At 44.1% G+C, this 142,088-nt stretch overlaps 5 protein-coding genes and 1 long non-coding RNA gene across 12 annotated transcripts; 5 read left to right on the forward strand and 1 right to left on the reverse strand.

Moving 5' to 3' along the window:
* Positions 1-2,511: 2,511 nt before the first annotated feature.
* Positions 2,512-24,974, forward strand: LOC132017967 (uncharacterized). 2 transcript variants are annotated; one of them, XM_059400238.1, is made up of 3 exons: positions 2,744-2,832; positions 7,661-7,743; positions 24,832-24,974. In XM_059400238.1, the coding sequence occupies exon 3, from the start codon at positions 24,855-24,857 to the stop codon at positions 24,972-24,974; it is 120 nt and encodes a 39-aa protein (XP_059256221.1). In that variant the 5' UTR covers positions 2,744-2,832; positions 7,661-7,743; positions 24,832-24,854. The 2 variants fall into 2 exon arrangements, with proteins under 2 accessions (XP_059256222.1, XP_059256221.1); XM_059400239.1 differs by lacking the exon at positions 7,661-7,743 and having other exon boundaries at positions 2,512-2,832.
* A 29-nt stretch (positions 24,975-25,003) lies between these two features.
* Positions 25,004-62,002, forward strand: CILK1 (ciliogenesis associated kinase 1). The gene is made up of 13 exons (XM_059400237.1): positions 25,004-25,104; positions 28,806-28,860; positions 33,619-33,740; positions 34,755-34,834; positions 44,791-44,923; positions 45,575-45,746; positions 47,809-47,976; positions 50,916-51,236; positions 52,756-52,946; positions 53,064-53,212; positions 54,730-54,858; positions 57,126-57,248; positions 58,323-62,002. Exons 1-13 carry the CDS (start codon positions 25,004-25,006, stop codon positions 58,475-58,477), a joined length of 1,899 nt encoding a protein of 632 aa, XP_059256220.1. The 3' UTR covers positions 58,478-62,002.
* Positions 62,003-68,051: 6,049 nt separating this feature from the next.
* LOC132017968 (glutathione S-transferase A4) lies at positions 68,052-83,982 on the forward strand. Of its 5 annotated transcripts, XM_059400240.1 has the most exons (7): positions 68,052-68,159; positions 69,204-69,308; positions 76,627-76,678; positions 78,263-78,395; positions 79,217-79,358; positions 80,854-80,985; positions 83,393-83,982. In XM_059400240.1, exons 2-7 carry the CDS (start codon positions 69,222-69,224, stop codon positions 83,513-83,515), a joined length of 669 nt encoding a protein of 222 aa, XP_059256223.1. In that variant the 5' UTR covers positions 68,052-68,159; positions 69,204-69,221; the 3' UTR covers positions 83,516-83,982. The 5 variants fall into 5 exon arrangements, with proteins under 5 accessions (XP_059256223.1, XP_059256225.1, XP_059256227.1 ...); XM_059400242.1 differs by lacking the exon at positions 76,627-76,678; XM_059400244.1 differs by lacking the exon at positions 69,204-69,308 and having other exon boundaries at positions 68,126-68,159.
* Positions 83,983-86,924: 2,942 nt separating this feature from the next.
* Positions 86,925-105,195, forward strand: LOC132017970 (glutathione S-transferase A4-like). Of its 2 annotated transcripts, none has more exons than XM_059400246.1 (7): positions 86,925-87,020; positions 94,892-94,998; positions 96,115-96,166; positions 99,159-99,291; positions 101,179-101,320; positions 102,691-102,822; positions 104,907-105,195. In XM_059400246.1, exons 2-7 carry the CDS (start codon positions 94,912-94,914, stop codon positions 105,027-105,029), a joined length of 669 nt encoding a protein of 222 aa, XP_059256229.1. In that variant the 5' UTR covers positions 86,925-87,020; positions 94,892-94,911; the 3' UTR covers positions 105,030-105,195. The 2 variants fall into 2 exon arrangements, with proteins under 2 accessions (XP_059256229.1, XP_059256228.1); XM_059400245.1 differs by lacking the exon at positions 86,925-87,020 and adding an exon at positions 94,456-94,624.
* Positions 104,966-111,905, reverse strand: LOC132017971 (uncharacterized). The gene is made up of 3 exons (XR_009404431.1): positions 111,815-111,905; positions 108,199-108,288; positions 104,966-105,131 (listed from the first exon to the last, which is right to left on the reverse strand). It is a non-coding gene; the product is annotated as an uncharacterized LOC132017971 (long non-coding RNA).
* A 22,433-nt stretch (positions 111,906-134,338) lies between these two features.
* On the forward strand, positions 134,339-137,727 carry LOC132018624 (glutathione S-transferase A2-like). Its single transcript, XM_059401547.1, has 3 exons — positions 134,339-134,593; positions 136,358-136,489; positions 137,352-137,727. Exons 1-3 carry the CDS (start codon positions 134,339-134,341, stop codon positions 137,475-137,477), a joined length of 513 nt encoding a protein of 170 aa, XP_059257530.1. The 3' UTR covers positions 137,478-137,727.
* The last annotated feature ends 4,361 nt before the right edge of the window (positions 137,728-142,088 follow it).

Below are 142,088 nucleotides of genomic sequence, written 5' to 3' on the forward strand. Positions count from 1 at the left end.
AGGTACTAGCAGTGATTAGGTTTCCAAGACTGAGTTCATCGATCCCAGAGTTTACATCTATTATCCATTATTTTATTCTGGAGATACTAGAAATGCAATACATCTTCGGCAAAAAAAAAAAAAAGAGTAAAAAAGTGGGGGTGGGGGTAAAATAAGCTACCATAAGAAAACCCACCTGCTTTCTTTTAATATTAGGATCCACCCTTCAGATAGGTGTTTTTACTGCTCCCTAAATCAGCTACCTAGAAAAAGGAACTTCATGTTTGACGAAGGCCAACAAACTTAACAGTTTTAATTTTTAAAGGAAACTTTAGTCTTTTAAGGATGATTTCCTCCCAATGACCTTTTTAAAATTAGATTTTGCAATTTAAATGGGTGGGAAGGTCAGATGTAAGGATTTATAATAGAAGAAAGTGATATATGCCTCATGAACACAAAAAAATTAGTTTTGCAAATAAACAATGAGGTAATGAAATGTTTTCAGAACTACTCCATTTCATTAAACATGTTGAATGCTAATTTAAGATATCTTGGTTAATTAATACAGATTTCTATTCTAATTAATAATAAATCTTAAAATAATAAGTAGTATTCATAATGATAAATTAAACACCTATTTTATTAAAATGTTATATGGGGCACCTGGTTGGCTTAGTCAGTTAAGCGGCTACCTTCAGCTCACGTCATGGTGTCAGGGTCCTAGGATCCATCCCTAATCATGCTCTCTACTCAGCGGACAGCCTACTTCTCCCTCTTCCTCTGCTGCTCCGCCTGCTTGTGCTCTCTCTCTCTGTCAAATAAATAAATTAAAATTTAAATAAATAAAATGCTTTTCTATTTCAGTTACTAATATTCTATTTTAAACCAATATCCCCTGTATCCACTATACTTCAAGTCTGTATTATCCTATCATATTATGTTTACAGGATTATATGTTTACAGGATTATAATTTTCCTGACCTAAATCACATACTAGTTCAGTGGACCCTTGTTAAAGGTAGAACAAGAGAGTCCCTATATTTGCTGGGTAGACTTGCTTGGACAACTGGTAATTTTAGATACTTTAAAAATCACCTTTCGGGGCGCCTGGGTGGCTCAGTTGGTTAAGCAGCTGCCTTCGGCTCAGGTCATGATCCCAGCGTCCTGGCATCAAGTCCCACATTGGGCTCCTTGCTCAGCAGGAAGCCTGCTTCTTCCTCTGCCTCTGCCTGCCATTCTGTCTGCCTGTGCTCGCTCTCTCTCCCTCTCTCTCTCTGATAAATAAATAAAATCTTTTTTAAAAAATCACCTTTCATGGGAGCAGAATATAATTTATTAGCTCACCCCTCTTGTCTCCCTATCTTTTCATTGACAAAGACTTTCAGTTTTCATTTACCATATGGTTTGGGTGTTATATAGGTAAACACAAAGATAGATAAATGTTATACATTTCCCAAGTGGCCAGATGATCCTTTCCCTTCTGGGACAGGAAATCTTGTGTCTTGTGGGTTTCTTCAATAGGAGCAAGAAGAAAGAGGGATTCAGGTCTTTGTTATAGATTCTATCTGTTTGTTATAGATTCTATCTGAGTTCTTAGAATCAAAAATAAAAGCAGAGAAAATCGATATGGTGATGAGCTGGAGAATCTAAACTCAGACAAAGATCCGCAGTGTGTAAATGGGCTATTGCTTTATTGATTAAAATTGTGTTGCTTATGGCAGTACGGTTCCCTGGACCAGAAGCATGAACACCAGAATTCTGGGAATAAGGCCCATCAGTCTGCTTCCACAAGTCCTCAGATGATTGTAATGCCTCCAACTAAAGTTGCCCCCTCCGCTATGGGCATTAAACTAGTTCTGAAAAATATAAAGACGTGGGGCAATTACATGAATTTAAATCAGGAGTCTTGAAGCAGTTTCTTGTCTCAAGGCACTTCCAGAACCAGTCCTTGTATGGTTGATTTAAGGTAATGTCTACAGTATAATTTAGGACACAAGTGTGTTTAGCACACAAGCGTTCGGTTATATATAACTAGTTACACACAGAGGACAATTGTTGCGTACGTCATATCTAATGAGTTTCCCACCTGGATTAACAATCCAGTTTTTCAAACTCAAGTTGCTAACTCTTCCAGCTCACATGAACGCGAACGGGGCAATCGGTTGCATGTTTATTTTAAAATATTTTGCTTGAGGGAAAACTAACCCAATCTGCCATCTTAACCGTGTTGGAGTGTACGTTTCAGGGGCACTGATTGCATTCCCAATGTCGTGCGTCCCCGGTTACGTTTTCCCGAAAGCCGGGAAAGGGTTTTCACCATGATTACCTATAATGAAATGTACTCAGAACCTGCGCCCACAGCCTCCATTTCTAAATCTGGGTACCTGAGGCAGCCGACCTGCAAAAAGGCGTGCGTGTGGAGCTGGGGGGCGCACGGGCGGTCAGCGGGCCGCAGGGATCCCTGGGCTCGGTCGGCCCCGGCAGGGAGCGCAGCGCCGCGGCTCGGCGCCCCCGGGCGGCCTGGACGCGGTGCAGGGACGCGCAGGGCCAGCGAGGGGAGCTGCAGGGTAACTTTTCCCAGGGAAAGCGGCCGGTCGTCCCCGCTAGAAGCCTCCCTGCCTTTTGTTTGTTTTTCTGCCGGAGGCTGGAGAGCGGCCGGGTTCCTGCTGCTCCACCATGCGCTGCGCGGCCCGTGCGACTCGCCGGACCTCCCGGGCATCCCTGCACGGACCGCTCGGCCCGTCCTAGCAGGGATCGCCCCCATCCCCAGTCCCCCTGCGGGCCGCTGCGCCCCAGTCGCCGAGGAGCTGCGCTCACCGCAGGGGCGGGCCCCCGCCTGGGTTCGTGGCGCCAGTAAGTGGGGCTAGGGGTTTAGGGGCTTCCGCCGGGAGATCTGTCACTGGGGGTGAACGACTGGAGCTGCCCAGGGACCCCTACCCGGGGCCCCCACGAGGGGCTGGAAGGAGAGGGAGAGGCTCCTGGGCTGTAGTTTGTCTCGCGGTCATGTGGCTCTCTCCCTCTTGGCTTGGAAACTCCGGGTTGCTCGGAGTCTGGAAGATTTTGATGGGTGTTTACCTTTCGGTGTTAGGGAGAGGAAAGACCCGTGCCGGGTTTGAAGCCCCCTTAGTAGAATGTGGAGGACTTGTTCTTGGAATTTTCCTGACTAGGCCTGTGGCTGTCCCACATGGGGTTTTAGCAGGAATCCTCTCACATTTATGTGCAACCATTTTTCACTGGGTTTCTTTCTGCTCTGATTTCTTCTTACTAACCTGAGTAGATGTTAGGAGAGGGGTGTTGAAGGATTTTTTTCCAGAGCAGCCGTTTCTTTTGTAATGTGTCTTTTCAAGTCTGACTTGGACACTGACATTGAGGGCTTTTACTTTTAAATACAAAAGTAGTTTAAGGCATCATTCTGCGGAAGAAAGTATTCATTTCTGCTTAGAATTAAGTAAAGATCTGCTTTTATTAAAGCTGGGCTATGCTGAGTGGATACTGCCTTGAATTTTACATGCAAGTCTAGATTTCTCCAAGGTATTGAGACTTGTGTTTTTATTTTGGCCCGGAGCACTCTTCGTAGCAATAGAAGTTTGATAGCTACACTTCTCATTTCTTGCATTTTCCAGTGAGTAGGCTTTGAGGATGTGCCCCAATAGTGAATTGTACTGTTGCTGAATGTAAAATTAAAATGAGCTTGAAATTTGTGTAATCAACATATAAATTATTAAAAAGAATTTGTGTCTCAGACATATGCTAGCTGTACTAGGAGTTAATGTATGCATAGATATGCACATTTGAAATCGTTTCTGGACAAAGAGCTGCAATTTGGTAAAGACTCTTTAAGGCCTTCCTATCTATCTGAGGACCAGTAATTGTAAAACACTAGGAAGTGGGTGTAGAAATGAGAGCAGTGCTGGGATCCTCTGTTTAAAATGATGTCCTGTACTATTGCCCCATTTCCTAAGGTCCAGCCCCCTAGGGACCCTGCCTACTTTCTGTTTACCCCCTGTCCACTTTGCCTTGCCCCTTCTCCAAAGCCAGAGCTGTTGGCTGGGCACGAGTGGGCAGCCCTGTCTCTTAGTGAGATCGGTTTTGTTTTAGATGATAGGGGGATGTCTTGGAGGATTGATGGAACCTGTCTGAGTAGGCAGAGGTCTGTGCTCCTTGCCAAGGGAACTCAGCATTTACTCACACAGAAGTGGTTTTTCTCACTGAAGTTTCTTACCTACAGACTACCTGTAAACGGGCTCCCAGGGTAAAGAATGGGTCTTTGGGGGTTTTGTTGACCATGCAGCACCAACGAAGCACTTTTTATACTTTAATTGTTTTATTCTCAGTGCCTTTTGAGGTTCCCAATAAAGGTGGAAAATCATGTCAATCTTGAACCTTTGGAATTATCTTTAACCATCTTTTCCTTCATTTCCTTCATCCTTTGTATCCGTGAGTCATCAAGACCTTTGAAATGTGATTTATGCCAATCCCTCCCTCCATATTCTAATCCAGAACCTCACCCTTCCTCTCTGGAGGACTGGAACAGCCTCTTAGCTGGCCACCCAAGCCTGGCTCTTAATAAGTCCTCAGAACCTGTTTGCTGAATGAATGAGTGAATGAATGAATGAGTCGTTCCCCTTTCTCTTCTCTTCGGCATTTGTCCATCTAATTTTTCTAAACTATCACTTCCTCGACTCTCTCCTTGCCTTTCAACCTGGTTCCTCTCCATGTGCTATCTCAGGTCTAAAATAATTTGCCTGATTTTTCAAAGCTTTCATAATCAGGCCTCACCCCTTCTATCCAAATCCTATTTTCAGCTCAGCATACATCCCTGTCCCCGTGCTCTATGCGGCTTGGTCTGGCTGTCCTGCTAAGGGGGCCAGGCTCCTTCCCACTGCGGTGTCACTGCCCAGATTGCACCCCTAGAAACCCCCCTTCCTCCCCATTCTCCTGGGCGAATCTTACCCATCCTTTGAGAAGGATCCCACAACCTCCTTCCCTAACGTGTTCTCTAACTATTCATTTATCTTCTCTTTCTTTATTTTTTTAAGCTTTTTTAAAGTTATCTCTACACCCAACGTGGGGCTCAAACTCATGACCCTGAGATCAAGACTCCCACACTCTCCAGACTGACCCTGCCAGGGACCCCCCTCTTCTCTTTCTTTAAAGTCTTTTTTTTTTTTTTTTTTTTTTTTTTTTTTAGATTTTGTTCATTTATTTGACAGAGAGAGAGAGCAAGAGAGGGAACACAAGCAGGGCAGCAGGAGAGGGAGAAGCAGGCTTCCCACTGAGCAGGGAGCCCGATGTGGGGTTCCTGAGATCATGCCCTAAGCCAAAAGCAGACACTTAAAAACTGAGCCACCCAGACACCGTCTTTCTTTAAAGTCTTTTTTTTTTTTTCTAAGATTTTAATTTGATGGAGAGAAAGACTGAGAGAGGGAATATAAGCAGGGGGAGTAGGAGAGGGAGAATGCTTGTTTGTTAATCCTTTATTATATTGGCTGCATTGATCTCCAATTGGTTTAGGTTATTTTAAGCCTCTTCAGGGCAGAAGCCATAGTTTATACCCGGTAGTGTGATGTCTTGGGCTTTGGAGTCAGGCAGAATTGAGGTCAGGGCCCGAGGGCACTGATTATTCCTGCGTCCTGGTGGGATTTCCTAGATTTGAAAAGAGGGGCCATGCCTCCCCTAGCCGGGGGTGGTATGAAGATGGTCTGTATTATCTCTACAGGGTTGGTCCTGCCCTACATCCCCCAGTGATTCAGTGACTCGAAGGGGCCTGAACATTTAGGACCTATTTGGTAGGTATTAGTTGACTGACTTGTAGTAAACTACAAGTCACGGCTCAGCCCTGAGACCCAGAGGACAGACAGGCATGCAATGAATCCTCCCTGAGCACTATCCTGACCTTACTTAACATGGCTTGAGCTGAGGTTCTTCCTGGCTGCAGTTCTGCTTCTGGGATCTGTTGCTGTTTTTCCATCTGAACCTTGCCAGGAACACTACTGCCTTCTAAGTTGTGTGTGTGTGTGTGTGTGTTTTCCTCTCACTGCTTCTCTTGCAGAAAGCGCCTCCGTTTCATTTTTCGGGATCTTGCTGAGTTGGAGTTGTACCTAGGCCTTCTATTTTTCTGCTTCTGGGGTGTGTGTGAGCATCTTTATTAATGGCAGAACTCCTTGCCTGGTGCTTTCTTGGCAGAATTCTGGGTACTGTGACCTTTCTGTGTATGTTGATCTGTCATCCTGTGAGGAGAGTCTCATTTAACCGTAAATTCTCTCCTTGGCTGTCTTTGCCAGCCACAGCGTCCTGAGAGTGGAGGACTAGAAATCTCCTCTCTGCGGACCTCAGCACGTGTGGCCAGGAGAACGTGCAGAGGAGTACACGAGCTGATTCACATACACACACACACACACAAGCTGTTTGCAGGTTACGATGCCACCCTATCCTAGGTTGTGACTTTGCTTACCCCGAAACAGCTCTGATGTTGTTATCCATACACATGTGTTCTGGAAAATTACCTCATAAAAGCAATTTGGTAAAGCGAGTCATTCTATGGGCAAGTTGCATTACAGTGCTGAGTGTTAACGGCAGGAAGAAATTGGAGATGTGTCTACTTGCAGCCAGAGAACAAAGAGAGTAAGCACAGGTCTTCTCAAGATGGTAAGGAAAGTTGATGTGGGCATCCAAACTCACCCTCTCTGCTCCTAGTGAGGTGCAGTGTGATGTTAGGAAAATACTACTATGCAGCTGATCCTAAGGAACTACTCAAGCCCAGTGGAAAACTTCCATTCCTGATTGCCTTGCAAGGAAACTGAAGTGTCCTGGCACAATGAGTCAGTGCCTGACTCACTGTGCTTTGAAAGTCGAAACCTTCATAGAAAGAGTGCTTGTGGTCTGGCTCACCTGTGCAGGTGAAATGAAGCCCCGTATGTGTGGACTTGTGAAGTCGTCTCCGAGTTTGAAGAAAGCACATCATCTGCCCCCTTTTTTTAGTATGTGGTTCAGGATTAACAATACAGTTATACACTTTAAAAAGACTATTAGAACACTTCTTACATTCACACATTAAAAGATGTGCTACTCTGAGGATAACAAAGATTCTACTGATTTTTTTAAAGATTTTATTTATTTATTAGAGAGAGAATGAGAGTGTAGAGGGGGGAGGGTCAGAGGGAGAAGCAGACTCCTTGCTGAGCAGAGAGCCCAATGTGCGGACTCCATCCCGGGACTCCAGGATCATGACCTGAGCCGAAGGCAGTTGCTTAACCAACAGAGGCATCCCAAGATTCCATTCACATTAATTGGGTCTCTAGGTCTCATCCGTAAAATGAAGGAATTGGATCATCATTAAAGTCCCTTACAGGAAAAAAAAAATCTAATTTTGTAGTCTAAAGTTTCCTCCGCTGTATGCTATATCTGTGTTGAATTTAGGTCCTGTTGAACTTAGTTAGCATTTAGTCTATACTGATTGACATTGGGTTATATATTCACTTACCTTAAATTTTTCTAGAATTTTAAGTTTGTTGTCTTAACTCAATTTTTTAAAATGGGTGGGCCACAGTAGTGCCTTGCATTTCCTTTGGTACTTTTACCACGTCACCCAGAGCTCTTAGTAGCCATTTGATAAATGTACAGCGATGGCCAAGGGCTTGTGAGGAGAGATCAAGGTGAGTCATATTTTACCTTTCTGTAGGTGTAATATGACCTGTGCTAAAGTGCTGATAACGAGTGGCTGCCCTCGTCGTTACTGTGGAAGATAATGTCCCAGAGCCCAAGGTAAAGTATTATGGTGTAATGTCCAACTGCATACTTGACAATGTCATGAAAGTTACTATCTGCATGAACTTGTACTTCCCAGAAGATAATAATTAATGGTTTTGGCCTTTTGGACACTGCCTTTGCTCTGACAGTAAATTTATTTAAGAGTGATTTAACTCAGACAAAACTGAGAAAAAAGGTACATATTCCTGCGTGTTATCTTAGCAATTGAAAAACAGATGTTTTCATGCATTTGTGTACGAATTCGTAGAAGGATTCGTAATTTGTGTGTTCTGGCCCCATATAGTCGTCCAGTCTTGCAGAGAAGGGAGGCACGAGAGGATGGAGTATGCAGTGGGATTGGGGTCAGTGGTACAGGAAAGTCACCAATAGTGAAAAATTACCCTCTAAAGGGGCACCTGGGTGGCTCAGTGTGTTAAGCCACTGCCTTCGGCTCAGGTCATGATCTCAGGGTCCTGGGATCGAGCCCCACATCGGGCTCTCTGCTCAGCAGGGAGCCTGCTTCCCTTCCTCTCTCTCTGCCTGCCTCTCTGCCTACTTGTGATCTCTCTCTGTCAAATAAATAAATAAAAATCTTAAAAAAAAAATTACCCTCTAAAGACCCATAATGTGCTCATTCATTCATTCATTCATTCAACAAATGCTTATTGTGAGCAGCTCTTTGTGCCAACTACATGCCAGGCCCCGTCCTGATGCTGGGACTGGAGTGAGGAACGGAAGAAAAATTCTGCCCTCAAGATATTCATATTCTCAGGAGAAACCCAGTTTGTGTAACGCCATAACCCCTAGAACCCCATGGTACACAAGGCTTATGTGGAGAGGGCTAAAATGTTTATGTGCAGATTTCCTCCGTTTTGGGGTAGACAAATTGTGTTTTGTAGGCATATTCTGCCTGCTGCCTGTTTTTTTTACACCGACTGTATGGAACACAACCCATTCATTTACATACCGTGTGTGAGTGAGTGCTTTGGGGCTACACTGGCAGGGGTTGAGTAGTTGTGACAGAGACATAGCCCTCAAAGCCAAAAATATTTAGTAGCCTTTCATGGAAGATGCTCGCTGACCCCTGCCCTGTTTTATTTTTATATTAAGTCTTTACCTCTTTGATATGTTTTATTGACTTGTTCGTTGTGTGTGATAGTGAAGCACCTTCTGTTGAGTGAGATCAGCCCCTGAGTTACAAGATTTGCACAGCCCTTGAGCTACACCGTATGTTCTCGTTCACTTCCTCCATCTTCACCTCAGCCTGCCCTGCCCCCCTTCAATCATGAGGTGGTTCTCAGGCAGGCCACCATGCTGGACTATTGTCACCTACGACAGCCTTCATTGTTAAGTCTGGGGGGGGCTGTCCCCGAGCTCATCCATAGTTTCACGTAAGTCGGAGTATTATTCTTCCTTTTGCTCTTCAGCCTCTCACGCTAACTTCAGCTCCTCACAGCCCCCACGAGCCACCTATAGTGATGTGCCCTCGTTTAGAAATAATCTCCAAGTGACCAAAGACTTTTTTTGGTTCAAGGCCGGAGCACCCTTTGGGCCTGTAGGAGAAGCAGTGGGAAGTCGTGCTTCCGAGGGCTCTGGTGCACGAGGAGTTCTTTGCTCAGAAGTGGGGTTGAAGGAGGAGAGGGAGGGAGAGGCGGGAGCAGCTCCTGGGGAATAGCAGAGGCATACCAGCTAGCTAATTTTCTTCGCTCCTCACTCCAGTTGATGCGATAGCCAAAATCGTCTTTCGTAAAAGCAAAGCAAATTCCGCATAAAGAAGGTTCCCTTGGCTTTCCTAGCTTCGAGCGGCTGTCCCCAAGGCAAAAAAAAGCGCTAACCTAAGAGGCAGAGTACTTAGAAGATGTTTTTGCTGAAATGAATATGGGCAGAAAGATTAGGCCCCAGAGAGGAAAATATAAACACAGATGTACTATTTTTAGTACCCTTTTTAAAGTAAATTAACAGTCTTAACTTAACTCTTGCAAAGTTATGACACTATTGGACCCAGAGTACGATGCACTGTTACCTGCAGGATTAAGGAAAAGGGAGCGCTGAAGTGCCGTGAGAAGAGCCATTGAATGATTTTGCACATAATTCAGCTTTCCTAGGAGGACAGATAAGTTTCAGTGTAACATGATTAAGGCGGAGGGAGAAAAGCTGCTCAGAAGAGTCTGGATTTAGCAGGGCCGGTGAACCGCAATTCCCAGATAAGACCAAGTTTGTGTACAGTTTTCTGTGTTCTCTCTTGAAGAATTCATAATTGTGACATTTATTCAACGAAGGTCCGAGATTCAGACTGAAGAATGGACTCCCATTGTCCTCGCCCTCAGCCTGTTCTGCAGGCTGGGAACGAGCAGGGGAGCAGGTATGCACTGCTGGCCACGAGCAGATGTTCTTTGCCTCCGCTGAGGATTGAAGCTGAAGGGAGGGAATTGGGGCGGATGGCAGGAAGGTTTTCCCCAATGTCACCTAGACAGAGAAACCATGACATTGGTTTCAGAGGTTTGTCGGAACTCTACAAGCGAAAAAGAGCTGTATGTCTGTGTTCATTGAGTACAGCTTTGCCCAAAGGCCAAAGGCCTGAGCTGATGACATTGAGGAGGCCTTTCTGTGATTCCTTGAGACACAGTAATTCCAGCATTGGGGTGGGAGGACCCTGGCGGCCTGCCGGCGCAGCCTTTCTATGGTATTTACTGCTCTTCCATTTTAGAATTCCAGAGCATTTCCGGTCAGGTCGAACAACTTGATGATCATCACGTTGCACGTGAGGAAATAGCGCTGTGTTGGGAGATACTTACCAGGGCTGGTAGGAAATAATTAGCAAAGACTAAAATTCAAATTTTGATCATACAAACAATGAGTACCTACTGTGTGCAAGTGGAATGTGAGGTGTGAGGGCACAGAGATGAAGGGAGCGCAGTGAGTGTCCCTGCCAATCCTGAGGGCAGACCTGTGTGTCACTGACCCCAGGGACGGGCTGGCAGTGAGGTGGGGACAGGGTGCTATGGTGGCTCGGATAGAAAGCTATCGTGGGACAGGAGGCTCTTGAGGTGATGTTTGAGCTGGACGAAGGGAACGGAAGGAGTAGATTCTGATCTGGGGGCCTGGCTGAGCCAGTGGGGCACTGTCCCCCTCTAACAGAGAGAAGTCATACAATGGACAGGGTCACTCTGGGCTACTTTCCCTTTGCTAGCTCTTATGTGTGTGACAGGAAAAGTGGGGACACCGGGTCCATTATTTTTAATCTTTATTTTTTAAAAATTATTATTATTTTTTAAAGATTTTAATTTTTTATTTGGCAGAGACACAGTGAGAGAGGGAACACAAGCAGGGGGCGTGGGAGAGGGAGAAGCAGGCTTCCCGCCGAGCAGGGTGCCCAATGCGGGGCTCAATCCCAGGACCCTGAAATCGTGACCTGAGCTGAACGCTGATGCTTAATGACTGAGCCACTGAGCAAACCTCCCCCCTTTTGCTTTCTTAGACAAAACTAACTTGAATCCTGACACAGAGTAACAGAATCAGAGATCATTAGAGCAGACAGCTGCCTCACTTCATCAAGTCCAATGTCCCGACTGCATAGAAAGTAAACCTAAGGACCAAGAGGTCCTCCAAGTACAGGGGTTGGTGCCTTTGGCTCTACCTGTGGGATCTGGACTAGACTCAGCAAATTCTGAGAGAACCAGTTTAACTGATCAAACTGCTGTCTTACAAATGATACGTATTTTGTATCCCATTCTCTCTGTATACTCTGTTATCTATACCATAAAGGAAAATGAAGAAATTGGACCCAGAACATATTGGGCCCACAGCAAGTAACATTATGGGGAAAAGTCCCCTGTTCGGTGTTCATCAAAAGACTGGATGGGCTGCAAAAAATGGGTGTGTCAAGAGCATCTCAGTTTTTGTCAGAATAATGCCAATCTACAATATGTGACAGTCCCAGAAAATTATTCTGTTTGAGTTAAAAAGAACATCTTTAAAAAGACCACTAAATGACCCCAACAACAGTCCTTGTCCAAGTGCTGTGAGCTTGGGTGGTCAGGGTTTCCATCCCAGGTGGGTCCCTTGATAAGGGCAAAGGCCGACTCCCCACACCCAGTATTAAAAACCCAAGGAGGGGGCACCTGGCTGGCTCAGTCAGTGGAGCATCTGACTCTTGATCTTGGGGTCTTGCGTTCAAGTCCCACATTTGGTATACAAATTACTTAAAAAAATAAATTCAAAAAATAATAATATAAAAATAAAAACCTTTCCTTTAAAAAAAAACCCACAAAAATCAAAGAGATGGTGATAATTCTGCAGGACAGGTAAAGGCATTCAGTCATCACTACATCATTTGCTATTTAAAAACAATCAACAAGCCTGTGAGCTCAGTCTCTGTGATGATGCATTTGAGTTGAAACTGGAACCCAAGCCCTCTTTGTCTGCATTCACTTTGCCCCCATTGAAGACAGTCCGTGCTGGGGAGGTCCCTGCTGGGTTCCCTGATGTTTGATTGCAGAATGAGGCCAACTAGAGCATGGCCACATCACTGGTTTCCATATTTGGACTTTGAGCTATAAAGTACTTCCAATGCCTCTCATTCTCAAATCCTCAAAAGATTTCATTATCTTTGGATCTTTTGTGACCTTTCTTTTGAGTCAGCCTGGGTTCCTGTCTCAGTTCTGTCACCTATGAGTTATGTAACCTTGGGCAAGTCACTTGTGTCTCTGTTTCCCTATCTAGAAAATTGGCAGGGGAGGCAGGTTGATGATCACAGCACTATGGACAAGTTGCTTGTGCCTCAGTTTCCTTATCTGTAAAATAGTAATAATAATAGTAGTTCCCACTGGTGGCGTGTTGAGAATTAAATGGATTAATGTATTGCAAAGCACCTATAACAGTACTGTACACAGACCAAGTATTTAAATTATCATTACTATCCTTTTGGCTTATTTGATGTATTAGGAGGCTAAGTGTGGATTAATTCTAGTGAGTGCTTTATCCAAGTTAATTCTTGGAAGCAGAGCTGTATTTAGAGTACTGCCCATCAGCTGGTTAGCTAATTCCTAAGAAAGGATGGGCTGCTGCATTGCGTTCCCTTCTCAGGCAGTCTGTACCACGAGCTACGAATTCAAATGCTGCCAGAGGCAGAGGAAGAAATATAGAAGATTCAGAGAAGCTGGGTATGTGCTTGTGAAACAGTAAAGGAATTGCTTTTCTCTTTAAAAACAAAAACAAAAACAAAAACAAACAAACAAAAAACTACATTTTTTCTTTCTAATTTTTCTCCAAACAAGAGGGGCTTTTTAGGCTGTCTTTTACTTTGTCACTTTTTTTTTTTTAAGATTTTATTTATTTATTTGACAGAGAGAGATCACAAGTAGGCAGAGAGGCAGGCAGAGAGAGAGAGAGGAGGAAGCAGACTCCCCGCTGAGCAGAGAACCCGATGCGGGACTCGATCCCAGGACCCTGAGATCATGACCTGAGCCAAAGGCAGCGGCTTAACCCACTGAGCCACCCAGGCGCCCATACTTTGTCACTTTTGATGGAGGTCCAGGAACACATAAATATTTTTCTTTTTCTTTCTTTTTTTTTAGATTTTATTTATTTATTTGATAGAGAGAGAGAGAGTATAAGCAGTGGGGAGCAGCAGGCAGAAAGAGAGGGAAAAGCAGGCTTACTGAGCAGGGAGCCCAATATGGGACTCCATCCCAGGACTCTGGGATCATGACCTGAGCCAAAGGCAGATGTCTAACAACTAAGCCATCCAGACACCCCGAGAAATACTTTTCTTCTAGTAAAGCAAGTTGTGTGAAGGTACAAAAATAAATGACATCTAAAAGTATTGGCAATCGATGTGGTATATCCATTTTAGGGACAACAGGCAGTATGGGGACTAGACGAGCCAGGAGACCTTTGCTCAATCTAAAAGGATGGTGACATTTCTCTGGTTTTTTATTACCATCAAACGCTAATGAGCTGGTGTTATTAGCTCTTCAGTTTTTCCAGGGAAGCCCCAAATCTCATTTTTATAGAAGAGTTCCTATTTTTAAATATAGACTCAAAGCATACCTCTGAATTCAGTTCTCAGGCTGCTGATTTGCAACCCCTGGTCCACAAGGTGTGGAATCTCCATATGCTAATGTCATATATTCAGGGATTTCAGCCAGAATTGTGAAGTCTTGTCCACTGAGCAAAATTAGAGAGAGATCCTCTCTGTATTTCAGAGAGGACTGCCCTTGTTCATTGGGTAAGTAAGCACAGACTTCTGATTCCATTCCAAAAACGCTCAACTTTGAGTGAATGAAGAGCATTGCTCCGTGATTCGGATGCCCGCCTGAAAGGCTTTGGGGCTTATGTTGGAGAGTAGCAGGCTAAATAATATCCCCCAGAGATAACAGGTCTCTGGAACCTGTGAGTGTTGCCTTGTATGGCAAAATAGACTGCAGATATGATTTCATTAAGGGATTGGAGGTAAAGAGGGTATCCTCGATTATCCGGGTGGGCCCTAAATGCAACGACAAGTTCTCATAAGAGAGAAGCAGAGGGAGGTTTGACATCACCCAGAGGAGAAGGCCATGGAACCACAGAGACAGAGACTGGAGCCATGAGGCCAGGGCCAAGGAAGGCCAGCAGTCACCAGAAGCTGGAAGGGACAAGGAAGAGATTCCCTCTGGAGCCTCTGAAGGAAGTGCCTCCACCTTGATCTCAGCCCACTGAGAAGCTCAGTACTGGTTTCAGACTCTGCCCTCCAGAACTGTGAGAGAATAAATGTCTCTTGCTTTCAGCCACCAGGTTTATGGTAGTTTGTTACGCCAGCCATGGGAAACAAACATAGCTGGTATGGAAAACTTTTTATATTTTTTTGAAGAGTTTATTTTTTTGTCAGCATATGGGCAAATGGCATGCCCTCAGAAATTAGCCATGATTTCGAGATCAGTGACCCAACACCTGGAGAGTCCTAGCCAGTGGTTCAAAATGACTTCTCTTTACTTGGGCATCTCTAGCATCCTGGTGTTCTCCACCCCTCCCACCCCTGCTGTGTCTCCTACTCACTGTGTGTGTTCTACCTCCCCAGCTAGACGGGAAGGTCCTGGAGGCCAGATCTACTTCCTTTAGCTCTTTGGATCTTGTCTCAGAACTGAGCATAGTGCCTTGTGCATAATTTTTCACCCATGTGATATATTGTAGATACTTTAATTTTTTGAGCATATTTTAGATATTCCTGTAGATCTGGAATAAATATTTGTATACTTTTAAAAAAAAGATTTATTGATTTATTTATTTATTTGAGAGAGAGAGAGAGAGAGAAAAAGAGGAGGTGGTGGGGGGTACAGAGGAAGAGGGAGAGACAATCTTAAGCAGACTCTGTGTTGAGCGCAGAGCCTGACACAGAGCTTAATCCCAGCACCCTGAGATCATGACCCAAGCACCCACCCATGGCACCACCCCGGTGCCCTTAAATATTTGTATACTTCTATAAAAATATATATTTCACATATTTTCATATTGTGCAGCAAAAATGTGGGTAAACCTCACAACAAATTGTAAAATTTTTTACCAACTGTGAAGAACCCCAAAGTAGAAACTGTCTTCTATTTATGTAGTGAGATCTCAATAGAATGACTTAGAGACACAGTGTTGTGGAGGGAAGCCAACATGATGGGCTTGAGAGCAACCAGAATGATATGACTATGATTTTTATACTAAGTTGAGACTCAAGTTAGCTACAGTTAAAAACATAGTTTAGCTTCATGGCTTTTGTTCTAAACAAGCATTCCAAAACACCGAGTTAATAAAATACATTGCAGTACCCAACTTTTTATTTCACATATGCATTTTACACATTTGATGTGGTCTGCTTTTTTTTTTTTTTTTAAGATTTTTTTATTTATTTGACAGAGAGAGATCACAATTAGGCAAAGAGGCAGGCAAGGACAGAGAGGAGGAAGCAGGCTCCCTGCCGAGCAGAGAGCCCAAGTGGGACTCAGGACCCTGAGATCATAAACTGAGCTGAAGGCAGAGGCTTAACCCACTGAGCCACCCAGCACCCCCGGTCAGCTTTTTTTTTTTTTTTTTTTTTTAAAGAACTGACTCGGATGTCTCTCAAGCATCAAAGAGTATCAATTAGTATGCTGAAACTGCTTTCCTCTTAAAACTCACACTGAGAGTTCTGTGATTTCCTTGGTTGCCTTTAACTTAAGCTCCCTTGTTCCATGTGGTAAGTTTCACTATCAGTAAGGTACAGACCGGGTCCCACGTGGGCGTCAGGACAGTCTTGTCTGTTGGGCCATTATGAGTGGATTTGCAGAATCTGGGTTTCTGTGCCAGCTGTAGACAGTACTTGTCTGGGAAAACCATCCGCTTAACATGGAGGGACCCTCAAGGCCCAAGAGAAGTTGGGTTTGGATAAATCCTGGGGAGAAGAAGGAAGCCCAGTCCCAGCTGGCTAGTTGTCCAGCAACCCTGAGTGGCACCCAGGGGCCATTTTTGGACACTCATCCTCGTTTCACCCGGAGATTTGTAGTCACTTGTTATTCCAAAATAGAAGCCGATCATGGTGGATGGAAAATGAACCTTAGGCTAACAGAATTACTTCTTCTAATTTGTTTCCACCTATATTCCTCTTGCAGTCTTCAAAACCATGCTAGCAACAGAAGTTTAATTAATCGATTGATTGAACTATCACCTCCTGTGTAGATAGAACTCTGTGTTTTGTCTCTTAAGTCGGAGTAGTGTTAGTCTACTGTATCCAGAATACTTTCTAATACAATCTAACATTGGCCTCGGCAGCAAAGACCTTTAATTAGATCATATAATGAAAATTCTAAGGCTGATAATTTCAGAGATCATGCTATCATCACAGACTCAGCCTCTTTCTTTCTTTCTTCTTATCCTTTCTGAGCAGACAGGATTTTCATGTTGAGAGTTGATTTCTCATATTCACTGGAAAGCTGTCTCAGCCCAAAATATTATAGTTTTATGCAACCATGTTTAAGGCAGAAACATAGGGCAACCTCTTTGTCAGCTGTCTATCAGGTAGGACATTCCTTCTCGGAAGACTTTGTCTTTCCCTTACCAGCTCACTTTCCCTTCCAGCTTATGAGCGAGAGCCATAGTCCCATTCCTAAACAAATTCCAGTGGCAAGTGGGATTGCTTTGCTTGGCTTAGCTGGACCAGAGTTCATGCCCTGGGGCTGTGGTAGGTGGCTGCCATCCCCGATTATGTGGGATCCTGAATAAAATCAGGGTTTTGAAAATTAAGCAAGAAGGACAGAGTTGCTACAGGGTAGATCAGCAAAGGCATCCGCTGCCTCTCCCTTCTTTTTTCTAGTGCATTGTCCATTGCCTTGTTGTTTTCCCAGAGCAGCAGTGAGATTTTGTTCAGTTTCAGATGATGACATGAGTCATCATATTCGGGCCACCACAGAAATGGTGAACAACTGAAAATACTGATCTCCAATGTATTTAACCACTTCCTGCTGGGATGTGCTCAGAATTGACTGTGGGTGGACTGAAGCTTCTTGTGTAATGCTCATTTGAATAATACCACTGCATTTTTTTTAGTATGGGAAATAATTCACCAGAGTACAGACCAGCAAGCTCAGACAGTTGTCGTGGTCCTGTTCTGGATCCAGACATAGTGCCACCAATCCCTCTCTCTTATGCCCCTTTGTACACTTGAAACAATGATCTTGGCTCCCCAGGTCTCTTTTACTTCAGGTATTCTTTCTTCACTTACTCCGGTTGTGCTTTTATGTAGGCCCTTTTTATGTTCTTTAATGTCTGTCTGGAAGTTTGTCACCCAAAGTTGAAATGACCAGAGTCGTGCAATGTATCAACCTTGTCTGAATGCTGTGTTCCTAATACAATCACGTATTACCTTTGGAATAAATAAAATAAACAACCTTAGATCTACTTACAGCTGTCTGCTGAGCATCTGAGCATTTCCAGTGGGAGGTTTTGTACATATCTCAAATCCTACACCTTAGAAAATAGAACCATTGTCTCCACACCTTGTCCAAGTAGCACATGCACACACATTCCATATTCCAAAGCTGTCTCTCTTATACCTAAGAGTCAGCCAGTCCAGAGCCTTTGTTCAGGCCTTCAACATGTATCACATGGACTACTGCAAACTCTCCAGACCAGTTTCTCTGCCTCTAGTCTCTCTGTCCTAACATCTCTGTGGTCTCCAGAGAGACCTTTGTTGTGCCATTTCCCTGCTTAAAAGCCCTGGAGAGCTCCTCTCTGCACTGCAAGACCAAACTCCTCCATAACAAGTATAACCCCTTCGCAACTGGGCCCCAACTTCACTTTCTAGGCTTGTCCTGCCATTTCCTTACTGCCCTCCATGGTCTTTATGCCTTAGTCTCCTACTTCACCACCTGGTTGTACATTAGGGTCACCTAGAGAGCTTTCTTAACTACTGAAACTCGTTCCCCACCCCTGACCTGACCTTTAGAGGTGGGGCCTGGGCATCAGTATTTGTTAAAAGATGATTCTAATGTTCCGCCGGGGACAGAACCACTGGACACTTGCCAAAGGCCTGTACCACTAACCTTTGCACATAGGTTGCATTTTGCACACTGCTCCATTTCTAATTTCTTTCTCTCCCTTTTCTGTATAGTAAAACTTGGCTCATTCTTTGAAACCTCAGTACTGCCTCTTCTCTGAGGGGTCGACAAATCCCTCCCTCCACACGAGAGCTGGTTGCTCTCTCTACCGTGTTCTCATATTACTTTCTACATTTTTCATGATCGTGTGAGTTGTGAGTTACTTAAGGAAGTACCCTTACCTTATGCATAGTATGCCCCAAAAGCCTCGCATAATACTTAGCAGTAAAGCTTCAAGAAAATTCTACACTGTCAACCTGACATCAATGCCCGAAGAGACACTAGCCAGATCCATTGTACAGTTACCATGTAATCACCTGAAATAGTGTGAGGTTAAAGAGCAGCCAGCATAGCATGGTGAGAGTCAAATGTTGCTAGAGTAATTGAATTTTGTTCTATGATGATAGGACAAACTGTAACAAGAAGTTGTGAGGGCGGCTGTGTGTTAAATGAATGACTCACTCTATCCTGACTTCACTAAAGTTCTTAGTTCTTTCACAAATGGCTTTCTCAATGATAATCTAGAAGCGTTGTCCCAGTTATACAATTTAATTGGATGAAGAAGTAGTGGAACATTAACTACCAACGAAAGGCTTCTACAATTAATAATTTATAGATATGAATCAGTAATATAATGCCATTGCAAAAAAAAAAAAAAGTGGGGGAGAGCCCACATGCTACTGGAATGTACATCATTTTGAAGTTTGGCCACCACAGCTCATCAAGGATATGGAGAAATGTGCGAGGACTCAGAGATGAATGCCAAAAGATAATTAAAGGAGTGGAAAAAGGTCCTATGAGGAAAGGTTGCATAATTAAAGCATAAGGCTGAGACACACATTTGATTACAATTTCACGTACACATACATATTTGTGGGATACTTTCTTTTATATCAGCAACAAAACGAAGCATGAAGAAATTAGCTTAAATTAGAACAGGCAAGTTTTAGTTGGATATAAAGAAAAATATTCTAATTAACCGGGTTACAAAATACAAATCTGGTCATGTTATTCTTAAGTTAAAAAGAAAAAAAATACAAAAAGCTTAGGGCACCTGGATGGCTTAGTTGGCTAAGCATCTGCCTTTGACTCAGGTCGTGGTCCTGGGGTCCTGGGATCAAACCCCACTTCAGGCTCCCTGATCAGTAGGAAGTCTGTTTTTCCCTCTCCCTTGGTCCCTCCCCCTGCTTGTGCTCTCACTCTCTCGGTCAAATAAATGAATAAAATCTTTTAAAATTAAAAAAAAAAAAAAAAACAGATGTAGGTAAATACGAAAAAGGAGAAAACAAAGAGTCGAAAATTGCCTATGTTGTGGTTCAAGTACTCTTTCTGTGTTGTTTTGAAATACAGCCATGTTGTATGATAGTGTTCTAATATTAGTTTTTATGGAATAATTCTACACTTGTATGTCTTAAGCTGAAGTTTGCAATAGGTATCTTTTTAAAGATTCTCTTCCTCTACCATTTTGAGAACTTTTTAAACTTCAAAGTAGAATAATTTCAAACATACAGAAAACTCGCAAGAATAGTGCAAAGAATACCCATATACCTTTACCCAAATTTACCTTTTGTTAACATTTTACCCCATTTGTTCCCTCTGTCTCTACACACACACCATTCCCTGCACACCGCCCCCCCCCCCACCAATATGTTTGTTCTACCCAGTTGAGAATAAATCGCGTACATCATGGTCCTTTACTTATAAATCCTTCAGGGTATGTTTTCTAAAAATAAGACCATGCTCTTACAGAACCACAGGACAGGTATCAACTTTAGAGACTTCAACAGATGAAATAATTTGACCTCATCTACCATCTATATTCCAATTTTCTCCATTGGCCCAATATGTCCTTTGTAGCATTTCATCTCCTTTGGTACAGGATCCAGTCAAAGCCTGTGTTTTTCAAAATGGCATCTAAGGCCCTCCACAAACAAAACTCTGGGGTTCTCTCTCTCCAGTTCCAAGCTCCCCACCTTTTCCTTCCTCCCAGGTTGATGCCTTTGTTTCTGCTCCTTGGACTGCTAGAATGTTTGACCTTACCAAACACCTACTTTTCTTGTTCTCTCAAGCTCTGTCTTCTGTGAAGACTTTGCGTATGCCCCTTCTCAGCTCAGATGGAATTGACCCAACTGGAAGCCGGCAGTGCAGCGGGGGGTGGGGTGTCCCTTTAACCTTGCCAATGTCCTGAACCCGAAATGTAAGCATACTTGAAATATCTTAGTGCATATTCATGAGTACCTATCCGGCCCACGCACTGTGTACCCTTATCCCCCTGCTGTGAGACTCTAAGAGCTTTGAAAAAAGGAACAATACTTGATGTTCCTTGTATCCCCAGGCTGGAATATAGGGTCTCTCACACAGGAGGGGCTTTATAAGTATTTATTAATCAGCAGTAGAAGACATCACTGTAAAGAGCTGCTGTAGGAAGTCGCAGGGAGTTTGAGCTTGTCAGGCTTCAAGGGGAAGGAACATGCCCCTTTGATCAGGGGCTTCAAAATGGCTCTGAGGGAGGGGAATAAGTTTGGGGTGGGAGAGTTTGTTCTCTGAAAGGTCTCCAGTTATAGAGTGTGATGAAATCAGATATAAGCTTTACATTTAAAGCTTCCCAAAGACCCACACAACCTTTGCAAGAACAGACTGGATTTTTTTTTCACCCACCCCCCACCCATCTCCCCTCTGACAATCACAGTTCTTTATATTTAAGAGTCTGTTTTTTGGTCTCTTTTTGTTTTGGTTTGTTTCTTAAATTCCACGTATGAGTAAAATTATATGGTATTTGTCTTTCTCACACTCACTTCTTTCACTTAGAATTATACTCTCTGGGTCCATCCTTGTCAGAAATGACAAGATTTCATTCTTTCTGATGGCTGAGTAATATTTCATTGTGTGTATATAGCACATCTTTATCCATCTGTCAGTGGACACCTGGACTACTTCCATATATTGGCTATTCTAAATAGTGCTGCAGTAAATATAGAGGTGCATATATGTTTTTGAAATCAAGTTTTTGTTTTCTTTGGGTAAATACCCAGTAGTGCAGTTACTGGATCAGAGCAATTCTATTTTTAATTTTTTGAGGCACCTCCATGGTGTTTTCCACTGTGGCTGTGCCAGTTTGCTTTCCCACCCAACAGTGCATGAGTGTTCCTTTTTCTCCACATCTTCGCCAACCTTTGTTGTTTCATGTGTTTATAATGTTAGCCATTCTGAAAGGTGTGAGGTGTTATCTTGGTGGTGGTTTTGCTTGGTTTGTCCCTGATGATGAGTGATGTTGAGCATCTTTTCATGTGTCTGTTGGTCATCTGGATGTCTTCTTTGGAAACATGTTTGTTCAGGTCCTCTGCCCATTTTTAGTTTGTTTGGTACTGAGTTGTTTAAGTTTTTTATATATTTTGGATATTAAACCCTTATCAGATACATCATTTGCAAATAGCTTCTTCCATTTAGTGGAATATGACTGGATTTATGTTTTTAAGATTTTATTTTAAAAACTTTTAATGTACTCTCTATCCCCAATGTAGGGCTCAAACTTAAACAACTCTGAGATCAAGAGTCACATGCAGCTAGGTCTCATAATAAATAAATCTCCTGGATTTGTTGATTTATTTATTTTTAGTTTATGGGTTTTTTTTTTTTTTAAGATTTTATTTATTTATTTGACAAGACACAGCAAGAGAAGGAACACGAACAGGGGGAGTGGGAGAGGGAGAAGCAGGCTTCCCACTGAGCAGGGAGCCTGATGTGTGGCTCGATCGATCAGGATCTGAGCTGAAAGCAGAAGCTTAACGACTGAGCCACCCAGGCGCCCCTCCCAAATTTATTTTTAAATTCCAAACTAATTTTGGACTTCCAGAAGAGTTACAAAAAACCATACAGAAAATTCGTAGAAATCTTTCACCTAGCTTCCCCTAATATCAACAAGTTCTATAACAAAAGAACAATGATCAGGGGCGCCTGGGTGGCTCAGTGGGTTAAAGCCTCTGCCTTCGGCTCACGTCATGATCCCAGGGTCCTGGGATCGAGCCCCACATCGGGCTCTCTTCTTAGCAGGGAGTCTGCTTCCCCTTCTCTCTGTCCTCTGCCTGCTTCTCTGCCTACCTGTGATCTCTGTCTGTCAAGAAAAAAAAAAAAAAGAACAATGATCAAAACCAAAAAATTAGTATTAGCACATTGCTATTAACTAAGCTACAGACCAGATTTAGATTTCACCAACTTTTCCACTAATGTCTTTTTTCTGTTCCAGGGTCCTATTCAGGATCCCACATTAGCTGTGACCACTTAGCTGGTCACATCTCTTTAATTACCTCCAATCTGTCACAGTTCCTCAGCCTGTCCTTGCCTTTTATGATCTTGACACTATTGAAGACTATAGGTCATTTGTAGAATGTCCCTCATTTGGGGTTAGTCTGAAGTTTTCTTTTTCTTTCTTTTTTTTTTTTTTTAAAGATTTTATTTATTTATTTGACAGAGAGAGATCACAAGTAGGCAGAGAGGCAGGCAGAGAGAGAGGAGGAAGCAGGCTCCCCGCCGAGCAGAGAGCCCGATGCGGGACTCGATCCCAGGACCTGAGATCATGACCTGAGCCGAAGGCAGCGGCTTAACCCACTGAGCCACCCAGGCGCCCCTAGTCTGAAGTTTTCTTATGAATAGAATGAGGTTCTGCATTTTTTATAAGAATACCATGGAAGGGAGGTGCCCTTTTCATAACATCATATCCAAGGTTCATAAGGTTGTAAATTTTATTAATGGTGATACTGAATTTGATCGCTTTGGGTAAGAAAGTTTCTGCTGGATTTTTCCCCATGGAGTTACCATCTTTCCCTTTGAAGTTAATAAGTATCTTAGAGATACTTCAAAACTATGTAAATATCCTGTTTCTCCTCAACCTTTCATCCATTCATATTTGCATCCATCAGGACTGTTGTCTGCAACAAATCTTACTGTGGTATTTGCCTAACAGTGAATTTTTTTTTTAAGATTTTATTTATTTATTTGAGAGAGAGACAGTGAGAGAGAGCATGAGCAAGGAGAAGGTCAGAGGGAGAAGCAGACTCTGCATGGAGCTGGGAGCCCGATGCGGGGACCCGATCCCAGGACTTGGGGATCATGACCTGAGCTGAAGTCGTCCAACCAACTGAGCCACCCAGGCGTCCCCTAACAGTGAATTTTTTATTTCCCTCTTTCCTTCTGCATTTATTGATTGGAATTCTTCTGGAAGGAGAAGCTGCGTGGACTGGATTTAGATGCAGAAGTTCACATACTTCCAATGAGTATTTTCTGATCTTTTGATTTTTCAGATAATTAGTTTGACAGCCTTATTTTCCTCAGGGTGCCTGGCTGGCTCAGTTGGTAGAGCATGTGACAACTCTTGATGTCAGGGTCATGAGTTCAAGCTTCATGTTGCGCATAGAGCTTACATTAAAAAACAAAACAAAGCCATAAAAAACCTTTATTTTTGCATTTATAATTTTTTAATGTTTACGTAAAAGCATTGCAATTGCTTAACTTATTACTACATTTTCTTTATTATAGGCAGATTGAATGATTCAATTTAATAAATTGCAAAACCATAATTTGTTATTGAAGAAAACATAACTGAATGACTTTTTTTTTTTTTAAGATTTTATTTATTTATTTGTCAGAGAGAGAGAGAGCGAACACATGCAGACAGAGTGGCAGGAAGAGACAGAGAGAGAAGCAGGGTCCCTGCTGAGCAAGGAGCCCGATGTGGGACTCGATCCCAGGACGCTGGGATCATGACCTGAGATGAAGGCAGCCGCTTAACCAACTGAGCCACCCAGGTGTCCCACTGAATGACTTTTAAAAGGGCACACCCTACATACAGGCCTTAATAAATTCATTGTTCCTGTTTAGCTTCTGTATGTCTTGTAGTAAAAATAATACTGTTGATGCCTAGCCACAAATAGTCCGTGGAGCACATGTAAATTCTGTATCGGGAGAACTTTAATTTTAACATTTCTTGGCTTTGTTACATTGTAAATCGTAGCAGAATTACGCAGAACACGGTATATTTAGTACAGATTTTGTAGCTCGGCAATTTTTCTCGACCGTAGTTTTCATGCCGTGTTTGCCCACAGTGGCTGGTCAGCAGAAAAGCATTGAATTGCAACTGATTCATTTCTGAGTCAGTGATAAATTCACTTTCCAAGAGTGGTATCTCTCATCTTATAAAAATTAAAAAGAGCCTTATTTAGGCCAGAGGTTGGCAAACTTTTTCCATAGATGTCCAGATCATAAATATTTTAGGTTTTGTAAGCCATATAGTCCTTGTCACAACTGCTGAATCCTGCTCTTGTGTGAGAAAGCATCTATAGACAATGTGCAAATGAGTGGCCATAGCCATGTTCCAATAAAACTTTATTTACAACAATGGGTGATGGGTGGGAGGGAGGGGTTGTCATTTGCTGAGCCCCTATTTAAAGAATAAAAATACACAAACTTAAAATGCACATTAGCATTTACCGTTGTCTCACATTTGTCTCTACAGGCAGAAGACTGATCTTTGAAAATATGTATTTGGGAGACAGTCACGTTCTATTGAATACCTTGTGCTGGTGCTGCCACCGAAAAATCTGGTTACACTCCGGGGAGGCCTGCCGCCTCTGCAGGACTGCACCGCCTCGGCCCTGAGATGAGTGTCCGGCCTGAGCGGGCACACCATGAATAGATACACAACGATCAAGCAACTTGGGGATGGAACCTACGGTTCCGTCCTACTGGGACGAAGCATTGAGTCTGGGGAACTGATTGCCATTAAAAAGTAAGTTTTATTCTCCACTCGCATCAGTTCATCTTCAACTCCACATTGTCAACATCATTTTAACTCTATCCTCTGCATTTCTCACTCCTGAAAAATTTCTAAAGGGGGTGGGAGGGTAGGGCTCACGGAGGAAAGTTTTTTGGTTTTTTTTTTTAAGATTTTATTTATCCATTTGAGAGAGAGTGAGAGAAGGCAGGAGAGCGGAGAAGGTCAGAGGGAGAAGCAGACTCCCTGTGGAGCGGGGAGCCTGATGAGGGACTCAGTCCCAGGACTCCAGCCAGGATCATGACCTGAGCCCAAGGCAGCTGCCTAACCAACTGAGCCACCCGGGCGCCCCTGGAGGAAAGTCTTAGACATTGATTTCTGTAGGCTAGGTAACTTTCGGCTCTGGAATGTTCATGGCAGAGGTCTTAAACACATCCCTACTTTAGATTTGCATACAGCACTAGTACTTTTTCAAAGGGTCTTATCCTAAAGAAAAGAAAGAAAACAAAGTGTTAGCCTAGTGTGACATAATAACGAGCAGGTTTAGAAACATTTCATTGGAGAGGAGATTGAAACTCGGAGAAGTTAAGTGACTTGATTTGGGTCATTTACACATGGTACACATGGTGGTAGTCTGGGGGGCTGCTGTCTTCCTCTTCCCTGTTCACTTGCCCTTTGCAGTATGTATTAGTTATCTGTTGCTATGTTTAAAACTAAGAATTCATCGTTTAAAACTATACACATTTATGATCTCAGAGTTTAGGTGAGTTCTTTAGGGTCTCTCATGAGGCTGCAGTCAAGGTGTCGGCCAGTGCCGGGGTCTTGGCTGAAGGCTGTACTGGGAAAGGATCCACTTCGAGGCTTACTCACGTGATTGCAGGCAGCATTCCATACCTCCCTCGTGGTTACATTGAGGGCCTCTGGTTCCTGCTGGCTGTTGGCTAGAGGCTGTCCTCCATCCTTTGCCATGTGGGCCTCTCCAAAGAATAGCTCACAACTTGGCATCTTGCTTCAAGATGGGGCCATGAAGGCCGTGAGAGAGGCTTCTACCAAGGTGGAAGTCCCATCTTTTTGCTTTTGTTAACTAATCCCAGAAGTGACCTCCTCTCAGGTTGTTGTACTCCACTGGTTAGAAACAGGTCATTGAAGGGGAGGCATTATCCCAGGCACCAGGAGGTGGGAGTCTTCAGGGACCATTTTAGGGCCTTCCCACTATACCCATCTATATCCAGTCACTTTCTCAACATCTCCATCTGGATGCCCTGCAGATACTTTGAACTCATTATATCCCGAACTGAGCTTTTATCCAACATTTTCCCTCTCTTGCCCCAAACCTGTTTTTCCTTCAGTGTTCCCTATACTGAAAATGATACTACCATTCCTTCAAAACCTGCACATCCTCTTGACCTCCCTCTGGATGCCCAGCATTGGCCACCTAGGCCCGTAGATTCCAACCACTGTATATTTATCTGACCCACCTACTGCTCTGTGTTCACCCTGCCAACCTCCCAGTCAACCCATTATCATTGACCAGTTCTACCACTGGAATAATCTCCTCTTTAGGGTTCCTGAGTTCCGTTCTGTCCCTCTCCATTCCAGTCTGAAGGGATTACTTAAAACACATGAATCTAATTATCTAAAATCCTTTGCACCAAACACTGTGTCTCTGCTGCCCCATCTCATCACCTCGCCCTGCCTGATTTCGGTGTGTTGCGGTGTACAGTTCTATGCCCACTACCAGGACCCTTACCCCCAAAAGCATATGGGAGATCTCAACCAGGGCACCCTTCATACCGACCAATATAAGGCCCCCAGCAGGACTAAGTCCCAATTGCACACCTGGGTATCAGCTCAGTAACATACACTTTAACGGGTTTCCCGTGTCTCTGTTTCCATTTTCCCTGCTCCTTGCTCTGTCTTCCTGGAATCACCTCACAAATAAACCACCTGTACCCAAGTCCTTGCCTCACGCTCTACTTTCAGAGGAACCCCAACCACAGCATTTTGCAATATCTTCCTATCAATTTTAGGAATCAAGCCCCCAATTTTTAAAGTGACCTACAACATGCTGCATCACTTGGCTGCTCCTGTTTTCTTTAGTCTGACCTCCTGTCACTAACCCCCTGCTGACGTCATTCTGGTCACTCTGGCCTTTCAGCTTCTTGAACTCATTGATAACCTTTTTTTTTTTTTTTTTTTTTAGTCAAAGACCTTCCCACCCCTAGCCTTCACATTGATATTCCCTGCCTTCTGCCTCCAGGGGCTAAATTCTACTGATCCTTCAGGTCTTAATTAAAACATCATCTCTTTTCAGAAGCTCTTCCTCATAGCCCAGACTAAATTTGGTTACTTTGGGATCTGCTCTCACGGTGTCCTGTGCCTTTCCTTCCTGGCACTCAGCACAGAAAGTGATGAGTAATTGCCCAGCCTCCTTGCCACTGTGTCAGGCCCATGAGGGATGCCCCTCTCACCGTTGTGTCCCTAGTGCATGACAAAGCCCCTGCCATGCAGGAGAGGCTAAAGAATATTTGGGGCGTGAACTCCAGCAGCAGACCATGTGACAGTGGGGACAGAGTGTGAGAGTGAGGTGGAAAGATTCAAGTTAGCCTCCCATTATCCAGCAGGAAGACCTTCAGGAAAATCACACAACTTCTCGGTTTCTTCATTTCCTTCCTTGTCCCATCTGTTTCCCTGGGGCTGCTGGAAGAGTCCAGTGAGACCATGTGACTGCAGGGCGCTGAGAGGTGGAACCTTGAAACTTGAGTTTCCAGTTAGCCTGTAGGGTTCTCTTTCTCTCCCCTCAGGCTATTGGCTGGGGTTGGCAAACAACCTCTGTACAGGGTCACACAGTAAATATTTCAGGCTTGGCAGGCCACATGGTCTCGGCCCCAACACAGTTCTGCGTTCATGTAAAAGCAGCCATAGGCCACGTGTACATGAATGAGTGTGGTTGTATTCCAATAAAATACTTTTTGGAAACTGAAATGTGAATTTCATAAAATTTTCACACATCATGAATTCTTAATCTTCTTTTGATGTGTTTTCCCCAACTATTTAAAGAGATGGTGGGGTACAGTTGGCCATAGTTTGCCAGTCCCTGTACCAGAGGGTCTAGAACTGTGTTGTCCAACAGGGTAGCAAGTAACCAGAGGGCATTTAAATGTGAATTTTATTAAAAGTTGAGTTCCTATGTTATGCTAGCCATATTCCAAGTACCCTCTACCCAGATTTGTGTAGTCTCGTGGCTACCATACTAGACAGCACAGAACCAAATATCAGTATGGAAAGTTCTGTTAGAAAGCTCTAGTCTAGATCAAAGAAGCCTGAGGGATTAGCCTCCAGGACAAGGTTAGCCAGTTTGTGATAGAGCAAGACAGCTGGAGAGGTCTTGCCCTGCCCTGCCCTCTACCACCTTTGGGAAATTTTGTGATGTAGGTTTGATTGCACTGCCAGATTTTAAAGTGAATGGTTTTGGATTGTATAATATTTGGTGGAAATTGAAACCAGCTTTAAGCACTATTCATTAGATTCAGAATGAAAACATTTTTTTGTTTTGTTTTGGGTTTGAGGTTTTGGGGTTTTTTAGGTTTTGGGGTTTTTTGTTTATCCACCACCCCCCGTCCCTGAGTGAAACCATTTTTAAATAAGAAAGTTGAGCCTGTTACTGAGAATAAGCACATTATTTGTTTTTTTTTGTTGTTGTTGTTCTCTTTTAGAATGAAAAGAAAGTTTTATTCCTGGGAGGAATGCATGAACCTTCGGGAGGTTAAGGTATTTATTAATACACCAGGGAATAATTTATGTATGGTTGATTAAAATAGCTTTATACCTGCTTAGATTTATGGTTGATAATGTTAGTCATTCTGTTTGCATTGTTCCACTGATACAACAATATAGCTCAAAGGAGAAGCTTGCTAAAATACTAAGAAATCTACTTTTTAAAATTTTGGTATATTACTGTTAACTAAACCACAGATTTATTCTGATCTCACACATTTCCCACTAATATTCTTTCCCTTTCCAAATGTCGTGAAATATATATATGTGAAATTTACCATATTACGAATTTGTAAGTGCACCATTCAGTGGTATTTACAACATTTGTATTGTATGGGCCTCACCTCCATCTACCTCCAGAACGCTCTTCACTTTGCACACCTGAAACTCTGAACTTGTTAACAACTCCAGTGACCCCTCTGCCCCTAGCCCTCGGCAAACACCCTTTTAATATCTGTCTCTATGAAACTGACTGCTCCAGGCACTTCAGGTAAGGGGAAATCATACAGTATTTCTTTTTTGTGCCTCGCTTTTTGCACTTGGCGTCATGGCTTCAAGGTTCATGTCATAGCCTGGATCAGAGTTTCCTTCCTTTTTAAGGCAAAATCCTAGTTGGTTGTAGGTATATGCCATGTTTTGTTGATCCACTCACTCGTTGATGGGCTGCTCCTACCTTTTGGCTCTTGTGAACTTTCCCATTTCTTTAAGCTCTTCCTTTCCACTGGCTCCTTCTCTTCAGTCTCTAAATAAATATATGTACCTTCCATCCTCCCTGATAAACTGAGCAGCAAGCCTGGTGTGGAGCTCAGTCCCAGGACCCCAGGATAATGACCTGAGCCAAAGACAGACGTTTAACTGACTGAGCCACCCAGGAGCCCCTCCAGTTCATTTTCTTAGGCATTTTCTTGCCTGCAGTGTTGAGTGCTGTCTTCTCCCAGGGCTGTGTGACTGTGCTTTTTGCCCCGCTGTCCTACCTTTTTTTTTTTTTTTTTTTAAAGATTTTATTTATTTATTTATTAGAGAGAGAGAGTGTGCGCGAGAGGAGAGAGGTCAGCAGGAGAAGCAGACTCCCTGCTGAGCAGAGAGCCGGATGTGGGACTCAATCTTGGGACTCCAGGAATCATGACCTGAGCCGAAGGCAGTTGCTTAACCAACTGAGCCACCCAGGAGCCCCTGTCCTACATCTTTCTTGCCTTTACCAAGTGCTCTGTAGTTCACCCTTTAAAGAGCAATGATGTCTCACATTCCGTCCTTAGCGGTGTTCTCCTTTGCTCCAAGTCTCCCCCCGAGTAATTTCATTTACTTCCCTCACTTCAGGGTCTCGTCAGATCTTTTATTCTTTGTAAACATTGGACCAGAAGCTGATGAATGGCCACGTCCTGTTTAAATGTAGTTCTGTTGGAACACTTGTCCACTTACATACATATTGTCTATGGTGGATTTCATGCTTTGATAGCAAAGTTGAGTATTTGTGGCAGGGACCTAGATAGCCTAAAATATTTATATTCTGTCCTTTTCAGAAAAGTTTGCTGACACCTGCTTCAGGCCCACATATCCAACTGCTTCAGTGGATATCAGTACCTGAATTTTCTAGAATGTCTGCCTCCCTCAGTGCTCCTATTTTCTCCCTCTTCTACTAATGATCATTTACCCATTCACCCAGAAACTGCAGCTCACTGCAGGTGGCCTCTGTGACCTCACTTCCTCCACACCTCCTCCACCCAATGTGCTGTCCCCAGAACCATCTCAGCGACATTCAGCTGCTCACACACTACCTACTGTTTCCTGAGATGCTACAGTGAGCCAGGCAGCACATGCACTGTCTTATTTCATTCTCACAATTACCTCATGAGGAAACTGTTAGTACCTTGGGTTTGCAGCTGAGAATAGCTGCAACCCAGAGACTAAGTCATGTGCTTTGAGGTAACAACAACTCTAAGGCCACAAAGCTTGGTTTCAGACCCATGTTTGTCAGGCTTCAAGGCATATATATATATATATATATATATATATATATACACACACATCTGGCATCCAACCAATGTCTTCCCTGCCCACTTCCCCTGTTGGAGTCTTCTGGATGGGTTTCCTTCAGAACCAAACTGGGGTGGTTCTCATCCCTCAGGCATAGACCACGCCATTCTACTCCCACCCATACCTAAGAAGGGCTTCTCTCCCGACATATCCTTTCCCTCCCACTGACTTCATCAAGATGCTACTCTTCCTTCAAGTTACATTGAGAATAATACACTCATTGACCATTCAGTTTGCTGATGGCTCCTTCTTGAAACATTTCCAAGTTGTCTCTGTTTCTTGTCTTTAAGTTGTCTCTAACATGTCTTTCTCATTCTCTTGACCCTAATAAAATCTTCTTCTTTCTGTCCTGTAGATTTTTGCATTCATGCCCTCTCTTCTTAATTAGGCTGTTTGCCCCTTATAGGCAAGGACTGTCCCTCATGCCCCAGGGCACTCTTGAGGAGTAGTTCGTTGTAGTTTTATTTGATTGTTAAGAACCTTCACCCAAATGGGGATCCACAGTCTCCACTTGGACTGCTGACCTGGGTTTAATCTGCTATTTGTGCTTCTCAGCTCTAATTGTCCTGCCTCTTCCTCTCCTTGTAAACCTTCCCTGTGCCTAAATAAGATGCCTTCTCTCTATAATGAGTCACACGAAATCTCCCACACAAAATTCATCCCTTTTATATTAAACCAATAAAGACTTTACTTGTCCATGGGGCTCACACAGAAACAACTATGAGCCCTGAACCAGTAATTCATGCTCAAAACATACATCAGCCCAAGCGTTTAAGGTACTCTGCTCCTTACTGAGAATCCTTCTCTTGAAAAGCTTTAAAAAACCTACTTCCTTTTCCTCTGACTGAATTTGCCCAGTTTATTCTGTGGCTTACCCACTGGACATGTGTCAACTGTGGTTGGGATGCATTTTAAACGAATCGAAAAGGTGGCTGCAGGGTTGAATACTTATGAGTTAAGCAATGTTTGTGTTTGTTACTCATGGAGAACCTGGAAACCAGCCTAACTAAAACAAGTAGTTGGCCTGGTTGGGTCATTCTAGAAGGATCCAGTCTTCGGTTGAGGATTTCCTGCCTGAGAGGTTCCTTGGCAGGAGTTTGTCTTTCAGGAAAGAGGCTCCAGAAGACTTTGATTTTGTTCTCATTCACTGGCCATATTTCCTCTCTCTACCTGGTGGCTTGAAGTAACTCAATGTGTTTATAGCACTCCCAAGCTCTCATTCCTTGGGTGCATTATTACTGGGTGTTCTTCTAGATTTGGATATTCATGTTCACCTTTTTGTCTTCAGCCACCATGTGTATTTTATAAAAGAAGTGTTCTTTTGAAGGAAATTGAAAGATCAGGAGGGTTTTACAATATATTATCATCGGAGTCACTTCTTTGTGAGGAGAAGGCTTTTGGAATTAAAGGGCTCATCCCACTGGCCCGTGGCCCTTGGAGGCTCCCTTGCAGGAGACTGTTAATCAAATTCTGACCATCTGGTGAGCAAAGCTGTGGTACATGAACAGGATCACTGCTCACGAATAAAAAAGTGTCCTTGCTCACCATCAACAGAACTAATGATGCAAACAGAAAAAAGTTGACAGGTGGATGCGTCAGGAACAGGAGAACTGCACATGCACAAGGATAAAGAATCAGGGCACTCCCCATTTTCTGAGCCACCCTCGTTTCTCATCACCTGCCTGACCTTTTTTTGCCTTTGCTATTCTTGAAAGCAGAGCTCTTTCTCCCTTCTCACCTTGTGGGGGAAAGGGGGAAGGAGGGGCTTTGCAATGAGATTTCTCCTTTTTTTTTTTTTTTAAGATTTTATTTCTTTCTTTGACACAGAGAGAGAGAGAGAGTAAGAGAGAACACAATCAGGGGAAGCAGGAGAAGGAGAAGCAGGCTTCCCACTGAGTGGGGAGCCCGATGCGGGGCTCTATCCCAGGACCCTGGGAACATGACCTGAGCCAAAGGCAGACGCTGGATGACTGAGCCACCCATGTGCCCTGAGATTTCTCCTCTTCCTCCTTTCTCCTTTAAAACTCACACTGGTGGGGGATGGGTAGATGGGGGATGGGCATGAAGGAGGGCACTTGTTGGGAAGAGCGCTGGGTGTTGCATGTGAGTGATGAATGACGAAATACCTCTTCTGAAAGCCAGTACTACATCATGTGTAAACTAACTTGAATTAAATAAAATATTAAAAAAAAATAATAAAACACTCATCGTAAGGACTGCTGTGTGCCTCATGGACACACATGAGTCCAACGATGTTGAGAGTCTTGGGCTATCAGCTTCTGTCTATGAGAACAATTTCCTGTTCAAAGCGTCTGCAGACTGGTCATCTTGGCTGGTCATCTCGGCCCAGAGCAGCTGCCTTCTCTAATACTAAAACAATCAAAGCCTCCCATTGGTTCCCTTCTGGCCGTTTTCATGGCAAGAATTCCATCATCTGGAGGGAGTGCGCCTAAAATAGCCCAAGCCCATTGCCTGGTGCAGCAGGTGGCCAGAAATACCCGTCATGGTCAAGTACTTACTGGCTAGTCAGCTAATCACAACGGCTTTGCTACATGAAGTCATTATTGACTTCGGAGAAATACCATGTATTGTCAATGAAATGGGAATTGTGGCATTTCTGTGGTTCTAGAGTTAGATGTTTCTCCGGAAGTATACCTGCCACTGCTTTTCTTTTCCAACAGCAGATTTTCTCTCATTTTTTTCTGTTTCTCCTTTCAGTCTTTAAAGAAGCTCAACCATGCCAATGTAGTAAAATTAAAAGAAGTTATCAGGGAAAATGATCATCTTTATTTTATCTTCGAGTACATGAAGGAAAATCTTTACCAGCTCATTAAGGAAAGGTACAGTTTGGTCTTCACGATCTTAGAAATAAAGACCACAAAGTACATGTGTTTTCTTTTTGCTTTTGTCTATCATACTTAACGCTGCTTAGGCTTCCCTGTTGAAAGCCGCCCAGTAGACGAGGGGCCCAGCCCACATTCCTGCTCGGGAGGCCTCGGGATGGCTTCATAGAAGCGACTTTCAGTGCAGCCATTTTCATGGTTCAGTGGGTTATTCACCCAGAGAAGCTCAGGGATTGAACAGAAACTCTGCAGCTCTCCATTCCTATGAGGACGTATGGACAGAGCAACTAGAGGTCAGGGTGTAATGGCCTCGTTTATTCTGAGGCCTCCATGGAGAACTTGGTTTCTTGAACTTCTCTTCTTGCTGTACAGGGTGCAGGGGCTTACGTGCTGGGAAGAGGAAACTAATAACAAACTTGCCTGCTATGGTCATTTTGACCTTTTGAACTAAAGTGAGCCACGTGGAACTTCTCGGGGATGTTTTCTCAGTGGCAAATGGGCGCCATTCACAGCTTCTCTCTGAATGAACTCAGTCAATAAATAGTCTACTTGGTCACCAACAACAGAAAAGCGGCATGGTTTGCCCGACTTGGAGGGGAATATGGCACTATCCCCGACTATCCACTACATTTTGTAAGGACTTCATCTGGAAGACCTCAGATTTTCCCCATTACAAATTTTCAAGTTTCATATTACAGAGAGAGAAGATTTTTATATGATAGATCAGAGGGTTTGGAGGGGTGGCTCCCATAAAATGTTTAATCTTTTCTTTTTAGTAACATAACTGAATATACCAATTGCCAATACAGCAGTGTTGACAAGGTAGCTGTCTTGTATGGACAAATGGTTGTTTTTCTTTGGTCTTTGTTATCAAAGGATCTGGTCACATTTGTGTATAAGCAAATGTTTTCTTAAATTCCTACTGTATAACCAAAAGAACAGGAACATAGAGTATTTGTTTTCATATGTAAATCTAGATTTATAACTTTTTTCCTCCTCTGTTCCATCCAGAAATAAGTTGTTTCCTGAATCTGCCATAAGGAATATCATGTACCAGATATTGCAAGGACTCGCATTTATTCACAAACACGGTAGGTGATTTAGAGTACTGTGCTTTTTAACAGCAGTGAAATTTGTCATCAGGTAGAAGGTACAGGAAGCATCAGGGTCTTTGGTGACTGCCTTCCAGAAGAGGTTGCCGGGTTGAGAGGCTGGCAGTGGGGTTTGGGTTATGTTCTCTTTTGTAACTTGATTTCTGAATTTTTCTCGTTGTTTATCATGTCTATGTGTTCTTATTCTTTAGGCTTTAAGGTTGAGCTCACTGGTTATAGATCTAACAGTTATTCCTGTCTGTTATCTGGTGTATTAATAAGACCCCTTAGATTAGGATTCAGAGACATTTCCACATGTTATGTTTAATCTACTATTACCGCTTCCTTGTGGCTTCTCATTTTCCTGATGTATTATATTTCGGTTCAGAAGCCTTCAAAAATGGCCTAACAAAATTTATTCAAAACAGGAAAATAAAATCAATTAAAAGTTAGCAAAGAGGTGGGGCGCCTGGGTGTTTTGGTGGGTTAAGTTTCTGCCTTCGGCTCAGGTCATGATCTCAAGGTCCTGGAATTGAGTCCCGCATCGGCCTCTCTGCTGGGCGGGGATCCTGCTTCCTTCTCTCTCTCTCTCTCTCTGCCTGCCTCTCTGCCTACTTCTGATCTCTCTCTGTCAAATAAAATAAATTTCAAAAAAATTATATAAAAAATTAAAAAAAAAAAAAAGTTAGCAAAGAGGGGCTCCTGGGTGGCTCGGTGGGTTAAGCCGCTGCCTTTGGCTCAGGTCAGGATCCCGGAGTCCTGGGATCGAGCCCCATAACAGGCTTCTCCTGCTCTGCAGGGAGCCTGCTTCTCCCTCTCCTTCTGCCTGCCACTCCCCCTGCTTGTGCTCTCTCTCTCTCTCATTCTGTCAAATAAATAAATAAAATCTTTTTAAAAAAGGGTGCCTGGGTGGCTCAGTGGGTTAAACCTCTGCCTTCGGCTCAGGTCATGATCTCAGGGTTCTGGGATCGAGTTCCACATCGGGCTCTCTGCTCAGTGGGGGGCCCGCTTCTCCTCTCTCTCTGCCTGCCTCCCTGCCTACTTGTGATCTCTGTCTCTGTCAAATAAATAAATAAAATCTTTGAAAAAATCTTTAAAAACAAAATAAAACATGGGCGCCTGGGTGGCTCAGTGGGTTAAGCCGCTGCCTTCGGCTCAGGTCATGATCTCAGGGTCCTGGGATCGAGTCCCGCATCGGGCTCTCTGCTCAGCAGGAGCCTGCTTCCTCCTCTCTCTCTCTCTGCCTGCCTCTCTGCCTACTTGTGATCTCTCTCTGTAAAATAAATAAATAAAATCTTTAAAAAAAAAAAATAAAAACAAAATAAAACAAAAAGTTAGCAAAGAAAGACAAAGACAAAAGGTATGGATAGAGCTAAAGGGGGAAGTTAATCGGCAAAATGTGTGTCTGCAAGTTCTATTTAAGTAAAAGAAATAGGCTATAGATTTGATTCTGAACTTGCTTTCTGACAATGCAAAATGTGAAACATGACCAACTACATCCAACGTAGTTCCCCCAGCCCCAGTAAAAATAGTCCAGTTGCCCAAGAGAGGCAGAACTATTCTTGGAACTAAGACCAAAGAGTTTTATCTCATGAATCCTTCTAGAGGGGACATTATATAATATGACTTCAGTTGTATGCAAACTGTCACTGTTTGCATAGAGCAGTTTCATGTCATGTCCCTCATTCTAGGCCAGTTATATCACTTGGTCAAAGAAAACAGTCCTGCTGAGAACCAGTATGATTCACTGTAAGGATGGTCCAGGGGCACCTGAGTGGCTCAGTGGGTTAAAGCCTCTACCTTCAGCTGAGTCATGATCTCAGGGTGCTGGGATCGAGTCCCACATCGGGCTCTCTGCTCAGCAGGGAGCCTGCTTCCCCCTCTTTCTCTGCCTTCCTCTCTGCCTACTTGTGATCTCTCTGTCTGTCAAATAAGTAAATAAAATCTTAAAAAAAAAAAAGGATGGTCCAAGGAGCAATTTAGAATATCTAGAGGAACAGATGGCCACACACCCCCTGGGGAAGTCCTCTGAGACTATTGTCCATGGCTGAAGATTTGAAAGGTGCTGAGTAGCAATGACTCTGAGGCTATATTTTCCAGCAAACCTCTGGGGCGTTACTAAGTCTCTGCTACTAACTAGACACAGACCCACCTTCTTGTGAACCTAGAGCCATGGGATGGACGTGTCCCCCAGTGGAGCCAGGAGTTCTGTAGGGGGTCATTTGAAGGTACTTTAATTTGAAAGATGGATGGGCCAAGCAGTTGATCTTTCAGAGGCGGAAAACCATTTAGTTCACCCCCAGCCTGAAGATGTTGCCACTGTAAATACTGCACCATCAGATGAGTTTCATTACCCAGTAGGGACCCTGGGTGGAAGCCCTTTGATAACACAGTCAGCACAGATTTGACACAGACTGGAAGGGAGTAGAAAAGACAGTGCACCTCAGCCAGTGGCACAGTTCATCTGGGATCCTTCCTAGCCTGTCTTTAACCTCTAAACAGCCCCTCGGGTAGAGGCTAAATGAAGCACAGACAGATAGACAGAGGTTCTCTGTGCAAATCCATGTTGGCCTCAGGCACATGCTAAAGAACCAGTGAGTAATAATGCAAGACTGAGTCCACTTGTGAACCAATTCCAGGAGAAAGTTTTTAGTAAACAGCAGCCTGATTCTGCTAGCATTGATAGAGCCTTCAGTCACCAGGGTTCACAAGGGATAGAATTTGCAAAACATGAAAAACTGGTATGGTGTCTAAGGGACAAATTGGGGGAGAAGAGTAACTTATTACAGGCAAGAGCCCAGCAGAAGGAAGTGACGAGAAACCAATGAGATTCTCAAAAGGGAAAGGTCGACCAGAATGTTTTCACCCAGGGACAGTCACATAATGGCTTAGTTACTCAGGCTGTTGACTCAGTCCTGGAAACTGAGTATTGGACCTAAGAGAAAGTGAATATTCATTGGCTTTCTTTTTTTGTCCTTGGGTTGCTTTTCATGAAACTCGGGTTTTCTGTTGCCAGAAAGGACTTGTAATCTTTTTACCTGGGTCTCTCTACCTGATCCCATCAAATGAACACACATGCTCACAGAGACGCCTCATGCCCGTGCATATGCATCTACACATACACAAGCCCACGTACCTGCATGTATGCCGCCCCCCACAACACCTGCACACACCCATACCCGCAAATGCATGTGTGCACACACACATGCATATTTGCATCCAGTAATGTAACTTCCAGACACTAATGTGACACCACAGCTTCTGGAAACTCTACATTGTCAGTTTCCCTCACCCGCCTTGGACACTCAGATCGTATATGAAGACGGCACAAGGGAAGGCTCATGTCGTGGAGTAAAGTCAGACCACCTCTGTTTTTACAAGCCCAGTGCCATTGCTATTCCCAAAGATTCTTGTGGATGCTTTTCCCCAGCTGTTAAGTGCCCAGTTCTAGCATGAGCTTCATAACACTTCATCTGTCATCCAACTTACTTCCTTACCACTTTCTCAGTGAGCAAGGACAGATGGTATCTATTCCTTCCAAAGAAGAGACTGACGTTCAGAGAGGTTGAAAGACATGCCAAGGCCCCCCTGCCGCAAAGTAGTGGGGTGGAGATTAGCTCAGGGATCTGCGCGCATTTGCAGTGCTTTACTAGAAGAACCTGCCTTCTCTCACAGAGAAACAGAGAATCAGAGGTGAACAAAATAGTGATAATGATTGTAGGTGGGAGGCATATTAATTTTACAGGTCATTTTCATTGATAAATGATTTTCAGAAATATTATAACAGTTGGTTTTTATATCATTGACTTGCCTTTGCTTAAGTGCACATGGAACTCCATACTATCCCTTTCCTCCAGTAATGGAAAAGAAAATCATCTCAAGCACTTCACAGATTTATCTTGTTAGCTTGTTCTTACTGTGAGAAGGTGCATTCTGTCCCCAGGGAGTAGACTCCTTCGAGAGGGGAGAAGAGCGCTGTAGGTAGTTGCTATGGCCATAGTTCATGTCACTGAGTACTTCCCCCCCGCAGGGAATGAAAACGTGACTCCACTTGGTGCTGATTGAGCAATGCCAAAGCATATGTACTTTGCTGCAATTAAATAATTAATGCAAACGGTGTTTCACCCTTGACCTGCCCTTGGAAACGCCCAGCTCATACTTACCCATGCAGGCAATCAGAAACACCTTAAGTGGCTTGGAGGACAATGTTTTGCCCCATAAAGTGGTTCTCTGCTTTTGTGTTTCACCACTGTCTTGCAGAGCATGATCTGGGTTAGCCTGTGGCCCTTCCGTATGTTGCTGTTCTATTGGTCTTTGTGGTCATAAAAACACTGTAGTTTTAAATTCAGTAATACCTGTGAAACTAACAACTTCCATCACAGGAAGGTGTGCCATGTAAATTCCTTGTGTTTCAGTAGTCCCTGGTTATTTCCATATATTCATATCAGGTTCATCATTAACAGAATCTGGCAGAGGGGAAAAAGCCTTCTTTGTGGCTTGATGTTTTCCTTGCCCAAGGGTTGTTAATGACAAGTGAGCACCACACACTTTCTGCCAGGATGAAAGAGAAGATCCCTTTGTTACTTGACTGGCATGGGGGTGCCCTGAAATTAAGTTAAAGGTCTGTTCCTGTCTTCTGGAAGCCAAACAGTTTTGAACAGGAAGGTTCTTATCTTACTAGCACTTTGCTGTTGCATGATGTCTGAAAGAACCATCTGTATGGGTTTCTGTTGTGAATCGGAAGCCCAGAGGAAGAAGTGGGCTCATTGTGACAAGCACCAGTGCCCACATCAGCAGAACACCTACTCACAGGTGAAGCACGTGGCTAGCTTCCCAAGCCTTAATTCTTATATGCAAAAAATGGAGCGGTGTCTGCCTGCCCCCCTATTGAGAACATAAAAGGATCCATACTCTACTTATGACAAGGTCTCACAAGGGGCCAGCATGCCCAGCATGGCTCTAAAACTTTTATAAAATTAACACATTACATTCTGCAAAACAAGCCCTCAAGGTTTGCTTCCCATTTTCCAGATTTGGAAAGTAAGGCACAGAGAGGTTAAGTGGTTTTTCCAGACAGTGAACAGAATTGAGATTTGACTGGTCTGCACACTTAACCACTATGCTGCATTGCTTCTTATATGGAAATTATAATATTTTGTTAAAATAGACATGAAAAATAGGGGCATCTGGGTGGCTTAGTCGGTTGGCATCTGCCTTCGGCTTGGGCCGTAATCCCTGGGTTCGAGCCCCACATCAGGCTCCCTGCTCAGTGGGGAGTCTGCTTCTTCTCCCTCTGCCGGCCGCTCCCCCTGCTTGTGCGCTCTCCCCTCCTTCCTTCCCTCTCTCTCTCTGTCAAATAAATAAATCAAATCTTTTTTAAAATAGAGATGAAAAATAAATATACAGAATGTGAGGGTCTTTTATAGTTTTAATTACTAAGGAATAGAACTCATAGGCATAAGACTAATAGTAGCCAATTTAGTAATGAAAAGAGCAGAGGGCTAGATCTTCTAAAGACTTATTCCCGAATGCTTCCTAGTTATAAAGGCTTATACTCAAATACAGTATAACAAACAACATATGTCACCTGAGCAATACAATTTTCATTAGTCATTTGTAAGGCTTGGTTTGCAGTTAAGTTTTTTCCTAGCCAGTGTTCCTCTGATTGTTTTGGGCCTAAAGTATGATCTATAGATCAGTGACAGATACTTACACAGATACATGGTGAGGGGGGGCGAGAATCTTCATTCTCCTCATTTTATGAGTGTATCCGTTCTGGTGGGGTTAAAGAGGAGCTAGCAGTGAGGGAAAGGATAGAGCTTGACTAATGCAAGGAGGTGTTCAGTGCTCACAGCAGCATGATATATCGAGGAAGCAAGGTGCGAGGTCCGCAGTGTGAGAGTGACACTTGTATCAGGGTACAAATCAGAGTGATGGGACAACGGTGCTAGTTCATTGAGGTGGGTGTTACAGATGGTGGCAGAGGGAGCTCGCCATGGGGCTTGGACGCTTGAGGACAAATGATTCATGATGAGGGAAAGGCCACATGCGTTTGGAAATAATCATTTAGCCCAAGTAGAGGAGAAAAGGGGAGTCTAAGAGGAGAAACAGTGTCAAAGGTACTTGAGAGGACTGCAATCACAAATCAAGATTTAACCGTATGGATTGAGCGGGACAGACTAGAGTCCAACAGTAAAATGGCGCTAGCCCATTTCTGGTAGGATGGGGAATAATTAACCATCCCCACCCCCCCTCACCAGCCAGTGACTCAGTTTTCCCATCTCTTCAGTCAGAAAATGATGTTTTCCATTTCTTTCTTTTCACTGGTGTGTCTTTAATGCGCTGAGTTTTTAGGAAGAGGGGCCATGGTCCCACAGTTCATAGCTTTTCAGGGTCACGGGAGTTTTCCTGCGTGCACTGACGAAAGATGACTCTCTGGTAACTGCTTCTGTCTTTGCACATTCTTAAACCAGTTCCAAGATGGGAGCATACAACCAGGCCTTCTGGGAGCTGGAGGGTGCTCTGACGAACAGAGGGTCCCAATGTGGTGACTCAGTTATACTGAGTTAGAAACTGCCCACTCTGGTGTGCGTTGATCATCTTTATCTAATTTGTCTGATACTAAGCCATCTAAACTTGTCCACATCAGAAAATTCTTTTCTTGGGGCGCCTGGGTGGCTCAGTGGATTGAGCCGCTGCCTTCGGCTCAGGCCATGATCTCGGTGTCCTGGGATCGAGCCCCACATCGGGCCCTCTGCTCAGCAGGGAGCCTGCTTCCCCCTCTGTCTCTGCCTGCCTCTCTGCCTACTTGTGATCTCTCTCTCTGTCAAATAAAATAAATAAAGTCTTTAAAAAAAAAAAAAAGAAAAGAAAAGAAAATTCTTTTCTTTTATTTTAAAGGCTATCCTTGACTAATACTGAATTACCATTTGAATGTGCTGATGGCCTCAAGTTTGGTTCTTACTATAATTTAGGTTTCAGTTATTATTAATTTGGTTAGGATACTTAAGGAAGGGGTGTGAAGAAGGCCATAGGGTATATATTGGTATGATGGCAGAATAAAGAACGAAGCAATGGAGTATAGACATACTACATTTGTTTTTCTTTCCATAAACATTTCTACACAAAGGAGAAACGTAGGCGTGTGCACACACATACTCAGATGGCATGCCAATAGCAAAGTCTCTGTGCCTGTCTCTGGTCTAACCCACGTGGGACTCCTTTGATCTTCTCAATGCCTTGGGTTATGGAAAACAGAAGCAGCCTTTGGTGAGAAGGAAGTACTTCCTCTTGTCACTTGTGGCCCTCTTGAATATATAGGATCCCTTCTATACGTCCAGCCCCTCCTTTTTAAAAAACTATTTGTGTGGTTTTTTGTTTTTAAGGTTTTTTAAAAATATATTTTATTTATTTATTTGGCAGACAGAGATCACAAGTAGGCAGAGAGGCAGGCAGAGAGAGAGAGAGGAGGAAGCAGGTTCCCTGCTGAGCAGAGAGCCCGATGTGGGGCCCTATCCCAGGACCCTGGGATCATGACCTGAGCTGAAGGCAGAGGCTTTAACCCACTGAGCCACCCAGGTGCCCCTACTTATTTATTTTAAAGAGAGAGTGCAGGTGGCAGGGTAGTGGCAGAGGGAGAAAGAGTCTTAAGCAGAACCCACAGTGAGCACAGAGCCCAACACAGGGCTCAGTCTCGTGCCCCTGAGATTAGGATCTGAGCCAAAATCAAGAGTCAGGACACTCAACTGACTGTGCCAACCAGGCACCCCCCTTCGGCCCCTTCTATGTGCTCTGTAGTTATATTTATTTTGTGCATTCTAGCCAACCATTCACCTGTAGATCCATCATTAGGCCATAATACTATCTGTTTGGAGTGTGACCTAATACCAAGTTCTGGTGATGAACAGAGGGGAGGGTCTTTAAAAACAAAACAAAACAAAACAAAACACGTTGCTTTCGGGGTGCCTGGGTGGCTCAGTTGGTTAAGCAACTACCTTCAGGTCAGGTCATGATCCTGGGGTCCTGGGATAGGGCCCCACATCAGGCTCAGTGCTCAGCAGGGGTCTGCTTCTCCCTCTCCCTCTGCCTGCTGTTTCCCCTGCTTGTACTCTCCTGCTCTCTCTCTCCGTCAAATAAAAAAATAAAATCTTTAAACAAACAAACAAGATAAGATCAGGAAGGAGACAAACCATAAGAGACTCTTAATCTCAGGAAACAAACTGAGGGTTGCTGGAGGAGGGTGGGATGGTTGGGTTATGGACATTGGGGAGAGTATGTGCTACAGTGAGTGCTGTGAATTGTGTAAGACTGATGATTCACAGACCTGTACCTCTGAAACAAATAATACATTATGTGTTAATAATAATAATTTTTAAAAACCAACCAGTGTTGCTTTCCATGATACATGACCTCCAGTGCATGTTCAAGTATAACCACATCACAATCACCCGCTCCTTCCTCTACAGCAGAGAGGGTTTGGGGGATTTAGTCCTTCTGGAACTCCCCCCATGTGAGGACTTCCTGCTTTGAGCCCTCAGGGTCTCCCCCACTGCTTCAGGGTCACTACTCTTCTCATTTCTCTGTTGCTGTTTGGTGAGGCTTCCTGCCTCCTGGTCTTCTCTCTGTTGCCCCAGACAACTTGGCCAGAGTAGCTGTGTCACCATTGAGCTCTTTCACATTCCCTGCATACCTATTCAAGTCTTTGGTTCTGTCAGTAAGACTGTCTTATGAGACCACCATGCTCCCGCCATAGTGCTAGGCACTTAGAAAAAGTAGCATCATGACTTCTACCCTTAAAGTGCTCCATCTAATCAGAGAGAGATGGTCAGTGTACCTGAAAATGGCAGAGTTCTGCTCAAGTTTAGAGGGAAGAGCCTATCATGTCTATAGGGCAAGAACTGTGTCCATTTGGGTTGCTTCTGAATCCACAGTGCCTGGCCCAGAGTGGGCCCTCCGTGAACACTTATTGGTTGGATGAGTGAGTGAAGAAGGCTAGCGTAATTAAAATGGCCTCCTGGAGGAGGAGAAACTTGATGTAGGTCTGGAAGGATAACAAAGATTGGGATTGACATAGATAAAAAGGAACAAGGGTACAACATTGGGAATAGATACAATGAACCTGAAGGAAATGAGGAATTTTACCTGATGAGAACATACTTTATACATCCTGTGATAAGTATTAGAAAAGTCTATCTCTAGGTATACCGAAAGGTGTTCGAGCTTATTAAATAACTTTAGAGGAGCCATGGAAGGCTGTGTGTGTGTGTGTGTGTGTGTGTGTGTGTGTGTGTGGCAGTGACAAGGAAAGACAGTGTTTAAATTATCGGGAGGTGAGGAAATCCAGAGAAGCTGATCGAGGAAGGCCTTCCTCGCCACAGCGAGAGAGGGAATACAAGCAGGGGGAGCGGAAAAGGGAAAGGCAGGCTTCCTGCTGAACAGGGAGCCTGATGCGGGGCTGGATCCCAGGACCCTGGGATCATGACCTGAGCCAAAGACAGATGCTTAACAGCTGAGCCACCCAGGGACTCCCAGAGTTTTGATATTTTATTTATTTATTTATTTATTTATTTATTTATTTGACAGAGAGAGAGATCACAAGTAGGCAGAGAGAGGGGGGAGGCAGGCTCCCCACTGAGCAGACCGCCACATGCGGGACTCAATCCCAGGACCCTGAGATCATGACCTGAGCCGATGGCAGAGGCTTAACCCACTGAGCTACCCAGGTGCCCCATGATGTTTTTAAAGCTGTTTTCTACGTTGGTAAAAAAGGATGATCAGTTTTTTAATTGTTTTACATTTTGGAGAATTCATCAGTGGGCAATGAAAGAAATCCTGTGCATAGAGCCTTTGGTGTCCTTCCAGGCTACTTCTCAAGTTACAGCTATTTATGAAAAGAGAAATATAGCTGCAAAGAGTAATGCAGAAGCAAACGTGTATTGGGATTTTTCTCTCTACAGGTTTCTTCCATCGGGACTTAAAGCCTGAGAACCTCCTCTGCATGGGCCCGGAACTTGTGAAAATTGCAGACTTCGGGTTGGCCCGAGAAATCCGATCCAGACCCCCATACACAGACTATGTATCTACCAGATGGTAAGCCCTCTTTCTTCCAAGTTATTTTAAAATACACCATTATACTGAGAATAACATTAATGTCACAAATAAGTAACTTTTTACTGAGAGCAACAGTGCAGTTTGAAACACATATTTGTAGGTATCTTGGCATTGTACCAGGTTTAAAAGCTTGGGCTGTAAATCCTTTTTACAAGGAGGCCTGTGACGCTTTTCCATGATATTAATATTTTATATACAGCCCTTACTGAAGACCATTTCCTAAAAGAGTTGTGTAGAAAGTTCTCCAAAGACCTGTCTAAAAAGCCAGCTAACGACTATTGCTAAAACTTTGAGACCGGAAGCATTTAAGCAGTTGGCCATGACCAAGAAGTAGCCTGCAGACAAGTTTATGTTCTCTCTTTTTCCTGTTCTTTTCCTCACTCTCACTCTGTTTCTCAAGGGTGCCGTACAGAAGAGTCCTGCAGAGAAATGCTCAGTAGGAAAAACCATGAAATAGAGAAGCACTACTTTATGAGAGTAGCCCCGACAATGGCCAAGCTGTCCTGAGTCCACCTACCCCACGGAACTAGATAGCAATTAGAAATAGAGAAGATCTCTCCCTGCGAATAGATGGTAGTATTTCATTGAACTGTAGCCGCACTAACCGGCAGTGCATCTTTGGCCCTCCAGGTACCGGGCTCCGGAAGTGCTCCTGAGGTCTACCAGCTACAGCTCCCCCATTGACATCTGGGCCGTGGGCTGCATCATGGCGGAAGTGTACACCCTCAGGCCACTCTTCCCCGGGGCCAGTGAAATTGACACCATCTTCAAAATCTGCCAGCTGCTGGGGACACCGAAAAAGGTAATGATCCTGAACGAAAGCCTGGGGGCTGAAGCCAGCAGCTGCCCCTCCCCACACCCTTGGTTCCTGTCCTGCACCCACACAGCCCTAGCCCTGTGGATCACCTGCTGGTCCTATAGTCTTTCTCTTGACCTCAGTGGCCCTTCCTTGCCCTTTCCGCTGACATGACAGCCTCTGTCCGTCCTGCTCTTCACCTTAAGTACACGTGTTACGGCTCCCTCTGCTCCTCTCTCGGCCACCCCACCTCCCTCACTGGGCTTTCTATCCTCCTGGCTACAACTCCTGCAGCCCTTCCCAAGTCTCCTAACTGAAACCTTCCTTGGGCCTGCGATCACATGCTTAGACCACCTGTGAGATTTTCTCCCGACATCCTCACCGTCACCTTGGACTTGACACCTGACATGGATTGTGATTTGCTGACCCCCCACCTAGCTTCCTTCCTCCATTCCCCGTTCCTGTCCACCTCGCACCAGAATCCCAGCACCCCAGTCTTGAGGCGAAATTTCAGAGTTACCCTTCCCACCCCCACCCCCCGTACCCTCCCTCACTGGCCACAAATCCTGTAGAACTCCAGCCACCGGTGACCCTCCTGCTATGTCTGGGCATCTTCTCAGTCCAGCTGCCCTCAAGTTCTGCCCCCAGCTTATCTTTCAATCTGCAGCCAGATTCCCCCAGCCAAACAGCAGCCCTGGTACTGCCTTCCCGGTGAAAAATACCCATTGAGTGCCCACACCACAGCCTGCTTCTCCCTGCCCTGCGCACGCGAGCTCCGCTCCTCTGCCTGAATGTCTCACGTGACTGAATTCCACTCTTTCCAAGGTCCCTTAATAATTTACGTCCCCGCTGCTGCTCTAATCTCCTCTCCATTTCAGCTGTGCTTTAGGTTAATAATATCATTATTGTTGGACATCTCTGTGCCCTGGACCATGGGCTTGTGTTTATTGATATTCATTTTCTAGGTCCTAGCACCATTGCTTATACAAACCAGACCCTCAGAACATTTTTAGATCATTTGAATAAATTATGAGTGCTACCTCCTCAAGATTTTCCAGAGTCTCTTGCTGGATATCTTTGCCTCCTCTGGTTAACTTTCTTGCAACCCTCATCATTTTTTTCTCTGTATTACTGTGTTTTAAAATAAATGCCTTTTTTTTCTCTTTTTGGACTGTAACACCAAATCCTGGATTATTTTTGGATACCCAGCAACACTAAGCATATAATAAGCCCTCAATAACCATCTAAGTGAATAAATAACATAAGCTATACATAATGCCACTTTACCTTAAGATAAAATTATACCAGAATGTGTTTTGTTAAAAAAAAAAAAAAGCGGGGTTGGGGGGACCTTAAAGATTATTTGCTCATCGTTTTGCATCATCACCTCCAGAATTTAGTGGGAATGATGCATGAAGCAGTGGAGAGCTTGAGACTGAAGGGAACAGCTTTCTTCCCTGCTGGAGTTCGCAGCACGGTTATTTTCAGTTATCAAGATGGGTTTATTGTTGGGACCTGGGTGGCTCAGTGGGTTAAATATCTGCATTCCACTCAAGTCATGATCCCAGAGTCCAAGGTGTGCACCTTGCTCTGTGGGGAACCTGTTTCTCCCTCTGCCTGCCTCCCCCTGCTTGTGATTTCTTTCTGTCAAATAAATAAAAGCTTTTTTTTTAAAAAAAGGTAGGAATATTACAATATATAGGGTAACACAAATTTATTTAACTGGAAACAAGGTGTCTTCTTTTCTTCCCCAATACAGTTTCTCAATAGTTTCTTAAAACCTCTGTCTCATAGAACACAATTGGAAAAACACTCATTTGAACAATCAATTGAATGCTTATAAAACCAGTTGGTGGCAAATTCACTGTGTTTCCCACTGTTCCCCCACATTCATGTTCTTTGCCGTCCCTCCATTAGCATCTTCTGTGTTTCGTCAGACGCAGTGCGGCACCGTGAGTACGAGCGTGGTAATGATGTGATTGCTTTTCCGGTAGTGGCACGTGGGCTGGAATAGAAACGATCAGAACAAGTTGGCTAAGCAAGATCTTCTGTCTCATCCTTCTTTCAGACCGACTGGCCTGAAGGCTACCAACTTTCAAGTGCAATGAACTTCCGCTGGCCCCAGTGTGTACCCAATAACTTAAAGACCCTGATTCCAAATGCTAGCAGTGAAGCCATTCAGCTCCTGAGAGACATGCTCCAGTGGGATCCCAAGAAACGGCCAACAGCTAGTCAGGTTTCCTTCCATTTCCTTCTGTTCGATGCATTTCTTGTGAAGTTCATATCTGACTCTGGGTAATTCCTATAAACCTCATAGGAAGTATCTTACGTGGTATTATGGGTGAAAACCAGTATCAAATGCCACTAATGGTATATTATATATAAAACCAAAATAGTTTGAAACTCACTGTATACAGTTAAAGGTTTAAACAATACAATTGCTTTGGAAATTGGCATACAGGTTCCTATCACCACGTACGAGGAAGAGAAAATAAGCAAATATATCTGCCTGTCTTTGGAGAAAGTTTTCAAAGATAATTCTCTAAGTTAAGACTACATAGCAGTTTGCTTATAAGGCATTATGGGTTGTCAAAAGGGAATTTGAAAATATTTGTGAAATCCAACTCCCTCATTTTACAGCTGGCACAGAGAGGGCGACAGACAAGGTAGAGCTAGGATGATAAGCATCGTTAATATTTGATAGCACTTAACAGTTTGTAGATGCTTTAGTGTGTTCTTACATGATATTAACCCTATGAAGGTTCTGTGAACTCAGGGGTAGTGTTTTCCCCCTGTGAGAAAACTGAATCTCAGAAAGTTGAAGCGATCTCCCCTAATCATTCATCCATCAACTAGTACAGGTAGTGCCCCAGACTGCAGTTCAGTGACACGGATTGTGGGTCTCCTGCTTCATACATCCTTTTTTCTCAACCTGCCCTCCCCTAAGGCCAGTTGAACTTAGATGATAAAACACCCTTGTGCCTCTTGCAAGCCTCCCTCTGTAGTGTGTCTGGCTCCTTCCCAGCAGCCCCTCAACCATGGTGGTTACGCGGCTCAGAATGACAAAGGTGACCAGTTCTAATCAGAGATGATGATTCAGCTAAACAGAAGTGATGGGGGCCATTTGAAGATAGGGCCAATGTGATCTTAGAATTTGTGAGAACCAGAGAGACCATAGTTGGAGGTTAAGGAATTATAAGGAGAAGCAGCTTTCCAAAGGCTCAGAGGAGAAAGAGCCATAATTCGGTACCATAAGACTCCGGGTGGCCAGGGTTGGAAAGCCCACAGAAGTGCACAGTTGGGGGGGATGAAATTCATAAATATCCTGAGGGCAGGAGAAACGCTTTCTGATGAACCCAGTTTTTTAAAGGTTGTACCCAAGAGATGAAAAAAAATAAAATCTGTAGCAAGGAACCAAGAGAACAATGTGTATTTTTAAGAATAGTGTCAGAAAAGCTAAAAACGGTCCCAGATCAGTTTGCAGAAGTGCCTGGAACTACAGAGACTTCTCAAATTAGATGCCAGGGTCCAAAACCAGTACCAGAATCTCCATGTTATTGGCCTCTGTGTCTACACTTACATATAATCATTACAGATGTTTATAACAGAGCTATTAAGAAAGGTTCTGTTCTGTTTGGTGATTTCCATTCAAAAAGACTAGGGAATACAGAGACTATTTCAGAAAGAATCGCAAACCCCAGCCCTTCAAGATTTATCCCCTGACTGTCCAGAAAACTGGATTGCTCAGAACAGCTACCAAGGCTTGCCCGTTGTTGATAGGCAGGGTTTCCCTGTATCCTGCATCACATTCTTGGCATTCCTGGGGTTAAAGACCTGCTCATTTTACACTTGCCTCTTCGGAGTCTTCCAGGATTATTGTGTTTGGCTCTCCCAGCTTTATATTATTTTTTTTCTTTTTATGGACTGAGGAAATTGGCTCTGAAAGGTGAAATACTACATTTAAGACACATAGCAGGGGCGCCTGGGTGGTTCGGTTGGTTAGGCGTCTGACTCTTAATTGGTTCAGGTCATGATCTCAGGGCTGTGAGATCCAGCCCCACATTGGCTCACGCTCAGTGAGGAGTCTGCTGGAGATTCTCCGGTTCCCTCTTCCCTGTCCCTGCCCCCCCCACAAAAAGATACATAGCAAATAAGTTACAAAACCAGCATCTGGGGCGCCTGGGTGGCTCAGTGGGTTAAGCCGCTGCCTTCGGCTCAGGTCATGATCTCAGGGTGCTGGGATCGAGTCCCACGTCGGGCTCTCTGCTCAGCAGGGAGCCTGCTTCCTCCTCTCTCTCTGCCTGCCTCTCTGCCTGCCTCTCTGCCTGCTTGTGATCTCTCTCTGTCAAATAAATAAATAAAATCTTTAAAAAAAAAAAAAAAACAAAACAAAACCAGCATCTGACTGGCTATTATATAAGACTGATGAATCATAGACCTGTACCTCTGAAACCAGTAATACATTGTATGTTAATTAATTGAACTTAAATTTAAATAAATAATAAATTAATACATACCACAAATTGCGATTTGCCAGCATGGACCAATATTTCTATGGCTCCATGATACAATGCATATTAATTTATTTAAATTAAATTAAATTTATTTGTTTACATTAAATTAATTTATTTAAATATCCTTTAACTCTTTTTTTTTTTTAAGATTTTATTTATTTATTTGACAGAGAGAGAGATCACAGTAGACAGAGAGGCCGGCAGAGAGAGAGAGAGAGGGAAGCAGGCTCCCCGCCGAGCAGAGATCCCAATGCGGGACTCAATCCCAGGACCCTGAGATCATGACCTGAGCCGAAGGCAGCAGCTTAACCCACTGAGCCACCCAGGCACCCTCCTGTAACTCTTTTAGTGAGGTCTATTATATTAAATGGAAGTTTCAAAGGAAAAAAAAACATCTGTGTTGAGCGAGATACTTTTCAGAAGTAGCAAAAGTAATAGCAGTGTAACTGGCTGCTTTATCCAAATAATTTTAAGTGTATAAACTTTGTATTTTAGATAAGGAAAATCATAAAGAGTATCACTCTTTCAGTGCTGTTTTCTCGTTGGTTTAGGCTAAGAAACTGTAGTAAGCTGGTCCCATGAAATGTAGCTCAGTGAGCCTGATGGTCGTAACCTTCCTGGCTAGACTTTTCTCCTACAACAGCCCTCTGTGTTACTGCAGGCGCTTCGATATCCCTACTTCCAGATCGGGCATCCACTGGGCAGCAACACACAGAGCCTTCAAGATTCAGGAAAAGCACAGAAGGATGTCCTGGAAAAGACAGGCGCAGCTCCTCACATCAAGCCGGTCCCTCCCGCCCAGCCCCCAACCAAGCCACACCCACGGATTTCCTCGAGGCAGCATCAAGCCAGCCAGCCCCCTCAGCATCTCACGTACCCCTACAAAGCAGAGGCGTCCAGGACAGATCACCCGAATCATCTTCCAGAGGACAAGCCAAGCCCGTTGCTCTTCCCATCCCTCCATACCAAGAATGCTCAGTCGGTAAGCAGTGAAGATTTGCTAGGACGCCTTGTCTTGTCTGTACCTCTTCTGACCCCACCTATGGTGTGAAAGATTTCCTTTTTTCAGCCTATAAAGTCTAATTATAAGGAAGGTTGATTGCAATAAATGTATCTTTGCAATATCACGGAATAATGAAAGGAGCTTTGGTCTTGGAGTTGAAGGTCTAAATTCAGGTTCCGGCTGTGCCTGTTAACAGCGGGGCTGGCGGCGGGCAGCTGCGGTGTGACGGTTCAGAGCTCCCCATTGTGAACATGTTTTGAAAAATCACAAAGTGCTGTAACAAAATGTATAGGTTGTCATTCCTATTAATGCTGTCGACAACTGCTGTTAAAACTAGGCTGTTGATTGAGCCCAGATGGTTCTCCTTCTCTGGGACTGGTGCGCAAAAGGAAGGAAGGAGTGCTAGACTCAATAACCTCATCGGGGCATCTAGTTACCAGTAGGTTTGTGGTGCTGTCTGAGAGTCTGATTTTCTGACAACTTTATGCAGAAGCAGAATTCTTTCTGTCGACAAGTATTCATTCACTGATGCCGGCTCCCGACCCGCACTGAGCTGCCCTGTGAGGTTACTGGAGTGCTATCTTTAGACTGTTTGCTGGGCCCCCGCCCACAACTTTGGAAGCAGTGTGTATTTGGAAATTTCCTACTATAGCTAATTCTGTAATTAAATAGTATCCAGATCTACTAAGAAGGCAAAGAAAGCATGTTTGCAGTGTTTTCGGTAAATGAGCAGGATGACTGATGTCTGAGTTGTATTCTCTTGCATCTCTGTTTACGACAGAATAAAGCCTGTTAATGTCTTCAGGGATGAGGCCCGGATGACAGCCTAGCTATCCTCCCCATATGTGAGCAGTACCTTAGACTTCTTTTTAGGGGCACCAGGGTGATGCAGTCAGTTAAGCGTTTCGAGTCAGTTTGGCTCAGGTCATGATCTTGTGGTCGTGAGACTGAGCCTTGTAGCAGGCTCCTCAGTGTGGAGTCTGTTAATGCTCTCTCTCCCTCTCCTTCTGTCCCTTCCCTGTCTCTCTCTCTCTCAAAAATACATCTATTTTATTTATTTATTTATTTGACAGACAGAGATCACAAGTAGGCAGAGAGGCAAGCAGAGAGAGAGAGAGAGAAGGAAGCAGTCTCCCTGCTAAGCAGAGACCCTGATGCAGGGCTTCATCCCAGGACCCTGGGATCATGACCCAAGCCGAAGGCAGAGGCTTTAACCCACTGAGCCACCCAGGTGCCCCTAAATCTATTTTTTAAAAATGTCTTTGTAAAAATCCTTATCTCATACACCTGAATGTCCCCGTAGGATGCCAGTGGGTGGGAGGCACACAGGAGAGGTGAAAGACAGAGGCCCTGGAATGTGCTTCCCACGGTGGCGTGTGGGGAATGCTATGTCCCTGTCCTCCTTTTCATCAATGAAGAAGTGTGGAATGGGCATTACTCATGGGTGAGCTCCATTAATGCCAAGTATCACTTTGTCCCCCACTCCTCGGGTGCACAGAAAATGCTAGTTGGCCTGGAACACAAAAACGGGGAGATCAAGCCCAAGAGTCGGAGAAGGTGGGGTCTTGTATCCCGGGCGACAAAGGATTGTGACGACTGGGCTGACTTGGATGACTTGGATTTCAGTCCGTCCCTCCCCAGGACTGACCTGAAAAACAAGAAGAGACAGAGCGAGGAGGCTCTCTGCAGGCAAGTGTGCGCCTCGGCTCAGGACACAGATTGAGTCTGGGGTTTTTGAATCGGTCTGCGCCTCTCTGATGGTGCTTCCCATCTCATGCTGATCCAAGCCACATTCCCTTGCTTCAGATTTGAGAGCGTTCTGGACCTGAAGCCCTCCGAGCCCATCAGTACAGGCAGCAGCGCCCCTACCCAGACCTCCTATCAGAGGCGAGACACACCAACCCTGAGATCCGCGGCCAAGCAGCACTACCTGAAGCACTCGCGATACTTGCCTGGTAATAGAAATGCTTGCCTTTACTTTCCTCCTCGATAAGAAATCATTTCCCTGGAATCACGTATTCACAGAGATTCCATTCTGGAAGGCAAGTGCCCCTGGCTTCTAGAACTTCAGAACTGGCAGGAACATCATAGAAATGTATGATGTAAGCCCCTGTGCAGCCTATTTTCTAATGCTGGGAGCCAGACCCTAAACAAATAGACAATCAGTAGATCCAGTGGTGGTAGAAAGCGGGGAGAAGATGCCACTGTAGACAGAGGACACAGGAAGGGCCTCTCTGAGTGCATGACTCCTGTCCGGGCCCCCAAAGAATGGGGAGGAACAAATGAGCAGAACAAAGGCAGGGGAAGAAGCAAGAGGAGAGCCTGGGAGGAAGGCAGGGGCTTAGCTTGTGAGGGGAAGGGCAGAGGGGCCGGCGTGACCCGAGCATGGTAAGACGGTGTTACACGTGGCAGGAGGCATCTTTGGGGGTCTCGTGAGACATTTGGAATTCATTTAACAAGTAGCAAGAAGCTGTCAAAGGGTTTTAACTGGAGAGCACACTGGGTTCACGTTCATCTGCATGTTGAGTGGCTGAGGGCAGGCTGTAGTTCTCGTGCAGGTAAGGGGAGTGCTGGCTCAGGCTGGGGCTGCGGGGCCCAGGGGAAACATGGGAACAGCAGGCCCCGCTGGTGGGTTGACTCCTCACCTCTTGGTTGGCCTCCCAGGATGACCTGGAAGAAGAGAGAGCAGGTGACGGTACAGCAGTGGTTCGGGTGTCAGGACAGAGACACACTGTGTCCTCTGGTCCAAACTCCAGTGGCCACAGGCCAAAGAGAGCAGGGAGGGAATTACAGTTATTTCTTTTTGGCTCTAGAAGAGGAAGGAGGATAAAGGATGAATTCAGTCTTTCAGTTCTGAAAACCATCTGCAGTGTTTGACATAAATGGGAAAGTGGGCGGTCTAGTGGGTGGTTTGGCTTGAGTTTGAGGTGATTGATTAAGGTCAAGGCAGCCTTGGGTCTAACGGAGTCTGAGGGTTCCCCAGTGCTGACCCTAGTCACCAGCACTAGATGGCGCTAACGGTCCAGGTCAGGTGAGAAGAGGGATCTGGGGGACAGAATGCAGAGAAGAGAGCAAGGAGCTGCAGAGCTGGGGGGGTGGGGAAGGGGGACCAAGAGGAACTTGGGAAGGTAATGGACACGTAGTGGCCCATGCAGGGGTACAGATGGGAATGACCAGGAGCACTGACACCCAGGAAATAGCACCAGAAGACATGAGACAGATCTGTTGGGAGGAGTTTAGAGAGACCTCTTTCAGGCTGCCCATCAGTGAGTCAGCCTACTAAGTCCCAGGACACCATATTTCCTTCTTTCCTCAGCAATCTATGGACAACCTCAGGGTCAATGTAAATACATTACATTCCTACAACATAGGAAGTTTAGACAAATTGAGTTCTGTGATGAGGTTACCACTGGAATCTGGCTCAACATGAAATAATGCATTTTGCATCTGAAAATCATTTCTTGCCTACTAGGAATAAATATAAGAAACGGCATACTTCCAAATCCAGGCAAGGATTTTGTTCCATCTAATCCGTGGTCGAGTTCTGGTTTGTCCGGAAAATCTTCAGGAACAGTATCCGTAATCAGCAAAATAAATTCAGGTGAGTAGTGATTATTAACTCCGAAATGACAAGAGGCAGATTCTCTGGATACAGCGAGGCCGGTCCAGAGAGACAGGCTATGGAAATGAGAGGGTTTTCTGGGACCCCCTTTTCAGGCCACGCTCCTGTCTCTTTCTTGGCAGCAGGCTCTGGGGACCCAGCCAGCTGCCCTGGGTCTGCCCCCAGGCATAGCTGGGGAGTTAGGCATCTCTGACTTCCAAGGCCCCGCCCTGCTGGACACCCAGCTTAGCTCCACCTGCCGTGCTCCAGCTCGCCCCTCTCTCTGATGACCCAGCCTTAGCCCAGAGCGTCAGAAAAACCTCTTCTGGACAGCTCAGAGGGCCGTCCCCACTTTTTTGTTGTTGTTCTCAGTCCCACTTCTTTTAAATGACTAAGGGAATTTCCTAAGCCTTCCAGGCAGGCTAACCCCATTCCCAGCAGGCCTGTTCCCTGCCCCACTTTCCCTCACACAGGCAGCCCCTGTCATGCATTGCTTCCCTTCCACATTGCCAAGCAAACATCTGGGCCTCACTTCTCCCTGCTTTATCCATGACACATCCATTTATTTTGAGAAATACAAAAAAGAGGGAAATGAGGTATCAATACCCATGTACCCACCCCAGCTCAAGGAGTCAAACTTTGCAAGTACACATGAAGCCCACCATCTAGGCCCTCCTACCCATTCCCTCTTTCCCCTCTCCTTCCCCCGACCCCTACCTAATTTGGTGTTTATTACTTCTGTGCATTTTTTCAAAGATTCATGAACCACATAGTATTTTTTACGTGTTCAAAAATTAACACAAACGTAATTCTGGATCTTCACTCGTTTTAGTAATTCTATTATGATCTAGCAATTACACAGAGGTGTAAGACCCATCAGAGTGTATGTTATAAAACCTATATAACTTATGACACCACATCACCCCCTAATTTATGACTTGTACTGGACTGTAATGTATTTATCCTTCTCTCCTTGGTGAGCATGGAAGTTGTGAACCATCTTTGCTATAGAAGGAGCGCTGAAATGAACCTGGGCGTACCCTCTTGTCGCGCACCTGCGTGAAGGTTTCTCTGGGGTTGATGTAAACAGGTTAAAGGGTGTGCTCATCTTTGACTTTACAGATGTTGCCCAATTGCTCTCCAGCAGGGTCTGGGAGTGGTGCTGCATCCTTGATGCCACTTGGTACTGTCGCGATTGCAAACTGTGTGCTGGTCTAATGGGTGTGAGATGGCCTCTTGTGGTGGCTTAAGCTTGCATGTCCTGTGTGCTAATGAGGTGGGGCATCTTCTCTCGTGGTCATGGACTGTACGTTCTTTCCCTTTTGTGACTTAACCTGTTCAGATCTCTCATTTTTTGTGTGTACCTATTCACCAAAAATGCAAAATGTCCTCTAGCACAACGCAGCTCCTCACCCAGGCATTGTCACTCTGCCACACATTCTCCCCCCAATCCCCGGATATAACTTCCATTTGTATAATGGCCCATGATAACATTTGTCATCATTCCGTGTGTACCTGAAGTCTTAATAGGCTCATAGATCTCTGTTCATCCATCCAATATGTATTGATCACTGCTACATATAAGGTGTCCCATTAACCTCGTAGAACACTGGGTCCCCATACAGTTCCAGCCCTTAAAGCACTCTCACTCTGAAAGGGTCATAAGAAATGAATATATTTAATATACATCATTAATTTTTCTGATTACGGGGCAAGAGTATTTAGTGTAGACTTACTTGACATGACTAAATAGTTAGATCTTAACTATTCAGTTAACTAGTTAACTACTAAATAGTTAAGTAGACTTACTTGTCATAACTAAATAGTTAAGATCGCCTGTCTGCATGCCATTCCGTAAGAGAGTGGTTTGTGGATTATGGTTTAGCCAGATTCTATGATTTGTACATACTGACCTGGAAGGATAACTCTTCTCTGTTTTGGAGGGGAAAAAGCAGATTTCAGAATGGGCTAAACACATTATTCCAAAAAAGAAAGAAAACCATACCTTTCCCTTTTCTTGAATGAACCAAGCATCTGGGCTCCATTCAGGCACAGGCTACAAGAGTGGCCCTGTCTTTGCTGCCCCTCTCCCCCGTCTTTCCACAGTGTGGTGTGGAGGAATGCTCTGCTCACAATTCACAGTTCTTACCCTATTTCCCCCCTAAAAGTAAACACCCAATTCTTTATTGTTCCACACCTGTGTGATCCTGTTGTGTTATGTGCACATGGGGTCTTCATAGTAATGAGCTTTTGCTTTTGTACATCAGTTGGTTCCGGTTCTACGAGTTCTAGTGGACTGACTGGAAACTATATCCCGTCCTTCCTGAAAAAAGAAGTTGGTTCTGCTGTGCAGAGGGTACACTTGGCTCCTATTCCAGACCCTTCTCCGGGTGAGTCCTATTTGGGGTTATTCATGAAGCCGTTCATCAAATGGTTATCGACTCATGGCTTTGTGCCAGGCATGTTGTAAGCCGAGGACCTACCAGGGCAGGGTAGATGCTTGCCAGCGCTGAGGAGAAAAATGAGGTAGACAGGATATAGGGAATGTGGGGGTTGGAGTGTGCATGTTTAAAGAGGGTGCCAAACCCTAAGAGACTCAATCTCAGGAAACAAACAGGGTTGCTGGAGGGGAGGGGGGATGAGAGGAATGGGGAGGCTGGGTGATGGACACTGGGGAGGGTATGCGTTGTGGTGAGCGCTGGGTGCTGTGTAAACTGATGAATCACAGACCTGTACCCCTGAAACAGATACTACATTATATGTTAATTTAAAAAGAATAATAATTTACAAAAATAAATAAATAAATAAAAGAGGGTGGTCAAAGAAGACCTCACCACCAAGGAGCTTGAGTGACGGTGTGTGAAGGAGGTGAGCGGGCTAGCCAAGCGGTGTGGGTGACCCCCAGCCCCGGGTTCCTAGCACGTGAGAGGTGGGCGTGTTCCTGGAAGAGCCCGGAGGCAGGTGGCAGGGGCGGAGTGGGCGGGGCCGCCGTCAACGTGCTGTCCCTGTGTGTGAGCGACCCGACCCGCCAGGCACCTGAGGGTCTGGGGCAGAGGTCTTGGAGCCTCACTCGCGCGCTCCTCGTCGTGGGACTGGAGGCGGGGAGCACGGTTGGCAGCGGGGAAACTGGCTGTTGCAGTCATCGCGGCGGGGAATCACAGGCCCGGCTGCTGAGAGCGGAGCCGGGCCAGATTCTGAGTCTGTTTGGAAAGGAGAGCCAGTGGCATTTGCTGACCAATGACACGTGGGCTGGGAAAAAAGAGGGGTCAGGAATGACACCTGTGTTTTTAGCCTGACAGCAATAGAATGGAGCTGTCCTTCACCCGGAGAGGGAAGACTGTGAGTCGCCCACCAGTGCTTCTCTTGAACTCCCATTTTCCGATATTTTTGTCACCAAGATGCATTTGTTTGCTGTGTTTGCGGGAGTCCTGTATCAATCCGACCCACCTTCCTCTTAATTGCAGGCTATTCTTCCCTGAAGGCCGTGAGACCTCATCCCGGGCGACCTTTCTTCCACACCCAGCCTAGAAGCACTCCCGGGCTGATACCACGGCCTCCGGCTGCACAGCCCGTGCACGGCCGGACCGACTGGGTTTCCAAGTACGCGTCTCGGCGATGACCCGCGAAGCTTCTGGGCGTGGGGGAAAGCAAGACACGGTCCCTCGGCTATCTGGTTGGTGTTCTGCCAACAAGAAACTGGCGACGGTGTGAAAGCAAACAAAAACTTTAGTTATTCTTCTGAACTAAGACATTTCAATATTCTTTTTAAGATTTTTTTTTTTAAATATTGATTTGAATGCAATACCGTTTTTTTGTACAAAATTATTTTATTCTAAAACTGGGTCCCATTATTTTCTTAAGCAGCAGCATTTTGTATATATGGATTATGTTCTAGCATTTTATACAGTCAACTTTGTAACGAACTTTTTAAAAATTAATTGATTTTCCTTTGGGGTTCCAGATAATATTTTATACAGATTTTTAAAAATGTAATAATATTGATGCAGTATTGCAGCAGGGGTGCAATTGGAGGCTACATGATAGAGGGTTACTGACTCACCGCGTGCAGAGATTTGTGAAGTGGTTAAATTTTAAATGTGGCACACTGGTACATCGGCTTTCTTGGACCAGCCTCAGCGCTAGATAAATGATCTTCTGCTTTTCTCAATATCAGGTTATTGGTTTGATGCTGTGACACCACTGTGCTGTTCTAAAAATACTATTATGCAATGAATTTTGCAGCTGAAAGAACTCCAAGTAAATAGTTTTTTGAAGTTTTTACAACCCTTTTTGGTGGTTGGAGGTATGCAAGGTGGTTGGAGAGATGGTTTTATCACGGTAGGCCATCCCATTCTATTTTCTCCCATTTTTTAATGTTTCTTCCATTTTTGAAATCCAATTGTATAAGTACCCCCAAAAGGGAAGCTTTTCAAGCCAACGGGTCTTTCACTCAAAGGTCAACACAGTCCATTAAACTTATATTCCTATCAAGATGCATGACCAAAAAGCTAAGTTTCAAAGCAGCAGAAGATTTTTTTATTGTAATGACTGATCAACTCTTGAATTCGGTCCAGTTCTCCAGGCCTGGCTAGGAACAGACAATGAAGAATCTTCTGTCCTAGCCACATTCACAGGGCACTTTGGGGAGCAGGAAGGATTCATGGCCAAGGTTCTGCTGACCTGGGACATCCCGGCTACCATGATGGTGGTGTCAGTAATGTGCCACACTTGAACTCGTAACCCTTGTGTAGTTTCTTCACACAGTGGGAACTCTAATTTGTTGGACAGAGGCTATTCCATTGAGAGGAATGTTTACAGCAATTTTGAAAACGACAAAGCTAGTTTGGAGACAGAAAAAGAAAAAAGGTCCACTCTTCGTCCATCTCTGTAGGCCCATCTGGCCCCGCCTGTGGTTTACCTGAAAGGCGGGAGGGAAGGTCTCCGCCAGTGGACATAATACAAGCTCAATAGCGCATTGACTCACATTCTCCCAGGCCCCAAGCTACTCTCATTTGGTTCCAGGTTCCCGGATCTAGCAGGTTGAGCCATGTGAAATTGTCTGTCATTTCTGTAGGTTAAAATGACAGATAAAACAGAATGTCAGCACTTGGACACAATTTAACCCAATCCATGGGTAAATGATTGCTTTGATGCATTCGTAGTGTGTTAGAGCCTGAGCAAATTGCCAGGGCTCCCATAGGGCCCTCATCTAAATCAGGGAGTAATTTCTGCTTTGGGGAATCTGGCGCAATAATGCACTTGACCAAGCACTATGATCCCTAGGGGCGTGAGAAAAGCACATAATGGATGTGGATTTGATAGGGAATATTTTCTGTTAACAAACTGGCAGCAAATCTTCAGAAAACAAATATGTATATGTAAGCACAACTTGAAGCTGAGTTCACTTCTGTATTATATTCTCAACTCATTATCTAAAGCAGGAGAAAATATGTTTTCAGAGATGAGTCCTTTACTACGATTACTATTTATTTTCCCTTTCTGTATTATGTATAAAAAGTAAGTTAATCCGTAACCTTGCCCAGCTTGCTGGAAAGCTGGTTTTAAATTGTAAATACCTCCTAGAGAAGCGAATGGATTGTGAAAACCATATTCTTGGCACTCTAGCTTATGTTAAGGTCATGACATTTTTTTAAATGGAAAAACCCAGTCACCTGGTTATTATGCATTAGGGAATTGTTTCTGTAATGCTTTTTTGGGCCCACATTCAGAAAATATTTCAGTTTTCTTCCTCTTACTTTTTGCTTTATTTATGAGTAAACAAGTTCCCTTAGGATGCCAAACACGATTATCCTTGTGGAAGTCGAGAAGCTGATGTGCAGTCGAGAAAACTAGAAGACTGAAAAAAACAATGTAAATTCTAAAGAACCAGCAAAATCCTGGAAAGTTCTTTTTTTTCCCCCCATAAAGGGTAAATGGCAAATGTGTATACACGCTGTTTACTATAGAAGGGAATCGTGACCATTTTTTGTTACGTGAAAAATTAAATGATACCTGGTGTCTATATCTTTTAGTTAGTAGGGAATTTTATAAGATGTACTATAAGACACCAAGAGGAATGAGGAGTTTCACCGTACTTATCCATGACTGTACCTCATTTCCAGGCAGAAAGCTTTTCGGGACGTCGGGAAATGGTCCAGGGATGGCTCTCTTTCCACACCCAAAGGTCCGGTGATAAGTGGTGTGCCTGTGGGTATGTGTGCAAACCACAAGGCAAGCCGCATGGGCATAAAAGCTACTCTTGGTGTGACTGTTCATCTTACAATAAAATTCCATTGATTACTAAACACTCACCCAGCTCATGTATGATAGGATTTAAGGAGGAAGAAAATTGATTTTCAAACCATTATTTTAGACACCTCATAGATAGGCTCAAGGACTGTTAATATCTAACTGACACTGTATCATCTTTTGATGTTATCAGAAGTTGAATACAATGAAGGTAATGCCCAAGAACAAATAAGTGTAGTACTGGGGCTCACAGGCACCATCTTTGCTCATGAAGTAGCGTTCTCCTACCATCAAGCCATTGTTTTGTGCCATTTTGGAGGAAAAGGACGCAGGCTGTACGTTTCAGCTCAGTGTATGACCAAAAGCAATATGTTTATAAGAGAATGTTTGACATGCTAATTATTTTATGTCATTTAAAGCATACTGTAGCAATGTGTTTGTTTAATATATGTGCTTAATTTTTAGAATTATTTTTACAATTTCCAACCAAAGTACTGTATTTTATATAACTTATTGTGAGGACCCTCTCATGGAAACCATTAAGAAAACAACCTGGAGGCAAGCATCCCATCGATCTGTATTACCAATTTCTTAGAGACACTGAGCTAATGTGAATTTTCAAATAACCCGAACAGTCTTCTGATCTCAGATGTCTTTGTACTGATAGCAGTGTAATCACCAGATTTGATTACAAGGGAATAACTGAGAATATATTTATTTAAAAAGCAAATAGTCATCACGATGAGAATAGAGGAGGAGAGAAAACCACTGACACAAGCCCTTTCTGGAAATAAAACATTGCGTTTTGAATAGTTTGTCCTAAGTTGTTTAAAAACGTTAACTTTATGTAAGGAAAATTCTGCTCCAAATAAAGTTACAGTTAAAGAAAGAGAAATGATCTGAGTGTTCTGTTTTTATTTTCAGTGTTCTTCCATCAGAAGATAACAGTAGGGCCCCTGGCAGGCTCGGTTGGTAGAGCACTCCACTCCTGATCTCAGGGTTGTGAGTTCAAGCCCCGTGCTGGATCTTTCACAAGAAGAAGATAACATTAGTATTTCCTAATGGGGGGTTTTGCTATTTTATAACTTCTTAATCCTTAGTACAGTGTTACTGCCATGAAATTAAAAGAATAAGCTTAAAGCAGCATGTAAAGAGTTATTCTGCAAGCTGGAGACTTTTTATTTTGTGTTTTTTGGAGGCTTTTAAAAAATTTAGTATTTAGCAAGTTAGGTGACTAGGAATATTCAAAAAAAGAAAAAAGCAGATGGAGACAATTTCTGGTCGCCAATTTCATCGTGTCTCCTTATTAATACCTACCTTGTATGCTTTCAGCTTTTCATAGCATACTCCTATGTACAATAAACACGGTCAAATGAAACTCATCACTTCGTGAATTACACACAAGATTCCACGGGAAATTCACTTCCCATTCTTTGGATCCCCAAAAGAATTTTGTAGGGACACAATTTACCGAAGGTGCATTGCTGAATCCCTAAGTGTGAACTCAACAGCATGTGTGTAAATTTTTGGAATCCTCTGCCCATCCCGCCCCTTCAGAAGCCTTAGGGATTTGAGCTCCGGCCAGCCTTCCTGCTAATAAAATCTGCTGTTAGAGTCTCCCATGTAGAAGCAGCTTTCCGGCTCCCATCTCTGACTCGTTCAGCCTACTTGCCTCCACTCCAGCTTCCACCACGGGCCTTCCGGGTGACCCAGAAGTCCTACAGGATGTCTGCCTGCCTCCTGGGACCTTCAGTAGCCTCTCCTACATGGGAGTGCCTGGCGCACACATCAGCTCCTCCCTGGCCTCGCGGGCAGCACTGCCAAGGTCAAGGCCCAGTACCAGCTGCAGCTGCAGCCAGACCAAAGCTGAGAATGTGTACTTGATCCAGTACAAGGAGCTGCAGACCCTGGCTGGGAATCACACGGATGCTCCCCAAAAGCTGGAAAACAGAGAGTTCCGAGATGAACTTCAGCCTCAGTCAACTCCAGGATGAGATGGAGGGCCTCCAAGGCCAGAGGGCTTCCCTGGAGGCCACCATAGCAGCGTGGGGGGCTGGGGGAGGGAGGTGGAGTGCATTAAAGAGATACTCCAGGGCCCTGGCCTTGGCTACCGCCTGCGCTCTTTCTACTCCAGCTTCGGCTCTGGTTGGGGGCTCCAGCTCCTTCTGCAGCGCCAGTTCCTTCAAAGCCATGCTTGGTGAAGAAGATCAAAACCTGTCATGAGAGGCTGGTTGTCCGAGTCGTCTGATGTCCTGTCCAAGAGAAGCAGCCGCTATGGTGCCTCCCAGTCTCCCCCATCCGGTGCCTGCCATAGAGCCTTTGGGGGAAGGAGCCGTGCAGGGGAGCATTGGGAACAGGAAACCCACCTAAGGCCCAGCCCCAGTCCTCAGCTGACCCTTGGGTGTAGTCTGTTGCCCTGGGTACTCCTTTTGCCCTTGCCTCCAACTAAAAGCCCATTCAAGTGCCTTTTCTAAAATAAAGCCTCAGGGCTCCAGTTGGCTCAAGTCAATAGAGCATTTGACTCTTGACCTTGAGGTTATAAATTGGAACCCCAGGCTGGGTGTAGAGATTACTTTAAAAATAAAATAAAGCTTCACCTAGTTCAATTCAGTACAGCATGCAACTCTTGATCCTAGGGTTGTAGGTCGGAGCCCCAAGCTGGGTGTAGAGATTACTTAAAATCTAGATAGACAAAACCTCAGTGGGTTCAGCCAAAAACAAATCCACAGAAATAAAACCCTGCTGTTGGGGAGTGACATCACCAAGATGGCAGCATAGGTTGCTCCTGACATCATGACCTCTCACAGGAACACCCAGTGACTATTCAAGATCAAGACACCACTGAGAAGCCCAGAAAATGCAGTTGAGGCCAAAGCGCGCGCCCTGGAGGCGAAGAGCTTCTGCATTAGAAGGGTAGGAAGTGACTACATATTGACTGCACTGCCCCTCCCCCAAGACAGCCTACCGCCACACGGAGAGGTCTCCCCTGAGCCTCTCGTTCTTCCAGTGGGAAGAGAGAACCCCAGGGGGACAATTGGACTCCCCCGAGCATTGTGGGCCACTTGGGAGGAGCCCCTCCCTGATCGCACACCAGGGGAATCTGCAGCTGTCGGGAATCTGTGATGGAGAAGTGGGGAGAGACGGCACACGGCTCTCAGCAGACCGAATTCATGCTTGCAGTGCCCAAGGGGTAATCTCGACCAGCAGTTTTGCTCATCTGCAGAACCAAGGCAGGAGTGCACTCTGACCAGGCAACGTGGTGGGGTGCAAATCCATCTGTTTCAGATCCTCAGACATGGAGTTTTGCTGGGCCTAGAGCTCAGTTTGCCCATGCCCAGGCAAGGAGCTGAGTCACAGCACTATCTGCTGGGGAGTGTCTCCCAGCCCCATCTGACCGGAAGGGCTGGCGACAACTTCTGGAAGCTGTGTGGCCCAGCAGCACTCAAGCTTAGAGGTTGAGCAGAGCCGATGACCCGCAGGGCAAAGCCAGTGTGGGGTGCAGTGTTCCCAGGCTGTGCCCGGGCAGGGGTCTGATCCACAGCCAAGGGGGAGGGTAGTTCCTGGCTCCGCCCAACCTGAGAGCTTGTTGGGGAAACTGAAAGTAGCCTGGTGCAACCCAGCCCCCTTCCCAGGAGGCAAGGGAGCAGAGACGGGGCCATGCCTGCTGTAGAGGGTGTCTTCTGGCCTCGTCTGATCAGAGGGGCTGGCAAAATACCCAGCAGTACTCTAGCCTAGACACAGGCAGAGCCCACAGTTTTCGGAGCAAAGCCAGTGGCCCTGTTTGGGGTGTGGGTGGACTTGAATTAAGAAAATCAATGAAGAGCTGTACCAGCTTTAGAGCTGCTTCTCCTGCTGTATCCAGGCAGAGAATCTGATTCGTAGCCATGCTGCTCACTGGAGACAGATTTCAGTGTGTGCAGCCAGGGAACCTAAGCAGAGCAGGCAGGAAGCTCTGTAGCCCATTCCACAGGGCCACATACAGTGACACTGGAACACAGCACAGCCCATGGCTTTCCCATCTGCAGAAAAAAACAATGGCTTCACCTGACCACAAAATGCAGTGCACACTCTAGCCTGATTTGGGCACCCAAACAACAAGCTATATAAGACTTGGGTTCTGTCCTGCTACCCTAAGGCAAGGAAGTCAATTCATAGCCTCTTCTATTATTGAAATAGTTCTCAGTCCTGCCCATCTAGCAAGCCTGTAGAGCCCATCCTACAGCCTCACTTGGGCAGGGAACCAAGAGCCAGCTGTCCTGTCCAGCTGTTCTCATCCAGTGACACACTCTCCCATCCCCATCCTCAGAGCGTGAACAGCTGCCTCACCCAAAAATAGACCATAATAGTAGGCCTCTTCTATTCAAAGACATTACCAGCGGACATACCCAAAAACCCAACTGGGCTGACTGGTAAAGAACTATCTCTCCCAAAGTAAATCCGTAAAGTCTGAGAGAGGAGCCCCATTACTCAAATACACAGATACTAAGTAAGGAATCACGGATCACAAAAAATCAAGTAAATATGACACCACCAAAGGAAACTAATTAAAGTTTCAAGAACTTACCCTAAAGAAATGGAAATCTATGAACTGTCAGATGAAGAATTCAGAATAATCCTCTTAAGAAACTTTAGTGAAGGCCACCTGAGTGGCTCAGTCAGCTAAGTGTCTGTCTTCAGCTCAGGTCATGACCCCAGGGTCCTGGGAGGGGGTCCCAGATTGGGCTCCTTGCTAAGCAGGGAGTCTGCTTCTCCCTCTGCCTACTGCTCCCCCTGGTGTGCTTGCTCTCTCTGACAAATAAATAAAATCTAAAAAAAAAAAAAAAAGAAGAAGAAAGAAAGTTTAGTGAACTACAAGAAAACACAGAAAAATAAATGAAATTAGGAACACGATGCATGAAAAATTGAGAAGTTTAACAAGGCAATAGCAACCATAAAAACAAAACAAACCCACCCCAAACCCCACCAAACCCTAGAAATTCTAGGAGTTGAAAAAATACAATAGCTGAACTGAAGAATTCAATAATTTCAAAAGGAGACTCAGCCATGCCAAAGAATGAGCAACCTGAATGAGACACTGGGAATTACCCCATCAAGGAACAAAAAGCAAAAAGAATGAAAAAGAGTGAATAAAACCCATAGGAATTATGGAACACAATGAATTATGGGACACAATGTGAAGCAATGTTCACATCATAAGAATTCCAGAAAGAGAAGAGGAAGAGAAAGGGATAGGAAATATATTAAAGCAACAATGGCTGGAAATTTCCCAAACCTGGGGAGGGAGATGGACATCCAGATCCATGAGGCCCAAAAGACTCCAAATAGGTTGAACCCAAGTAGGGCTTCACTATGACACATTATTATATTAATAATTAAATCATATTACATTTTATTATAATTAAATTGTCAAAAGTCAAAGAAAGAGTGTTAAGAGCAGCAAGAGAAAAGAGACATTTTATAAATAAAATACCTGATATGTTAGATAACATTAAATGTTATGGAAAATAGACAAGAAGGGTAGAAAAGGAAATGTGTGTAAGTGTTTGGGGGGAGATTTTTTTCTCTTCCTTTCCCCTACTGTCTTAATATTTCACCTTTCCTTAACCATCATCTTCAAATTCATGGTGCTACTTTAATACACATGGCTATTTAGTAGGCCTGTCTCTCTCCTTCCTACTGTGCCAATTCATTCATTCATTCTCCACACTCCTGCCACAGAAAACTACTGAAATTAAAATCTCTGTTATTTGCAGCAATTGTTCAGCACCACAGGTTTCTCAAGGCACGTACTCTCAAGAGCCCTTCATGAAGGAAACAATAATCAACAACATCTATAGTCTGAGAAATAGCAGAAGCAAGAAATAGTTTTAAATAATTATTTAAAATTTATTTATAAATTATTTAAAATTAAATTTAAGTGAATAATTTAATAATGCCTTTTGAAGGCATATATTTTAAACTTTGAGAGCCGCGTGAATTCTGCGTTCTCTATGATATAACCTTGATGGCTTTACTCTATTCTTTAAAGTTTTAAATTATTTACCAAAGTATTTTTTTAGGTCCATTGACACCTCTACCCCAATGCCCCCTTCCCCTCCAGGAAGATGCTCTGTTTAGCCCGTCACTTAGAGTGTCTGTTTTTAAGTGTGAAATGAAGGGAAAGCTCAAGGTGATCATGGAGTCAAAGAAAAAAAGGGGGAAGCAATATGTATGTGATCTATACACAAAAGATATTATAAGATAAAAGATATTATAAGTTGTTAACACATATTCTATTACTTCTATGAATTGTACTTGCTATTTGACAAGAGTTATAAAATTATTTCAAGTCTTTATTCTCAAAAGGAAGGCAGACTGCCACGTGCAGCGCCTCATTTGGATGTGTCTGGAGTCTTGGAAGCTTGACTACCCTACGTTCTCCTACAAATGGACCTTGAGAGCTTGTTTGGAGGTTCTAGCAGGGGAGCGCAGCTACTCGTATACCCTTGACCGAAGACCGGTCCTCTCCTCTATCGGGGAAGGTCGTCCTCTTCGACCGAGCGCGCAGCTTCGGGAGGGACGCACATGGAGCGGTGAGGGAGGAAGGGGACACCCGCCTAGCCAGCCAGATCAGCCGAATCAACCCTGGCGATCAATGGGGTGACAGATGTCGCAGCCAGATCGCCCTCACATCCGAAAGACAGTGGCGGCGCACTAGCTATATAAAGCCTAAAACCAATTTTACTTTTAGCATAGGCCGAGTTTCCTTATCCATACCTGATCTCTAAAAGACCTTTTCTAACTAAAGTTGTAATCTAACCAACACTTTAAGGCCATTTTATAGCTCGCAAAGCAAAAATTTCTTTTGAAACGTGCTTGAATTTGGGCTGTTTTCATTGTATCCAGAATGCCTTGCAGATGGGTGGGGCATGCTAAACATTGCGGGCCCTATTGGTGAAACTTCCCGGAGCCTCGCCCATCCGAGCGCCTTCTGGCGGCCAACCCTGCCCGCCTCGCTGCAGACCGCTCGCCGAGCGCTTTGTGCAGCTCCGCGTGCTCCGAGCGGACTTCAGGTCTGTCTCCCTCCTGCCGCCCCTCTCTCCTCGCCGCGTTTCTCCTCCCCTCCGCTCCTCGGCCCCAAGCCTCCTACTCCATCGTCCGTCGCAACTCTCCCCAGCTCCCCATTCAGTCCTTCTCGTCTCCCTCCCTCCGGTCCCTTTGGCGCTTCCGCCCCCATCTGGGCTGACGTGGGTTCCTTGGCTGGGGCTGGGGTCATTCTTGGCTCCGAGTGCGTATTATTTTTATTAACGCGCTCTGCGGAGTCTGAATCCACGGGTTTCAGTGGGCGACTCGCGCGGATCCTCCCGAAGCCCGGGTGTAGCGTGGGCTGAGCGGGGACCGGAGTAGCCCAGGACTCTGGTTTCGGGTGGCCGAGCCCGTGGCCTGGGCGCATTCCGAAGGTGGGAGGCGCAGCTCCCAGCTGGGGCGGGGGATGCTCGGGACCCGGGCCGGGGTGGGGAGAAGCTACCCGGCTGGACAGGGGACGCGCGTTTTGCAGACAATAGTATCGCGCGGCCCGTCCACCTCCGCGTTGCTGTGATGACCAAGTAAGATGCTGCTGTGCTGTGAGAGCGCGAATTCTTGCAAGGGTTCCGAAGGGTGCACGCTTCCCCGCGCCCCCCCGCGTCTTGCCTCTCCAGCCCGAGTCTGGAAAATTTTAAATTTTCAAGGTCAAAGTATATGACGTTCTGAATCTATGAAGTACCTTACTGCTGGCACAAATGTCTGTATAACCCATGTCCCCAGCTTCCCAAGATCCAGAATCAGGAATCATAAGTAGACACGGTATGAAAACCAAGGTGGTTGTTTCTTTTAGTATTTGGAAATGGTGGTAGGTTTTTATGGAGTGAGGGAAAACGCAGTCATTTAAAAAAAAAAAAAAAAAAAAAAAAAGCGAAAAACCCCACCAAAACCCGATTTCCTGTGCCCAAATCCTGAATATTCATTTAGTCCGTGAGCGCCGAATTGAAGACAGGACGCAAGACTGCTCGTTTAGGAGGAGCTGCGCATTTGTTTTTTGTTTGGTTTTGTTTTTGTTTGGTTTTGGTTTTTTCCAGAAAGCCTGAAAGGCCATCATGGCAGCGAAGCCCAAACTCCACTACCCTAATGGAAGAGGCCGGATGGAATCCGTAAGATGGGTTTTAGCTGCCGCCGGAGTCGAGGTACCCTATATGCTGTTTCTTCACAGATTTGTCGTACAACTTTGAGACTTTTGAGGAAAACATCAATGGCGGAGTCCTGTTCTCACTCTCTCCCCCCTAACACAGACAGGCTTCGTTGAGTCAGAAGACGCCCTCCTTGCCAGGGTTATTTTTCTTTACAAATGGAATGTGGTCGATGGAATTTTATTTTACTTTAGACTTTTACGTAATCATTAGCTTCTGATCTGCCACCAGTAAGAATTTATTAATAAGGAGGAAAGGAATGAACCTGAAATTTGCCAGTGATGACTTTTGTTAATTAACACAATCTGTAGGGTAAATTTCCTCTTCACTTAAATGGCTTCTAACCGGTAGCCTTCTTGTCTGTCTGCCTCTGGTGTAGGCTTTGACCCACAGTGTTTTTATCTTTCTTTTTGTTCTCTTAGCTTCTTATTTATGGAAATGTTCCAGTTGGTACAGAGGTTGAGAAACATTGCCACACATTTCCCCTCATCCAGTTTCAATAGTCATTTGCTTTAAAACTCTGTTCTGCTCTCCTCCATCTCCTCCATTTGAGTTTGTGGGAATATTTTAAAGCAAAATCCAAGCATCATATCCTTTCATCGGTGATGAGTGTTTCAGTTTTTATCTGTAAAAGATGAGGATTTTAAAACGCAACCACAATACCGCAATCACACCCAACAAAATTAACAATTCCTTATTAATATCTGAAGAGTCTGATTGTCTCAAACAGGTCTTTTTATAGTAAGTTTATTCCAGCCTGGATCTAAATCACGCCCACACATTGCATTTGGTTATGTTTCTTTCAGTATTTTTAAAATCTGTCACAGTTTCCTCTGCATTTTTAAAAAATAAACTTTATGTATATTTGGGAATAATTTTAAATATATAGTGAAGACAGTGCATGTAATGGCGACTGAGTCTTCCCTAATGATATCATCTTAGGTAATCATGTCAAAACTAAGAAGTTGACATTGGTGCTCAACTACGCTGCAGACTATTTGAATTTAATGAGTTTTTCCAATCATGTCCTTTACTGTTGTTGGATCCAACATTATACTCAGTCACTATGTTTCCTTAAGTCTCTCTCAATATCACAGTTCCTCAGTCTTTTTTTTATTTCATGATGTTGACAGTTTTGAAAACTACTGATCAGAATTTTTGTAGAACTCCCTGGTTTGGGTTTGTTTGTTTTCTCATGATTGTGCTGGGGTTTGGGACTTGGGGGAAGACTAGCACAGAAGTCAAGTGCCCTTCTCATTGCATCATATTAGGGGTGATATTAACATGAGTTATCCCTGGTGCTGTTAACCTTGGTCAGTTGGCTAAGGTCATGTCTGCCAGGTTTCTTCATTGTAAAGGGATTATTTTCCCCTTTATTATTTCCAAACAAGTCATTAAGTTCAACTCACACTCAAAAGGACAGGCATTAAACCCCACCTCCTGGAGGGGGAGGCATCTGCATTTAGAATTCTTACATAAGAGAGATTTTTTTTTTCTTCTCCTTTATCTAGTCAAGCATTTCTTTTTATCAGTACGGACGTAAGTATATAGCATTTATTTTATGCTTCGTGTTATAATCCAATAATGTTTTCTTGCCCAAATCATCCCATTTTGGCCATTTGCTGTTTCGGGTTGGCTCCACGGCTCCCGCTCTCTTTCTTTTCTTACCCTTCAGCTCTCTTTTACGTTTCTGGCACTTCAGGACACTCCAGGCTCTTTTATCATCCTTGCCCTGGCCCTAGAATCTGGTATTTCTCCAAGGAATCCTGGTCCCTTTTGCCGGCAAGTGGTTTTAGCAACTAAGAACTGAGTGCCAAGTGTCTGTATTTGTTTTCATGCCATTTCTTTGTGGAAGAAACTGTCCTATAGAATTTCCCCCATTCTGGATTTGGCTGCCTTACCCTCATTTTAACATATTCTTCTCTTCCTGTATCTCCTGTTAACTGCTAGTTGAACCCAGAGCTGTCATCATGTCTCATTTTTTCTCTCTAAACCTTTTTTTTCCCGTTTTTTTGCCTGCCAGACTCCATCATAGGGATACTGTAAACATGTGTTTATTACACAGCATCAAGGGATGCCTGATGTCTCTCTCCCTTTCAGAAGAGCTGGGCTTGATCACCATGTTCCAGAGATGTCAGCCTGGTCCACACATTGCAAAATCTCCTCCATTACCTTCTCAACTAGTGGTTTTAGCATCTATTTTTCATCACCATTGTTAGGGATTACAAAATGGTGATTTTTCTGTTTCTATGAGTGTATCTGAATTTATTAACTGTGTTTCTCTTACAAAGAGTAATTTTTTAAAAAGATTTTATTTATTTATTTGACAGAAATCACAAGCAGGCAGAGAGAGAGGAGGAAGCAGGCTCCCTGCCGAGCAGAGAGCCCGATATGGGGCTCCATCCCAGGCCCCTGGGATTATGACCTGAGCTGAAGGCAGAGGCTTTAACCCACTGAGCCACCCAGGTGCCCCACAAAGAGTAATTATTTTTTAAAAGATTTTATTTATTTATTTTACAGACAGAGATCACAAGTAGGCAGAGAGGCAGGCAAAGAGAGAGGAGGAAGCAGGCCCCTTGCTGAGCAGAGAGCCCAGTGTGGGACTTGATCCCAGGACCCCATATCACGATCCCAGCAGAAGGCAGAGGCTTTAACCCACTGAGCCTCCCAGGTGCCCCCAAAGAGTAATTTTTAATTCCCTTGAAGTACAGTTCATATGGGAAAGATCAGGTAAATGCTTGATGTAGTCTCTTCATCAATTTTCAGAATACTTGGTCGTTACCCGAGCAACCTCCAAAGATGCTAAATGAGGGTTGTTGGGTTTGAGGCTTTGTGTTTTGTTTGGTTGGTTTGGGTTTTGATTTCTTTGCTTTTTTTTTTTTTTTTAAGGAATTTTACTTATTTATTTATTTGTCAGAGAAAGAGAGAGAAGCAGTCTGCCCGCTGAGCAGGGAGCCCAGTGTAGGGCTTGATCCCAGGATCCTGGGATCATGACCTGAGCCGAAGGCAGCGGTTAATCAACTGAGCCACCCAGGCATCCCTTTGTGTATCATTCTAACTCACTGTACAGTGTGTTATAATTTGCTAAATTAGTTAATACCATTTTTATGTATGAATTCTGACTTCTGACTTTTCTTGGTAAGTCTGAAGAGCTGATGGTATTAGGTCCTCATTTTCAGAGGGCAGTAATTGCTAAATCTGAGTAAGGAAGGACTGCCACTGTAGATGGACCTTTCTAGTTGATCACGCTCCCCATCATTTCCCTGTTGTCTCAGGATAGATTTTCTAGTTGTGTTAAGGGGTGAGTGAAAAAATTCTTGGTGTTCCATGTCCTGAACCTGGTTGGCTTATTGATGTCACCTGTCTTGCCCCTGTGTGTTTCTGAGTTTTAAGTTCTGGCTTATTTAAGAGGTTTGCAATGGGTGTCTTACTTGTGTGTTTAATATAATCCTTTGCCAAACCCTCTCTTTCCAACCTTCCTACTCCCCTATTCCTCCTACTCCCCTGTGTATGTGTCAAGATTCTTGGTGACAGCAGTAGTAAAACCAACCCTAAGTAAGTTAAAACAACAACAACAACAACAAAACAAAACATGGGTCCCATGACCAGTCACAGCGGGCAGACAGGTGAGGTAGAGTATTGGCCCAGCGGGTCCCAAGCCCACCCTTCCGACCTATGTGGAGGGAACTAGATTAGCCTCCCTTACTAGGGGCCGGCCACATGGTTTATAGAAGCCATTCCCCAAAGATAGTACTGGTACGAGACCTCCATCCAAAAAGCACATGTTTAGTTAAGCACACAGATCTGAACAGTTGTGGAGGACGTGCTGGCAGCCCACTGGGTAAGTTCATGGTTCCTAGTGTCGCAGCGCTGGGTTGAGCCTGTCATGTAAAGCACACACATCTGAGTCACTCGGTAACCAAAACCTGCTGAAAGGCAGCCCACCTGATTCGGACACTCGGCATCCTCGCTCTCAGTCAGTGGCTTTGGGTCCACAGATGTTGCTCTCTGCTCCCTGCCAAGTGTTGCTTCATTGCTGCTTGGGGCTTAAATTACCTGAAGACCCCCACCCCCAGAAACCCAGTCCAACCCCCCTGGGTAAGAGGGAGAGTGACACATATAAAAGAAGACTCAAGTGCTACAAACTCCTCATTCAGGGTTTCTGGGCCCTTCATGTAAAACTGACAGTGTGGATAAGGGAGTGATAAGCAGGAAAGCAGGTCTGCAGAATATCCCACTGGAAGGGTACCCTGGTTAGGGAGCAAAGGCCACTGATTGTGTAGATAGAAATCGAGACACAGTGTCTGTCCTTGAAGCCTCGCACAATACTGGAGTCACCAAGCTCCCTCCAAGGTCTGCCTTGTGATTTTTTTCTTCCCTCTCCCATCATCTCCTCTACCTGCACTTCCGTGCTGGCTTCTTACTGAACCCATTTTATAAAGCTGGGGACAGAGTGTCCCTGGTGAGAGATCACACACATCTTGCATGATGTTCCCAAGAAGTCAGAAGCCAGAATCAGAACGCTTGAGAAAGATTGGCTTTAAGAAATGTGCGTTTCTAGCCTCAACTGTGTATCTCCAAAGAGTGGGCTTGAGTTCTGACACACACGCATATACACAGAATGCACACGCATCAACGTACACACATGCACATTTTCCTATATGCTTTAAATGATCGTGGTTATAAAAGTTTGCAAGGTGTAGTATGGCGGGAGTACTACCTGCACTACGTCTGGCTTTGCACCAGCAAAAAAAAAAAAAATGGCCTGAACAATTTTTTTTTTTAAGATTTTATTATTTATTGGAGAGGAAGAGGGAGAAGCAGGCCCTCCACGGAGCAGGGAGCCCGATGAGGGATTCAATCCCAGGACCCCGAAATCATGACCCAAGCGGAAGGCAGGTGCCCTGGTGCCCTGTCCTGAACATTCTTGCCCAGAGGTTGCTGCTCAGGGGGCACCAGGTGGTGTTCCTGCCAGACCCCTCTAACACCACAAGGTATGGCTTCTGCTACTTCTGCGAGTAGCAGAAGCCATACCTATACCCCATTATCTGGGTTCAACCCCCTATCAGGTGGTTGAGCCAGAAGAGGGGAGGATTGCTGATTTGTGCTAATCAGCTCTGCCCCTCCCCAGGACGATTCGGGGGAGAAACACGGGGACAGACATGGGTGGGGAGTTGTCAGGGGACTTGGTGAGAGGAGGTCTCCCCTTCCGGACATGAAGCACATTACTGCATTAAGGCACTTTTTTTTTTTTTTTTTTTTAATGTCCAAGAAGAGGAACATGCTTCCACCATTTCTTTTCCCCCCAGCTTTTTAATTTGAAAACTTTCAAACCTACAGAAAAGTTGTGATAGGATAATGGGCACCTTTGAACTCAGTGCACTAATTGTTAACATTTTGCTACATTTGCTTTCTCCCCCGTGCCCCACCCCTGCCCCTGCCTTGCTTTCTTTTCTTTTTTTTTTTAATCAACCATGTGAAGGAAGTTGTAGACATCAACATGTATTTTCCTCCTAAGAAAAAGTAATTGTGCTAATAACCACAGTATCATTGTCACAACTAATAAAACTAATACTAATTTTATTTGTATTGATCCATATGATCCGGTATATGATCCATATTGAAAAGTTCCATACTGTCCCCCAGATGTCTATATTCCTGTTATCTGTGTAGCAGTTTTAACTGCTACTCCCCTTCCCTGCCCCCAATATCCAGGACCTAATCGGGATTCAGGTGTTTGGTTATTTTGTCTCTTAAGTCTGTTTTCATCTAGAATAGTATCTATTTTTTATCCTTTTTTCCTCCCATACCCTTGTCTTAGAAGAAGTGTGTAAAGAAGAAAGTGACTCTTTTGTATGAACTTGGAAACCAAATTCCATAAAGAAGAATTATCTGAGGAGGGGTGCCTGGCTAAAGTTGAAATCTCTTATTTTATTTATTTTGGCTTTTTTTTTTTTTTTTTTTTTTTTTTTTGAGACACAGTGAGAGAGGAAACATAAGCAAGGGGAGTGGGAGAGGGAGAAGCAGGCTTCTCACTGAGCAGGGAACCCGATGTCGGGCTCGATCCCAGGACCCCGAGATCAGGACCTGAACCGAAGGCAGGCGCTTAACAACTGACCACCCTGAAATCTCTTTTAAATAAAGATTTGTCCTTGGATGATGGAGCTCAAGTTTTCATTCAAGAAGTGAATGGAAGTCTAGAAAAGGAGAGCCATAAGTGGTCAGGAGGTCAGGGAATGGCAGAGGCAAGTCCCTCAAACCTGCTATTCTGAAACCTTGCACACCCAGGAGAGGCTTAAACACAAAATAAATTGTCGTTTAAAAATTTTATTTACTGGAGAGAGAGAGAGCATGAGCAGAGGGGAGACTCAGAGGGAGAGGGAGAAGCAGACTCCCCGCAGAGCAGGGAGGCCAACATGAGGCTTATCCCAGGACCCTGGGATCATGACCCAAGCTGAAGGCAGACGTTAACCTACTGAGCCACGCAGGTGCCCCCAAAACAAGTTTTCTATAGTTTTGAAAGAGTCAGCCGATTTGTTACAGAGTACCCCACATCCTGCACATGCCTGATTTTCACTTTGCATTTAGATCTGGGTCACAGTGTTAACCGTGCCCTTCTCATTGGGTCACAGCAGGAAGCACACAACATATCCGTGTCCCCCAGTGGGGAACTAAGTTTGATCACTTGGTTAGATAGATGGTGAGATCTCCAGATCCTTCCACCACAAAGCTACATTTTTCCTTTCTCATAATTAGCTTGCAGGATGAGACTTCAAGGTTGTTTGAACATTCTCCACCTTTATAACTCAGTGATTTCAGCATCCTTCTGGATCCTTATCAGAATCAGTTGTAGATTACAGATTGGTGATATCCTTATTTTATCATTGATTAGCACTAATTCTTCCGTAAAAAAGAACTTTCCCTTCCACCTTTTTGAGTATCATCACGTAAGAACACAGGGATTTTTTGTTGTTGCTACTGGTATGTGTAATGATCCCTAAGTGACATTACTCTTCTGATGCTTGAATTGTCCCAGGCTTGCCTAGGGACTCCTCCTCAAGTAGGGTCCTGCATGCCTTTGCCATATCTTACCGGTCTTTGAGCTCGTCTTTGCTTTCTAATCTACCAGCAACAACCTTTTCTCCAAGGAGTCCTGGTTGCTTTTAGTGGGAAACCAAGATGTGGGTGCTAAGTGTGCTCATTCTCTCTGCTTCTGAGACAGTTTGACTTGATATTTTCAGTCCTGATCCTATAGTGACCTATGCCTTCTTGGGGTGGTGGGTTTTTATTTTTTTTTTTTTTTTTTTTAATTTAGTTTGATGAAGAATTCTTAGAAACAAAAGAACAGTTGCAGAAGTTGCAGGATGGTGAGTATGGAAATGAAACAACTGTTGGTAATACTGATTTTTCCTCCAGGTTTTCTCTTTAAAAGATTTATTTTTAGAGCCTGTGCATGTGTGCATGCAACTGGGGAAGGGGAGGGACAGAGAGAGAGGGAGAGAGAGAATCCTAAAGCTGACTCCTTGAGCTGAGCATGATATGATGCCCAGTTTAGGGCTTGACCTCACAACCCTGAGATCAGGACTGAGCCAAAATCAAGAGTCGGACACTCAAGTGACTGCGCCGCCCAGGTGCCCCAATAATGATTTTAAGAACTGATTTTTATGTGGAAGGGCAAAAATGCTGACACGAACACTCAGAGCAATATCCTAAAACCAAAGGAGAGAAAGAACTGAAATTGCCAGTAAATCACTTTTAGGCAGTAATTCCCTGAGAGCTGAAGGGAGTGAACCGTTAGGTAAACAGCTCTTCTCCATCCCTTTTTCCTCTTCCTGCCCTCCTCTGACTACTCCGTCCCCTCTTTTTTGCTCTCCTTCAACCCTTCCCTCATTTTCATATTCCATACCTCACTTCTTCCAAATTGTCTGGGGCACCAGTGTTTGCTTGAAGTATACAGCCACAAGTCCCCATTTATACTGGGCCGCCTTTCTGTGGTGCATAGCAGACAGCAATGAACTCAGTGAAAGGCCTCCCTTAAACTCCTGGTCGGCCCCACTCCCACCATGCGTGCCCAGGCTCTGTAAGGAATACCCAGCAACTGTAAGTAGCCTCCCTCCCAATCATCAGCAGGGTGTCTCGGCCCAACTAAAGGCTCCCAAGCGAGGGACCAGTTGCAGTAGCAGCCTTCATACCTAACAGTGGCCTGATGTCACTGGGCATTGTGCGGAGTACCCATCTCCCCCAGACCCTCAGGTACCGTCCCAATCCTTGAGCCCCTTGAAGACTGGGCTAGATCCTATATTTGCCTCTCTGCAAATATAAACAGCAAACCTTAATACAGGTTTGTTGGAGAAAGCAATAGGCTGCTGTCGATCACTGACAGTGAACTTGGTTGTACATGGTCTGTGGCTAGGGCGTGCATGAATGCCAGTTGGTGACTTTGGTTTTATGCTCAGATTTTCTAAAACTGTGCCATCAGTAGAACATTCTACAGCAGTGGAAACATCCTGTTCTCAGTTCAGTGTAGTAGTCGCTAGCCACTTGTGTCAAACAGCGCTTGAAATGTGTCAAACAGCGCTTGAAATGTGTCAAACATGCTTAAGGAATGGAATTCTAAATTTTTCAGAATTTTGATTACATGTAGGTTTCGCTAGACACATGCACCTGCTGGCGGCCGTGTTGGCCAAGGCAGCTCTGCAGAAATATCTTCACTGCATTCCCCCCTGCCCCTTGCCCCAGTGGGTAAGTATTTCCCCCCGCAGTGAAAAATGAAAAAGGAAGGTTTAGAACAGTGCTGGTTTTCAGGCTTCTTTGAGGGTTCATTGTGCTCCCCTGAATGAAGTTGAAGTTATCCGGGAGTTTTACATGGGTCCCTTTTCATACGGTTGGGCTTGGTTGGGGGCACGGGGACAGGGAAAAGATCAGTATTAACTCTGGGTCTCCATTCTTAGGTAACCACCTGCTGTTCCAACAAGTGCCAATGGTTGAAATTGACGGGATGAAGTTGGTGCAGACCCGAAGCATCCTTCACTACATAGCAGATAAACACCACCTCTTCGGCAAGGATCTCAAGGAGAGAACCCTGTACAGTGTCCCATCTCAAGTGTCCTTGCTTGTCATTCACTGATACCTCAGCTGATTAGCAGTCTCTACAGCACGACCGTCTCCTTTGTGCCTTGTATCGTTAGTGTAAATGGGGAAGAATCAGTACAGAGGGTCTGGGTAAAACGAAAGAGAAGAATTGAGTTCAGATGCTGGATCCTCTCTCTGGGGTGTGATTGTTTCAGGTTTCAGCATTTTTCAGTGCTTCGATGCTGCTTTTTACTTTCCTTGCAAATTTATTATCACAAAGCATGAAGAACAGGAAGCTGCTATGCCATTATTCAAGGCCAGGGATACTGTGCCTTGATTATAATTTTGATTATATTTTTAAACGCAAAGCCTGGTCCTTGTACCTCCTAAGATGTGTGATCTAGGGCGAGGTGCTGGGTTCCACAGTCCCACCGCGTGTCCCACGCAGTGTACAGATAGCGCATACCTAATGATGTTATCGGAGTCCATGAAATAATGGGTGTAGAACATTTAGCACACCAAGCAGTCCATAAATGATACCCATTATTTTTATAAATCTGAAATTCCACCCACACCAAGCATGGGTACTAGAGTAAGGGTAGGGGCCCGGGAGAGGGGGAATGTCCTGATTCTTGTGCTTACTGATTTGTGACGGATTTTTCTGAATTACCACTAGAATTGACTTTGCATCTTTGCTCTTGGAGGCAGATATAGGTGAATGCTTCTGGGTTGCCAGAATCTTAAGAAAAAAGCACTCTGAATTCTCAGTCGTGGAAGCCGATGAGTTCAAAGAAGGGTAAACTGAGGAAACTTTCATTTTGTTTTGTTTTAAGGATTGACATGTACGTGGAGGGAACACTAGATCTGCTGGAACTGATTATCATGCATCCTTTTCTAAAACCAGATGACCAACAAAAGGAAGTGGTTAACATGGCCCAGAAAGCTATAATTAGATACTTTCCTGTGTTTGAAAAGGTAGGTGGCAGAGAAGCCTGTGAGCACAGCCTAATCAGATGACAAAGGGAGGTGACGGTAGCCATCAGCACAAAGCAGGGATGTTTTGGAGCCCCTCAGATGCTCCTTGGGCCGTATTATTCAAGAAGCCTGGGGAGAATACGGGTTCACCCCATGTGTGCGTTACTGTCCTTACATTCACCATGAGCCCACCCTGTGGGTTCAGAAGAGCAGAAACTACCTAATTCCTTCCTTCTTTCATCCCACAAACCTTTGTGGAATAGCCGTTGTGTGTCAGATATCCTACCTGATGGTTCGAGGTGATGAGAAGACCATTGTTTTGTTTCTCTTCCCTTTGCTCTTTTTGTTTCCTGTTTTTTTATTTTCCTTGTCTTATTAATAATATATCTGCTTTTCTGAGCCTTAGAGTCTTTTTCTCCATGGAGAGGAATGGTTTTCAATGTTTCCATTAAAAAAAGAAGTACAAACGTAGGGAATTGGTAGATTCCTCTGGCCATCTTTATGGAATTAGATTTAAGAAGGAGAGGTATTTTCTGGGTTTTTCCATTGCTTGGTGTAATGGTCTCTTGCCCACAGGCACTTGGTGAATGTAAAATATGATAATGTAGAAATGTGGGTGTGATGAGGGAGGAGCAGGTGGCTTGGTGAGGTTGCAGACTAAGGTGGGGCTCCTCCCAACACATCAGCTACAAACTGTTATCCCTTTGACACATAGTGGAATGGAATCCCAGGCAGCTTGAGGGACACTCCTAAGGTGGGGAGCTAGAGCTGGACAGGCTTCAGACTATAATTCTGGATTCATGTGCTCTCCCAGTCCGGCTTCAGTAGCTCTATTTGACTGGGAGTTTATGGAGAGCCCCTGTCAGACACACAGACACACACACACACACGCACGCACACTCATGGGCATCCAAGAGTTCACTGCAAAGAAGATCCTCACTTCTCTAGCACTGTTCCTTTCTTCTCCTCCATTATCATCTATTCCCATGTATCTCTGAACTTACATGCTCTCAAAATGGGCGTCCAGATGAGCTCTGGAAGATAGGGAAAGAAGCCTACTTTTTTAATCGTCATGTCTAGTTAATGACCGAGTCCTGATGTTTACAGAAACACAGAGCTGCCAAGTGACATGAGACTCCTTGAAGGGAACCTGTTGCTCACATCACATCCCCCAGCCTCCTGAATTTGTCACCTGTAATTCATTTCTGTAGGTACATTTATGGAATGAGTGTATCCTTTTGAAGCTCTGGATGCTAAATCCAGAATTAGTATTTTCTTCCCCTTCTCCCCTTCAGTGTTCATTCTGATATGAAGCAGATATATTATGGTAGTTCTGTTTCTATACCCAGTGTGCATTTTCTTTCTGTCTGATATAGGGAGCCTCCTCTTAGTTGATATTACTTATAAAATACTCAGATACTACACTGATTCAACAGTTTCATCAGTTTTGCCATGTAAAGTATTGTAAGCAATGCAAAACATTTGTATCCTGTAGGTTTTAAGAGATCATGGGCAAAGGTTTCTCGTTGGTAACGAGCTGAGCCTTGCAGATGTGATTCTACTACAAACCATTTTGGCTCTAGAAGAGAAAATCCCCAATATCCTGTCTGCATTTCCTCATCTCCAGGTAAATATAAACCATGTTTTAGAACATTGGCCCAAAACTCTTGGGCCTTCCTTCAGTGTCTGTTGATTGGTTGGCTGGGATGTGTTTGTACTTTTTTAGATTCTAGTTCGTGAAATGGTTTTTCTGGTCCCCAGATCTTTAGAGCTAAAAGATCACATACCTGTGCAAGGGATTTTAGCTTCGTTTTGTTTCATAACTACACTCTTGAAACAAACTCCATACACAGTTTGCCAGTAAGGCTTTCCTTAGTGGTAATTGCAGGGATGAGGGATTCCTCCTCTGTCTGTGCTGTGTATATACAGACAGGAGGGCTTGAGGGTCAGTACCCAAAACAGTCTTATCATCAGGGTGTGGCTCCCAGTCTCAGAAATACTGTGCTCTCCAACTGGAAACATTCCAGCCTGAGTTCTGGGAGTTGATCAGTGACATGCAAAGAGTTCCCACCATTCCCCTTCCCAGAAATTCCAAGGAGAGACTTGCATGTGGCTCCGCTTATTTCTCAGTATTATTCTACTAAGATTGATCATAGAACTTCAAAGAAGCGGAGGGCTTTATTTTTTTGTTTTTTGGTTTTTTTTTAAGATTTTCTTTATTTATTTGTCAAAGAGTGTGAGCATGTATACACACAAGTGAGGGGAATGGCAGGTAGAGGAAGAAGTAGGCTCCTTGCTGAGGAGGGCACTGTAGTCATTGACTATATTCCCTGTGCTGTACATTTCATTCTTAGGATTTATTCATCCCATAATTGGAAGCATATACCTCCCACTCCACCCATTTTGCCCATCCCTCTACTCCTCTCTGGCAACCATCAGTTTGTTCTCTGTATTTATGTGTCTGTTTGTTTTGTTTTTTAAATTCCACATGTAAATGAAATCAAGATACTTGTCTTCCTCTGACTTATTTCCCTGAGTATCATACCTCTGCGTGCATCCATGTTGTCACAAATGGCAAAATTTCATTCTTTTTTATGGTCGAGTAATGTTCCTGTGTGTGCGTGTGTGTGTGTGTGTGTGTGTGTGTACCACATCTTCCTTATCCATCTGTCTGTGGTTGGACACTTAGGTTGCTTCCATAATTTGGCTATAAATTAGACCACAATAAACATAGGAGTGCATATATCTTTTCAAATTAGTGTTTTCATTTTCTTTGGGTAAATACCCAGTGATAGAATTACTAGATGGTATATTTCTACTTTTAATTTTTTGAGGAACTTCCATACCATTTTCCATAGTTACTGCACCTAAATACAGTTTATTTTTTATTTTTTTAATTTTTATTTTTCTAAATACAGTTTTAATTAAAGGACTTCAGAATCTAATGCCAGGTCTGAATTGAATTAAAGGGTCATTCATTCCTGCATTTAATCATTGATTAAAGGTTATTAAAGGATATTTTAAAAAGTCAGAATTCACAAAAATTTTATTAGACATAACAAATAATGAACCTTGGGTAATTCTTGAAATGATAAATCCTATAGAACAAGCTTCTAAATATTGGTACAGTATTGATAAAAGAGAAATTTGTCATTTAAATAGCTTTGACATAATTATTAGCTTTTGTCGGTATTAGCAATATATATATGTATGTTTGTGTATCTTTGTGTGCATGCTTAAGGCTGTGCTTTGTACATTATAGACATTTAATAAATAGTTTTTTGAATAAATGACTTCTTTGAAAAATTTAACTAGAATAATTATATTTGATGGATATACACTTCTTCCTATGGTTGAAAAATATTGCTAGATCAAACAGACTTCTATCTCAATTTCTGAGAATTGGTAAGGTTTGACACTGAATGGACAATGTGATTTCCCTCAGTATGGTTTACATAAACATCTGGTGTCTGGTGTCTGAACCCTAAGCCATTAAAAAATGCAACTGGCTATCTCCCACACATACCCAGAAAGAGGATTCATTTGCTAATAGGGGTAAAAAAGTACAAGGAAGCTGAATTTTAAAAAAGAGAGTGAAGTGTGCTATATGATGACCTTTTGAAGTACTTTTATTTATATGGCTTGTGCATTTTCTCTGAGTAGATCAATATATTTAAGGTAGTGATTTTTCCTTCCTTTTTCCTCTTAAGCAAGCATTATAATCCTAATCTAAGCATCTTTAAAAATTTTTTTAATCTCTGAAAAAAATTCACATGTTGGTCTGAACATGAGGTTTGCGTACATAAAGCCTGGTCTAGATCCCAGCCATTGTGGACCAAAATCGTCAACAGTCCACACCAAGAAATCAGATCCCAAGCAGATGCTGGATTACATTTCCAGTTGGGTTCCTGTAACAAATACTTCTCGAACAGATTTTTTCATGGACCATTTTACACAACCGTATTTTTACAGTTACCTTTGCTTTCACATTACCTTTGCTGTTAACCTCGAACTGTTGTGCTTTCCTTTTACAGGAGTTCACAGTGAAAATAAGTAATATCCCTACAATTAAGAAATTTCTGGAACCTGGCAGCAAGAAGAAGCCTCCTCCTGATGACATCTACGTGAGAACCGTCTACAACATCTTTATGCCATAAAACATCTGTGAGTGAGAGCTAGCGCCTAGAGATTTCTGTGTCCACAGTAGAATCTTAACTGATGCCCTGATCCCAGCTCTGTCATGGTGCTATGTATAACCTTTCCTTAATTGGGTCTTTCATACCAAGATCTTTTCTAGAAACATTCATTGACCTTTTGTTTTGTCCAGTGAATAATTGTTAACACCGCTTTTTCCTGAAAGCCTTTTCGGAGAGGCTGGCATTTCAGTTAGATCTGATGTGGTGACTCATTTCCTGACAACTAAGCTGGGCAGGACCTTGTGTTCTCCCTTGAGCTTCTCCCCCCCTTCTTCTTATCCCTTTCTAAAAGCCCTCCAGTCTCTTCCTGATTTTTGGTGTTTAATGACAACAGAATATCTAGTGAATAATTCTTCTCAGCTATAATCAATCTGTGGTAGTAATGAAGGCAGTCAATATTAGCCAAAATAAAGAATTTACAAATCACTGCCCTGTTGCCAGAATTTTTTTTATTAATTTTTTGGTAATCTGTAACATATTCCCATGGTTCAGAAGTCAGGAGAGGGAAGCAGGAGAGGGAGAAGCAGGCTTCCCACTGAGCGGGGAGCCCAATGTGGGGCTCGATGCCAGGACCCTGGGATCATGACCTGAGCCAAAGGCAGCTGCTTAACAACGAGCCACCCAGGCGCCCCTGTATATATATTACTTATATCTTCTTACTACCTAAATGGCTATTTATAGGCTGCTAATTTTTTTCCATTTCAGAACTGAAAGTACAGTTTCTTAATATTGCTTTGAACATGTATTGATTTAGGTCTTAAATATTAATTGAGCACTTCCTATGTGCCAAGTAGGGTACCAGGAGGCAGAACCCCAGAACAGAGCCCCTGCTCTAGAACAGTTCAGCACACAGTAGGTGAGAGAGATGTGTACCCAGCCAGAGTAATTTTGGAAAAGGAAGAATTGCTGCTTTTCGCATCTCTGGTATTTCAGGAAAATAAAAAAGCCGAGGAGAAGCCAGTGTTTGATGAGAGTCTCAGAGAGGGCACACTCATTCCTCCCTGCAGGAGGGATTTTTGGCCAGAGGTGAAAAGCCAACTCCAGTCGTGAAGCACTCACTGATGCCTGTCCCCATCAATGCAAATATCTCAGCATTTTATTCGAGAAAAAGCAAGGGCAGGCATCCAGGTGGTTGTTTGTGTTCCCACGTTCACAGTGGGGGCTTCTGTCATCACCATGGTACTTAAAATTGTGGGACAAGCCATGACTGAGGGCAGGTGCAGTGCCAAGCAAGCCTGAGGAGCTGTGATGGCCCAGGCTGCTGCTTCTGAGGGAGAGGCCCGGGCTCCTGCCAGGCTCCTGAGAGCCCAAGCCAAAAACAAGAAAGTGGGAGTGTGCATAGTATGGGATTACCCTGGCCAAAGGTAGTCTGGCCTTCGCTTCTGGGAATTGATCTCTAAGCCCTTGGACTGTCCTGCCCGATGGGAGCCCCCTTTTGCCTTGAGGCTTTGAGTCAGCCGGATAATAACCTACGATTTAGGACGAGGGCTTTGAGCTGCACCACAAAGCAGCGTAGGGTAGGGTCTTTGGGTCATGTGGTGTCAGCTCCTCTCTGGAGGGGCTGGAGTCCAATCAGCTAGATGGGCCATCAGTTATGCCCACGTGACAGAGTACTCCCCAGAAGTCCAGACTCAAGGCTCCGGTGGGCTTCCCTGGTTGACAGTACCCCCATTGTCACACATGGTTGTCATGGTGTCAGTGCCGTCCACAACTCCGTGGAGACAGCACGTCTGGAAGCTCCACATGTAGAACTCTCCTGGATTCTGCCCTGGGCATCTCTACCCTTGGCCGATTTTCATCTGTGTCCTCCCCCTGTAGTAAACCACAGCTGTGAGTAGAACAGCTTTCAGTGTGATCTGAGAGTTCTAGTGGACTGTGGAAGCTCAGGCTGGTGTTTGGGCACCCCTCAGCTTGGAGCTGGTGTTAGGAGTGAGGGTGGCCTTTAAGGAAGAGAAACACTTTATACTTATGTGTTGATTAATTTATGCATAGGAACCATACATTGACTTGATAACACCCAGGGGTCTGTATAATGGAGTTGTGTGGGATGGCAGCAATTTTACACTATTTTATACTATGATTTTGGTGTGGTTTTACGAGGGAGTGCCATTGCCTGGCAATACGTGGACTCCAAGCCTTTTTGTAATCATTGGGTTGTACTTCTCTTAAACACCAGGGGGTGCTCAAGGCTGTCTCTGAGGAAACAACCAGCCAGGAATGTTGGTTTTTCACTGAGAGAATTAGAGGCAATAAACAGAGCAGGCAGTGCTGTCACGTGAAGAGGCAGGCCCCTGTCTTTCCTGCCCACAGGTACATGACCTTAAATGGTGCTGGGCCCTTCCCATACTAAAAACAGGTCTCCCTCCTCCCCCATCTTGCCTCAGGTGGCATTACCCCAGTCTTGCTCCCGTCCCCTTTTAGTCCAGACCCCTGCCCTTTAGTCTCAGCCCACGGCACCCACCCTCATTTTCCTGAGCCACCAGCCTCTGGTCATAGAGTAAGTGGTCAGGCAGGAGAAATCGTTGATCCTTAAAAACAACAGTGTGCGAGAGGGTTCAGGGCTGAACCCAGGCAGAGGAACCAGGAGGTTCACCAACTAGAGTCCCAATAAGTAGATCAGCGGTTAAAAGTGTGGAACAGCACATCAAGGGGCTGTGTGGTGTCTAAACAGGAGAGGGGCCGCACTTAATGAATCTGAGACCCGCTACCAGCCGCTCAGAAAGTCTTCCACTTCCAAATAAGATACCTGATTGGGGGTGGGGGATACCGTGGTGGCTCGGGGGGGGGGGGGTTAAGCCTCTGTCTTTGGCTCAGGTCATGATCTCAGAGTCCTAAGATGGAGCCCCGCATCAGGCTCTCTGCTCAGCAAGGACCCTGCTTACCTTTCTCTCTGCCTGCCTCTCTGCTTACTTGTGATCTCTGTCTGTCAAATAAATAAATAAAATCTTTAAAAAAAATTAAAAAGATACCTGATGGGTAGTGCAGGTATCTTACAACAGAGTCTTCCTGATTCCTCCTTCCAGCCCCTTGTAACATTTCTGTTACAGATGTCACATTCATCAGCTATCATCGTCTGTCACTACTGTTATTTTTAACACACGACATCGGTTTGTTCATATATTGATGCTGCCGGTCTTCTCCAACTAGAATGTGAGCACCGGGGCAGGAATTGGGGCTGTCACATCCACCATTTTAGACCGGGGGCCTAAAATAGTGCCTGGCACAGAGTGGTGCTCATTAAATATTGGTGCAGGAAGCCAGTGAAGTCCTTCTTCTTACTTGGGCAACTTGGTATGCTCTCAGATCCACAAATAACAGATATAAAGTGAAACCCCAGAGGTGTGTACAAACTGGAGTGCTCCATTGGCTAATCCCTTGCGTGGGTGGGGCATTTAATGGGAAAGAGTTATAAACCCTCTCTTGATCTCCAGGAGGCACCCTGAGAGGAGAGCCGGGAAGAGAAAAGGTTAGTGGTGGATTTCTTACACACTCTTCTTGGCTGTGACTAGATAGTTATATTCTGTGGCCAGTTTTGCAGCTTACAGTCAGCAATTATTCTAACTTTGTGACTAATTTAGTGCCTATTATTTTAAACTTGCTTATATCAAAAGGAACATATTTTTATGCAGAGTAGATGGGTACATGAAAATGAGATGGCAAATGTATATTTAGATAAGGCCTTTTAAAGTTTTTCATTGCCTGTGTATGACATTAAAATGCCACCAGAGGGCGCCTGGGTGGCTCAGTGGGTTAAGCCGCTGCCTTCGGCTCAGGTCATGATCTCAGGGTCCTGGGATCGAGCCCCGCATTGGGCTCTCTGCTCAGCAGGGAGCCTGCTTCCCTCTCTCTCTCTCTGCCTGCCTCTCCATCTACTTGTGATTTCTCTCTGTCAAATAAATAAATAAAATCTTTAAAAATAAAATAAAATAAAATAAAATGCCACCAGACCCCCGTACCACACGTGAAATGGAATTTTAAAAATATGTAAGAGTCAAGTGGTGTTTCAGTTGATTGATGGAAATAACCCACTTACCAGAATTGAAGCTTTTGAGCCATTAGATTTTTTTTTCTTCCTCAGACAAATCTCATATTTTTTTTTTTTTAAAGAATTTATTTATTTGAGAAAGAGAGAAAAAGAGCAGGGCAAAAGGGCAGAGGAAGAGGGAGAAGCAGGCTCTCCACGGAGCAGGGAGCCCGATGCAGGGCTTGATCTCAGGACCCTGGGATCATGACCTGAGCTGAAGGCAGACATTTAACCGACTGAGCCACCCAGGTGCCCCCAAATCTGATATTTCTGTATAAGTTGAAGAGAACACAGGCAGTGCCTCACAGAAAGGTCAAATCTCCTTCTTAGGTGTCTGCATATGCTTGGAGGATATAATTCAAATAACTTGACGAGGGGGCCTTCCTCTGAGGTCCTGTATCCCTGTGGGTCTATGCTAAGTTGAAAAGCAGAGGGGCCTCTAGTCAAGCCCTGAAATAATTTTCCTAGGACTTGTCCTAATCAAGGACAAACAGCGGATTAAACAGCGGTGCGGCAGGTGGTGGTCCACTGCGCTTATTCTCCCAGCAGCCTCAATCACCTGGCAGGTGAACGTCTCTTTCGTAGCTCAGGTCTATTTTTCATTTCAGTTTACAAGGTTGGGTGTAGACGTCGATCTCTCGTGAGTTTTGGAAATGTGACTCAATCCTTTAGACCCTAACGGAAAGGAAATATAGTTTCTGAAATTCAAATATTGGGCTTTTTGGAGAAATTACTTAGCATGCCAGCAACACGGGCCTAGAGCTACCGCCCTAATCGTCCTGTGACAGAAGTGACTCAAACCTCACTCAACCCAGAAATCTTCGGCTATTTGTTTTTTTTTTTTTTTTTAAAGGTTTATTTATTTATTTATTTGACAGAGAGAGAGATCACAAGTAGGCAGAGAGGCAGGCAGAGAGAGAGGAGGAAGCAGGCTCCCTGCTGAGCAGAGAGCCCGATGCGGGACTCCATCCCAGGACCCTGAGATCATGACCTGAGCCGAAGGCAGCGGCTTAACCCACTGAGCCACCCAGGCACCCCTCTCCTTTGGCTATTTGTGTATTAAAAATGTCAGGTGGGGCGCCTAGGTGGTTCAGTGGGTTAAGCAACTGCCTTTGACTCAGGTCATGATCCCAGCGTCCTGGGATCAAGCCCCATTCAAGCTCCTTACTCAGCAGGGAGCCTGTTTCTCCCTCTCGTTCTGCCTGCTACTCCTCTCTCTCTTTCTCTGTCAAGTACTAAATAAAAAAAAAAAAAAAAAAAAAAAAAGCCAGGTAAGTGCTTGAGCTGGTATTCGGAAGAGCTAGTTCCATATAGGAGGCTTATCTTTTGATAACATGTCTGATTTTGCTAATAGGTCATGTTAGGAAAATAGAAGTAATTCCAGGCCATTATAATTGGACTGTAACTTGAAGGCTCTATTTAGCTATACTTTGAAACTCTACTGAAAGTCTCGGTGATGCTGTTAATATTGCTATTTTCCGAACTTAAACATACTCTTTGTCTGAAACATTACGTACTTAGGGCTAAATTGATGCTACATATCTCCAGTCTAGCAAGTTTAAGTTTTGTGGGGAATACAGGGCTACCTGGGAGAGGTGTGTTTTTGGTTTTTTGTTTTGTTTTGTTGTGTTTTTTTTTTTTGTTTTTAGTTGTTGTTGTTGTTGTTGTTGTTGTTTGGCTAAGTAACACATTTTGATCTGCTGGTTGTAATGAAGATAGCCCATTCTGATCCACTGGAGAAGCCAAAGTAAATGTTATAGCTATTTCTATTAATAATAGATTTAGAATTGACATCTTATATTCTGGCCCAGAGCATCTGCTAAAACTGGAAGCCTCTTAAATGAACCTCTTAAAATGTTCGTCATCCAGAAAATTCAATAAAATCCTACCTTTTGCCTGACTGTTCAAATAGTTGATAAAAACGTGTGCTGTTTCACCCCAGCTTTCCAGAATGGCAGTAGAGTTTCGCCCCCAAAAGACTGGCTGCTTTCCCAATGTGTTTGTTCTGCAGTTAGGCGCATAGGGCAAAGAATGAAGACAAGGGAAGAGAGATAAGATCAGAAAGACTGTTGAAATGGGAAGAAATGAAGGAGGTTACCAGATTCTGAACCCACTTCCATGTTTATAGTTCAGGCACCTGACATTTCTTCCAGACCCGCTCCAGGATTGGAAAGAAGCTACACACCTGTTAACTTGGTTCAACTTGGGGTTTGAAGAAGGCCTTACATCTCAAAGGAGGTCAACAAAAATGATATAACATGGGAAATTCACTCATAATCACCCCAATTTCTTCTGCCCTTCTTCTTCTTAGCTACACACAATTCCAACACTTCACCATGTGCTCACCCTATTTTTCAGGCATCCTTTTCTGCAATTTATACCTGCACAACTGTCCCTGAGAAGAATGACCCACAGCCACACACTGAGCCCCTGATGCAATTTTACTGGGTTTTCACTCCAGACCTGGCTTCTCAAACTTCATTTTATTTTATTATTATTATTTTTAAAGATTTTATTTATTTGTTTAACAGAGAGATCACAAGCAGGCAGAGAAGCAGGCATACATAGCGAGAGAGGGGAAAGCGGGCTCTCAGCTCAATCCTAGGACCCTGGGATCATGACCTGAGCCGAAGGCAGAGGGTTTAACCCACTGAGCCACCCAGGTGCCCCTCAAACTTCATTTTAATATACAAGTCAGTTGTCCAGGGCTCTTGAGAAAAATGTAGGCTCTGATTCAGTCACTCTGCCCCAGGGACTTAGAGTCTGCAATTCTAAGTTCACTGTCAACATCCTGGGGAAGCCAGTGCTGCTGGTCCGAAATCACAGTCCTAGAGAATGACTTCCCTTCCTTTCAGAAGCAAATTTCACTGCTTTTCTCTCACATGAATGTTGCTGCCATCTGGAGACATGGATGTGTGTGTACATATGTTTGCATGTCTGTGTGTGTGTGTGTGTATCATTATTTGAGTCCTTACGGTGCTTAGCGGTTTGCACACATGACCTTATTTCCACCTCGTAATGACCCACATGAATTAGGAACAATTAGTCTTACTGCACAAATGAGGAAACTGAGGCCAAGGGAGGAATGGAACTTGCCCAACCAACTTGCCCAAGGGATAAATGGAGCTTAAATTTCAGCTTAGGTCTTGGCTTTTATTGGTACCCAGGGCAAACTCAGATATGAGTTCTTCCACATTTTCTTTTCTTTCTTCTTTTTTAAAAAAAAAAAAAATGTTATTTATTTTGGGGGGAAGAGGGAGAGAATCCTCAGGTAGACTCCACGCTGAGCATGGAGCCCAAACGGGGGGCCTGATCTCACGACCCTGAAATTATGACCTGAGCCAAAACCAAGATCGGATTGCCTCACCGACTAGCCACCCAGGCATCCCCACATTTTCTGAAAGATTTGGGGCATGTTTTTTTAAAAACCAAGGCCCACACTGTGACCATCCAAAGTATGCGATGACATCATTGCTGCCTTAGACACGGGCCTCCGGAGCTCTGGGTTGGGGGGTGGGGCGGGCATCCCAAGGCTCATCTCAGGTGAAGCTGCTTTTGGGGGATGTTTGCAAGCCCCAAGAGATGCCTTTCAATTTCCAATGTAATAAGCCCTTGGCAGGAAGCCTAGCTGGTGAACTAGGTTTAATTCAGAACATACCTGTTGGTCAATATTAGCTGCACAAAAACCAGACTTGTTTATGGTGAGCTCAACACCTTGGGTTCTGGATCTTTCAGCAGCTATGTTCGCAGAGTGTCTGCATTCTGGATGAAATCCAGAAAACACTCTTCTTTGTTCCCTTTATTTCTCATGAAAGGAATGAATATTTCCATTGTGATATGTGTTTTGTCCATTACTTTATTTAGTCCTCAGCCCTCACAATAGCCCACTGACATCAGTAGTGCAACCACCATATGCATTCTAAGGATTAGGAGACCGAGGCTCACAGAGGTGGGAAAAGGTTGTACAACATTAGTGAGGACTCACGACTCTATAAAGCCCAGAGCCCCCCTGCCTTTGAAAGATGGGGATAGTAACACACACTCACCATTTTCATTTAAGGACTGGACATAGTTGGGTATCGTGCCTGGTAGAGGGGCTGTGAATAAATGGGACTAGATTCACATCCGAGACCTCAGCTTTCTCAATGTTCATTCTCTTAGTGAACCCAGAGTGGCTATTAATCCACATTATTGGTTATAGACCCAAAGGAGCACAACTTTCCCTTCTCACCCGGTGAAAACGTCCCTCCCAAAGGAACACACCACCTTCCACTCCTGGTACTCAGCCTCCCATCTACCTGATGTCGCCAGCTCCCGCTGTTTCATTCCAGCACCTCGAAGGGCTCACATCTCTTGAGTGTTGCTCCTGCCATGCCAGCAAGAAGCTTGCCCTCTCTTGATCATTTTCGGACTACATTTTGCTGCCTCTCATCTGAGAGACTTCACTGGGTCTCTGAAATAAATACGATGTCTAGAGCCTCCAGACAGCCTGAGTGTTAGGACACTCAGTAGTCATATTACGTTAACTGTCTCTTGTGGGCAATCTGAGGCTAGGATTTTAATCTCTGTATGTTTCAAATGACTAAGAGAAGAGTCAGAAGAAAGACTATTCGGCCTGCATTTAAGTGACCATTCATTGCATTCTGGAGGCTACCAGATAAGACCTTTTCTGAATTCATGGTTTACACCAAAGGATAATGTTCAGCTCTGGCTAACTGGGGGAGCAGGATAGAATTACTATAAAAAAGGTGTTTGCAGGTGTTCATATGTCCCATATTCTTCCACCGTAAGATTTATTTCAAACAGGCGCGCCTGGGTGTCTCAGTGGGTTAAATAAAGCCTCTGCCTTCGGCTCAGGTCATGATCCCAGGGTCCTGGGATCGAGCCCCGCATCGGGCTCTCTGCTCTGCAGGGAGCCTGCTTCCTCTGTCTCTCTGCCTGCCTCTCTGCCTACTTGTAATCTCTGTCAAATAAATAAATAAAATCTTAAAAAAAAAAAAAGATTTATTTCAAACAGAATTTGGACTGTTGGAACGTTTCAGGAACACAGAACAACAGAAATTAACCTGAGACCAGCCCTGGCTGGATTCACAGCCTCATCCCCATCTCTCAGAGCAGGTGGAGAGGGGTCAGACTGGTTGGAGCTCTGTGTGCTAAGCAGAGAGTGGAGAGAAGGAGCTCCTCTAGACAGGTGGTGATATTTAACTTCACCAGTATCGCTTTATTTTTGTCTGAAGGCAGCAGGATGGGTGAGACCTGGAAGGGGTTCTCAGAAGGAGGGTTTGAATCATTTGCCAATCACCCAGAGTTTGCTGCTGTTGGATATTTGTAGTTGTTTGTCTGTGTGTTTGTCTTGCTTATGTTTGCTCCTTAACCATCCTACTTAGGACCCTGGAGGTGACCAGAGAATTCAAGAGTTTTTTCACCAGGGAGAGTTTAACACGAAGCCACCATTTCTCTTCTCCCTCTCATCATTAATTTTGTTGCAAGGTTCATTCTAACGTGTGTTAGCAGTGTGTTACTACACTCAAACATATTTCTCTAATTGGGGAATTTGGGTGCCTTTTTAATCACTGTGTCTCCCAAGACAATAAAGTAGTGGGTCTTTAGGAATCTCCTGTAACTTTCAACACTCAGTAGCTAAAGATGCAAATTAAAAGGAAGGACTCCTGACAGCAACCCAACAGAAGCAGTGCCCAGAACATGACAAGACCACCGCAAGAAAGGAATTAGCATGGCTCTGGTAGCACATACACTATAACTGGAAAAACACAGAGATGACCACAGCTCCAGGCAAAGATGACGCACATGTTTGTGACGTGTTCCATATTAAAAAAAAAAAAAAAAAGGAGGAAAGGAATTCAATTTTTCTAAGAGTTAAACTGTAAATGCAGCATATAAGAAAATAGGGTGGTTGTGGGTAGCATTGCTTCAAGATACTTTTAAGATTTTGTGAACCCGAGTGCCTTTGCTGTCATGATTGTGGGTATTTTACAGTCAAAGTTTTCATTATCAACCGAGCTACCGAGCTGATTTTTAAAAAAAAAATTTTTTTAAGATTTTATTTATTTATTTGACAGAGACACAGCAAGAGAGGGAACACAAGCAGGGGGAGTGGGAGAGGGAGAAGTAGGCTTCCTGCTGATTAGGGAGTGCAATGCGGGACTCGATCCCAGGACCCCAGGGATCATGACCTGAGCCGCCCAGGTGCCCCTACCAAGCTGATTTCTAATTTTTTGGTGAATTTTGTTAGCACAGGCAGCATCCTCAAGCAGAATCCCAGCTAGGGCAGGATACTTGGCAGTCTGGCACTTAGTAGGCAAAGGACCACAGTGAGTGCTGCGTTAGAGAGCTAAGGTCAGTCTCTCCAAGAGCCATGCGTCATCCCAAGGGTGCACCCTCCCAGCCACACCACCCCATGCACCACCTGTGCCAGAAGCTTGGCTTTCTTGCCATTTCCTTGAAGCATGCATTGTTGCCTATGGGGCCAGAGTGGCAAATGTGAGAAAGGGAGACCCAGTAGTCCTCTAAGTTGGTATAGAGCTTTTGGTATTCTCAAAGCATGTTCAGTAATCCTGTGAGACAGGCAGGGGTCACTAACATCATAACCACTGGTGGCCCTTGCCACAGCTAGGTGGAAAGTGCAGATCAGGCATGCTCCCATTATCCCTATCCTCTTCTTTAAAAGGTTGTGGGTCACCTAGTGCCATCCTTCCCAGTTGCAGATGAGGACATGCAGGCAGACAGAGGTACTGAACTGGGCCTAAGTCTGCCTAGCTCCCTGGTGCCTGGGTCGACTAGAATCCTGGTCCTGACTAGGCCTGCCTTTGTCTTTGTCTCCCCCAACACTCAGAAAAGTCTTGCAACAGAGACAAAAGCATGCCCAACTCCCATGGAACGTTTCAGTCCTAACCAGCCCAGCTCCCTGACACTGTTAGATAAGATTTTCTTTTTGCAAGGTCATTCACAAAACCATCATAATAACTCCTGGATCCTATCTCAAAACACCAGAGACTCTCAAATCTATGGAATACCTCAATACCTTGGTATGTATCGTTTGTGCTTTCTTTCTTCTTAAATTGTGAGATAGAGCATACATACAGGAGAGTGTATTTTATGTACAGTTTAAAGACTAGTTATAAAGACTGGTTGTTAATTTTGTTGAAGAAACAGAATATTAATAGCACTCCAGACTCCTCCCCTATGTCCCTCCCAAATCACACCCCTTGTTCTCCTCACCAGAGGTAACAACCATCCTGCTTCCGTGATCATTTTTCTCTTGCTTTTCTTATTTTTCTTGTTTTGCCCTTCAGAAAACCCCAAGCCCAGAGTCATGGCAACCAAACCCAAGCTCTTCTACTTCTGTGGCAGGGGCAGGATGGAGTCGATCCGCTGGCTGTTGGCTGCAGCTGGAGTGGAGGTTGGTTCCTGACTGGGAAAAGAAAGGGTAATTTGGGTGGACTGGAGTGGTCCTCTTCCCCCTTCAAAATTTAGGATGGTACCATCAAGATAGATCCACTCTTTCCCTTTCCACATACCTTTCTTTGTAAGAGGTGAGAGAGGAATCACAGTCTTCTGTTTAACCAAGGATGGGAGGGTAGAAGCCTAGGGAGATGTTCTGGAAGCTTGATAGAGGCCCAAGAGGTCATGGTGATTCATAAGACAGAGGAGAGAGAGGAGTCTTTACAGGAACCAACTGATTTCCTGTGGTTCTGGCTCTGGCCTGACACCTCAGTCTTACTCCACCCCTGGCTGCCTAAGGTTTCAACCTTAGGCCCAAATGCAGTCTGGTTTCTTCTTGAGCCCTTCTCCGAAAGGTCTGCCCCACTGGGATCTTTCCTTAATTCTGAATTCCCTAACCATTGACTTTTCCATAGATTTTCACAAATTCCTTGGAATTGTTTGGTTTCAGACAGGTGTGAACTTCTTTTTCCCCATTTGAATGCCATTCTTTAAGACAAGGACCCATACATGACCTTCTTTGTTTTGTTCACTTTATCCTAACCCCATCTCAACTTTAGGGGACCAAAAAAATCACTCTTTCCCACAGGAGTTTTAGGGATTCCATCAATAAATAATGACACCCACCTGAGTAATAATCTTCAGACCCCTTTTCATTGAATATATGAGGATCAAAGAGAAATTTAATTTGACCTGAGAGGGATAATGACACACAAGAGAGAAAAGAAAAGAAAGCGAGGAATGGAAAAAGGGAAATCATTGAGGGAAGTTGATGAAAAAGACAGTAATTTGGAAAGAAAAAAGAGCTAAGTTGAAGAAAGGGGAAAATATTAATGGGACTGAGGAGATCCTATAAGTAGGCAAAGTCCAAAAGGGGTGCCAGTCCCATGCCCATATAAAGTAATCTACATACACACTGATGGAATTTTCAGCTGTGTGGAAATTGACAACTTTGTGGTTCCTTTTAAAATTTTCATTCTGAAAGTCATTGGGTACTTTATACTGTGAACATATCCCACCCCCCCCCACACCCCAGGACATTAAAGTTATAACCAAGTTTCTATCCTCTATCTAGTTTGAAGAAGAATTTATTGAAACAACAGAACAATATGAGAAGTTGCTGAAAGGTGAGCCTAGACTTAGTCAATGTTTTCTTACTGGGAAAAATAAACATTTGTTTCTGGAAATATTCTTTTCAATACAGAACACAGAACTCTGGAGTGACAACTATAGAAAAAGGACTGCTCGCACTGAACCAGTGCTCACCCTGTCCCTGTCCCCAGGGCTAAATTTATCATCTGCATTGTGTCGTTAGCTGTCATAAAAGCTTATGAAGTAGACTCTGACCTGGATCTCAGTTAGAGATGGTAGCATGGGTTTGACTCAGCTAATTTGCTCAGTACTCTCCACCCCACTAAAGAATACTTTAAGAATTCTTAAATAATGATCCAGCAGATTGGAAGGGAGAGAGAAAAAGGGAAGGGGAATTTGAGCTAAGATACTCTCTAGTTCTCATGGCTCACATCCATTCTTTCTTAGTGGTTTCAACAGATTATCAGACACCATCTTATCACATCATAATAGTAGAACTAAGATTATTGAAAAGACCGAAATTTGGTTAAATTTGGAAGAAGTCCTCTTTCATCCTTATAATTCCCTAGAAAAGTTTCTCACACCAAGAAAAAATACAAATACTTTCATAGTGCTTTTTTTAAAAAAAAAAAAAGATTTTATTTATTTATTGGATAGATAGAGATCACAAGTAGGCAGAGAGAAGATAAGGGGGAAGCAGGCTCCCCGCTGAGCAGAGAACCCAATGTGGGGCTCAATCCCAGGACCCTGAGATCATGACCTGAGCCAAAGGTATAGGCTTTAACACACTGAGCCACCCAGGCATTCTGACTTTTGTAGTGCTTCTTAACCATCTAACAGCCACAATGTTACTTTCCTTGCCTAAGGAAACATGGATATTCTCACCATTGCTGATAAACAGTCATGAAATTGACACATTTTTTTTTTTCAGAAACATTCAACTAGTAATAAGCAGACCTGCCATTTACAAACTGTATGACTTTGCAGAAGACCTTTAACTTCTCCACATCTTATCTCCTTACCATAAAATAAAGATAATCTCTGTGGTCACAGATAAAGCACACCAGTAGATCTCGCTAAATGGGGAAGGCTGGCTAGCCCTTTACCCAATTCTTTTTTTTTTTTTTTTTTTAGATTTTATTTATTTATTTGACAGAGAGAAATCACAAGTAGATGGAGAGGCAGGCAGAGAGAGGGAGAGAGGGAAGCAGGCTCCCTGCTGAGCAGAGAGCCCGATGCAGGACTCGATCCCAGGACCCTGAGATCATGACCCGAGCCGAAGGCAGTGGCCCAACCCACTGAGCCACCCAGGCGCCCCTCCTTTACCCAATTCTTGCCCAGGAATTTATTGTCTGGATTATCCCTGAAGTTCCCCATTCTCTTTGTTTCTGCCCTACTCTACCCCAAATGAGGCCAGTTCCTAGTATGTAGTAGGGATTAAGTACATATGTATTGAATAAGTAAATGAAAGGCATCTCCAGAAACTCTTCCATGAAAACGACAATAAATAGAGACAATAAATAAAGACAATAATCATCTTCCATGATGATTCTGGCAAGAACTCTTCCCTAACAGCCTGTGAAATCCTCCATCCCTCCCTGAGTCTGTGATGCTGTTCGGGTGATTGAGACACTCTCCTGGGCATTATTATTAGTGAAGAGGCGACAGAGAGGGACTGTTGGCTGAAGCTCAGGTGGCCCATTTCTGTTGTGAGTTCGAGCAAGTCATGTTTGCCCCCTTGGCCTTCATAGTGCCATAGTCTACTGCATGAGTGAGCTAAATGGTCTCAAAGATCCTTTCCTATACTCTTGATACGAGAATTTTAAAAAAGCTTCTGAAGAAGATCATCAGTTCTGAGAAGCATGTCATATCTAATGGACCTCTGCCTCACTAACAAGCCGTAGCACAGAGCCCAGTTTAGATGCTCATTCAATGTTGGACAAATGTAGAACTGCCTTTAGGAAATGGAGATTTTACAATCTCTGCATTATTAATAGTACCAATATTTCCAAAGCACGGCCACAGGCATGATCTTATTCTTGCTCAAGGAAACTCTACAATGGGCAGATCAGAAAATAGGCTCAGGGAAGACAGAGACTTGCCTGAAGTCATCAACTAGACAGAGACACTGGCTCTCTGGAAAGTTCCTCTACTGGTTCTCATTAAGTCAAGTGGCAACAGTATTGGAAGGTGGGGAAATTAATTCTGGCCTTTGCCAATGCACTAATGAAGTCTGGTTCCTATTCTGGATAAGAATAAGGAATAAGTTCCTTATTCTCAGCAACATAGGGGTGGCAAAGGAAATTTAAAGGCCATTTATTTCTTCAAGACCCTATGCAAAGAGCACTATTTATAGTGCATCTTTAAATGCATTACTTATATAGGCGGTCACTCACAAAGAAGAAAATTTAACTTCACTGAACACTAATTATTGACAGTATTGTTTTACTTATCTCGTTTCATCCTTTAAAAAATCCTGCTAAATAGATATGATTACCATTTTAGAGCAAAGGAAACTCAAGCTCAGTTAGGTCATTCGCTTAAAGTCGCATGGTTGGGGAGGGCTAAAGCTGGCATTTGGACCTGGTCTGCCTGGGTTCCTACTGTTGCATCCGTCCTGCTGCCACATAGGCCTGGAGTAATACCCGTTATGCTTTCCAAGGAATTCAGGCCCCCATCCTCCACTCCTGAATCAGAATATCTGGGGAGTGGGGTGAGTATTTTTAACAACCCACCACGGTGAGATGATTCTCATACACCCAGAAGCACTTACACTATAACAGTCATAGTAAATGTACAGCATCTTAAACAATCATGATTAACCAACAAACAAAAATGCATGAAACCATGAAGCAAATCTCAGATTTTCAATAAAGCAAATGATAGGCATTTCCTCAACAGCTGGGGTCTTTAGCTCACCACTTTGGATGAAAACCAAATCATTCAACAAAATTAAAGAGACCCTCCTGCAGGCTTACCAGAACCATGGAAGGAGAGTTTCCTAACCTCGCTTTGCTCAATCCACAGATGGACGACTGCTTTTCGGCCAAGTGCCTATGGTTGAAATTGATGGAATGGTGCTCACGCAGACCAGAGCCATCCTCAGCTACCTTGCCGCCAAGTACGACTTGTATGGAAAAGACCTGAAGGAGACAGTCAGGTAGCATAGCATTCACAGCTGTACTTGACTTTTTTTTTTTTTTTTAATATTTTATTTATTTACTTGACAGAGAGAGATCACAAGTAGGCAGAGAGGCAGGCAGAGAGAGAGAGGGAAGCCGGCTCCCTGCCGAGCAGAGAGCATGATGTGGGGCTCGATCCTAGGACCCTGGGATCATGACCTGAGCCTAAGGCAGAGGCTTAACTCACTGAGCCACCCAGATGTCCCTGTACCTGATTCTTATCTAAGCTCTGTAGTCCTACACCGGCTGAGACCCAGTTACAGTGTTGCCTTTCAGTCTAGACTGGGGGGAGATGGCAAGGGAAACAACAGGGAGATGCTCTTGCTATACCCAAATGTCTTGTGCATAACAGAGTAAGTACTCCAGCGTTTCCTTTCACTACTCATGGTGGTGTGCATTCAACATTCTCATATTCTCTCCCCACTCCTAACAAAATATGTCTTATAAGATGATCTGGTAAACTCTACAGCATGAAGGTGGAAATGACTGACAGGGCAAACAAACATTGAGCATTGTATCAGTGGTCTATTACTACAAATAATGCTGTATAGCATGTCACCTTGAAACTCAGTGACTTAAATCAGCATGTATTTATTACTGTATCTTGTGGGTGTTGGCATACCTGGGCCAGGCTTGACTCCTCTTGGCTGGACTCAGTCATGTGACCTGTGGTCCTCCAGTAGTCAGCCAGGAGGCTCTGGTTTGGAGTGCTGAGTATCAATCCAGGGGCAAGTGGGCCCTATGTCTCTCATCCTCCCACAGGTAGCTTGTTCTTGGGGCAGCTAGGGAGGGTTCTAGGAGAGAGACTGAAAGCACACGAGGCCTCTTAAATTCAGAACTGCTCAATTCCACCTCATTCCTTTAGTCAAAGCAAGTCATGAATGAGATCATCCCAGAAAACGGTCATCTAACTTGCAATCTCCAAAATACATGGTAAGAGAAGCAATTTCAAACAGGGTGTGAAAAGAATCCTTTTAGAACACTGTAAACCAGTACTAATATACAAAAGCAATCTGTTTCTCATCGTTTTGATGCAATATGTTCATTGTTTTTTTTTTGTTTGTTTGTTTTTTATAATTAAAGTGACCGGCTAGGTAACAATCTAACCTGTAAGAAAAATGATTTGTAATTCAGATGGGACAATAAAGTAAATTATGCTTTTTATATATGTTATAAAGCAAAAGACAAAGATGACCACTGAACCAAATTTGTTGGGCAATTAGCGTATAGGAGGGACACACAGACACACAACCCTTAATGTTTGCACACTGGTTGTAGAGGAAACTTGCTCAAGCATAACTCCGCCAATAGGCCAATAATCCATGGTAATGTATCTACCATTCTTGGTTATTGTTGTTGTTGTTTTTAACCTTTTCTGTGTTTGTCAGTGAAAGGAACATTTTAGAGAATGAAATCCAGGTGTCTGTCCGACCTGAGTAGGAAAGCGCACTTTTCTTTCTCAGTTGCCAGGTCAGGGGAGGACCTGCTAAATTATATATTTTCCCTAAAGAAGTGAAAAGGTTCTGGTACCAATAGTCTCGGACTTCCGGTAAACTTCATCCGGTTGGGTTTTTAAAACCATAATAACGTATTTATCTATTTACGGCAGACTTCCGCTTGGAGGCACTCGTTAATTTTTTCCACACATCCCTTCATGCAGTAAGCATTTCCAGAGACCCTCGTATCCTCGGGTCCCTCGGAGGGCTCTGGGTCCAGAAATCATTCCTGAGCACGGAATCTTACGGGAAGGGGTGCGACAAGTCTTTTGTCCCTATATCCATTTCCGCCATCGCAGAGGCGAAGTAGCAAACCCCCATCCTCATAAGGTTCCCAGTGCGAACACCGGTCACGCGCTGTTTTGTCAGGATCAACATGTACACGGATGGCACCCTGGACCTCATGCTAATGATCGCGGTGGCTGCGTTCAAACCCCCCGCGGAAAAAGAGGAGAGTCTTGCTTTGGTCGTGAAGAGAGCGAAAACTCGTTACTTCCCCGTCTTCGAGAAGGTAGGCGGCAGGGACCCGGTTTGCGGCCGGGCGAGGACCCAGCCCAGCGGGGCCAGACGCCTAGGTGCTCTCGCGAGAGACTGGATTCCTGTCGGCGACGGCTGCGCGCGCAGATCCTGCGGGTGTGGGGGCGTGGCGGGGGGGGGAGGGCGGGGAACAGGGGGCGGGGCTGACGTCCTGGAGCGGCCTCCAGTACCCTACCGCCCTGTTCCAGAGAGAGATGGGAACTGAGAGTTAGATTTGGGGCACAGCAAGTTCCCACTGCTGCTTCCCGGCGTGTAAGGATGCAGGGCTTATTTCCTGTTGCTGAGAAGAATAGTTCAGCAGTGAAGATCTCAAAGGACAAGCTATGATGGTGCTTTACTGCACTCGGACCAAAACTTTAATAAAGGGTTGCAAAACAAAAGGACGTAGTTATGTGGAACCTCTGACAAGACAGAATGAAAATAAATCAGATGCAATGAAAGGACACAGCTTTTCTGTTCCGATTTTTAAAAATAAGCCATCAGCAGCCTAGGGCACCAACACCTTAAATTCACCGTGTCAGATGTTTCTTTACCTTTTATACTGGAGGCTGATCATGCCTCAAGCAAAAGACAAGATCTTTTAAATTTACAACTTTCCCGAAGTCATTTTGGAGTGAATCCTAATTACGAATGTTCTCGAAATACAACTGGTAAGGTTCCAAACTTAAAGGACAGCATGGGACATGGTAAGAAAGATTTGTTAGCAGAGGGCTCTATCAATTAAGGCTTGCCAGACAGAAGTCTGTGCTTGCCAGACAGAAGTCTGTAGGATTTCTCCTCAGTCTTAGTCTTGGGAAAGAATGATTTACTACTGATTAGTCTATAATGAAGAGTTCTGCCGGTGCTTCAAAGTCCTGGACGATCCAGTTCCTCTTTATTCAGGAGCAATGTACAGTGTTGTTGAAACACCTTCCATTTGAAAAATCAGTATCATTCTTTGAGCTGAAATGTTAAATGGGCTTTCTGATACAATTTTCTACTGTGGTGTAGCAGCCTGATTCTAACTAATTATGACGTTTGTGTCTCCCTATACTGGTGGGTATAGTTTTACTTAATCATCTGTAGGCGTGTAAGAGAGAGCTCCCTTCATGCCCTTCACTACCCCAAATACCTTGATAATCACTGACAGATTCCCAACAAGACTGTGCCAATTTACAGCAATGTTTATGAGTGTTTAAGACTTGCTTTCATCTGATCCTTTCCAAGCAGTCTTGGAGATTATCAAGAAAAAGATTCTTTAGTAAATTTGATCTGTACAGAAGATTCCCTGCTTTTGTAAGTGCATAGCCAGGCAAAATAGTCTTTACTTTTATTTGATATTCTTTGTTATTTCTCTTTGCTTAGATTTTGAAAGACCATGGAGAGGATTTTCTTGTTGGCAACAAATTCAGTTGGGCAGACATACAACTGTTAGAAGCGATTTTAATGGTGGAAGAGCTCGATGCTTCTGTACTTTCTGAATTCCCGCTGCTAAAGGTAGGGTATTCACTTGCACACGAAGCCCAGGAAATAGTGAATAGAAACGAAAGCTAAAATGAAATGCATCTCAAAAAAAAAAAAAAAAAAAAAAAAAAAAAAAAAAAAAAAAAAAAAAAGAAAGAAAGAAAGAAAGAAAGAAAAAGAAAAGAAATGCATCTCCAGGTCAATTTCAAAAGAAGACTTGTTAAAAATCATTATTTTATTCATCTTGGCAATTTTCTCCTGCTCACCCTACAGGATCATTAGGAAATAAACCCTTATGTTGGGAGAGAGATAGGTTATGTTGGCTTCTAGCATAAACATTGAATGCTTGCTTGCTTTTTTTCTTTTTTTTTTTTTTTCATGCCTTAAACATTTTTTTTTGATAAAGCAAGGCTGACAAGTCTTCCTTCGTTGTTTCCCTCCCCAGCACCCACCGGACAACTCTGCCTCCCTTTAGTACCCCCAATGTTGAGGACATCCCACCATGTCCCTCCACTGGTCAGAGCTTCTGCCTGGGTGTCACTGCCTGTCTCTGCTGCGTCGCCCATCCTTAGACCTCCGTCTCTCAATCCTGCCACTGCCAGACCTGAGCAAGCCTCTGTTCCAGTTCCTTAGAAACCTTTTATCTAAGAGAGGACCATAGGTTTTTTGGTTTAAGAATAGTATTTTTTTTTTCCTTACTTCCAGTGAAATGGAATTTCAGGTTTCTACACTAGGCATTTATATGAAACAAAAAAAGACGGGACCTAACTAGCCTAATGCTACTACTGGATTAGATTCTTTGCCCTCTTATTTTACATTTTTCCCCCCAAAAAGATCATACTAAATATTGTTTTGTGGTCCGCTTTTAACATTTAAAAAAATTATTATGAATATTTTGACATGTCAGCAAATATTCCTCTACAATATCATTTTATTTTATTTTCATGAGACAATAGAGTCCCATCTTTTTGAATAATCAGAACTATATAAAAAGGGCATAAATTGAGAAAACTCATTCCCACCACTACCCTCTCACCTTCCTGCCCCATAATCATTTTTATTAGTTTCCTGTGTACCTTCCCAGTGTTCCTATTTATGCAGATACAGCAAATATGAATATCTATTTTTCTCTCACCCCCACCCCTAGCTTTCTCTTACACAAAGTAGCAAATATATTTTGTTCTGCCGGGGACTTTTTATTTTTTCTTTCTTTCCTTAAAGTAAACCATGCATTCTAGAGTTTTTTTTCTGTCAATACAGGGACCTTCCTCTTTCTTTTTATATACAGTATCATTTTAAATTACCTGCTTATATACCTTGTGGGGACTTACCATAGTTTATATGACCAGTTTTCTTTTCTTGGAAAGATAGACTATTTTCAATTTTTCATTCTGTTAACTTTTTAAAAAAAGATTTTGTTTACTTATTTGACACAGATTGAGAGAGAAGGAATATAAGCAGGGGGAGTGGATGAGGGAGAAGTAGACTTCCCACTTAGCAGGGAGCCCAATGCAGGGCTTGATCCCAGGACCCTGGGATCATGACCTGAGCCAAAGGCAGACACTTATGACTGTGCCACCCAAGCACCCCACTCTGCTAACATTCTTAACATGATTTCTTTGCTCACCTTTATAATAAATTCCTAGAACAGGAATCGATAGGTCAAAGAATATTAATTTTTTAGAATTTTTAATTTGTGCCATCTACTTGTGACAGTGAGATTTTAAGAAGATAGTTTATTTTATTTATTTACTTACACTTATTTGAGAGAGAGCATGAGAGGGGAGAAGGTCAGAGGGAGAAGCAGACTCCCTATGGAGCAGGGAGCCTGATGGGGAACTTGATCCCAGGACTCTGGGATCATGACCTGAACTGAAGGCAGTCGCTTAACCAACTGAGCCACCCAGGCGCCCTTAAGAAGATAATTTAATTCACACTAAACACACTAGCCATTGTATTACCTTTCCTGGGAACACCTAGCAACTAGGTGTTGAGGGATTAAGTCAGATTCAACAGACTGGGCTCCAAAAGCTGACAGTCTAGACACTCCCATGACAAAGTTCTGTTTAAGGTTATGACTGCTATTAAGGCTCTGACTTTACTCGTTCTCATCTCAGGCATTTAAAATAAGAATCAGCAACATCCCTACGATTAAGAAGTTCCTGCAACCTGGGAGTCAGAGGAAGCCACCCCCAGATAGCCACTATGTGGAAGTGGTCAGAAGCGTTCTGCACTTCTAATGGCAGCAGGTCCTATCCTGGTCAACAGCGACGATCCGTCGGGTCACAGCATCAGTACGGGCTGCCCAGTGTAGTGAATTGTAGAATCTAGGAGTCAAGTGTCTGAAAAGAACAAAACCATACAACCATGAAAGAACAAACACCAATTAAATGCAATACAAAACCATTCTGTCGTGTGACTTTTTTTTTTAATTGTAAAATGTTATAAAATTATTTTTATTATTAATGTAAACAAAGGGCTTGGAAAAGTTGAACTTTCTTTTAAGGTATCTCTTAGGCAAAGTCTCTTTTAAGAAGTCTCTTCTCTCCCGTGCCTGGGTGGCTCAGTTGGTTGAGCATCTGACTCTTGGTTTTTGGTCACATCCTAATCTCAGGGTTGTGGGATCCACCCTTCTCCCCCATGGGGCTCCGCACAGGCTTGTGCATGCTCTCTCTCTCTCTCAAATGGATAAATCTTTAAAAATTTTTCAAAAATTAAAAATTAAAATTGAAAAAAAAGAAAAAAATAAGGCTTTTCTCTCTTAAGAAGCCGAAAAGAATATACGCTTCTAGACCAGAGAAATGTGGTATCTAGGAGGAGTTTATTGAATTTATTGACTAGCATTCTTTTTTTAAGAAAGATTTTTATTTATTTATTTGACAGAGAAAGAGATAGCAAGAGAGGAAACACAAGCAGAGGGAGTAGTAGAGGAAGAAGCAGGCTTCCAGCTGAGCAGGGAGCACTTTGCGGGGCTTGATCCCAGGACCCTGGGACCGTGACCCAAACCAGAGGCAGCCGCTTAATCACTGAGCCACCCCTTGACTAGCATTCTTGACTGTTTCTGGCTATTTCAACTGTCTAAAATCGTAACAGTTTAATATTTCTATTATGTGGTACTGTAAAAAAAAAAAAGATTTTATTTATTTATTTATTTGACAGACAGAGATCACAAGTAGGCAGAGAGGCAGGCAGAGCGAGAGAAGCAGGCTCCCTGTGGAGCAGAGAGCCCGATGTGGGGCTCGATCCCAGGACCAAAGGATCATGACCTGAGCCAAAGGCAGAGCCTTTAACCCACTGAGCCACCCAGGTGTCCCTAATGTGGTACTTTTGAATATTAAGTTATATATAATTACATTTGATGTAATTATATAATATATATTATATATTGTATGTCATATATATTTGGGACAATTCTTGAAGCCTAGTTATACATTTGATAAATATTGATATATATTAATTTTCTTTCCTCTTCTTTGGGGATTTTTGTTTACTTGACATGCTATTTCCCATTTATTTATTTTTGAAATATAATTAACATAGTGTTATATTATTTTCAGGTGTAGGATATAATGATTCGGCAATTCTGAATATTACTCAGTGCTCATCATGCAAGGGTACCCAAGCCCCTTTATCTATTTTGCCCATCCCCCACCTGCCTCCCCTCTGGCAACCACCAGTTTGTTCTCTGTATTTAAGAGTCTGGGGTTTTTCTTTGTTTCTCTTTTTTTCTTTGTTCCTTTATTTTGTTTCTTAAACTCTAGCATATGAGTGAAATCATAACATTTGTCTTTCTCTGACATACTTATTTCACTTAGCATTATACTCTCTAGCTCCACCCTTGTTGCAAATGGCAAGATTGCATTCTTTTTTTATGGCTGAGTAATATTCCAGTGTGTATATATATCACATCTTCTTTATCCATTCTTCTATTGATGGACACTTGGGTTGTTCCACATCTTAGCTATTATAACTAATGCTGTGATAAGCCTAAGGGTGTGAAATGCCAATTGAATATTACCCCCACCTTAAAAGACCACCAGAGACGTGAGTCAAAGCCAATCAGCAAGGGTCGTTTATTGTTTTATGGCAGTCAGGGGTGCCTGAGGGATGCTACACCTATGGAGGGGAGCGGGTGAAGGGGGGGTGCAAGGCGCCAGCTTTTGCTGTGTCCTCAGCCAGCCTCCTGCTCCTTCAGGTGCATATATCTTTTTGATTAGTGTTTTCACTTTCTTTGGGTAAGTACCCAGTAGTGGAATAACTGGACTATAGGGTAGTTCTGTTTTTAACATTCTGAGGAACCTTCACACTGTTTCCCACATTGGCTGCACCAGTGTGCATTCCCACCGAAGTGCACCAGGGTTCCTTTCTCTCTACATCCTCAACTTGTTATTTCTTGCCTTTTTGATTCTGGGCATTCTGCCCGGTGTAAAGTCATATCTTATTATGGTTCTGATTTGCATTTTTCTGATAATTAACAATACTGAGCATCTTTTCACATGTCTGTTGTCCATTTATATTTCTCCTTTAGAAAAATGTCTATTCAGGTCCTCTGGCCATTTATTAATCAGATTATTGGGTTTTTGGTATTGGCTTATATAAATTCTTTATATATTTAGGATATTAACCCCTTACCAGATATATCATTTGCAAGTGTCTTCTGTCATTCAACAGGTTGCCTTTTGTTTTGTTGATGATTTCCTTCACCATGCAGAAGCTTTGATGTTGGTGTAATCACAGTAATTTAGTTTTGCTTTTGTTTTTTCTTGCCCCAGGAGATACATCTATAAAAATTTTTCTATGGCTGGTATCAAAGACATTACTATCTGAACTCTCTTCTTTTTATTTTTCATGAACATATAATGTAATTATATTTGCTTCGGGGTACAGGTCTGTGAATCATCAGTCTTACACAATTCACAACACTGTCCCCCCGAGGGCTCCAACCCCCCAACCTCCAACGCCACCGCTTAGTCTCTGAACTGATGTCCCTCAGTGGAGCAGACTTATAAAGTTCCAATTTTGTGCTCCACTGCCCTACTGCTTGCTGGGAGCCGGCCCCACCCCTGTGGTCTCTCTTCCAGTATATTGCCTTGGATTCACTTCTCTGCACATCCTTCCAGAAAATGGTCACTTTTCTGTTCCTAGAATTACTGCTCTTCTTCTCCGATCTCCTTTTGAGTTTGTGGGTGTTCAGAATGGTTTGATATCTAGCCGAATTTCTGGGAACCTAAGATATTTAGGTCCCCTACTCCTTTGCCATCTTGCTCCTCTCTTGATGTGTGACATTTTTGTAAGCTTGCCAGTTGTGGACAATGGTTACAACTTTGAAGAAATCGGTGTTCTGTGTAAATAAATAGGAGGTTGATGTGTTTAGGGCAGGGCACAGTCCATTTAAGGCACTGTCCTTACCATCTGTACCAAGATCAGGACCACTGTTGGAAGAACAAGCAGAGACTTGGGGCCCAGGATCTCCTCCAACACCCACAATGACACTGTGTACTTGCAATAGAAAAAAAGGGACAAATGACAAATCAGAAGTAAGACAATGGCTGATGCCAGGAAATCCTGTGAGAAGGGATGGGGAAAGAGAATGTCCACGGAACATCATTCTGAGACTGTAAAAAAAAATGTGGACAATTAGACAACCTTATTCCACCCAACAGAGCCACCTGAGACTGGGTTTTGCTTTGCTGAAACAAGTAACACTGAGATTAAGATTTAACCGATATTTATACAAATTGACCCAAAGATTCCTTCTCTTTTAAGGGTCACAATGGTGTTCCACATTGGGTAATTCGGAACTCAGCCCCACATCAGGGCCTTGTGTGATGAGGGATGGAACAGCTGTGCAGGGTGATGTCCCAGGCAAAACTGTGGTTTCCGGTGGGAGGAGGATCTGTGGTGTGGAGCAGGGCTCCTGCCAATGCTTTGATGTACATGACCCCACCAGCTCTCCACTGCTGCTGGGCCATCCTGCCCAGGCCACACACTAGACCAGCTTCTGAGTGCATATCCATGTACATGTCCTTACTGGTGAGATGACCTCATGGCTCATCAGACTTCATACCCTTTCCTAAAGACCACCACAGGCCAGGACCCTTCCCTCACAATATACTGTCCCATCCATTTTTCCTCCCCAACTCAAGTGACAGATTGATCAACAGAGTTATGACCACCTGGGCCATTCAGTGTCCCCCAGCCCAGCCCATGTAGGGCCTGAGTTCTTACTCCCATTGTGGTCAAATCCCAATCCAGGATTCTCATTGAGCTAATTGCCTGATCTCATTGGCCACTCTGGCAAGGCATGGTCAACCACCAGACGACGCATAAGACAAAGAGGGAAGAAAGGTTTCTCACAGAAAACTCTGCCTCTCTCTGTGTGAGATGACTTTTTCTTCTGACCTCCTCCAAACCTAAGAGTCTGATCTGACAAAAATTAGGTGAGAAAAGGAAAATAACTGATTTTTTTCATGGTTCATAATTGTAAGCCTATCTCTATTTGTTATAACCACATGGTTCTGGTAAATAATTCAAATTGTTTAGAAGACTTACACAAATGAAAAATAAAATCCTTCCCTCCCTGAATAGTTCTTAAACACAAGTACTTTCTGGGTCCTCCCTCCTTGCCCTGGTGCTTGCCTTGAGAAGCCAAGCACTTCATGGTTGAGTTCCCAAGGCTCTAAGCCTGTTTTGCCCAGGGTTCTACTTCCTGGGCGTTGAAAACAAGCCCTAGGTCTGATGCCAACCTGGCACATTTTCTGAGCACACCCTAAAAGCACCTGACAGAGGGACAGCCAGCCAGGGCCAAAGCAGGTTTCGTCATCTAATAACCCCATACATACAACTTGCTGTCTTTCTTGTAATCGTTTTTACACCTTCGTTCTTCCTGATAGTTCTCTTTGGGCCTATTGCCTAGCTACCCAAACTTAGTAGAAATAACTCTGGGTACCCAAAGAAGGGAGCCTCAGAGAGCCCAAGAGCATCCAGCAACATTCAAGTTCTCTCCCACCACCAGAGAGTCGTAGCTTTGGACCGAAAAAACAAGGGCAAGTGAAGACGGTCAGCTCAATATACCCATAGAAGCGGTGCAGGGCTTGGAGGTCCTTGGTCCTCCCTTCCAGAAGATACTGGAAAGGAGATCCTGTTACCAGCTTTGTTCTCCCATTTCAAGAGTTCAGCACTCTAGAATGTGAGAATTTCTTTTCTTGGCAACTAGGACTCTCCCGTTTCAGTTAAAGCCCATTTGTTTTGTTTGTTTAAACAAAGAATTAAAACCTGAGCAGTGGCCCCATAATGACCCTTCCTAACTTGATGTTGATAATTAATCCTCCCTTTGGACTCCAGCTTGGTTTTAAAACATGGGATTGCTGTGTAAGTTTCTCTGCACAGAGTTAGAGTGAGAAACTTAAGACAACAAAGTCAGAGATGGTTGCCCCGCGATAGACCCCCTTTCCCTGGATTGCCAGCCTTGAGCAAACTGGGGAGAAAGGGATTTGTTTTTGGTTTTGGTTTTTGTCTTGGGGCACGGGGGGTCGGTTGTTGCTTTTAAGCAAACAAGATTTATTAGCTCATACGTTTGGAAGAACATGTATGAACCCCGGGACTTTCAGACCATCAGTACTGCCCAGATTTCATTGCAGGTTGGCCTCAGGTTCTTCCAAGGGTCTGCGGTTGGCTCAACCTCATCCCAGGCGGCCCACGGGCGGGCATTGAGGTTACTAACCATGCAGCCCCAAGAGAACCACTGGGAGGAGGCAGAAGAGTTTCCTCAAAGGAGTGGGCTGGCATTGCCAGGAGGGGAGGGGCCAGACCCACTCGCAAAGTTTTACTATCTCCCCAGTTTGCAGATAGGGAAAGTGAGGCTCCACAAGTCACTTACCCCCTGCACCGAGCTCCCACCCTGTGTGCTGCCAGCAGGAATTACATTCCGGCTTTAGGAATGGGAAAAATTAGACCCACAGAGAGAAGGCAGATTTGTCTAAGCTAATAAGCCTCTGAACCCAACCCAGACCCTACAGTCAGGGTCGATGGTCTTTTAAGTAGATTTGGCAGTAGCCTGGTCAGTTTGCAAGACTGAAGATAGCGAGATTAGTCTTTCCTGGTTGCTTAAAAAAAGGCGGGTCTGGATTGGGTGTTCCCATGCCTCGCCCCTCCGCAGCTGTTACCATGCTGAGTCAGCGCATTGTGTTTTTTGTGTTTTTTTTTCCCCCCCATGACCCTTTCCATCCAGTATCGATTGGATCCTCCCCAAAACCTTGCAAGGCTAAGACTTCTTTCTTTCAGATTAGAACGCTATTGGAACTTGATGCCCCTTCTTCTTCTTCTTTTTTTTTGGGGGGGGTGGGAATAAAGCTTTTTAACTAAGTAAGGCAAACACTCAGTAAAGGGGGGGAATCTTTCATTTACAGCTCAATGTTTTTTATTTCTGTTCTTACAAATGTTACCTACCTTTCTTTCTTTCTCAGATTTAATTTATTTATTTGACAGTGACACAGCAAGAGAAGGAACACAAGCAGGGGGAGTGGGAGAGGAAGAAGCAGGCTTTCTGCCCAGCAGGTAGCCTGGTGTGAGGCTCGATCCCAGGACCCTGGGATCAAGACCTGAGCTGAAGTCATATGCTTAACCAACTGAGCCACCTAGGCACCCCTCACATTTCTTTAAAAAAAAAAAAAAAAAAAAAAAAAAGATTTAATTAATTTATTTAGAGAAAGAGAGAAAGAGCAAGAGAGAGTGAGTGGTGGGGAGGCAGTAGAGGGAGAGGGACAACCAGATTCCCCACTGAGTGTGGAGACTGCTGCGGGTTTCGATCCCACAACCCTTAGATCATGACCTGAGTGGAAACCCAGAGTCAGCTGCTTAACCAACTGAGCCACTCAGGAACCCCACACTTTTTTCCCCCTGCTTTTTAATACAAAGCATTACTGAGGATAGCATAAAGAAAATGTTCAGTAAGTTTTAGTAAGTGTATAAAGTTGTGCAAGTACCCCCTCCCTGTAGTTTTAGAATGTTCCCATTCCACACAAACCTCTTTGTTTCAGTCAAAGGCTGCTCCCAGGCCCCCAGCCCCAGGCCATCTCTGATCTGCTTTCTGTCACAGACCGTTCACTTCTCCAAGATAAAACTTGCATGAACCCACAGTGCCAAGGTAATAAATAACCCTGGGTCATCTTCCTGTGACTTTCTCTTCCGAAACGTCCAGAAAGACTTGCCCTCACAAGTGAGAGGCTGTCCTACCTTGAGCTGGTAGCTCCTTCTCTCAGCAGCTAATGAAAGAAATAAGATATTACAGACTCTGCTAGGCAAAGAGAGAATGTCAAGGTCCTGTGAGGAAATCTCAGAAACTCCTAAGTCTGTTAAGGATGTTGAGGTCTAACCTTCAGAGAATAGGATTTAATGCAGAAGTGAGTTAGAAATCACTTAGCTGTTTTATAAGGCAAGGTGCAAAGGACAGGAATTTAGAGATTGTTCCAGCCCTTGAGCGTGAGTATTCTGGGCCCCCTGATGCAGAGCTTCCCAATCTGCGTGCCCTGATGGGTTACAGAAGCCAGGAATGAATGAGCCAAGCCCCTGGGGCAGTTAGAGCAGTGCCATGATTTACCTCCAGGGCTTACAAATGACCATTTCTTTTCTCTATTAGTCTTGAAAAACTGGTTGGGAAATTGCCCTGGGAAATGCTGATGGTGGACCCTGAACTTCTAGCTTCATGAGTTGAGCCAGCTGTCAACATCACCCCACTTTCCTACCTTGGATTCTGTGTTTGTCACGTCGTCTCCTACAGACCTTTTTTTGTTTTGTTTTCTTTTTTCATCTCCAGGATTGTGGGTGTGTTAGCCAGCTACCAGGAACATTCTGATACTCCAGAATGTGATTTTCTTCTTACAAAGTAACAGGTGTCTCTGATATGTATGTATGTGTGTGTATACACACACACGCGCACACACACACACACACATATATCGCCTTTGTGTGCTTTGTTTCTTATTTTTTTTTAAGATATATTTATTTATTTGAGAGACAGTGTGTGAGCATGAGCAGGGGGAGGGGCAGAGAGAGAGGGAAGAGAGAATCCAAGCAGACTCCATGCTGAGCAGGGAGACCGAAGTGGGGCTTGATCTCACAACCCTGCGATCATGACCTGAACCGAAATCAAGAGTCTGATGCTTAACTGACTGTGCCCCCCACCAGGTGTCCCTCCTTTCTGTGTTTTATTGTGGTAAAATATGCATAAAATTGACCATTGTAACCATTTTAAAGTGTCTGTTTCAACAGCACTAGCTGTATTTGCATTGTCTTGTGACCACCAAACTGAAACTCTATATCCAATAAGTAATAACTTTCTAGTCCTCTCCCCCAGCCCCTGGTAAATACTGTCCTATTTTCTCTCTCCATGAATTTGCCCACTCTAGGTACCTCATACAAGTGGAATCATACAATATTTGTCTTTTTGTGTTTGTTTTCAAGGCTTACCCATGTTATAGCTTATGTCAGAATTTCCTTCTTTTTTATATATGTCTCCTGTATTTTTCATGAAAGGAAGTTTTCCCCCTGTTATAATACCTCTGGAGGCACTTTATTGTATCTTAAGACCGGTAGAGCTGACACACAGACCCAGGGCTGATGATCTTACAAGATGCCGTGATCTTTGACTGAGAATCCAGCTGGGGCCCTGTTCTTTCTGGCTTCTCTGATCACAACACTTTTCCCCTCCACAGTTAGTTCTCAGATTTATGTAAACACTCTCTGCACAATTTATATGTTCTATGTCATATTTAATTGTAAAAACCTTTTTCCCTTCTAAGAATTCAGGTATCCAAACATACGTATGGATATATTAGGGAACAAAAGTCCTTCATGCAGAAACTATACAACATAGAGATTGCTTCAGACATATGTTATGAGTGAAAAGTAACATTTATTAGGAATTTTCTATGGACCAGGCTCTCTTCCAGGTGCTCTACGATATTTAATCCTTTAACAACGTTCCAAGAGCCATATGATGATTTGAGATTGTACAGAGGAACTCGAGGCTGAGAAGCCAGAGGACAAAGGTTATCAGAGACAGGATTAGGACAAGGGTGAAAAGACTCATGGCAGGCTCAAGGTGCCTTCCTTTTCCCGAGTTGACAGTAAATAATTGTGAAATACAAGGCTTTAAAAAGATCTAGACACTGGTTGAGGAGAGATTATCCCATCTTGTTTCCTGGCCTCTGATAGCCCGAAGGAATCCAGTCTTGGGGGACATCTTTGCTCAGCCCAGGCTCCAGGTAAGACCATTCTGACAAGCCAGGTTTGCCAGGCCAGTGGACCCAGAAGGGACCAGAGAAGCAATTCTCTCTTGCTTCCCTGGGAGTTGTGGGAGATAACTATGGCCATCCTGCTTAAGAAGTTGACGTGGCCCCATTCCCTGGTGGCATCCCATAAGACCTGCCCAGGAGATTGAGGCTGGCTTCCTGGCTGGACTTCTGTGTGAGACAGCGATCATTCCCAGAGGCAACTGACTTACCTTTCTCATCCCCACTTTCTTTATTTTTAAGATTTTATTTATTTATTTGACAGAGATTGGAAGCAGGCTCCCTGCTGAGTAGAGAGCCTGATGTGGGGCTCGATCCCAGGACCCCAGGATCATGACCCAAACCGAAGGCAGAGGCTTTAACCCACTGAGCCACCCAGGCGCCCCTCATCCCCACTTTCTATTAGCACTCCTCGGTGCTTTGAAATTCTCTTCCATAGCCTCTTTTACTTATAATGATGCCAATAATTTAGCGGCTAGTGTCTCTGAGTACGTCCTTCTGTCTAGCTTTGTGCTAGGCAGGTTTTACCTATGACTTAATCTTTACAACCATCCTAATAAGTAGGTCTCAGAGAAGCTAATGGAGTAAGTTGAGTGAGTGAAAGGATTTTCCTCTGCCGTTATAAGACTGGCTGTTGTGAACCTCACTAGCAGAGCAGAGGGTTAGGGGCAGGAAGGACCCGCACTGTTATTAGACTGCATACCAAGGACGATGGTACAGGCCAGAGGACGGTGTGGGAGAACTTTGAAGTCCTGCTTTTAAGCTGAATCACCTCTTCACAGGGCTGAAATGCATACTGAGAAGTAGCCACTATTTCCCAAAAGTCTGAAGGCCTCTGTTGTGCCTTGACATTTGCGGAAGAATTCAATAATCTAGGTACTTTGATTGTTCTTCCTTTCATGACTTTGAGGCTGAATTAAAAACTATAATTTAGTTGCATTTATTATTCCCAGAAAGCATCAAAGAGAATAGCTTTGTGTCGTGATAAAGCATCAGACCAAGGGCAAAACAAACCGAGAAAGGAATGTTGGGATTGGTAGAGATGCTGGAATTCACTGAACCAGAAGATACCTCCAGAGACAGGTCCCCGGAATGGGTGGGACAGCCCCAGTCCCTTTTAGGGAATGGAATTACAGAGGCTTTTTCTTGGGTAAGATTATATTCTATCTGAACAATTTCCAAAATCAAATTTTCTGTTTCATCGGGGCATCTGTGTCAACAAAAGGAAAAAAGATTTGAAATGTGTATCTCTCTGTACTCTAAAGATAGATATGTATTCTCACAAATGAATTGAACAAAACTTAAAAACCAGCTGCTTTCTGCCTCTTACTTCTATGTGTGTGTGTGTGTGTGTGTGTGTGTGTGTGTGTGAATCCAGTGATGTGATTTAGGCACAATGCCTGGCACATAGCAGACCCACAACACATTGCAGTGTTTCTCTTTCTTTCCAACCCTAGAGAAGTAGAGATTTTTGCTGATGACCCTGAAGCCATTATCTGCCTTCAGGTTTGCCAGATATGAGGTGCCAGGCCTTGATATCTGGAACAGTTTCATTCTGTAGCATTGCTGATCTTGGGCGGGGAAAACTCACTGCTCCCCAAGGCTGGCTCAGGCCCAGGGCACCTGGCTTCTTATGAGCCTCCCTGGGTCTGGCATGACAATTGAACCCGGCTCTCTGTAATTCAAACACAATTGAATTGTTTCTGAATTGCTCTGCAATTGCTCTGAAAAGTAAGATGGTGGGGAAGGGGTTCCTTTGATCTGGAGATGGAAAGATGAGATGAGATGTCCTCATCCTTGAATCCAAATGTCTGCAGGTTAGTAAATGCTCCCACAGCCAGCCCAGCCACTGTAGAAATGCAGATCTTTCCCCTGACAGAAAAGAGATAGCACCCCCAGGCCAACAGTGCTCATAGGTCTTTTGCTAAAAGTAAACAATTAAGACGCACTGTTGGACTGGAACAGCAGCAGAAAACAACAGCCATGAAGCACAGATTCCTGGCACCTCAGCGGCTGTCCCCTGGGGCCTCTGTCCCCCATTCCAGGGTGGAAGGCTCCATCTGTAGAGGGCACCTGTGTCTGAACTACCAGTTCAGCTTATATGGTTTACCCGCACTACTCAGAGTGTGGCCCAGACCAGTAGTATGGACAGCACCTGGAAGTGTGTTAGAAATGCAGTCTTAGGCCCTCCGTCAGGTCCACTGAATGAGAATCTGCATTTTAACCAGATCCCGGGTGATCTGGGTGCCCCCTGACATTTTTGACCTGGCCTTGTATTATCACCTGTCTTTCCAAACAAACACAGTCTTGGCTCCCCGCGGAGAATGCTATCCTCCCCAGGTGTGAGAATGTTCTACTGCCTTTCATCCCTTCCTTGTTGACTACTACCATGGGAGCCATCAAACACTGACTTAATAAGAACAACTTGCCATCTCTTTTCTGTCAGGGGAAAGATCTGCATTTCTACAGTGGCTGGGCTGGCTGTGGGAGCATTTACTAACCTGCAGACATTTGGATTCAAGGATGAGGACATCTCATCTCATCTTTCCATCTCCAGATCAAAGGAACCCCTTCAAGGCCCTGCCTCTAACTCAAACAAAACAGATACAAAAGGCATTCAGAAGCAGTGCTGCTAATTTAGCAAATAAAAATACAAGATGCCTCATTACATTTGCATTTCCGAGAAGCAATGGCAAGTTTTTTGGTACCAGTATGTCCCAAATGTTGCATGTGTCCTGTATTTTATCTGGCACCGCTACTCAGGGGCCAAAGTCCTGGGTTGCTCTGACCACCTCCCACCTCCACCTCTGCCTGTTTTAGGTTTCAGACCCTCAGTTGTTTCCAGTGGTAGTGGCTTTGGTTCATGTTTCAAGCCCAGATCATGGGGTGATTCGTTTCTCCCACTGTGGGTGAGACACAGGTGGTGAAAACAGCACAGATTTTGACATCAAGGCAGCCCCTTAATTCAGCAAGTTTTGTCTTCCTGAGCCTGTCTCCTTGCTGTACAGAGAGTGACTGGGACAGAACACATCTGCTTATCCAACGTCCTTGGCTGTCTTCAGTTATCTCTTGATAACCAGGTTCCTGGCAGGCAAGGCCCAGTTGTCCTTGAGTCTCTACCCTTGTCGAGGATCAACTCCAAGAGCTGGATGTGAACAGCACTACCGATGCAGACCGCGGCCGTCTTCCCATGGCGTGTGTTAGTGGTCTGCCATGAATTCAGTTCTGGTAGGAGCAATTCCTAGGTTGCAAATTTAGCATCAGTTCCTTTGCTCAAGGCGCTTCCAAGCAAAATGCAGTTATTAGATGGTGGTTATGTAGCAACAATAGTGGCTTTTTGTTTAAGAGGAAATGAATTTAACTATCGCCAATGGACAAATTTTCATTTGGGTGGTTTCAATTGCATGTCTAAGGAAAACATGTTTGGAATATTATGTATTCTGTGCATTCCACAAACACCATGTACTTCCCCCCCTCCCCACCTTGAATTTCCACTTTGGTTGGCTCCTTTAAGCCCTTCTGCTGTCACCACTAGAGGTCAGCAGAGGGAAGAAGGTGCCTTCTGGTCAACCCATTGGTCTTTGCCAGCTGGTAGCTTTGAGAGGGGAAGTTGAGTTTCTCTGTTAACTTTTTCTTTTCCAAATGGGGAGAAACAAACCTGAAATTGATGTATCCACATTAGTTTTACTAGCTCTGTTATACAAGCTGTATGTATATTTGATGACAGCTGAATAATCAAAAGTTAAAGAAGTACCAGCTTTATGAAGTGTGTTGCATCTAATGTTTACTTCGATTTTAACATCAAACCAGCAGCAAATTGCAGCCCCAGCTGTTTATGTTGTCCATGCAGTGTGGGCGTCTCACTGCAGTTAAGGAAATAGGATTTCACAATAATAAGAAAGAGAAGTTGGGATCTAGAAGTGCCATGAGCACCAGGTGGTGTATGGAAGTGTTAAATTGCTGTATTGTACACCTAAAACTAATACACCATGCATTTGCATTGCTCATCATGACCAATGACTTCTGTGCCAGCCCCTTTGGCCCTCTGGATGGTTCCAAGTATGTTGGAGGAAGGGGCAGACTCCAACAGTTAATCTCAACCTGGGGGCTGGCTTTTTTTTTTTTTTTTTTTTTAATTTATTCATTTGACAGAGATCACAAGAGGCAGGCAGTGAGAGGAAGGGAAGCCAGCTCCCTGCTAAGCAGAGAGCCTGATGCGGGCCCGATGTGGGGCTTGATCCTAGGACCCTGAGATCATGACCTGAGCTGAAGGAAGAGGCTTTAACCCACTGAGCCACCCAGGCACCCCACCTGGGGACTGGCTTTAACAGAGGCACCAACTTGATCCTTGATGAGTTTCAAATTGTTGGCTTTCAAATTATAACCCTGTAGCGGAAGGAGGATATATTAAAAGAAACACTCTCTTCATTGGGGAGGCTGGTTGGCAGAGTCGGTTAAACGGCTGACTCTTGATTTCCGCTGAGGTCATGCTCTCAGGGTTCTGGGATTGAGTACTGCGTGGAGGTCTGTGCTCAGCACAGAGTCTGCTGGAGGAGTCTCTCTCCCTCTCCCCTCTCCTCCCATGTGCGCATGTGTACTCTCTCTCTCAAATAAATAATCAAATCTGTAAGGTTTTACAGGAGAGCACGACACCAGGCGAGATAGGTGCAAGGCAAGGTTTATTAAAGGCGACCTTGGGGGGCACCTGGGTGGCTCAGTGGTTTAAGCCTCTGTCTTCGGATCAGGTCATGATCTCAGGGTCTTGGGATCAAGCCCCACATTGGGCTCTCCGCTCAACGGAAGCCTGCTTCCCCCTTTCTCTCTGCCTGGCTCTCTGCCTACTTCTGATTTCTCTCTGTCAAATAAATAAAGTCTCAAAAAAAAAAAAAAATACTTTAGCTCTTAAAAAAAAAAAAAAGGCGACCTTGAGCGAGGTTCTGGAGAGGAGAGTTGGGGAAGTCACGCTCAGGATGGGGTCGAGTGGGTCTTTTATTTTGGTTAAGACAGAGCATAGGTCCACAGCCATATAAGGTAAGGTATTTGGTGATTGGAGAGTAGGGGGTGTCCTGATGTTCCTGTTTCCTGCATAGGTATCGGTTTATTTATGGTGATGTGTGCTCAGCATACGTCCTTCTGTCGGGAGAGTCATGGGTAAAGGAAGAGGGCAGCCTGGAAGATGACGGCCCGGCGGCCATTTTTATTGTTCCTCCTGCATTCCCAGAGCCGCCCACCCAACAAAATCTTAAAAAAAACAAACAAACAAAAAAAACAACACTCTTCATTGAAATGAATTTGGAATTTGTTGTTCCTGTTGTAAGAGAAAATAAGCTGGCTTTTGAACAGAACAGGCAGACATGATCAAACCAGGCCATTGTTTGCTTTTGCCTTAGGATGTCTCTCTAAAAATGTCCGAGGAAAGTCTCTTTGTCAGTAATTTGATGACCTCCATGGTCATTTTGTAGCTTTTCTACTGGACTAAACTCCTACATTTCTGGAAATGACTAAACATTGAAATCAGGGATTCCAATGACCACGTGTCAGAATCCAGGCATACTAAACATTGATGGTTCCATCCTGAATGAACCTAATTTTCTTAAAGAATTTGTTCCCCATCCCTCCCCCATAGACTGGAAAGTCTGGACCGTCCTAAACCACACTGTATACATGGCACAGTCTTACCATCCGCTGGCTAGAGCTCTCTCCTTGAAGCACATTCAGATTCATAGCATGTCCTCACCTAACCCTCAGGAAACAGGGGCCACCTGGTCCAGGCTCTCATCCAAACTGTCATCTTCTGCACGTGAAAACAAAGACCCAGGGAGGCTAAAGGACCCGCTCTCTGGATAAAGTCCTCAAGAAGAAAGCTGGAATCCCTAAGCGCTGATCTGGTTTCAGTGTCAATGTTTTTATGGTTGGTGGTGTCTTGTAAACGTGTGGTTCATAGGTCAGCAGCACCAGCATCAGGGAGCTTCTTAGAATGCAAATATTTTTATTATTATTTTTAATGTTAGTAAAATACGTATAAAATTTACCATCATACCGATTTCAAAGTGTACAGTCCAGGGCATTAGGCACATTCACATTGTGCAATCGTTACCACCACCCATCTCCAGAACTCTCTTCATCTTGCAACACTGAAACTTCATACCCATCAAACAACTCCCTTTTCCCCTCTCTCCCCGGGCCCATAGCAGCCGCTGTCTCTATGCACCAGACTCCTCTAGGTATGTCGTGTGTGTGCAGTCAGCCAGTCCCTGTCTTTTTGTGGCTGGTCTATTTCACTTAGGGTTCATCCAGATTGTAGCAGGAGTCAGAGCTCTGCGCTGTTCTATTGTATGTACACACCGTATTTTGTTTGTCCATTCATCTCTTGTGGAACCTTGGGTGTTTCTACCTTTTTTGGCTTTTGTGAAGCAAGTTACTATGTGAACATGGCTGTCCAAGTATGTCTTCAAGGCCCTGCTTTAATCCTTTTGAGTTTCTATCCAGAGGTGGGATTGCTGGGTCTCACCTGAGCGCAACTCAATTGGAATCTCTCCTCACGGAGGCCCAGGATCTGTGCTTTCACAAGCTCTCCAGGTGATTGCCTTATACCCCTGAGCTGGAGCACACAAGGCTCTGGAGGGCTCCTGGAGCACACAAGGCTCTGGAGGGCTCCTCGGGGTGGTGGGCTCGCGGGGGGAAGTGTGGGGCTGGCCTTCCTTGGTGAGGAGCTTGGTTGCTCCCCTGCCGTCATGGTGCCACTAGGAACTGACTTTGCTGCTGGTCAGACATGAGGTCTGACTACAGAGTCCTGAGGTAGGTGTCTTTAAGAGGGGACTTTGGAATCCCTCTCCCACCTTGAAGGCTCTAATTCATTGGAAAATAAGATTTCAGAGTAATAGGTGGGGCTTAAAACAACAACAACAACAACAACAAAGAAGAGGTGACAAAAAGAAAAAAAAGCTTGATTACTTTGCTTTTAAGGAAAAAGAAGGAGGAAACTGAATGATAATGAAAGAACTGTAAGGACTGGCTGGAAAAGGGAGCATAGTTAACCTCACCGGAATGCCTGCAGGGAACCTGGGGGGCAATGAATGAAGTGGGCCGGTGGGGGGAGGGTGTGTGTGAGTGACTGAGTGATGGGGAGAGGCGGGGCCCCAGCAGCCACACCAGACCGGTGGGTACGACTCAGCCACTCAGTTCCAGCCCACTGCTGACCTGTCTGAACTTGCACTAATTCCTTCGTTTTTCTGAAATTTTACAAAAGAAGCTTGATATCTGGGTGTGTGTGTGAAACCTCCCCATTTCCACTATTGGCTTCAATGTTTTAAAAATACTGGGCCAGTCAAATAAAAGACTGAGACAGATAGGAGCCCACAGATGGCCATTGAGAGCCCATGATCTTTCGCCATCTTTTCACTGAAACCGTGAGATAAAATAATGTGCTCAAGATAGGAGCCTCCAGTTCCCTTGGATAAACAGTTTAAACTCTCAAAGCCCCAGATTCCTCCTCTGCAGGAGGAGGATAATGGTGCCAGATCAAAGGAAGGTTGTAAGGATCAAAGCAATTAGCACAGTAGTTGCAATACAATGAGTTACTTAGTAAATCATAGCTAGTATAAATATTGTCAACATTCATTCATTTATTCAGTCATTCAGTTAAGAAATAGTTTTTAAGGGATGCCTGGGTGGCTCAGTAGTTAAATGTCTGCCTGCTGCTCAGGTCCTGATCTCAGAGTCCTGGGATCAAGTTCCACATTGGGCTCCTTGATCAACAGTGTGCCTGCTTCTGCCTCTAACTGCTGTTCTCCCTGCTTGTGCTCGCTCTCTTGAGCTCTCCCTCTCTCTCTCTCTGACAAATGAATAAATAAAATCTTTTAAAAAACCGAGTTTTTAAATGCTCTCTGCTCTGCTTGATGTTGGGCTGGACAGACCATGGAGATTAAAGCAGACACAGTCTCTGACGTTATGATTTTTATAGACTAATGGGGAAGACAGTCAAATCATTAAAAATAATAGTAATAACAGTGTGCTAAGTATGATGATGGCGATACAACAGGTTCCTATGGAAGCTGCCAGGGACTGGCAACCCAAATGAGTGGGATCAGGAAGTAGTGCGTCTAAGCTAAAACCTCCAGCCCTATTAGGTCCTTATATACAGGTTTTCAACTGGAGATGAATAGGTCTTTTCTGAGGATTATACCACCGTTGTGTTTTTTTTTTTAAGATTTTTATTTTATTTTATTTTTTAAATTTATTTGACAGAGAGATTACAAGTAGGCAGAGAGGCAGGCAGAGAGAGTGGGGAAGCAGGCTGGGCTCTCATGACCTGAGCCGAGGGCAGAGGTTTAACCCACTGAGCCACCCAGGCGCCCCACCGTTGTAACTTCTCCTGGCCCCAGAGAGAGACTCCAGTCTTTCATCTTACCAGGGCGGTCCTGCCATTGCCTAAAAGTCCACATGGCCAAATCTTAACACCACAGAACCTATGTCCCCCCCTCAGCTGGCTCTCCTGCCCAACTTTCTTCTAGCAAAATTATTCCATTTATCACCATTATCTTTGACTCCTTCCTCTATCAGCTTGTATGCAACTGGTTCAACAATAACAATGTTTTAGGTAATTGAAAGCTCACTTTATGCCATCATAGAAGGTGGGTGGGGGTTACATAGATCAATAAGATATACACATTAGCTCAACGAGCTAGTATTTGGCAAAGAATCCTTACATCAAGAGGTAACTTCTAAGTCAGCTTGCAAGAGTGTTCTAAAAGCAGGATGATGTGAAAGCATTTAACAATGGGTTCTAGGAAGGTCAGCAACTAACCAGAAGGGAACTCAGCCCTGAACAACCACTGTACTGAGTATATATATAACTTGGAATGAGAGTTTAATAAGCATTATTTAGGCCCATCTTAGCTGAAAGGGGGGACTCTCTCAGGTATCTTGGAGGCTCAGCATTAGTTAGCATGAGAATAAAGGAGGGAGAGGATAAGCACTGAACAGATTGACTGGTATGTGTAAAAATACTTCTTCGTTTGTATTTGTGCTGCTAGAATGTAGAGTAGGGGACTTAAATCCTGGGGAGCCGCTGAAGGGCCTTAATCAGGAGTGCAGGTAGATCAGCTATGCGTTATAAGGATGGCTTTTGGGCAGAAGGAGGCTAGTGAGGAGGGTGAGGTGTCGCAGGCACATTTGGTTGCCTATCCTACTGGCGTCCAGCGATTTTGTTCTGTCATCACCCTGTCGTGGGCTCAGGGCAAGTGGCCCCTTCTCAGTTCCATCAATGAATTCTGATTAATCGATAGACAATCCTGGTCACGTGTTTACATTGCCATGCAACCTTCACTGAAGACCCAAAAGCAGAAATCAGCTGAAGAACTGAGCGGCCTAGGGCTGTGGCAGTCATTGTGTGGCCAAAGGCATGACTGTCATGAAACCGCCAACATTCTCACAGAGTCCTTGATAAACCTTATTGTGTTGCCGAGTTAATGATCTTGTGAGATGCTTCCAGACTTTTTGTTGAGACAGGGATATTGGCTATTGCTAACATGCTGTGGTTTGAGTTTTCCGCAACTTCAAGCTGAAAGAAAGAACCAGGGGGCAGGGAATCTGTTTAGGGGCTCCTGGAAGGACCTAGATGAGCGATGGTGGGACCAAAAATAAGGCAGAGGGAGGTAAGGACGAAGAAGGAGATGGATTCAAAAATAGGGAGGAAAATCAGCAAACTTGGTAGGTGTTAGGTGTGGGAGTGAGGCAGACATGAGAAGCCCATGACTCCTTGTGAGGCACCAACTCCTTAGATTCTTCCAGCAAAATATTAATTTTGTCCAGATGTGTCTCTTTTTAAAAAAAGATTTTATTTATTTATTAGACAGAGATCATGAGTAGGCAGAGAGGCAGAGAGAGAGAGAGAGAGAGGAGGAAGAAGGCTCCCTGCTAAGCAGAAAGGCTGATGCTGGGCTCCATCCCAGGACCCTGAGATCATGACCTGAGCTGAAGGCAGAGGCTTAACCCACTGAGCCAGCCAGATGCCCTGTCCAGATGTGTCTTAAGGAAGAGTTAGGGATGACAGCAGATTTCCATTTTAAACCAATTAAAGCTCAATAAATCTACTGAAATCTACTTTGAAGGTCTGGAGTTGCTTCATCTGTGTTTTCATGACATTTTCTTGGCCATATCTAAACATTATTTTATACCGAGTCCTTGGTCAGAAATAAACTCTACAAATATATCACAATTCCTGGGTGAAAATAAGCTCTGATTTATAAAACCTGCTTTAAGAAAAAAAAAAATTTTGTGATGTCGTTGACATATCGTATTATATTAGTTTCAGGTATATGACATGATTTGGTATTTGTATGCATTGTAAAATGATTGCTGCAATAAGTCTAGTTAATATGTGTCACCACACGGAGCTATAAATAGCTACACATTTTTCTTGCGATGGGAATTTTTAAGATCTAATCTCTTAGGAACTTTCAGATATACAATACAATTTATTAACTATAGACACCATGCTGTACATCACATTCCCACCATTCTTCTGTTTTATAACTGGAAGTTTGTACCTTTTGGCCCCCTTCATCCATTTCACCCACCCTCCACCCCCTGCCTCTGGTAACCACCAATCTGTTCTCTCCATCTCTGAGCTTTCCCCCTAAGATTCCACCTATACGTGAGATTAGACGGTACTTGTCTTTCTCTGTTTGACTTATTTCACTTAGCATAATGCCCTCAAAGTCCATCTATGTTGTTGTAAATGGCAAGGTTTCCTTCTTTTTTTTTTTTTTTTTTAATGGCTGAATAAAAATCTGCTTTAGAAATAGGTTCTAGAACCACATTCTAATTAAAACCTGGGATCTGATGTATTTACAGAGCTAGAGTCCCCAGCGGCTGTCAGCAGACCGCTCCTGAAGGGCCCCCGCCCACGGGTCTGCATATTGACCTCTTAGTGACACCTCCCACAGCTAGGCCTTTTGTTTATCAACCCAAATGATCTCTAGTGTTTTTTAATTTTTATTTATTTATTTATTTTTAAAGATTTTATTTATTTATTTGAGGGAGAATGAGTGAGAGAGAGCATGAGAGAGGAGAAGGTCAGAGGGAGAAGCAGACTCCCCAAGGAGCCGGGAGCCTGATGCAGGACTCGATCCTGGAAGTCCGGGATCATGACCCGAGCCGAAGGCAGTTGCTCAACCAACAGAGCCACCCAGGCGCCCCTCTAGTGTTTTTTAAAATATTTATTTTATTTCATGATAAGTGTACTCTGTGATCTCCACCCTCCTCCTCCTCCTCCCCTTCTTCTTCTACTTCTCCTTCCTCCACCTCTTCTTCTTTTTTTAAAGATTTTATTTACTTATTTGACAGAGGGAGTGAGCATAAACAGGGGGAGCAGCAGAGGGAGAGAGAGAAGCAGCGTCTCCATTGAGCAGGGAGCCCAATGCAGGGCTCATCCCAGGACCCTGGGATCATGAGCCCGAAGATAATAGCTTAACCCACTGAGCCACCCAGGCGCCCCCATCCTCTCATATTTTTAACCATAGTGAGGAAGTGGTTGAGTATTCTGATTCTTCTTATTAACTTCCTACAGTACTGCATTACTTTTTCCCTAAATTTCAAACATAGTAGAGGCTTAGTGTGTAAAGCTTGTGAAAAGAAAAAATGTACACACACACTCCCCACGCCCAATTTCACAACTCAAAGATAACCATTGTTAATCATCAAAATGTATATGCCTTCGTATTTTCCACATATGACCTACCACCTAATGGGGTTAAAGGCTAACATTCAGGAAACATTGGGACTGGGCAAAAATATAACGATTAAGACCCATATACAGTGCTTTTTTACTATTAGGCTCTGACCTATGCCCTCCACATTTAATCCTCACAACAGGGTCATGACATAGGTTCCATTTTATAGATGGGGAAACTGAAACACTGAGGGGAAGCAGTTTACCCCAACCCACACAGTAGCGAGAGCCAGAGCCATGATATGAACCCAGGGAGGGAGTCTGGCTCCAAAGGCTGGGCATGTAACCACCACACGAATGCAAAGCTGAGCTCTTAGCAGACCTGGTCTGCGTGACCATGTCAGGAGAAGCTTCTAGCAGGCAGTGGCACTTTAGCTGGCCTGAAATGTGAGCAGCCGGTATCCAGAAGCGGGAGGAAGAAGGCAGGTGGAAGAGAGAATTCTAAGACCAAATGACCTGTGTCAAGGCAGGAAGGTAGGGAGGTGGAAAAGAAGTTCTAAAGGTGAGAGGGGGGATGCCTGGGTGGCTCAGTCAGTTAGGTGTCTGCCTTCGGCTCTGGTCATGATTTCAGGGTCCTGGGATGGAGCCCCGAGTCCGGCTCCTTGCTTGGCGGAGAGCCTGCTTCTCCATCTGCCTGCTGCGCCCCCTACTTGTACTCTGACAGATAAATTTTTGAAAATCTTAAAAATAAAAATAAAATAAAGGTTGGGGGGGGTGAGGAGGGAAAAGTGACCGAAATGAGGCTGAATAAGAGTGGGGAACTCAGGAGGGCTTCATAAACTCTGTGCAAGGGTCTGGAATTCTCCGTGAAGGAAAGGGTGGCTTACTGAAGGAGTTTAAGCCAGAAAATGACAGACTTAATTTGCTTCTTAAAAAGACCCCTTTGATTAAAGCCTCTGCCTTTGGCTCAGGTCATGATCCCAGGGTCTTAGGATCAAGTCCCACATCAGGCTCTCTGCTCAGCAGGGAGCCTGCTTCCACCTCTCTCTCTCTCTGCCTGCCTCTCTGCCTGCTTGTGATCTCTGTCTGTCAAAAAAAAAAAAAGACCCCTTTGAAGGGACTCTGGGTGGCTCAGTCATTAAGCGGCTGCCTTTGGTTCAGGTCATGATCTCAGGGTCCTAGGATCCAGCCCCGAATGGGGGGATCCTGCTCAGCGGGGAGCCTGCTCCTCCCTCTCCCACTCCCCCTGCTTGTGTTCCCTCTCTCCATGTCTCTCTCTCTCTCTCTCTCTGTCAAATGAATAAATTAAATCTTTACCACCCTGGGGGGAAAAAAAAGACCCCTTTGAGGGATGCCTGAGTGACTCAGTCAGTTAATTGTCTGACTCTTGATTTTGGCTCAGGTCAACATCTCATGGTCACAGGATTGAGCCCTGCATTGGCGGGCTCTGCCCTCACCAAGAAATCTTCTTGAGATTCTTTCTTCCTCTCCCTTTTCCCCTTTGCTCCCCTCAAATAAATAAATCTTAAAAAAAAAAAAAAAAAGAGTTTAGAAGATATATATTTATGGATGAAATAAAAAGAAGTCTGGGATTTGCTTGGAAATATTACTGACAATTGTTGAAGCAAGGTGATGGGTACATTGTATCTATTATATGTTAGAAATTTACCATTAGCAAAAGATAAATTCTGTGTATTTATTAAGTCCCTTCCATGGGCCAGGTACTATAGTTAGCCGCGGACACTTGTAGCCCTGCCCTGAAGGGAGCCCACAGTGAACGGGGGAAAGCAGCTATTAAACACATGGCGTCAAAATAGTGACAAGCTTGTGGACACACAGGTTGGCTAAGAGTAGGGAGGGGAGACTGCTTCCAAGCCCAAGAAGCAACACATGCAAGAGCCCTGGGGCTCGAGAGAAGAATTAAAGTACAGTTAAGAAAAGAAGAGTCTGCAAAGGACCCGGTTAAGGCAGCTGAGGTCCTCCCACCCAGGGCTAGAGCAACTCAGCTAGATTTTCTGTTTGTACAGAATTTGTATTCCAAAGGTATTCGGTATATAGTCCTTCTCACCAATTTAGATTGCTATCTCCCCTATTCTATCATATCTTCTTTGCTGACAGGACCCTCCCATGACACACCCTGCCTTTCCAACACAGGACTTTCTCCGTGGGCCATTAACTTTGCAGCCAAAGTAATGAACCTATAGGCAGTGTACATAGCAGCCTGGTCCCATTGACCTTCTGGGCAGCAAAATAAGCCTGAAACCTCTTATTTGTGCATTCAGGGATTACCTTGAAATGAAACATTATTGATTTGTCTTGTTTTTGTTTTCCTGATCTGGTAGGGGAACCGTGTGGGGCCTGGAGGGCTGTGTGAGGGGCTGTTCTTTAATGGAGAACACCTTTTGGGGGGACCAGCTTGTCTCAAAGCATCTAATACACACATCAGCAGTTAGCACTGATGAGTGAGCTGAGAGGCAGCCTGTACTTTAATCAGGTTATGGTCCTGATCTTACAGATCTTCATAATTTTCTCATGCCTGTTTCACTAGGAAAATATTTCCAAATGTGTTCCTTTGAGTTTTCATTGTGTTTTATGTTTTCATTGCACCTTCTTTGTGTGCTCAGGAGACTGTTCAAGTGTTGTTTATTAGCTCCTCAAGGACAAATCTTAAAAGAAAAATAATCATAGTCAAGAATTTAGAAAGTTGGGGCGCCTGGGTGGCTCAGGGGTTAAAGCCTCTGCCTTTGGCTCAGGTCATGATCTCAGGTCTTTGACTCAGGATGGAGTCCCGCATCGGGCTCTGTGCTCGTTGGGGAGCCTGCCTCCCTCTCTCTCTGCCTGAGTACCTACTTGTGATCTCTCTCTCTCTCTGTTAAATAAGTAAATAAAATCTTTAAAAATAAAAAATTTTTAAAAAAAATTTAGAAAGCAAGAACAGAGAATTTGATAATACAGGAAAGGGCAGAGTGTTACCATTACGGTAATCTGAACATACCCCATTTCCAAGGCCAGCAGGAGTGCGTGAACTTACACTGAAATTGCTTTTTTCTGTTAGAAATGCTGAATGAGTGTGACTCATGTAGAAGTCAACACACAGTTATACTGGACCCTAACTTGGTACGTTACACATCTAGGAAACTCCGTCTGAGTGGTTGCCTGCCCTCTGAACTGGCATCTCCTGTTGGGAAACCGATCATCAATGCCTGCCTGTCAGAGCCAGAATTTACACCCCCATGGCTGATTTCACAGACATTTGCTGGTTGTTCATATGAGTTCCTTTTTGAGTCGGTCCCAAGGAGTGTGCTATTTTCCTTCCTCCTTCTCTCACATTTTCTGGTCCTTCTCTGCGGACTCCTCTGCTTCTCCCTTATTCCTCTCCTCTTCCTCCTCCCCCACACCTTTCCCTTCCTGTGCCTTCTCCTCCTCCTTCTTCTTCTCTCTCCCTCCTCCACGCCATCTTCCTCATGCACCTCCTTCTTGTTCAATGTTTCTGGCACCAAAGGATGGGCAAGGTTTTTATGAAGCCAAGACTCAAAATTGCGAGTTAATCTAAATGTCTAGGGCTTTGGGGTTAGTAAGGCAAAGGCATCTAGGTTTACCTCTTGGGCAAAGTTAAGAGCAGTAATGCCCTTTTCTTGAGCTATCATGTTCCTGGGTGCAACAGAGGATTTGCTTCCTTCTGTTTGACTCGGTAAACATTCCCCTGGGCTACCTTGCCAGTGAATTGTACAAATTTTATCGCCTTGTTATGTTTCTGCCATGAGGGAGGGCTCGTTCCACTGCTTTGATAAGTCTGTTTAAACAGCACCATGTGGGTTTCTAATCAGCATCAGGCACTTCGTTACCATGACCCTAGATTATTATTTAATTATCCTATATTGCTGTATTGCAAAATGGGGGCCCCATGAGAGAAATGTCACACACATACAAAAAATGTGGCTCTTGAGATATCCATTCATGCCATGTTATAAGGGGGGTGCTGAACTTTGAGCCACCCCCATACTGAGCAATGGACTATGTTAATGGACTATGATAACTTCTCTGCTTTCTGGAAGCCCACCATTTAGGGAGGGGCACAGAAACTGTAATCTCGGCAGGCTGTGAAAATTCAATAGTTAGGAGTAATAGGGAGATACTAGTCTGAAGGTCAGGAGAAATAGGATCTAGTTCTAGACTTCATCCCTAGCTGGCAAATCACACACTTTCTCTGCCTAACACACTTGGAGGACTAGCTGACTTCTCGGATGCCCTGTGGCTCCATGGCTCGGGAGTCTTGAGGGGGAGAGCCGGAAACATCCATGGAGTACAGAATTAGTCTTTAGAGGGCACATCAAGGCATCAATTAGGATGTAACATAAGGAAAGTCAGTAGGGCCCTGGAAGTATTCCCAGCATTAAAAGAATAAAACAGAAAATAAATAAAACGGGCTTTCTCTTATACAGGAAAGCCTCGGACCATCAGCTGGCTACAAGATGATTTTTCTGACTAGACTTACACCCCTTCAGGGGAGGGAACAAATCAGACTTGTATCCTGCTCCTGATTTGCCATTTTGGCTTCATACTTGGGACTGCTCAGTGAGGGTTAGTGGAGGAAGTTTGAAGGAAACTTCTTGAGAAGAGGAAATGTGCTCCATGTCAACCAGGAGCCAGGTGTCCAAGAAGAAAAAGAAATACATAAAGGACCCCTGGAGCACTTAAACTATTTTGGCATCTAAAAATTTACATTTCAGGAGCACCTGGGTGGCTCAGTGGGTTAAGCCTCTGCCTTCGACCAGGTCATGATCTCAGGGTCCTGGGATCGAGCCCCTCATTGGGATCTCTGCTCGGGGGGAGCCTGCTTCCCCCCCACCCCTCTCTGCTTGCCTCTCTGCCTACTTGTGACCTCTCTGTCAAATAAATAAATAAAACCTAAAAAAAAAAAGGCAATGTTTCACAAGTGACACACAAGTCACACTGTGTCAGAAGCATGCAGAGGGAGAATGAGCATGGACCCCCTCCCCTCCCCTTTAAAAAAATGTACATTTCAGGTCACTTTTCAAAAAAATAGGGCAGTCATGTGAGGATAAGCCGGTTTCTGCTAAAATCTCAACTACCACAAAATCTTGCAAAGATGTTTAAAAATATTTCTTGACCAGAGCTCTGATGACTAAAAATGGGACTGACATCGTCCTGCCCCAAGTCTAGGTACAGGAATCCTTGCTTTGTAATGAATCTTGTGCTTTTGTACTCACATCCCTGACAAGCCCAAGACCACTGCTGATTTTCCCAGTTACTGTGTGAGGAGCTCTCTGGCTCCTCCCAGCTGTGAGCAGCTTGGGATAGAGCCCTGGTTCTCAGCAGGGGGTGATTTTGTTGGGGTTGTCATGATGGAAGAGGGGCACTGTGCTTCTGGGATCTCATGGGTAGAGGCCAGGAACGCTGCTAAGTAAATATCCTCCAGTGCACAAGCCTGCCTCCGATAACAAAGAATTATCCAGCCCCAAATGTCAACAGTCCAGAGAAGCTTTAGAATAGAGCAATGGCTGTCAGATTTCTTTGGCTGTTTCCTGACAAAATATTTCACTTTACAACAATTGAGAGCCCCCAGTCACACGGGGACACTCACATGCAGCATCAGTGTAACTAAAATTAAAGCTTTACCCCACAAATACTTACCCTTAATGCATGGGATACACTCCGATGTCTACTATGAAGTTGCAGGTGAAATCTTAGCAGAATCCATTGTGTTGATTTCACAATCTTTTAATGGGTCACAGCCTATAGTTGGCAAAACACTGGTATAGAGAAGCTCTAAAACTTTGGGGTCAAATAAAAGCAAGTTTAAATGCCAGACTCAACACTTAATTTAGGCTAGTCACTTAACCTTCATAGGTATCAAAATCCCCAAATGTAAATAGAGGATGATAACAGAATCTAGGACCACCTGGGTGGTTCAGTTGTTAAGCACCCGACTATGGCTCAGGTCATGATCTCAGGGTCCTGGGATCAAGCTCCACATCTAGCTCTCTCTTCAGTGGGGAGTTTGCTTGTCCCTCTCCCTCTCTCTTACCTCTCCCCTACTTGTTCTCTCGCTCTCTCTCCCTCAAAATACAAATGAATAAAAAAAAATCTTAAAAAAAACCTAGAATCTCCCTCAAATAACTTTTATGGAGATGAAATGAATATAAAAGTGAGAAAATGCCCTTTATGTGGGAGACACTAAACATATGTTAGTTCCTTTACATATACTCTAAAGGTAAGACACTAACATCCTCTTTTTTCTAAATTATAAAATCAAATTTGCCCAGCAGTGGGAAAATACAGAATTTCAACTGGGGGAAAAAAAAAAAAGATTGAGTATCCTTTTCTGTGGAGAGAATTTAGAAGGTTTTGGCAAAAGTCAGGGGAAGACAAAAGACAAAAGTCCCGTTAATGCTTTTGAGCAAGTACAGCATGACAGCCAATGAGTGGAGACTGACTGCTCCCTTGTCCCACTCCCTGTGAGTGAGGTCCTTGGATCTCAGTGTCCCTCACAGGCTTCCAGGGTGAGCACGTGTGTGGGATTAAGGCAGCCCTAGTTACTCCTCAGCTTGAGAAGAAATGGCAACCTGAGCCTGGTTTGGTGCAATTCCATGGTGATGGCCACTGATGGGAGAGAATCTGGGCAATGAAGCCCTTTGTGGGGCTCCTCCAACCCCACTCTGAAGAAGGCAGATACTTCACTCTTCTGTTTGAATGCATATCATAAAGTACAGTTTGCTTCTCTGGTTTCATTTGTTCAGCGGTTATCCATCCATCCATCCATCCATCCATTCATCTTTAGGGAAATCAGGAGATGGCATCATGGTGGGGAAGCCCTTCACTATGTCTACGGATGAGGCAGAATGGAGACCATTGGGTGGCTCCCGGCTACAGCTGGAGTAGAGGTAGGTTCTAAGTGAGGTCATCTTAAGTTGGATATAAAAGTGACTGCTTCAGGGCGCCTGGGTGGCTCAGTGGGTTAAAGCCTCTGCCTTTGGCTCAGGTCATGATCTCAGGGTCCTGGGATCGAGCCCCACATCGGGCTCTCTGCTCAGCGGGGAGCCTGCTTCCCCCTCTCTCTCTGTCTGCCTCTCTGCCTACTTGTGATCTCTCTCTGTCAAATAAATGAATAAAATCTTAAAAAAAAAAAAAAGTGACTGCTTCAAAGTACTTTTCTCTCATAAACTAAGAGACTTCCATCCTAGATGGCAAGTAAATAGTTTTAACCTTCAACAAAAATATCAGCATATTAAGAAGAAAATGGACTGATTTGATGGAATAAAAATTTAAGTCATCTTGCCCATGAAAGAGCACATAAGCAAAATTTAAAGGAAACCAAAGACACAGCAACTCATCAAATGTGTGGATCTCATGTGGATTTGTATTTCAACGAACTATAAATACATCTGACACATACAAATGTCAGAAACTTGGTATTTGCTTGCATATTAGATGGTGTTAAAGAATTATTGTTGATTTCTAGGTATAATTTTAGGTGTCTCATTGTGGTTATTTTCAACACAGTTCTTATGCTTGCAACATATTCATAGCAGTAAGGATAAACTGGAGAGCAGGGAAAGGGACCCCTACATATATAGAAATGTCTCTCAAAACCTTCCTTAATTGCCATGAACACCATGAGACTTGCTACCGGCCCCAAGTTTGGCTGCCCGTCATCTGAAAGGCCAATACTCAGGAAACAGGTTTTGAATGGAGGGGGGATATGAGCTGTCATCAGAAGGCTAGCCACCTGGCCAGCCACCAACTCAGAGGTTTTTAAAGGGCTTTTTAAAGGAGGGTCGAGCAGTTAATCAGTAAAGGGAGTGAGGAGGCCTGCAACATTCCTTGATTGCATGCAGCCTCCCTGATACAAGTGTTATCTCTGTGCTCAGGGTTGTGCTCAAGGGTCTGGTTGCGAGAGGGTCGGGTTCCTGTTTTGTGCAGTGCAACAGTAACTGTTCTTTCTGCAAATGAGGGCAACGTTTACAGATACACAAAGGAAGGTTACTAAAATCATTTGTGTATCCTAAAAAAGAGAAGAGCATTTGGCTAAAAAAAAAAAAATTGCTAGGTTGATCAGAAAGCTGAGGCTGCTTCAAACAGACTTACTGGCCTCTCTGCATCCCGGGAAAGCTCTGGTCGCTGCCTCCTCAAGGCCAGTGGTCTGTCTGCTAAGGATCCAGGGACTTAGGTCAGCAAGTCAGGAGCGTTAGCTGAACGCAGGTTAGCCCTTCAGACTAACCGGAATGCTTGTTACGCACTTCCTTCGGAACTTTTTGGAATGGCACCTGGTTGGCAGCCTTGTTGAAGTCTCTTCCAACATCTTCTCAAAGTCTCCATGATTTTATAAATGAATTGACACAAAATTATAAGGGACTGCTTATGTACCTGGTTGGGTCCTTGAGCGGGTACCCATGGATACATACTGGATGGATTCATGACATGGTGGCTAGAAAGTGAGAGTGATTGCTTGGAAAACCAAGGCTCCTGGGGACCTAAATGCCATTCTGCTAAAATGTTACCAGGTGATTCTAGTTTCATTTTTTTTTTTCCCCTGGCATCTCAAATATGTTTTCCATCTGAGATGGGTACAACCCCGAAAGCATTTTATTCTGCTCCTTATCTTTTTTCAAGAGACAGAACTCTGATGTTCCAGCAAGTTCCAATGGTGGACATCAGTGAAATGAAGTCGGTGCAGACCAGAGCCGTTTTCAACTACTTGGTCTCTAGATATGACCTCTGTGGGAGAGACCTAAACGAGAGAGCCCTGTGTGGTACATTTTCTGTGCTTTCATCAACAATTAACAGGAGCAATCTAGTTCCTTCCCTGAATGAGCAGGTCTGTACTCACAGGTTTCATGGCCAATAGCAGTGTAGGTCTTGGTGTTATTATAGAGGTCCAGCACAGCCGAGGCGTATGAGGGTGAGAAATAGTAAACATGGAGTGGATTCAAGTGAGTATGATTATATAAGGGGGTACAATCTATGGATATAGTACACTGACAGAGTTTCCCAAAATGGATGAACTACGAAGCCAGGAGGATAGTGGAAACCTGACTCCAGGGACTCAGGCCTTGAGGAGCTGGGTACACCCAATAGCTAGAGCCAAACGCAAAACTCTGAGTGTCTAGAGAAGAAGGCTCGGGAAAGGACGAGGAAAGCTAGGGCCTGACTGGCATTCCTTAGGCATTGACCTTCACTTCTTGTGAGCTAACAGTAATGCAGCACCCTGACTCTCAAGGCATTTTATAAAAACTGACGGTGAGGAAGAATTGTACCAGTTGTACCCAAATCTTGGTTTTCCAACAAGACTTCCACTAACCAGGACCTGATCTAGAATTCTCTCTTTAGCAGACCTCCATGGTCATAGTCAACAGCTTGGGCTGTTGAAGGCTCTGAGAGCCACACAGGAAGTTGGAATAGATCTTGCAGAGCACCATGCAGGGGCTTTGATCCAAGAGCAGCACAATGACATCAGTGGGTCAGGAGAGACTCTGGCAACATGGTAGGGAGACATGAGGCCCATAGCCCTTCAGGAGAATATGGTAGTGTTTCAGAGATGGATGAATGAGATGTATCTGGACAGAGATGGGGGCAGTGGGCGGAGAGGAACAGACAGATGGAGGGATGTCAAGGAAAAATTCGTTGACATACTTGAAGACATGGTTCTCAGACTTGAGAGGAAAGTCGTGCAAACTAAGGAAATAAGGTTCCATTGCTCTACATAGTATGTGTGTTATGTTTTTCTTGAGAGATAAAAGGAGAATATTTCAGGATCAAAGTACCTGAAATTGGACTAAATAAAAACCATGGGCCCAAAAAAAAAAAAAAAAAAAAGATTGCAGGAGATACGGGGGTCCATCCATAGAATGAAAGGGTTAACACAGACACAGCAGCCATCTTTATAAGGCATTAGATCATTCTGTCAATCACTGAACCAATGTTAAGTCATTGCTTGTGTGTTGACCCTATTCAAGAAGGAAAGAATTCATAGAAATCAAGAAATACTCTCTCTCCTGACCCTTGTGGTGCTGAGTTTGGGGCACATGCACATGATGAAGACCTGAACAGTCTTCCCATTTGAGCACAGCTCTACTTTGAAATCACAGAGCCCTATGATAAGATAAATGAAAATGGTCTATTACCATATAGCATTTGAAGTTTTATTATTTTCTTTGCCTGATAATTATCCATAGTTCCTTATGTGTACATAGTCTGAAAGGGTATTTGTCAAAATTTCCTGAAGTTGGAGGTGCCATGGGATTTTCTCTTCATGTTATCATTTGCATATTATTGGAAGACTTTAATACATTTCATGAATTTCCCCAACATTTTATTCAGAAAAGTTGCATATATTGGAATAGTTGAAAGAGACATACAGTGGACACATGTTTTACGGAGGCATTAGCCAGGGCTTCAGCTGAAGGAAAGAACAGCCCAGACCCAGTGTCCCACTGATTCAGGGGCAATATGGAGGGTCTGAAGCCCCCACCCCATCAGTGAGGCAGGAGAGGTGGGGAGGTAGGGTTGGAGAGCAGGGAGGAGCAGAGGGGCCCAACCTGACTGAGCTTGAGCTCATGGTGTGATTTTTTAAATCCTCCAGGTGTTAAAGAGCCATGGACAAGACTACCTTGTTGGCAACAGGCTGAGCAAGGCTGACATTCACCTGGTTGAACTTCTCTACTATGTGGAAGAGATTGACCCCAGCCTTCTAGCCAACTTCCCTCTATTGAAGGTGATCTCTCTCACAGCTTTCAGGAGGGAAGGCTCACACCTCCCACCTCAGGATCTGACATTCGGACGCAAGCCCCATAACTGCCTCTTCTCAATTCCACTATGCCCTCCAGAGTTAGCTCCTAGGAGCTGATTGAAGCACAGAATCTTGTCAAGCCAAGGCCATTTGAGGTGGATGCTTCCCCAAGAGTAGATTGTCTTCACCAGGAGAAGGACCCAGAGCTCAGCATCTATCTTCCCATCCCCATTCCATTATGGTTTCTGTCCTTGTTTTCTCTGGGGTTTCCCTTATCCATGTGTATCCTCTTTCCTTTGTGTGTCTGCCGGAGGAGCTCTTCTTCCTTCTGCTTCCTTCCTTCCACTCCTGCTCCTAATGGCAGACATCATGTTTCTCTGGGCAGAGTCTCCCTCTCTCCCTGTGCCTCTCTCAGTGGGCTGACTGGTTCTGAACGATCTTGTGGTTTACCTTTCTATATTTCCTGTCTTCCATTCTGGGGCAGTTTTCCTATATATTTTATTGTCTGTCAGGAGACTTTATGTGTGTCGTTCCCTGACAGATACATTCCTCTTCTGGCTGTTGCACTAGAGTGATGTATCCACAGGATTTATGCGTAAGGAGGGAGACAGGGAAGCCCTGAAACTGAAACGAGTCTGAAAGAAAGATGCCTTTGGGGCAAATGTCATTGAGCTGTCTTTTCTTCCTCTCACCTTGATGTCTCTCTGGGTGTGGTTCCCAGCCTCACACTGGTACTGATGGAGGAGACTCAGCTGGTCCTTGCAGGAGGGTCTCTGTTCCCTGCCTTGTGCTAATGATGGGGTTGGGCTTTGGCTCCATTCTGAAGCTGTGCCCTTGTGCACTGCAGGCCCTGAAAACCAGAGTCAGCAACCTCCCCACGGTGAAAAAGTTTCTGCAGCCTGGCAGCCAGAGGAAACCTCCCATCAATGAGAAGAGTTTAGAACAAGCCAAGAAGATTTTCAGGATGAAATGAAGCAGGAATGGATGCCCAGCCCACGCAAAACACACCTGCTGAGGTTTTCTAGCCATGAAGTGCGTTACCTCCATGTAATTCCTGGCTATTGTGAGGTTAGGTTACCGATTGCAAAAGCTTAGTGGTAATTTCATTAGAAATTATGCAGATTTAGTTGCAAAACAATTTGTTTTGATCAAATATCAAATCATGGTCACCTCCTAGGATGTGTCTCTTGGCCATAAGCATAAATAAAGGGAGAAAAATTTCATGGGTTCTTTCTTTGATCTATTAAAAAAAAAATAGTCATTTTGTCTATCATGTACCTGTCAAAAAGAGTGAGGTAGAAATTTTCATAGGACATTTTTCTACACAGAAATAGTCTCTTTCTTTTGTATTTTGCTATATTTCTGATGTGCAACCTAAAAGGTTTCTTTCTTTCTCATCTTAACTTGACTATAACTGCAAAGACCCTATTTCCAGGTAAAGTCACATTCACAGGTACCCAAGGTTAAGACTTCAACCTATCCTTTCTGGGGTACACAATTTACTCTGTAACTTCACACTAGGGCATGAGAGCAAACTGAGCATAAACCTAATCAGGACATCTTGGCTTGAATCTGTGAATCTTCATGGTCTGTCATGAGGGGGCAGTTTGGATTTTGTTCCAAGGAAAATAGGGTGTCACTGAAGTGCAGCCATATAGCCCGCTTTCCCAGCCTGATGTACATATAATAAAATCACATCTTTTAAGTATTCATCTTTTTTTTTTAAAGGGTTTTACTTATTTATTTGACAGAGATCACAAGTGTGCAGAGAGGTAGGCAGAGAGAGAGAGAAGCAGACTCCCCACCGAGCAGAGAGCCCAATGCGGGGCTCAATCCCAGAACCCTGGGATCATGACCCGAGCTGAAGACAGAGGCTTTAACCCACTGAGCCACCCAGGCACCCCTTACTTAAATATTCATCTTAAGTCTTTCAAACATCCATCTTGGAAGAGCAAGAACGTTCTTCCCCCCAGCAGTCTCTTTTGCAACAGTAAATCCAACAACCGAGGTGCTTACTCCATTCAAAGTGTCAAATAGACTTGACACTGAGCAAAAGTCCCAGAAGCCTCCTGCTGCCGTATCTGTTCTTTGCTGCCCCTTTTGCCACATGGAGTTCCTGTGTCCCATAGACTGCCCGATCTGAGATGTTTTGGTTGAAACCCTGATTACCATTCGTCCACCCAAGAGAGGGCAGCAGCCTCCTCTTGCTCTGTAGCTCAGAGAGAAGGAAGTGGAGGCCTCCCTGCTGTCACTCAGGCCTGGGACCCCAAACTGTACATGAAGAGATACAGTCCTCTCCCCCCTGGCATGTTGCTCTGCAGGAGAGACTAGGATGATGAGTGATGTCTAGCCTTAGTGATCTACTGAGCCTATCATTTGGGATCCCCCAAGAAAGGTAGGATCTAGGGGGCTGAGCCCAGGGCCCTAGCCCTGACTGCCCATTTTCATAGTGTGAACTTCCCCACAGTTGCATAGGGTGGGGCAGACACATATACAGGGCACATGGCTTGTGTTTTTTATGCCTAGTCAGTGTTAGGTCAGTTCAGTCCAAGCAAGATGTGCCAAGTTGTCCTCCCAAAAGGCTCCCATTTCCCTTTGCCTTTACCTATTAGCTCTCCTGCTTTGGACTCCTCAAGGTGTTTATAAGGAGGAGGGACCTTTGTTATCTATTCTTCCAACAATATTTTCTTATACCTTTGCTCCAGAACAGAGGTCCTCAACCTCATCACATCTAGCTTTCCATAATTTATAACATATTTGTAATCCCTTTTAATCTTTAAAAAAAAAACTATGTATTTATTTGAGAGAGAGAGAACAAGCAGGGGAAGGAGCAGAGGGAGAGGGAGAAGCAGATTCCCTGCGGAGCAGCAAGTCCAATGTGGGGCTTGATCCCAGGACTCTGGGATCGTGACCTGAGCCAACTGAACCACCCAGGCACTTCTTTTTTAATTATGTTGAAGTGGACTCCCAAGATCTACCTCATCATGGCTGGTGTGCTGAGTACCTGAAGAATAAGATACCACCTCATCTCAAAAAGGGGGGCTGAGGAGAGGTTAGTGAAATGCCTATTAATAAAGCTGGAGTCACGTTAAGATACCTGAGGAATGGTGATGCACTTGGGGCTAGCCACGATGAAAGGCTCTGCCTCCCCTATTCTCAGTAGGACAGGGCAGAAAGCAGTAGAGGGACCTAGGAATGTGTTAAGTGTCATGGGTGCAGGAAAGGGCCACCATAACAGAGCAGATGGCACTCGCTGCCAACCCAAACTGCCCAGAACACAGAGACAATTAGTAAAAATCACAAACGACTGGAAACTATCACAATGATTTCTGACTGGCTTGCACTACAGAATGTTTATGCCATATGCAGTTTAGTTAGAAAATACAAATATTATTAATTTTTAGTATATATTCTGACATCATAATTTATATTTACTATATAAATGCCAAGTATTTTGAATATCACTCTTGGATCATCTGTGACATAAAAGGATAAAGATGTTAGTTACAAAATAATTTACATCTGGTATTTGACCCTTAAACCACCCACCATTTCCATGGAGAGATCATACAGATATAATTGAAATGAAAATAGATATTAATTTCCCTGACTGTATTAGGGGAATTGGGTCAAGATTTAAGCTATTATACATGGTAACTTGCCAATTTTCCAAAATCTGCTTAAATAACGAGTATGTATTAGAAACATTTTGCCAACCAGATCTGGTTGGATGAGGCATCTATGAGTCAGCACAAATTTTATCTGTGTTATCTTTGATCTACTTTGCCTCCTCCCTTTCTCTCTAAAATCTTTGCTTACCTCTTCTCTGCACTTACCAGCTATGTTTGAAAATATCTGTCCTTTGGAACTTTGAACAGAATTGTGACATTCTAAGTCAATAGGCCACCTAAGGATACCTAATAGAAAAAAAGTATTTACATTCTAACCTCAGAAATTAATGAAACCTTCTTAAGGATTATGGTTCTAATATTTATACAGTTTTTTTAAATTTTTATTTTTTAAAATTAACATATAATGTATTATTTGCTTCAGGGGTACAGGTCTGTGAATCCTCAGTCTTACACAATTTACAGCACTCACCGTAGCACATAGCCTCTCCAAAGTCCATAACCCAGCCACATAACCCTCCTCTCCCATCTGCCAGCAACCCTCAGTTTGTTTTGTGAGAGTCTCTTTTGTAAGAGTCTCTTATGGTTTGTCTCCCTCCCCAGTCCAATCTTCTTTCATTTTTTTCCCTCACTACCCTCCATGAACCCCCACCCTGCCCTCAAAATCCTCATATCAGAGAGATCATATGATAATTGTCTTTCTCTGATTGACTTCTTTCGCTTAGCATAATACCCTCTAGTTCCATCCATGTCATTGCAAATGGAAAAATTTCTTTTTTTGGTGACTGCATAGTATTCCATATATATACACACCACATCTTCTTTATCCATTCATCTGTTGATGGACATCTAGGTTCTTTCCATAGTTTGGCTATTGTGGACATTGCTGCTATAAACATTTGGGTGCATGTGCCCCAAAGATACATTAGTATCTTTAAGGTAAATACCAAGTAGTGTGATTGCTGGGTTGTAGGGTAGATCTATTTTCAACTTTTTGATGAATCTCCAAACTGTTTTCCAGAGTGGCTGCACCAGCTTGCATTCCCACCAACAGGGTAGGAGTATTCCCCTTCCTCTCATCCTCACCAACATCTGTTGTTTCCTGATGTGTTAATTTTAGCCATTCTGACTGGTGTGAGGTCGTATCTCACTGTGGTTTTGATTTGTATTTCTCTGATGCTGACTGATATTGAGCACTTTTTTATGTCTCTGTTGGCTGTTTGGAAGTCTTCTTTGCAGAAATGTCTGTTCATGTCCACTGCCCATTTCTTAATTGGATTGTTTGTTCTTTGGGTGTTGAGTTTGATAAGTTCTTTATACATTTTGGATACTAGCCCTTTTTAAAAAAATATTTATTTATTTGACAGACAGAGCTCACAAGGAGGCAGAGAGGCAGGCAGAGAGAGAGAGGAGGAAGCAGGCTCCCCGCTGAGCAGAGAGCCCGATGCGGGACTTGATCCCAGGACCCCGGGATCATGACCTGAGCTGAAGGCAGAGGCTTTAACCTGCTGAGCCACCCAGGTGCCCCAAGGATACTAGCCCTTTATCTGAAATGTCATTTTGAATATCTCCTCCCATTCTGTCAGTTGTCTTTTGGTTTTGTTGACTGTTTCCTTTGCTGTGCAAAAGCTTTTGATCTTGATGAAGTCCCAATAATTTATTTTTGCCCTTGCTTCCCTTGCTTTTCATGATGTTTTTAGGAAGAATTTGCTGCGGCTGAGGTCAAAGAGGTTGATGCCTGTGTTCTCCTCAAGGATTTTGATGGATTCCTGTCTCACAGGAATGAGGTCTTTCATTCATTTTGAATCTAGTTTTGTGGGTGGTATAAGGAAATAGTCTAGTTTCATCCTTCTGCAAGGGGCTGTCCAATTTTCCCTACATGATTTTTTGAACAGACTTTTTTTCCATTGGACATTCTTTCCTGCTTTGTCAAAGTTTAGTTGACCATAGAGTTG

The sequence above is a fragment of the Mustela nigripes genome, chromosome 5 (genome assembly GCF_022355385.1).
Source record: "Mustela nigripes isolate SB6536 chromosome 5, MUSNIG.SB6536, whole genome shotgun sequence".
NCBI lineage: Eukaryota > Metazoa > Chordata > Mammalia > Carnivora > Mustelidae > Mustela > Mustela nigripes.

Coding starts and splice junctions, on each gene's coding strand:
- LOC132017967 (XM_059400239.1), top strand. CDS start 24,855: ATGTATTTGGGAGACAGTCACGTTCTATTGAATACCTTGTGCTGGTGC.
- CILK1 (XM_059400237.1), top strand. CDS start 25,004: ATGAATAGATACACAACGATCAAGCAACTTGGGGATGGAACCTACGGT. Junction 34,835..44,790: donor CGCATTTATTCACAAACACG/GTAGGTGATTTA, acceptor TTCTCTCTACAG/GTTTCTTCCATCGGGACTTA. Junction 57,249..58,322: donor TATTCCAGACCCTTCTCCGG/GTGAGTCCTATT, acceptor TCTTAATTGCAG/GCTATTCTTCCCTGAAGGCC.
- LOC132017968 (XM_059400240.1), top strand. CDS start 69,222: ATGGCAGCGAAGCCCAAACTCCACTACCCTAATGGAAGAGGCCGGATG. Junction 69,309..76,626: donor TAGCTGCCGCCGGAGTCGAG/GTACCCTATATG, acceptor TTTTTAATTTAG/TTTGATGAAGAATTCTTAGA. Junction 80,986..83,392: donor CTGCATTTCCTCATCTCCAG/GTAAATATAAAC, acceptor TTCCTTTTACAG/GAGTTCACAGTGAAAATAAG.
- LOC132017970 (XM_059400245.1), top strand. CDS start 94,471: ATGGAACGTTTCAGTCCTAACCAGCCCAGCTCCCTGACACTGTTAGAT. Junction 99,292..101,178: donor GACCTGAAGGAGACAGTCAG/GTAGCATAGCAT, acceptor CTGTTTTGTCAG/GATCAACATGTACACGGATG. Junction 102,823..104,906: donor CTGAATTCCCGCTGCTAAAG/GTAGGGTATTCA, acceptor TTCTCATCTCAG/GCATTTAAAATAAGAATCAG.
- LOC132018624 (XM_059401547.1), top strand. CDS start 134,339: ATGGGTACAACCCCGAAAGCATTTTATTCTGCTCCTTATCTTTTTTCA. Junction 134,594..136,357: donor TTCCTTCCCTGAATGAGCAG/GTCTGTACTCAC, acceptor TAAATCCTCCAG/GTGTTAAAGAGCCATGGACA. Junction 136,490..137,351: donor CCAACTTCCCTCTATTGAAG/GTGATCTCTCTC, acceptor TGTGCACTGCAG/GCCCTGAAAACCAGAGTCAG.